Source organism: Channa argus, chromosome 3 (assembly GCF_033026475.1).
Source record: "Channa argus isolate prfri chromosome 3, Channa argus male v1.0, whole genome shotgun sequence".
NCBI lineage: Eukaryota > Metazoa > Chordata > Actinopteri > Anabantiformes > Channidae > Channa > Channa argus.
This window is the reverse complement of record NC_090199.1, coordinates 28,466,525-28,594,431: the sequence shown is the minus strand read 5'-3', so window position 1 is coordinate 28,594,431 and position 127,907 is coordinate 28,466,525. Positions and strand designations below refer to the sequence as shown.

At 38.3% G+C, this 127,907-nt stretch overlaps 5 protein-coding genes across 9 annotated transcripts in view; 3 read left to right on the top strand and 2 right to left on the bottom strand.

The window, feature by feature from the left end:
• Nucleotides 1–11,136: 11,136 nt before the first annotated feature.
• On the top strand, nucleotides 11,137–70,947 carry glra3 (glycine receptor, alpha 3). 2 transcript variants are annotated; one of them, XM_067498671.1, is made up of 10 exons: nucleotides 11,137–11,722; nucleotides 34,288–34,418; nucleotides 36,289–36,356; nucleotides 51,221–51,444; nucleotides 51,878–51,960; nucleotides 54,825–54,962; nucleotides 55,464–55,678; nucleotides 59,826–59,975; nucleotides 60,657–60,785; nucleotides 61,112–70,947. In XM_067498671.1, exons 1-10 carry the CDS (start codon nucleotides 11,658–11,660, stop codon nucleotides 61,439–61,441), a joined length of 1,533 nt encoding a protein of 510 aa, XP_067354772.1. In that variant the 5' UTR covers nucleotides 11,137–11,657; the 3' UTR covers nucleotides 61,442–70,947. The 2 variants fall into 2 exon arrangements, with proteins under 2 accessions (XP_067354772.1, XP_067354771.1); XM_067498670.1 differs by lacking the exon at nucleotides 60,657–60,785.
• A 1,355-nt stretch (nucleotides 70,948–72,302) lies between these two features.
• Nucleotides 72,303–90,694, top strand: hpgd (15-hydroxyprostaglandin dehydrogenase). Of its 2 annotated transcripts, XM_067498672.1 has the most exons (7): nucleotides 72,303–72,619; nucleotides 73,201–73,324; nucleotides 75,617–75,723; nucleotides 82,874–82,970; nucleotides 88,417–88,493; nucleotides 88,609–88,772; nucleotides 90,221–90,694. In XM_067498672.1, the coding sequence occupies exons 1-7, from the start codon at nucleotides 72,527–72,529 to the stop codon at nucleotides 90,342–90,344; spliced, it is 786 nt and encodes a 261-aa protein (XP_067354773.1). In that variant the 5' UTR covers nucleotides 72,303–72,526; the 3' UTR covers nucleotides 90,345–90,694. The 2 variants fall into 2 exon arrangements, with proteins under 2 accessions (XP_067354773.1, XP_067354774.1); XM_067498673.1 differs by lacking the exons at nucleotides 72,303–72,619; nucleotides 75,617–75,723.
• wdr17 (WD repeat domain 17) lies at nucleotides 90,517–115,232 on the bottom strand. 3 transcript variants are annotated; one of them, XM_067498665.1, is made up of 32 exons: nucleotides 115,134–115,231; nucleotides 112,091–112,219; nucleotides 111,582–111,765; nucleotides 111,248–111,478; nucleotides 110,349–110,459; nucleotides 108,370–108,510; nucleotides 107,991–108,113; nucleotides 107,583–107,770; nucleotides 107,279–107,447; nucleotides 106,830–106,921; nucleotides 106,398–106,480; nucleotides 106,193–106,279; nucleotides 105,226–105,390; nucleotides 103,281–103,396; nucleotides 102,046–102,132; nucleotides 101,704–101,853; nucleotides 101,489–101,619; nucleotides 100,900–101,025; nucleotides 100,055–100,210; nucleotides 99,101–99,165; nucleotides 98,271–98,403; nucleotides 98,022–98,110; nucleotides 97,097–97,196; nucleotides 96,849–96,988; nucleotides 96,295–96,406; nucleotides 96,040–96,181; nucleotides 95,425–95,527; nucleotides 95,192–95,293; nucleotides 94,607–94,705; nucleotides 93,828–93,895; nucleotides 93,296–93,393; nucleotides 90,517–93,204 (listed from the first exon to the last, which is right to left on the bottom strand). In XM_067498665.1, exons 2-32 carry the CDS (start codon nucleotides 112,211–112,213, stop codon nucleotides 93,085–93,087), a joined length of 3,834 nt encoding a protein of 1,277 aa, XP_067354766.1. In that variant the 5' UTR covers nucleotides 112,214–112,219; nucleotides 115,134–115,231; the 3' UTR covers nucleotides 90,517–93,084. The 3 variants fall into 3 exon arrangements, 2 of the variants coding, with proteins under 2 accessions (XP_067354766.1, XP_067354767.1); XM_067498666.1 differs by lacking the exon at nucleotides 111,582–111,765 and having other exon boundaries at nucleotides 111,248–111,318; XR_010913902.1 differs by lacking the exons at nucleotides 90,517–93,204; nucleotides 93,296–93,393; nucleotides 93,828–93,895; nucleotides 94,607–94,705; nucleotides 95,192–95,293 and having other exon boundaries at nucleotides 96,040–96,162; nucleotides 115,134–115,232.
• A 1,125-nt stretch (nucleotides 115,233–116,357) lies between these two features.
• On the bottom strand, nucleotides 116,358–119,808 carry LOC137124057 (high mobility group protein B2-like). The gene is made up of 5 exons (XM_067498675.1): nucleotides 119,650–119,808; nucleotides 118,631–118,790; nucleotides 118,168–118,316; nucleotides 117,881–118,055; nucleotides 116,358–117,741 (listed from the first exon to the last, which is right to left on the bottom strand). The coding sequence occupies exons 2-5, from the start codon at nucleotides 118,775–118,777 to the stop codon at nucleotides 117,571–117,573; spliced, it is 642 nt and encodes a 213-aa protein (XP_067354776.1). The 5' UTR covers nucleotides 118,778–118,790; nucleotides 119,650–119,808; the 3' UTR covers nucleotides 116,358–117,570.
• A 1,159-nt stretch (nucleotides 119,809–120,967) lies between these two features.
• Nucleotides 120,968–127,907, top strand: part of pmm2 (phosphomannomutase 2) — a 7,119-nt gene continuing 179 nt past the window's right edge. Inside the window, exons 1-8 of the mRNA XM_067498674.1 lie at nucleotides 120,968–121,256; nucleotides 122,218–122,329; nucleotides 122,425–122,501; nucleotides 122,675–122,766; nucleotides 122,971–123,070; nucleotides 124,171–124,246; nucleotides 124,445–124,560; nucleotides 127,282–127,907. The exon at nucleotides 127,282–127,907 is cut by the window's right edge and continues 179 nt beyond it. Coding sequence (XP_067354775.1) covers nucleotides 121,182–121,256; nucleotides 122,218–122,329; nucleotides 122,425–122,501; nucleotides 122,675–122,766; nucleotides 122,971–123,070; nucleotides 124,171–124,246; nucleotides 124,445–124,560; nucleotides 127,282–127,386 — 753 coding nt within the window. The 5' untranslated portion in view covers nucleotides 120,968–121,181 and the 3' untranslated portion in view covers nucleotides 127,387–127,907. The remainder of the gene's footprint in view (nucleotides 121,257–122,217; nucleotides 122,330–122,424; nucleotides 122,502–122,674; nucleotides 122,767–122,970; nucleotides 123,071–124,170; nucleotides 124,247–124,444; nucleotides 124,561–127,281) is intronic.

The window sequence follows — 127,907 nt, the reverse complement described above, 5'->3', positions numbered from 1 at the left end:
AGTACAGTCATACAATAAATACTGACCTTGAGGGAGGCTGCATGTTGGATGGTTCATTATTGGTTCCACATATTGTTCATTTGTAGATAAATATTAAATGGTCTGCACTTATATAGCACTTTTCTACCTATTTGCACTCGAAGCGCTTTACACTGCTTCTTATTCACCCATTCACACTCACACCGATGGGGGAGCTGCTATGCAGCTGGCCAACACTCACCGGGAGCAACTAAGTTGGAGTTCAGTGTCTTGCCATTATTAGCAGCCTGTATCTTGCTCAAGGACACTTCGACATGTGACCGGAGGAGCCAGGGATTGAACCAACATCTGTCGATCTACCTTCCTGCGCCACAGGCGCTGTACTTTTCTTTCAGACCTCACCAACACAGAACAGATGAGCAAAGAAAAATGTCAGTTGAAAGTTTTGTTCCAGCTTTTAGAACAAAATGATGAAGACATATTAGCTCCCCTGAACGGTCCATACATGCCCCCTTGATGTGAAAGGCCATTGGTTGAAGCATTTATTGATGCCTCTAATTCACTGATAACATCAAAGTGGGCTGCGATTAGAAATGACTAGACATGTTTTTTACGGTAAAAATATACTCAGGTTTCAAGCCAGCCTGGTTTTCAGATACTTAGTGACTTTTGTACACATAATGTACTGTAGTAGGTTAAACTATAAGTGAAGTGTGTTAATAAATTGTTAGCAGCCTGTTCAGCTCCAGCAAATGTGCAGAAGGAAGAGAATGAAGAGAAGCACACTTTGCTAAACATTTTACTGTCAGCTGGAAAATGGCTTAAATGAGGGTCATTGCTCCCTCAGAGGAAGGCCACCAGGGCAGGAAATGCCTGCTGTTTATCACACATATCACAAATGTTTTTCTCTTCTATAGCCCTCTCACAGGGACAGCCACAGAGATTAACAATAAAACCAAAACCTGATGTCACCAGGCTCAAGCAGAGACTTGTAAAGCCTGAATTTTTTTTAAGTGATTTTGGAAAAATCACATATGGACTTGAAATAGCACAAAGCTCATCTATGAGTTGAATACTGAGAGGGATGGGATTTATGTTTTTACCTTTGTATATTTTCCCTCCCCAGTGCTCCTCCACATTCTGCTACTTTTCTTCAGACTTAAGCTGTTCAGACTTGATTTGTAATCCGCCCTGTCCTGTCAGCATACACTCAACTCACATTTTTGCAATCAGGGACTTAGGAATTAGTAAAAAAAAAAAGAGAATCAATACCAAATATAAAAGTTTCACCATCTGAAACCAAAGGTCATTGTTGCAGGTCATTATCAGTTCATTGTTATGGTTCTGCATCAACAGCAGGTTAACTTGCCAATCATTATTTATGTTAACCACAAATACGTGAATTTCTTAGTTCTTAGTAAATTATACATTTCTTGAAGTCATAAACATCTGATGTTGTGAGCTGAAGTTGGTAATTCAGACAGTGACTCAGCTCGACATCTATAGGCTATGGTACCACTGCTTTGACCTGCTTCTCTATAATGTTGCCCCTGAATTGTAGATTATTACCTAAATCGTTGTGGAGCATCTTGACTCCTTATTTTCTCCTTAATATGTTGGCAGTTATTTTACCTTTTTGCATGTGCTGGTATGTCTTGTCTTCACCTACTTTAATTTAAGAACTCTTTTTTAATCTATTCACTCTTGGGTTATGCAGTCTTTAATCCTGTTTGTGAAACTCATTAACTTTTAGTTACTTGTTGGAGGCACCACAACAAGCTGCAAACACAAAAATTTGGTGACTGGCCACCCCATTAATTTAGCTCTGTAATGATCTTGTCCACCCCTGAGGGAAATATGTATCTTTATCTGCTGCCTGTTATGCTAGGTGCTCACAATGTCTGTATACTTTTGGTATACTTTAATACAACCAATGGACTGAAAGTATAAAGTCTAAAAATTGAAAGTCTAAAAATTATTTTCTGCTGATTTTTTTATTTACACATAGTGGTTTGATCCAATTATTATAATTGACCCTAATTATAACTCTTCAATTAAGTACCGAGTGTCCAGTCAGTGTAAATCGTTCTGATTAGAGATTCCAAATTACATTAACTGTTTAAACAGATGTTTATCCAATAAGATGCTTGTGTACATGCACAAAACATTTAATCCTAATGTTATTTTTTTTTACAATTGCACAGTGATTCCTCCAACAGTGAATATGAGTTTAATCTGCCAGAATTTAAAGAGCAAAAGAGGTTTATTTTATTCAACTCATTTTATTTATTAGAAGAAAAGAACGAAGATCGAGCCACATTGTGTCATTGTTCTGTTTCTTCTCGTTTAGCAGCAATATGAGACACACATTTTGCTCCTACAAGTTATAAACAGAAAGATCATTCTTAAGACTGTAAAACTGAACATTGGCTGCCACTTTTGTCATTAAGTGTTCGAGCAGTTTATGATTTATGGATGGTCTTGTGGATTCCTGCTTCACTCATAATTTCAAATATTTCATTAAACAGATGTTATTTCACGACTTGCAGCCATCAAGACGTTTAACAATCATTAAATCTAAAGTGTTCAATTAAAGCATTGGGCCTGCAACAGAACAATTTTGTTTTTCTGCGGCTGGCTGTTGCAATCCCTCCTGGAAGCCCATCACATCATGTACTGTTACCCCCACATGAGGCAAACATGCAGAAGAAAAATATTTAAGCCGAAATAAAAAGAAACGATTTGATCCAGTATTTACATGGCAGAAATGTGATGCTGATCAGAATATTGAAGGTTCACACTACCACTCTCATTCTAAATGAAAATTCCTTCTGATCAGTTGATGTGTTTACATAATGCATTTAATTACGAACGGGCTATGTTATGACTGTTATTTTCTGATTTTTAGCAGCCTTATTGGTAGTCCTCATAGGAGAATGTGGTTGCAGACAAACATGTCAGACTACTGACTTCAGCAGAAAGTAATATATATTACCTGATAGTTTTTAATTCTGAAAATAATGAATAAAAATAGACAAAGGAGAGTAGTAGTAGTAGTTAGGGTTAGACAATAAGTCCTAAGACATAAGTCCTAAGATGATGATGATGATGGGCTTCAGAAACATTTAAAAAAGATAAACTTTGGTCTAGACGTACAGATAGTTCAGCTTCAGCAGCTTCAGATGAATAGAGACACTGCAGTAAATGGACATGTAAATTTTACTGCTTCCTGTAATTTGACACGCTGCATGTTCGTAAGGATGTTTGCTATGAGAACAATAAGGTCTTAGGGGGGCAGGACCTTACTTGCCTATGCTAGTTGGACTCATTTATTATTGGGCTTCTGGCAATGTTCTAAAATATTCTTGGTGAATTTATATTCCTGACAACATTTATTCATATGTGCTACATGACATCCAACACTGGTCAGCAAGGATAAGAGGAAAGGTTACTAAAAGAGTCCCTACCATCACATCTGTTGTCAGACTTTTCTAAACTTGTGTGACACACTGACTGTCCATATCAAAGGAACATAATATGCATAATAAACATGATATATCATGTTTTCAGACAACATTTAAAACAGACAGAAACACATGATAACCGACTGACTGTTTGCATACTGGTTTACTAGTGTGTGTACAGTATGTACTATATACACCCACACTGGTATTGGTTCAGATGTAATGTGGTGAGTGGCTGTGTCTGGCTCTTGACTAGTTGTTAATGCCCCCTGGCCTCCCAATTAAAAAAATCCTAGAGTCAACACACTGACAATCCAGACACTATGGAATCATGAAGCATTAGGATCACCATGCTCAGAGTGTACAAGCAGAAGAGAAAACCAATAATGATCATTGTTCAAGTGACCTCAAACTGTGATGAGCTCATGAAGTATTTTTTTTTTAAATTTGGCATTATTTATATGTCCAATGCCCCAAATAGAGCCTCTTTTAGGTGTGAAAAAGACCATTGGATTCTTCTATCTGTTATACTAAAAGCTTTAATATGTTTATGTTCATTATGACTTGATTCCATATGTTCAGGGTCACCCCAGTGGATTATTAGTCCACATGTTGATTTACTTTGATCAGCTCAAATATTGTGTGGCTCTAAAAATGCTTTATTAGGGACTGATGGTGTCTTCTAGCCCCAGCTACTGGACATCTCACCTATTACCTCACGAATGAATTACAGAGACACACAGAGGAAGGGATCATTGAAAAAGATAATTTAGGATTCACAAGATTCACATATAGAAATTATTATATTTGGGTTTCTTTTCTTTACTAAATGTAATTCTGAGCAAACAATCAATGGAATCAATACATGATTATGGTTCCAGGGTTTACTGGCAGGTTAATCAAATTTTAATCTCTTGTATTAAATGTTGATTGAAGCTGGCTGATGCTTCCTCAGTTTTATTTCTACAGTGCTGATGTTGTAACATCACATCCAGCAATAGCCTACAGCAGGATTTGCACTGTAAGACATTTCAAGAAGAAAACATTAACATCGCTGATATGTAAAGTAGGCAGTGAAAGTCTGAAGTAGAGTTTGTGTAATTATTTTGTATCATTCTTTCGCCAGTTGCACCTGATTTAATTGAGTTGCAAGCAGTGGGTGGTTGTGCTAAATCACACTATACTCAGCCCATATGACCTGGTCCCTTCAGAAGGAGGAACATAAAATCATAAGAGGCAGGGCCATAGGGGTGACACCCTGCGGCTGTTGAGTGTATAATAACAATATCATACATGCACAGTATGATGCACTTTTTGCATGTTATCCCTTTGCTTGCATTGGTTTTCTCCAGGTCCTCCAGTTTCCTCCCACAGTCTTAAAACTTACAGTTAAATTAACTGCCGACTGAAGGTGTGAATGTGAGTGGATGGTTGTCAACCTATGATAGACTGTTTGCACCCTGTCTTTCACCTAAAGACAGCCGGGCCTGGCTCCAGCCCCCTCATGACCCCTAAGACGATCAGCAATTTAGATAATGGATGGGTCTATAAGATGTGTAAACTGTATAAGTAGTATAACTCACAGACATCCATCAGCTATACCATTGATCCTGTGTAGAGGATTGCAGGGATGAGAGGGGATGAAGGGGGTGGATCTGATCCCAGTTGACACTGAGTAAGATTCAGAGTACGTAACCCCTGTTTGTTCAGGGCTGGCACATAGACACAAACAATTAGATATGTGGTAAATTTATAGTCACCAAATAACCCAGGAGGAAACTCACTAAGATAAGACCACATAGAACCTTTGAATCTAGAACCTTCTACCTGTGAAGCACCAGATAGTTGGCTTGTTTATTTAAAAAGCAAATGGTGACCAAACCGTTGAGCCGACAGTTGTGTTCCACTCAGGCAAACACCAGTCAATGACATCAGCATGCTGCACTGGGGAATCATGTCCTTTACAATCAGGTGTAATTTGGCAAAAAGGAACATTACGTACATATATAATTTATGTGCTGCTGCTGCCTACTAGAGACAAGTCATTAAAATTAGTAATAGTACTGTTTTGTTGCAGCTGATTGGAGAGTGATTGCTAATTGGATTCATATATTTAGGCACATCTCACATACTGGGCTGCCTGTAGGTTGAGGTTTTAGTGCCTGAAATATTAGCACGTGGCTGCTGCAAAATCCTTATCACATTATCTGCATTGCTTTTGTTGCTTTGCAAAAGTGTATTTGTCTCTTGCAAGTCACTAATATCAAAAGTTTTACTTAAAAAAAAACATTGTAACATATCACATCTTTTTACTCAAATTTACTATATAAATACTAAGATTAAACAAAATGAAATGCCAAAATACAAGCAAAATTTTAAGTGCGTTTGAGAATCAGAAGTCAGTGTGATGTGATCAGATTTGTTCTTTTTTGTAGGATTGGATTTGTCTTAGAATTTGGATTTTTGTATTCTCTGTAGTCAGGCTGGTTTATTAGATTCGTGTGGTGGACATTGGTGTCATCTAATGTGCAAATACACAAGCATGTATGACCGTAATCTGATGTGTGATTATTTTAATGTGATTTTATGCTGCACTCAAACTAATAATAAGATAACTGAAATGTGATCTGCTCATATGTTACTCATAGATCACTGATTACCCTGATTCAAATGTATCATGCAGATGAGATAAAGCCTCGTCTCTGTGTATGATTTATGGCACTGTTTTCATTAAAGTGTCACACTGTCCACATTTCATTACATTACAGCTAACAAAGAGGTCTGTGTTAAATTCTGATCTTTTTTTGAAGAAATGCTGACTTTCTCTCACAGCAGCCTGTCCTATGTGTAGTGTTGTTTTCTTGCTTTTAAACGTGTCTTTTTCTGGGGGGTCCTACACAAGCTGATCTGAGTTTAAAGTCCACTGAAATTGTTCCTCTGACTAACTCTTGGTGGTGAGAGTTGTTAAGTTACTGCTGTGTAAAATACACCACAATATCAGTGCAACAAATTTGAAACACTCAGACTGCACATCTTGCATCTTGGATTTGAAAGTCAGTGTTGGTGAGGGTCTTAAGACTTTTTGGCTAAAAAAAATCTAACTTCAGGCGCAATCCTGTTAGAATTTCTTATCAGGAACTTATAAATCCTGACTCCCCAGTTTAAATGTAAACACTTTTCTTATAGCACCTTGCTTTGATGTTTTCTCTCTGCTGCCTTGTAAGTCACTCGTAAGTCGCTTTGGATTAAACGTCTGCTTAATGACTAAATGTAAATTTAAATGAAATGCACCATCACATCAACTTTCGACACAGGACTGCGACTATGATTCCATGATGTTTTCAGTAGCCTAACAGATGAGCACATTGGAAATATTTTCTGACCAAATTCATTCAAATTCATCATTGTAGATAAAGTAAGTAATCTGTAAATATAAATCTTTGCTGTTAACATGTGTAGCCTCATTATTTTAGAATTTAATTGATATGGTTTACTTTTAGAGTGAGTGGGAAAACCTGGACATGGGAACAAGGTAAAATCAAATATCAAAATGCACAGAATGTATTGGCCTGCCACTGCCCTTTGTTTACTGTCTTTACTGATATTTTTTGTGACAGTGTATTGTGTGAAAATGGCAACAGGAAAAGGGCACAGCAAAAAAAATAAATAAATAAAAGTGGAGGTCTGGCACCCTCTGACTTCACCCCTGCAGAGGAGCTGGCTATCTACCAGGATACTGACCGACCAGTGATGGAGGGCAGCTGTGTGATAATGCATGATGTGAATCCCAGCTGTTGCCAGGCTTCAGCAATAGTTATATTAGTGCCAAATGATGTATGTTTTATATTTGACTGTATTTCAGTCATGTATTTACGTAGCTAATTTTCTTTTCACCTTCTTCAGTTGGTGGAGGATGTGGTGCAGCAGTTTCCAAGACATCAAACTGAGTTTTGGAGGCCATCTGTAAGTAGTTCTGAGGTCTTGTCCCACAGAGCCTGTTTGTTTGTTAAATTTGGCATTTTATTAATTCCATTTGCTCCTGTTAGTGTAAGATAAATTTATATTGATGTTGAATTTAGCAAAAATACTTTTGTCAGGGCAGTGCAATAAAATTAACTCCAACTGAAATCCCTTACCGTAGATGGTGATCCCTCAGCTGCTGCTTCATGCAGTTTAAAAAAAGGAGAAAAAAAGTGAGTTGTTTTTCTTTAATGTACTTACCAATAATCAGTACTTGTTGGGTACTCATGGTGTACACTCCCTGTGATATAGATACAAATCAAAAACAGGAAGTATTGTAAGAAATGCATTATCAAGTTGTAAAGCACCTAAAACTGGAAAAGTAAATTGAATAGTCATGCTCAGATCCAGGCCATTTCCTTCTACATGTCTCACAGACAGGAAGTATGGCTAATGTTATGTGCATTTGTATCAGAGCCTGTTTGGGCTATGTAGGCCTACCTGAACATTTATACTGGACAACCAGGGTTTCCTCTGTTTTTTGTTTATATTGTGTATTGTGTACTGTATTGTTTTTGTATTACGTTTAGGTGTACTGATGATGACATGTGCCTTTAATGGTTGTTGTCCAGTTGTCAGTTAAACAAAGCATAGCAAAGGTTTTGTTACAAGAGAGTTCAGTTCAGCTCAGCTCAGCTATTGAAAGAAACAGACGTGGTCTACAAGAGAGATGGTAACTGGAGCAAAGGAACTGACTACCAGGTAACAGGGATCGCAACAAGGTAGAAGTGAAAGGTTGGAACCAAGAGCAACAAGGCGAGGGGGGTTCGGCAAGTAGAATGAGCTTTATTTGAGTTTATCAGTAAGACAAGGAACAACAACTAACAAAACTTGCTCATATAACGGAGGACAAACAGGCACAAACTCAGAGGGAAAAGTACTAAACTAGAAAACAAGGAATTAACTCGGAATGAGGCACTACGAATTTAACAAGGGTGGAATAGGAGATAAACATAGAAGAAATAGGTGGTAACTAAAAACTAGAGACAATGACACTAACAATCAAACCATTAAACTAAAACACTGAAACCTAAACATAAGAAGAAGGGCAGGGCAAGAAAAATCTAAACAAGAACTAAAACAATGACCCCGAGAAAATAACAGAACACTCGAAAACGAGATATCAACCATCAACCATCAAATTACACAAGAAAACAAGTAGTACTCTCACCCGACAAAACCCACACACACAGGAAGCTGGTCCATAGGGGATGGCAAGAGGCCGGCGACGAAGGCTCAAGCCCTCCGGGGTACAGGCAGGAGGCAGGCGAGCAAACAAGGAATTAACTTGGCAACGACGGCTGGAACCCAGCAATGGAGGGTCGGGAGCTGGACCTGAAGGGACGTCGGCCAACCCGGAGGCAGGAACAGGATCTGAACCAGGCCGGACCTCGGCCGAACCAGAGCCAGGAACAGGGTCAGGAACAGGAACAGGATCTGATTTTGATATTTTTATGCAGGAGAAAGATCAGTAATTAGCACATGAATCACAGTAGGGTATGAATGTAAATGCAAAGGCAGCACATATACTAGGAGACAATAAACGCTTGACTGCAGGAAGAGGTGACAGGAAATGTTAAAACTTTCACAGAGCTGCTCTGTAAAACTCAGAACCTAATGTCTAATTCATATGTTGCACGTTAGATTAGGTCGAGGCAAACCTGACAGTGATGCAAAGAGCAGCCATCTCTAATGCTCCCGTTGTGGTGCAAGCTCACACTTTGACTGCCTGACAGCAGGTCGAACTGTTCCTGTGCCAGATTAATGACATGCCCAGGGAGTCAGACATTTTTCTACTACTAAACTCTTTCCTTAGTGCTGTGGTTTAGCTGCTCTAAAATTTCTATAATGCACAGTGGTAGGGTCAACTGCTGCAGGTAGCACTGGTAATCCTGTCAACCCAACTCATTAGCTTATCTGAACAAGCCTTACTGCAATCAGGTTTATTCTGTGCGACTGTGTTTTCCATGACACCTTTGTATAGGAGCTCCCCTTAGAAGCAGATGATGGAATTTGCTGTGACAAATGGTGAAAGCCTGCTTTCCATTTTAATCCACCCTTCCAATTTGTACTTTTTCCTTTCCACTTTTATGTCATTTGTGCATTCAGTACATTCAGTATGTAAAAAACATTCATATTTGTCCAAAATCCCTGGGAATCACTGGGAAGCTGTTATGCTTCTAATGGACAACTAAGATGGATGCATTTTCGGGGTGCAGGACAGGCCTGGCAGAGCTTCAGCTGTGAGGCCCAGCTTTATCTTACAGCCTTATCAGTAACAGTTAAAAATGATATATTTATTATATATAATTTATATTTTATAATTTATCATTTTAAGCCCTATAAAATAATACTATTTCTAAAACATTTTGTCGCAAATTCTAGCTCTTTTCCATCCTCTGTAAAATAATTCTACTTTGGTCTTTTCGTTCATGATTTTGCTGTTGTTGTCTCTCCAAATAACACAAACACATTGTCTGTCAGCACAATATTCAATGTCAGTGTACAGTGATTATGTGTCTATTGAATGATATGTTTGACTGATGTTTGACTAAGCCCTTTGAATGGGATAAATAAAGTGATTTGAATTCAATTCAATGAGAATTGTGAATTTTAAATTTGTTTTTGAAAGTTTGGTGTCTATTTTTATAATTTTGTCTCTTAATAGTTTAGTATTAGTCATAATATATAATAGTCATTTTGTCTCTTTGTAATTGCATCTGTTTTGGTCACATGAATTTTGTAAATAGATTTATAGTTTATAGATGAATAGTTCTAAAATATTTTTGTTTGTTTTGCATGTTTTGTGATACATTTTTGTTTTTCTAACTGAGCTCTTTCAAACAAGAAATATTAATAGCTTCAGAGGCTCTGGTCCATGGGCCCCTGACCCCCCCCAAAAAAAGTCAGGAGTATTGCTGGGCAGTATTTTAAACTAAGATTAGCCCCCAAATCACCGCACTGGTTTCTCCATTGCTGTCACCCTTCCAAACACATAAAAATGTACACACAAAAATAACAGTTTGTCAAGGAAAATAACAAAACTAGTAGCTAAAGTGTAGAAGCCCTACCTCCTGGGTCATTGTAAATTTAAAAAAACATGAAGTACATAGGTAAAGCGGAACCAACATATCATGTCTGTACCAGATATTTATTTTCCTTCATATTTGCTGTAGTTTAGTGCATGCAGACCATCACACTGCAAAACCACCTACATATTTCTGGGAAAAACTTATAATTTTAAAACATTTATTTTGTAGAGGAATTATTTATTGTAAATTAAATAATGATGTGCAGAAAAACAGCAAAGCAAAAAAAAAAAAGATCAGATGGCCCTTCAAGGCCTGAAAACACTGTCTGATACACTGCAAAGCAACAAAACAGAAACAATAGGTGCTTTGAAATGTCAAATGAACAACTCAGTGTAAATTTATTACTTACTGGTACTGGCATTAATTGATCAATTATGTGAAAAAAGCAACAGGCAATAAAGCAAAACGTTTGAAAACAATTCCTCTTGGTGCTCTTGTGTGAATGCAAACTTTAATCAACATCTTTGCTCCACTTGAGCCACATATGGCAAACTGTCATCACAGGCTACTTTCCAGCCACATGATGCACTGTGATTCTGCCCGACGGAGCAGAATGGCCGAGAGAGTGGAGGACAGATGGAGAAAGAACCAGAGAAAAAAGGGGCAAGCAAAATGAAGAGGGACGCAGGATGCACAGCTATTTAGAGGCGCGCAGACCCAACGAGGAGACCGTGTAATAATGCATGGGTGGCTGCTGGACTTGATCCGGCTCTGGGTTTCTAAATTCAGATGCGATTCAGCTAGGAAAAAAAAAATCCCCATGTTGAAGAGGACAGGCGGCGCGGCCTGTCAATCATGTCGAGAGTGGGGGGCGGGACTCTCTGCCCCAGAGCAGTTGGAACAGCTGTCGCGTGCGTGTTCACCTTTTCTCATTTCACTGATTTAGTCCGTGTGTGCGGCTTCGCTCGCTGTTGCTTTCCGTCCTAGTAATGGAAATGGAGCGAACGACCTGAGTTCCTGGAGTCTTCCTGTTGCTACAGTATGTTTGTGACTTGCTCACCGCCTGTTGTTTGATCACCGCTGGAGCACGAGCGCTGTTCGCGGTGCTGAAAGCAGCGGGAGGCGCGAGGAGAGCAGAGGTTCCGAGCCTCTGGAGTGAGCCATGGGGAGGAAGGAGCTCTCTGTGGCGGGCTTTCTGCTCGCCTGGAAATTAGTGCTGCTACTCAGGTAAGACATCTCATCTCCATTTTCAAGACTGTTTCCCTATGTGCTAACTTTACAGATTAAAAAACAAGGAGAAAAAGATGGTGGGCGCAAAAAAACAAAACAAGGAGTGTTTCACGTTGCACTTTAGGCTACACTTATGCCCAAGTCACAAGACATTAAAGGGACCTGCTTTTTATAATAAAATAAAAATACATGCAGCGTATAATTTCTTTGTATGGCAAGACACTTTCTTTCTTTTGAAACAAAAATGTATATGCTAATGTCAGTGTTCATTTCGGATACCAGGGACCAGCTGTATCATGGGGAAGTGCAGAGACATGTTGGGGAGGAAAATGTTGTTTCCAAAATAACATACAGCCACAAACACTGTTGGCCATTGTGCTAAATAAAAAATAAAGTAAATGTAAGTGAAATTAGAATAAAGATAGAAATGGACTAATAAATAAATAAAAATCAATATAGCGCAAATAATTAGAAAATATGTCTAATATAATAATTGTATACTTTGGTGTTTAAAAGGCTGTATTTTTAACCTTTTTGTTATACATTTATTATATATACATATATTTCATTTATTAGTAACCCAATTATTTACGCCCAAACAATGGTATATCTGTTAGGTTTAATTTCAAATATTTTATTTAGCTTTTTATTGGTAAATTTCCATATTTTATATATGAATTATCATCTTAAGCTGCCCCTGCAGAACATGTTTTCTTATATCATATACATATAAGCTGATACGTCATCAGATTTCAATTTAATCTAAAACTGATACCAGCCAAAAATGTAATTTTCTTCAGCATTATATTTGTAAATCTATAAATTAGTACTTAAAATAAGTACTTATGTGTCAATTTTGTTTTGTTAGCTCTTGGCTTGTTGGTCCTCTTAAATGTGTGGTGTCAATCAAAATAAATATACATACAATACATATTTTATCAATATGTATTGACATTGCATTGTATAAACAGTTCGCTATCCACAGCTGCTGCTGCTGATAATACACAGCTAATAGTATATTGTATTTCATTACAAAAAGTGAAAATGTGATGCAAGACTGGGGAAATTTCCCCACAAATCTCAAAAGGCAGCTCCAACTTGGCACTTCATTTGAAGCCTATTGGTAAGCAAATTCATTTAGTAACTGATCCAAAGCCACTTACAAGTGAGGTGTATACACTACGCCAAGGGCAATTTGGGGTTAAGAGTCTTGCGCAGGACACACTGACATATTGTCAGGAGGAACTGTGTTGAACTACTGACCTTGTGGTTCACGGATGACTGCTTTACCAACTGTACAAATTTAGCTGTATTTTATATTTGTGCAAAATTGTATTTGTGGGTTTGTCTTGTCGTGTGGTTAAAAAATGTTTTCTCACATCTAAAAAGCTTCAGATCAAAAACCAAGCAATAAAAGACAAACAGTGATTTCGCACTGTACTTAAACTCTAGTCACCTGTGGGAGAGTCCTCTGCCTTGTTGACCTGTCAATACAGTGGCGCACTCACCTCCTGGCAAACCTTTTTGTGGCTAAACACTAGATGACTGATTGTTTGCTACAGCTGCTACATATAACCTCACAATCATACATTTATGTTGATATTTTTTCCCTCCTTGTACAAATGACCTACATAATCATATTTCACAGGAAGACAGTCTCTGACTCCGAAACCACCAGGTTACCTTGGCCTAAAATAACAGTCAAGCATTCACAAATAAATTAGAATGAACCACATAGATATTAATCCACACAGACCAAATTGTTTTTATTAAGGACAGATACTATTTGACTAATGTGTTCCTTTAATTCAATCTTATAAACACATCATATTCAAAGAATCACTTTAAAAGGAAACTAAACACCAGTGTCTTTGTATTACTGTTGCTGAACTTCTTTGAGCTGCCTACAGAAATCCCTGTATTGCAGGAATACAGTATAAACAAGGAATCTCACTTCCTTACCAGTCTATATTCTCACAACTTTTAAAGAGGAAGAATGGAAATATCCATTATGTAGAAACCATAAGAAACTTTGTGGCCTAGCTCAACAATGTCTTAGATTTTACGGTGTATTAAATCATCTTCATGCTTCAAATGGGTACCACAGAATTAAAGAAAATATATAAACATCAGAGCTTGCCTTTCTTACCTACTCACTTAAATACCATATATGTTTATATACATAACATTTTAAAAATGAACCCTTATGCTTTAAGTTCATTAAAAAGAAGAGGAACATGGAACTTGTATTTTAAGAAGGCCCACTTTTACACTGTTACAAACAATGATAAAGTAGATGAATATTATAACAGCTTCCTAAAAGACCTGAATGCTACCAAAAGGGAAGGAAATCTGAAACTTCAATGTAAAAAGGGCAACTAATCTTCCAATAATATAATCTCCTTTATGCAGTCTCCTTTATTTATTTCCATTTATTGCATTAAGATCTTGTGCTAACGATGGGGGAGTCAGAAGAATGTGTAAAGCCTTCTCCAGCACATCCCAAAAATTCTAAATGAGGTTAAGGACTAAAATATGTGGTGGCCAATCTATAAAAACGATGCCCCTAAACTCTTTCCCAGTTTCATCCCTATGATTTCACATAACATTGCTGAAACTAGATCTGAAAAACAGAAGCAACTCCAGATCACAACACTGCCTCTACAGGCTTCTACAGTAGGCACCAGGCATAATCACTTCATCTGCCTCTCTTGTTAGCATGATGCACCCATCACTCTGGAACATGGTTAATCTTGGAGTCATCAGACCACTTTATCTTTTTCCATTGCTCTAGATGCTTCCGAGAAAACATGCCAAAAGGGGTTTTCTACTCAGCTGTTTCTAATGTTTTGGCCACCCTTTTTAAAATGAATGAGGTGCCCTCTTTTTATAATGCACTCCAGTTAGACTCCACTAACCACTTCAACCTCAATAATTAACAGAGTAGAATTATCACCTCTCTGACAGTTTTATCTTAAAAACTGAGAAATTATAACTGTTTAAAAGAAGAATTCATGGCAGGGCTGCTGTATTGGATTGCATTAGATTGTACAGGTGTACCCAATAAATTGGCCAGTGAGTGTGTATGTGCAAGGGAAATAAAGTAGATACAGGTTTCATACATCAAAGGTTACATTTATTTCAATATCTGTATTCTTGTTCTTATTTTTGCTATGATGGGGTTGCCATCATAGTAGTTTGGGTGTGTTGAAAGTGTCCAAAACCCCAACTGGATAATGAATACAGATGTGTGCATGTGCCCATGCACATGTACATGTCTGTCAAAGGGCAAACGATAGATATAAATCGTCTTTGATACACAGTAAGGACTAATGAGAAGATAACAGTCTTTTTATAGGTCAGAAGAGTTCGGCTCAATTTCTTAGATGCTGTTTCAAGGACACCACTTATCATAATGACTACTGAATACTTTTGGTCAGTAAGGAAATAGTAACTGGAGGCTATTTTTTGATTATACGAAATAACGTCTCCTCGATCCTGGAAAGTGACAGTAAGGTACCTTTTGTCACATAATCTGACACTTCAGGCTCATCACATTTTGCTTGGGGACTACTGTTAGGGGTTTGACTCCTAAAATGCAGATCAGTCTACTGATACTAACACTATTTCTTGTTCTGTAATATCTGTTCTCATATCTAGTCTCTCTTTTTTCCACAAGTAGCACACCCTGTATTCATGGGCCAATTCCTGCAAGAATGTTTTTAGTGTTTTCAATTTTGGGTTACTAAAGTAACAAAAAAGTGGTCTCTTAAAAGTTTGAGCCAGCTTTAACATACAACACAGCTGAAAAGAGCAAAGCCACAGTAAATCTTCTTAGAGGGTCATGGCTGGATTCAAAGACAAAATTTAACAGGCTTACAGTCTGCCATTCACTGGGATCTGGACTAGATCTGCCTCCAACTTGTCAATCCTGCTTAATACTCAGTCTTTGTTTCTACTTTGCCTTTTTCAGTTGTTTTTTTAATCACTGTTTGTCATAGATGACTAGCTCATGCATTTGTTTTTAAGTTGGACTACTGTAATTCGCTACTTTCAGGATGCCCCAGTAACTCCCTAAAGAACTTGCAATTAATCCAAAATGCTGCAACAAGAGTGCTGACTGGAACTAGCAAGACAGACCATATTTCACCTGATATTCATCATCATATTTTACTAATAACTTTACTTTAGCAGAAGTTACACCTTTGAGTCATCTTTGTTAAGTTTGAGCTTTTTACACCTATATCTAGGCAGTTACACATTTTTCCTGATAAAGCCTCTTAAGACCCATGCAATTTGAGGTCTAAACGGTCATCTTCAGGTGTCTGAATGCATTGAGGGTTTTAAATCTGGGTTTGGGCTACTAGAGGACAACCAGTTACTCCCAATTCTAAGGGGACTAAAATTGTGTCCTTGTGGAACTAATCTGCAAACACAACCTGGTAGCTCAAAAGGTAGAGCAACAGGGTGTAATATGTATATGTGCTCAATGACAAAGCTTGTTCTCCATTTGTTTAAGCAACAGTGGTTCTGTTTAACGGTCCAAAACATTTGATGCGTCATAAGTGAAAGGTAACGGTTTTTCTATTAGGCTAGACCACCTTTCCCTAAACATAATGCAGCTTAAGCTAGGAGAAGACTCCCTCCCCTCTGTCTCTGCTTTGATACGCTCTGCTTATAGCACTGCAGATAGTGGTGGACATTACAATAAAAGACAATGCTCCACAACTTCCATTTAAGTTGAAATAACTTTATGAAGGGTGGGGGATATTTTAGTGGAAAACCAAGTTCCCTAAGAAATTGTGATCACTGACTTTCAGGGCTATAAAGAGAAAGACCCAGAAAAGGCGCAGACAACAAATGAAAGAAGATGAGCTTTATTATGATCAGTGTGTGGGGGAGATGGAGGGGGCAGCAGAAGGGAATGCTTCGAAGGAGACTGGATACGGGACATAAGGAAGACTAGGGAGGAGAAGACAGATGAGTTATGGTGAAAGCCACACAGTGCACACCAAATGAACAGGTTAGGGTCTCACCTTGAAAAAGCACAGATGGGAGGTGCTACTGGACATTTGGAGTGTGGTGAGGGAGGAGCTGGGATAGGTGGTGTGGGCAGGGGGGAGAAAACTCAGGAGAACCAACAGCGGCTGAATATATCAGGTTAAGCAACTATGAAGAGAAACACAAAGTAACAAAGAAACAGACCGACAAAGAAGAGTCCGCGATAGCAAACATCCACAATAATAAAACTTGAAAATCCAAAACACAAAGTAATGAATGAATAGGAAACAGCACTAAAATAGTCCAATGCAAAACATCCACTTGAGACTTGGTAAAATCCAGACAGCTCTGCATGATTCAAACAGTAGACAGATCAGAGGTTTTAGTCTAAAAAGAAACACTTCAGGCGAAGCAATGACAGAGCAGGCTTCCCCACGGGAGTTTCATGGGTCTGGGGGCCAGATAAAACAAAGAATCCAGGCGTGGCTCGGAATCAAAAGGCAGGCAGGCGAAAGAAAAGTGGGAGGAGAAAACTAAGGCAGGAGGTTACGCATATCAGAAGTAACAAACAGAAAAACAAGAAGAAAATCTGGCAGAGAGCAGCAAGAGAGTGTAGCTTATAAAGAGAGGAGGCACAGGTGAGGCGAGTTGCCGCCAATTAGGCAGAGCCGGGAGGAAGAGAGTGAGACCAGAGCGGAGAGGAGAGATAGGGAAGGTTACCACGGTAACACAGATTCATGTCAGTACCGTGAAAGTTTAGTATATTTTCAAGTCACCATTTATGTTAATTGTCAACATAGCAAACACATTTTGACAGAAAATGTAATTTGGATTTGCAGTTTAGTGGTATAGAAAACAAATGTTTATGAGACATACAGTCCCCTATAAGTATTGGAACAGTGAGGCTAACTCATTTATTTTTGCTGTAGACTGGCAACATTTGGGTTTGACATCAAAAGATAAATGTGAGACAAGAGATCAACATTTCAGGTTTTATTTGTACCACACATTTTAGATAATAGCACCTTTTGTTTGAACCCACACATTTTTCATGCAAACGAACGTATTTGAACATGTGACTGAATGGTGTGTTTTGTTGCCCAGATGTGTCCTATGACATTGATTATTCAAACAATGAATAGCACTAAATGTCTACGCTCAGTTTCAGATTTGGGTTTTGTCGTTTCAGACTGCATTTATAGTTAGAGGTGTAAGCAACATTGAAACTGGAGAGCTGTTTGTGGGTGGACAACAAACAACTGTGCTTAAGAGAGCTGAGAAGAGATGGAAAATCAGCCATTGCACAAACATTGGCCATAGCCAGTGCAATCATTTGAAAGCTCCTGAACAAGAAACAAACCACTGGCGAACTAAGTAACATACAGCGAATGAGTAGACCAGGGAAAATAAGAGCAGTTGCTGTAAAGAAAAACCTAAAACAACTGTTAGACACATCAGCAAGAACCTCCAGTGGGCAGCAGTGAAGGTATCACACTCTACTGTTCGCAGAAGACCTCATGAACCAAAGTACAGAGGCTACGCTAGAATATTAAAACTCATCTGCAAGAAGAATAGGAAGGCCAGGCTAAAATTTTAAAAAAGTACAGAGATGAGCATCAAAATTTCTGGGACAAAATTTTTGTAGACTAAGATTAACCAAAGTGATGGAAAGGCTAAAGTTGAGAGAAAGAAAGGATCTCAGACATACAAGCTCATCTGTAAAACACAGTACAATGATAAATGGTCTGCATTTATATGGCATTTTTCTACCTATTGGCACTCAAAGCACTTTACAATGCTTCTTATTCACCCATGCACTCACAATCACATGGGGTAGCTGCTATGCGGCTGGACAGCACTCACTGGGAGCAACTAAGTTGGGGTTGATATGTGACTGGAAGAGCCAGGGTTCCAACCAACAACGGCTGGACTGGTGGACAAGCTTGATGCTGTTACTGCAAACAAAGGATTTACAACTAAATGTCTTATTCACTTTAATTTATTTTAAGTCTATCTGTTCCAATATTTTTGCTCACATGAAAAATTAGTGGGCTCAAACAAAAGGTGCAATCTTTGAAGTTGTGAATCAGATCCAGATGTAAATACCTGGAAACAAAACAAGAAATGTTGATGTCTCATGTTCATCTTTGATGTCAAACACAAATGTTTCAGTCTACAACAAAAATAAAGGAATTCGCCTCACCGATCCAATACTTTTGGAGAGGAGTGTAGTTTTTTCCATGACCAAGTCCCTTTTTCACCGTTACTCAGTTTTGTAAGACAACTAAATGTAGGGAAAGTCCTGCTGATGTCAAACTTCTTACCCAATTTACATTTAACCATTATTGAGGTCACCATGCTCTCAGGAACACCACATTGATACTAAAAAAACTCTTTGACTCATGGGGGTGACTGTGGCCCAGGAGGTAGAGTGGTTGTCCACCAATCTCACAGTTGTTGGTTCAATCCCCGGCTCCTCCTGTCACATGTCGAAGTGTCCTTGACCAAGACACTGAACCCCAACTTAGTTGCTCCTGGTGAGTGTTGGCTAGCTGCATAGCAGCCATTGGTGCATGAATGTGTGTATGATTGTGAGTGTGAATGGGTGAATAAGAAGCAGTGTAAAGCGCTTTGAGTGCCAATAGGTAGAAAAGTGCTATATAAGTGCACACCATGTGCAAAATGACAGTTGTATTCATTATTAATTATTAAATATTATTTATTAAATACACAGCTAAGTGACCAAAAAGTGAAAAATGTGTACTGATTATGTTTCTAGGCTCACTATGTATATTCTGTGCTTGCAGAATGGGTGTGTAGGTGTAGCATTTTCACCGTACATGAAGACAATGGTTCAAGTAATTCTTAATTTATAGTACTTTTGCAGTTATTTCTAGGGTTATCTTTTTGGAAATCCTCCATTCACAATTATGTATGTAAAACAAGGCTTAAAGAGATTCCCTAATACAACTATTGTGTATTGATTCATGGCTATTGTTTTGTGGGTAAAGGTTTGAATCCAGATGCTCACCATGTGTTAAGGGACATGTATAAAATATGTATTTTATATATATATATATATATATATATATATATATATATATATATATATATATATATATATATATATATTGATATATTGATATATATATTGATATATATAAAGCTTATAATAATAGGGATAATAATAACAATAATATGTACAAGGTAGGTGAGATACATAAATAAGCAGATCACTCTGGAGTTATTTGTTTTATTTGAGTTTGTTGGTTTAGCTTGTGAAGTCAGATAACGCTTCTTCACCCCCTGTGTGTAGAGCGGCCTGCGGCTAAAGGTGTGGCTCAGAGCACTCAGGGTGTTGCTGCTATAGAGGGTGAGGCATTGTCCATTATAGCAGTAGATCACTGCAGGGGGATGTGATGCCACTGCTTGTCAAAGTAAATGACGTGCAATTGGGTTTAAAGTTTATTAGAACTTTATTCACTAATCTTATCTTCAGTTTAGAAAGATTTTCTCTTAAAATAGTATTTGTTGAAAGTGTAATGTAAAGTCTTGTTGACAGCTTCTTTATACTTATATACTGATATAATGTGTTATTTCATTTCGAGTTCTTGCCGAATGCAGCATGCACAACCTCAGCAAGACACCTGTCTCTTTAATGTTTTAGTATTTGCCTCTCACTCCTCTCTCTCCTCCTCACTTGTCTGGCTTGAGCTTATATTTTCTGGTCTAATTACAGTGATGGTGAGTTTTGAGTAACTTCTGTACTAAACAGTATACCTGAGATTGTTGGTTTACAGGTTTACTTCCACTTTAGAGCTTTTATTTTGGCATTAGCACTTCTCACCCCTTCTCAATATCTTTAGATTTACCTCCACAATCAACGTTATTGCTTCTACCTGTATTCTTCCCTCTCTATTTAAGCAATTTGTCTCCCTGTTACAATTGCCAGATTGTCTGCTCATATTTACAGTAGTTAATGCTCTGGAAATTCTGATATTGTGTATGAAACCTAATTCAGACTTGCCTCTGCCCGGACTTCATTTGTTAAAACCTTTATTTGTACCTTGGACCTGCGTCACTGCCTCTGCTCCTCTGATCTACGTTGACTTTCCTTGTGACAGACCTCGGCTCTGCTGATCGCACCTCCTACTGCCTCTCCCCTCCGGACACATTTACTCTGTGTTCTCTGGCTTTTGGACTCAGTCCTGTTCTTGAATTGTATCTAGATCAGTGGATTACTATTGTGAGTACTAGGAAGATCAGTGCTTGTGAGACTGTCGGTATATATAGAGAATATCTGTTGTCTGCGTCTTCCCTTGCTCTCACTATTCCTCAGACCCGACCGCAAGACTAAGCCCTGGTACACACTCACTATCGGACATATAACTCTACACCGGCTCGTATCATCTCCCCAGTAGGCTCCAGTTCCTCTTGGTATACATTATTGAATATTACAAAGACCTGGCACTCTCTCGTTTTCCCAGATCCTCCGTTGAGCGTTCTCCTCTTGAAGCCCTTCCTTGCACCTAATTCATTAATAAATCACTGAAAACTTTATCTGGAGCTATGTTTTTTAAAACTGGGTCAAGCTATTGTCTCTCTCTCTCTCTCATTCTCTCTCTCTCTCTCTCTCTTTCACACACACAAACACACACACACACCTACCGACCGTGACAGAGAGATTTCGGTCCAGACCAACTCTCTAAATGCTTCCAAATATTAATTTTTTTCCCTGATATTCCATGACTGACACCAATATTAAAAATCTGGATAAATATGTGGTAAAAAAATTAAAACAATTATCTGTCCCAGGTTAAAGGGATGTAACAATGCTTAAGTGTCGCTCGGACACTCTTTTCACCAGTTAGTCCTGGTGAGTTTACTGACTTTCTAGTGATCAAGGATGCCCTTGGGTGACTGAGTTGTTGGAAGGTAGAGAGGTCATCCACCAATCACACAGTAACTGGTTCGATTCCAGGCTTCTCTGGTCAAAGTGCCCTTGAGGAAAAAACTGAACCCCAACTTAGTTGCTCCTGGTTAGTGTTGGCCAGCTGCATAGCAGCTCCCTCATCGGTGAGATTGTGAGTGCAAATAGGTGAATAAGAAGCAGTGTAAAGTGCTTTGAGTGCCAACAGGTAAAAAAGCTATATATAAGTGCAGACCGTTTACCATTTATCTTGTTATCTGGATGTCCCAGTTTATGGCTCTGCCAGTGAAATGTCATCAATTTAACAACTTTACAATACCAAGTTAATTTAAATGAGTTTTTTTTCCCAAACGTCATCCCTAATAATAATCATTTAAAAAAAAGGTATACTCTAGGATGCATACTCTCAACATACTGTAACATGTCATGAAGGTTTATGTCAGCCTGAGGAGGATGTTACAAAAAGCAGGAAAGATTGGTCCAGAGGAACTGCATTTTTTTTAAATCTCATACATTGAGTGCCTCAGTGCACACTTATCTTTAAGTTAATGCAATATTAATTCAACATTTTAAAGATTTTGGCATTTAGCAGGTCAACAATCCAGTTAAGATTTTGCACAGTAAAAACACAAGTTTTTAGGCTTTAAGATCCACTTTTGCACCTAAGTCAAACATATTATTAGACATTTTAAACAGTACTGTTTAAAATCAGGTGCTGTAAGCTCAGAGCTACATATGCTGCTAATAATTCCATTGCCATTAAAAGCCACATTACATTTACATTCACATTTATTCATTTACCAGACGCTTTTATCCAAAGCGACTAACACTTAAGGTACAAGGCAGCATAAAATTAAGTCAAGGAGAAAGACATCACAATAAAGTCCTATCAGAAAAGTGTTTACATTTCACGTGATGCAAGTGCAAAATAGAACAGAACGGAAGTTTTTTTTATATATAGATTTAAGCAGTTTTATTGGGAGTGAGTTTCCACCATCTTGTTCCACCATTGTGGGATCATTGCGCAGAAGAGTTTTGCTTGGTGTCTTCTGTGCGGTGCTGGGACCACCAGACGTCGTTCGTTGACATTGAGAGTAGGTTTACACTGAATCTCAATTAGCTTGCTGAATGAATACAGATGTGTGTAATGTCTGTACAGACACTCATTTAAAAGGACAGAGTGATTTCTCTGTCCTGACCTCTCACATACCTTGCAATGCAATTCAATACTGTTTGAACAGTGTAGCATGTTAATGTATGGACAGCACAAGAATGTATTTGTTTTTTCAGACTTTGGCCTTTTTTACTGATTACCCAGAATAATAAATCAACATGCTTAATGTAGACAAGGTGAATAGTACATTTCATTTATTTCAACGTAGTGCTCATATACGTAGTTTGTCCCTGCACTCTCATACGACCGAAAGAAGCATTTGTTGAAATCGTGCCACCATGGCAGTTAACTAAAATGACCAAATAGTAGTTGTTTGTCCAGATTCATATTCTAATTTGTTCATCATGGAGTCTAAGTGAAAGTTTGTGCCAAAAAAAAAGAAAGGTACTTCTAAATATAACATTGACGAGAATGGCATGGATATAGGGTCCACAGTGACTTTGACCTTTTAATCACCAAAATGGCATCAGTTCATCCTTGAGTCTTGGTGGATGCTTAACCAATTTTAATTTATTTATTTTTTTCATTTCAGCTTATCCCTCGAGTTCAGGTTGGCCACATCAGATCATTGTCCACATGTTGATTTGTTTTTACACTGCTAGAAAATCAGTTACAAAGAAATGTTTAAAACCAGATACACCATCAATAGAAGACTAATAAGTTTTCTATGCATTTTTCATAATGAAAAGAATCACCTTCTCCATGAGGGCCCAACAATTCAAGTTAAAAGAAACCTGGAATGAGTGGATGAAGTAAATTTCCCATGGACACCCTTCCTTTGTTTAGTTTGCTCCATCCACATAGTTTTACTATTATTATTTTAATTGCCTCTTTATTAATAGTATTTTGTTGAGGCATTACTGTGATCTTGTGTTCACAATAATGGGATAGACTAAATGGGCAGATGTGAGGTCAAAATGTAACTACTTAATCCTTGATTGCTATCGATGTTTGTGCATAGTTTAAATTACCTAATTTTTGTTTGTATCATGAGCTTTCACCTATGACTCCAAAATCTAATAATTTCCCCTCACAAAGGCTGCAGGACCTGAGGGAGTCAGCCCCACGGTACTGAAAACCTGTGCCCCACAGTTATATGGTGTCCTTCAGTACATCTTTAACTTGAGCTTGCAGCTGGAGAGGATGCCTGTGGGATGGAAAACATTGTTAGTAGAAGCGATCTTACTCGTGTCTGATGCTCCAGCAAGTACTTTGTACTTGTAAGATCGTTGTATGGCGAACATTGAACATTTATTGTATTTGGTTCTCAACTTAATCAATGACGGACTAATTGTAAATACAAGTTTAAGAACAGTAATCTCACAAACACGTTCACAGACAGTTTCATCAAACAAGCTTCTCAAAGTATGGCTAAACCCACAGACACCGTTTCTGAAAGTATGGCTGAACCCCCAGGACTTGGTAAAAAACTGTGCCTCCACAGCTACACATAGAACCTTTCACTTCTACCTTGTTGGGGTCCCCACTACCTTGTAGTTAGTTCCTTTGCTCCAGTTATCGTGTTACATCTGCACCCTTCAGTAACTGAGCCGAACGGAACCATCTTGTAACAAAACCTTTTCTATGCATTGTTTCCTTGACAACTGGACAATAAATGTAAAAGGTAAACAACAAACGCAAGCGTCAATGGCAACATCAAAGCCATATGATGTCACTAATGACATCTTTAGTACGCTTAAACATAACAATGCACAATATAGTACAGTACACAATACACAGCACAAACAAAAAACAGAGGAAACCCTGATTTATTAACAAAAATAAAATCAAAAAAGAGAGAAAAAAAAGTGTTTTCATCTCAGAGTAGGGTCAAGTGTCTATAACCCTCAAAATTGAAATATTTACACCAGTTGTCTCATCATGACTAAAGTTCACTTACCAAATCAGTGTAACTAAAATAAAGTGATGCAAAGATTAGCTTAAATATGAATTTAAGTCCACCAATGATAGTAAGCTTTCTTCACAAAAGGAAAAAAATCATCAGCAGAATACATCATCAAACAACTTCCAGTGAAAACTGGGTTGTGTGCATTCTCTTGGTAGTTGTGGCTTATGCATTGTCTAGTTGGAATCACTGTGATCATGTCGTGATCTAAATTCCCCAGGAGCAATAAAAAAAAAAAACTTGTCTGATGTCTTTATGTTTATGCTTCAAAGCGCCATCATTCCTTATCACTGTCACCACACTGAGGAGGTGATCATCTGTTTGTACTTGCATAGGCCAGTCTTCCTGTTTGCATATGAAATCTCCCAAGAGAAATACCCTACAACTGTGGTACATTATGCAGTAATACATTATGCAGTTTTGAATCTGGCCAGGCAGACTGCCCTGTGTTTGAGGTAACAGTCACAGGGCCTGCGGCAGATGATTACATATTTCAGTTCTAGAGAGCAGTGCTTGGACATTACAGTTATGCACTAGCTGATGACTCTTTTCTGCCTCCACTATCAGCCACACAGAAGCATTTAAACCAGGGGTGCCCACATTTTTTTGGCGTGTGAGCTACTTATAAAATGACCAAGTCAAAATGATCTACCAACTATAAAAATACAACATATATTTATTTATGAATATATTGAGAATTCTTTATATGCACAATATATGTTGGTGTAGCTTGCATAACTGCATGAACCCATATTGCACAATACAACTCCGTAATTTTTTTTGTCATTACCTTACTCTGGTGACTTGCACTGGATAGAATTAACCAGGGATGCATAGTCTGGAGGCTATCTCGCTAGCTTGCTAGAGATTTGCAGCACTTGGCGCCCATATGTTAGAAAAACTCAGATGTCTGGCTGCCCTGTATGTCAGTCAAGTGACAAATTTCAAAGTGAGGAAGGGTGATGGGCTGACGTCTACTTTGTTAATTCCATGCGATCTTTGCAACTACCGTTGCGATCGACCGGTAGATCGCGAATGATGTATTAGGCACCCCTGATTTAAACTGAGCCACTGTTAAGTTATGTGTGTTACGTTTTCTTTTTGAAATGTACATGAACTTTAATATCCGTAGCTTTATTACAGTCAGATGTCATCAGTAACCAGTTTAGCAACTTGGAATGTGTAATATCAGTGGCAAATGTATGTATGGCTACCTTATTTTTGTGAGACTTTGGTAATAGCTCATAAAGGAAATATGTTTTCTATGTAGACTTGTTCCAAAGACTAAGCTTAAGGTAGAAAAGTAAAGTAAGAGTACAAAGTAAAAAAAAAAAAAGTAACACTGTATATACATATACATAAATGTAAATTATGGCAGCAAAATATGCCAGTATGAGGGCCAACAGATTTTTAGTCATGTTTACTTCCCTGTTCAAATTTTACTGAGTAATTATTGCATGCTTGTTGCCTCTCTGGTAAAAAAGAAAAAAAAAAGAAAAAGCACTTACGTAATTGCAGGGATGAACTAAGGTCTCCTCGGCACTATCAGAATGGCCAGATGCAAAAGGCCTCTTCTCTCTGTCTCTTTGTGTCGGCTTCACAGGGATGCTTTGTTGCATAATCAGAGAGTTAGTTATAAATAATTCTGTCAGCACTTGAAACAAAACCACTCCCAGACATGGGATGGGCTTTTTAGCAGAGCTTAGTTGCAGAGAGCAGGTGATATCTTGTTTGTATGTTCAGATGAATGCTGATGTTGAATCCACTGGGATTTGTGAGTCTGACTGATATTATTGCGGTTAAGAGTCAAGAAATTGTTTTTCTTTAATCTGCAGCATTGAATGAAAGATGACAGCAAATATCATCTAAACCCGAGTGTCCAAATCCAGCATTACAGTGTCTTGGTCCACATCCAGCACTGTCAGTGTCTTGGTTTTGACCTTTCCCCTTCACTCAACTCTACCTGTTGAATGTTCTATGTAAACATATCCTAGGTCTACTATCAGTTCTGTTCAGTTCATGCCAATTACAAGTGATTAGTGGAATAAAGTGATCAGTTCGGGTCATTGGGCATGTTCAAACTCAAAAACAAAAACATTAGAAACAACATAAGTGCATAGTATGCAGTAATAGTGGACTGCAATATAATAATAATAATAATAATAATAATAATAAATAGAGGATATACAGCTGTGCAATCTAATACAGCATCATATGTAAGAGGAGGTGGGGCGGCAGTAGCACAGTTGGTAGAGTGGCTGCCTACAGACCATAGGTCCACGTCCAAATGTCCCTGGGCAAGACACTGAACCCCTAACAGCCCATTTCTCCCCAGCCGTGCAGTGGCAGCTTTAGGCCCAGCAGAAATTGGAGAGGGTTGCATCAGGAAGTGCATCCAGCGTAAAAACTGTGTCAAATCAACATGTGGAGAAAATGATCCGCTATCGCGACCCTGAACGTGCGGGATAAGCTGGAAAAGGACAAAAAAAAAAGTAAGAGGACGTGGCTTCTGAAGCTATGTTACAAATGCAGCTGGAAAACTCAGATCTGTGTAAAAGATGCAAACCCATAGAAACAACTAAACTTGTCCTGTTGCAATGAACTATATTATTATATATATGAAATTTCCATGTCACATTAAAGTAACATTTTAACACAGACAAACTAAGTGAAGAGGTATAATTAATCATTACCGTAAACATAAATCTGCCCCCCACCCCAAAAGAAAATGGAGAACTCGATGCAAGGGAGGTTTTTTAACACAAAGATGCATTACCAATAACAGAAGGGGGGAAACAAAGCTGACCCATTCAGGTTTGTTTAGGACAATGGGCAGCTATGACAAAATAAGAAATGACCTAGAACAGTGGAAACTGTCTTTTCTGTATGTAGCATTCAGCTAGAGGGTTCTGAACAAGAGCGTCCCTTTTCTTTCTCATAAATATAGAGAGAAGGTTTTAGTTGTATATTAATGGGCATAACAGACTTTTGTGTTGTGAGTGTTTGCAGCTATTCTCTCGAAGTAGTTAGTGTGTAGGTATTAGTAGCACTGCAATGATTTGTATAACACATGCCATTATGCCATGTGGTGCAATACAACTGGGTTCAATCTTTCTTTTTTTTTCTTTTGGGCTGTTCCCTTTCAAGGGTCGCCACTACGAATCATGTGCCTCCATCTGTCCTCTGCATCCTCTTCTCCCACACCAACTAACTTTATGTCCTCTCTCACTACATCCATAAATCTCCTCTTTGGTCTTCCTCTAGACCTCCTGCCTGGCAGCTCCAAGCATCCTTCTACCGATATATTCACAGTTTCTCCTCTGAACATGTCCAAACCACCTCAATCCGGCCTCTCTGACTTTATCTCCAACACATCTAACATGAGCTGTCCCTCTGATGTCCTCATTCCTGATCCTGTCCATCCTCGTCACTCTCAAAGTGAACCTCAACATCTTAAGCTCTGCTACCTCCAGCTTTGCCTCCTGTCTTTTCTTCAGTGCCACTGTCTCTAAGCCAAACAACATTGCTGGTTTCACCACCGTCTTGAACACCTTTCCTTTCATTCTCGCTGATACTCTTTCATCACACAAAACCACTTTTCTCCACCTTTTCCAACTTGCTTGCACTTGCATCTTCACCTCTTTTCCTCACTCTCCGGAATCGTTGACCCTAAGTACTTAAAGTGCTGCACGATCTTCACCTCTGCTCCCTGTAACCTCACCGTTCCACCTGGGTCCCTCTCGTGGACAAACATGTATTCTGTCTTACTGCGGCTAAGCTTCATTCTTCTGTTTTCCAGAGCAGACCTCCATCTCTCTAGATATTCCCCCACCTGCTCCCTGCTCTCACTACAGATCACAATGTCATCTGCAAACATCATAGTCCATGGAAATTCCTGTTTAACCTCATCTGTTCATCACCAGAGCAAACAAGAAGGGGCTCAGAGCAGATCCTTGATGCAGACCCACCTCCACCTTGAACTCCTCTGTCACACATACAGCACCTCACCACGGTCTTACAGCTCTCATATATGTCCTGCACCACTCTAACATATTTCTCTGCCACTCCAGACGTCCTCATACAATACCACAGCTCCTCTCTCGGCACCCTGTCATACACTTTCTCTAAATCTACGAAGACATAATGCAACTCCCTATGACCTTCTCCTTTAGCATGCTCAAAGCAAATACTGCATCTGTTGTACTCTTTCTAGGCATGAAACATATTGCTGCTCACCAATGCTCACATCTGCCCTTAGCCTGCTTCCACTACTCTTTCCCACAACTTCATTGTATGGCTCATAATCTTTATTCTTCTGTAGTTGCAACAGCTCTGCACATCTCCTTTGTTCTTAAAAATGGGCACCAGTACACTTCTCCGTCATTCCTCGGGCATCCTCTCACTCTCCAAGATCTTGTTAAACAAATTAGTCAGAAACTCTACTGCCACCGCTCCTCTCCTTGTGCTTCAGTGTCACTAGCACGGACACAGGTTACAAGGTAACAAGGTAATGATGGACCAAATGAGCAAGTACTTTGTGCAGGTGTTGCTCATGGGAGTTGTAGTGTCATAGTGTCACTGTGCTATTATATAATACAGCTTTTGAGACTACAGTTTAAAAAAATATTTAAAATTGGCTGGTGGGAGTGACGGTGTCACCCACCAGTGCTGAAATCCACCCTTGTTCAACAGGTTGCTGGTTTTAATGTCAAACCCCGTTTGGCAGCCTACAGACACATTTTCTAAGCCCACATTTTATTACATAATGTACTCGGAAATTAGCCCAGTTTGAAAATACTTCTAAACTGGGACTAATGTACTCAACTGCTTGTCATTGTTATCCATAATGTCAAAGTTGCAGTGGGTTTAACTAACCTGACTAGTTTGGTCTAGTTGCAGTAACAAACAACAATGAACACAATGCTGGCTGTTATGTTTCATATATGCTGTGACAAAATTATCTGATTATTATTATTATTGATTTTTGATAAAAGTACAAAGTCAAAATCAAACCAAAAGGATTCTGAGTATTAACTTGTGAACTCAGAGAGCCAAAAAATCAGTATTGCATGGACTTCCTGTGATTTATTAATGTGCAATAACAAAACAGTAACAGTTATATTACAAAAACAGTAATTCTGATGGAACATTACCTGACTTTAGGTTTTTATTAGGTTTTCATGCATAAAAAATATTTTTAAGTCTACTTATGTGACTGACAGGAGGTTGTTCGGGTAGGCTAAGCTTATTAATAAAGGTAACCGGCTCAAAGGCTGCCTCAGTGAAAAAGCTGTAGAAATCTAAAAAGCACAAACATGATGGTTGAAATTGTGTTCTGCACATCTACATATCAGTATAACATTATTGGTTTATTCAGTTTAAAGGTTGTTAAATATTGCCTTCCCTTCACCTCTCTATTTTGAACCAATGCATTTGTTATTTTATACCTCTATAGAAGCAACAGTGCTGCTCTTAGTATTGTAGTTATAGTAGTAGAAGCAGCAGCATATTAAATCAGGAAAGAAAAAAATGTATAATATATATTATAGTATGGTATATTGTAGTGCATCCGGCTCTCCCTTAAATGGCCTTTGTTACAGAGAAAGACAGTAGTTCTAGATTAAAAGCTCATCCATTATTGATAAGGCTCAGATGTTATGCTTTGTCTCTCTACATGACTTCTTAGTTTTGTCTCATGTTTTAAAGGAGAAGAGTAGAAGAGAAGAGAAAGTGACCAGAGATTGCAGGAGAAGAGAGGGGAAGAGGGGGGAGAAGAAGCACTACAACATCCTAAACAGCTTAACAGCTGAGTAGAGATGCTCTGGGCTGACAACTATGCATAAGTATAAGGCTGTTCACTTTACTGTCCAAAGATAGCAAGTGTTTCAGGAAAATGGATAGGATTTGAAGAGTGATACATTTAGGAGTGAGACTATGGCTTTGAGTTTGGTTATATGGAGAATGAAAGTGATTTCATCACATCAGGGCAAGCATTCATTACTCTTTCTAAAGACATGTTCCCAGGGTTAAGTTAAACTAAACTGAACCCAGATTTTGTCCATCTCTCTCTCTAAAATATAGTAAACACGTTGTATTGTGCTGTCTGATAACCTTTACAGTCCTCTCTACTGGTTTTCTTTCTTCTTTCTTTCATGATTAGATATGTCTATCTAATCATGACCCCTTGAATTTTGAGGAATTATGTTTTTTTCCAGAGATTATATATACTGCAACGCCTTGAAAATAAGATTTGTCAATAATATTGGAAATAATTTAGGTATAATATCATTACAATATTAAAAACATTCAGAGAATTATTTGAATGCAAGTAACAGTTTAAACTAAAAAGAAAAAACTGTTTAAATAGATAATATTTTCAGGCCCTCAGGCTGCACTGCATGAAAAAAAAGGATGAATGTGCAGTGGGAATCATTACATGTGCTCAGGAACACCTCTGAAATCCAATATCAGTAAGTACTTAAAGTGCTGCACGATCTTCACCTCTGCTCCCTGTAACCTCACCGTTCCACCTGGGTCCCTCTCGTGGACAAACATGTATTCTGTCTTACTGCGGCTAAGCTTCATTCTTCTGTTTTCCAGAGCAGACCTCCATCTCTCTAGATATTCCCCCACCTGTCACTGTGTGTTGGTTAATCACAAGTCCCATGGCAGCTAAAACTTAAAGCTTTATTCACATAGTAAAATAATACACAAGTGTGACTTCTAAACAAATAAGTGACAAAAACTATTGACTAACTATTGTTAGTTATATGTAGTAAAAAGGACAGGATTTAATGTCAGAATAAAAAGGATTTAATGTCAAAATGGCAGTTCCTGTGCATATTTGATAAAGACCAAGCTAGAGATTAATTTCAAAGTCAAAAATGGTTTAGCTGTTTGATTTCTTATCTGTTTGCATTGTTAAAATCTAGGGTCATATATGAGGTCAACTCAGTTTTAATGGTGGGATGGCTGACATGACAATGGTACAAAATAAAATGTAAGAATGGCCTAAATAATCATCAAAAGTGATTTATGAATTGATATTACTGTAATTTTTTTATCTCTGCTTCCTGCTAACACTGGTAGTGGACCTAAGCCAGTACCACCATGAACTGCCAGGTAGAAACACTGTTAGGCTGTTGTGTCAGAGACAGACAGATACACACACACAAACACGCTGACACACAAGCACACCCACACACGTACAGAACACGACGTTGAGCATGACTCACACACTCCTAGTGGACACGTCCACATCCTCGAGCAGACTCACACAGACAGCAGACAGAGCGTGTGTGTGTGGTCATGTGCCACCCAGAAAGCAGCTCTACACGTGCTTCCCACTGGCGCTGTCCGCCCAAGGTCCGGATAAGATATTACAAGCTAGGCAGTCTTGAGTCAGACTTGACAGTTAGGAGATTTTCTTTTTTTAAATATACTATATCTACTATATTACCCTTTTTACTGCTAATCACAACAGTGTTTTGTTTCTGGGGATGTGAGCCTGACTGATTGACTGAATTTCGTCAGTGACAAGAACTGGCTAAATAATAGGATATAAATTCAGTGTATTTAGCAAGCAATCATTAGATAAACTTGTTCCACTGGGCATTAGCTGATCTCCTCAACGCATACTGCTTCTGTCTTCTTGCCATCTTGCTGAGATGTCTCCACCAAATGTGCACTGCTTTCTGTGGCTCCTTATCTACAGAGCTAATTTGAAATGAATGAGTTCTGGTCTCTTGCTATCTCAGCCAGACAGAGATAGAGCCAGAGTGTATCTTTAGAAATGTTTCAAAGTGTAAAGAATAAAATATCCATTTCATAATGTGTTATTATTTTCTATAGTGCAAATGTGTTAATATGTTGCCCTCTCGTGTACTCAACATCTGTTTCCTGTTTTTTCAACCTGGAAAATGTATCAGTTCTTCGTTGCTCCTTCTTGGTTTTTTATTTGATTGGAGAGTCTGAGGACAGAGAGTATTGTATGTTCTATAGCTTCCTGAGGCTATGATGTGATTTGTAATATTTGTAATATACAAATATATATATGTGTATAATACATATAAAATATGAATTGATTTGATACTCCCTGCTGCGGTAAAAGGTAAATAAATCAAAATGCCAATGTTAAGGTTGATGATTGTGAAACTACACTTGGATGAAGCTGAGTAGGATGTGCGTGCATGCCTGGGTATCTGTCTGTTTAACAGTGTGACCCTTGCAGTGAGTTATTTTTAGAAATGTTTTTAGAAATGTCTAGTCCCAACTGACAAACACACAAATCTACACAAGTGTGGTTTCAGGATCATCAAGCTTTACTTCGGCATTTTAAAGCTACTACGCATTCACCCCTGAACATACACACAAACACACACATAAACCAAAGGTTGTTTTAAGGCGAATGCCATATGGGCAGTTGCCTAGGGTGCCACCAGCTGGAGGAGTGCCAATATGAGAAATCAATTTGTGCATTTGCTGCTGATGCTTTTTGCTTTTTTTTATATTACTCACATCCAATGTGTTCCTTAAAATGGTAAACATTACTACACCATATACTTAGGAGACCACAGATAAAGAGTTGATAGCTCACACTTCCTGGGTGTAGCCAGTATAATTAATAATCATGAAGATAAATAATCCATTGGAGTCAAGTCACCGAGTCTGTAGGTACATCAAAACACCTGTTAGAATGATGAACAATTAGCCAGCTCTGTAATTAAATTGATCTCAATGTATTTATGCAGCAAATCCAGGTCTTTTCATAAAGGGTAATGCTATGATGTTTGACCTAATGCTGTTATTAATGCCAACCAGGCTGTCCCCACGGCTGCACTACGCATGCATAAAGGCTGAGCTTTGGTGTTGTAGGTTCTTTTAGTGGCTTGTTTTTCAGGTCAGTGAGGTCTGACCCCAGGTCTTAGTAAGCTTATTAGTTGAATTTAAAACAATGGCCAAGATACATTGTACTTTTATTTTCATTGTATAAAATACCACAAAATGTTTGTGCATTGCATTGTAACTATAAGAAGTACTAACATCTATCCCAACATTGACATGCATTCAAACATATAAACACACCGACACACACATATACACATACATATCTATCGCTTTAAATATGAAATATTATAATAAGAAACACCACACCTGGGTTTTTTATGCTCTTCAATTAATAAGTAATATTTAAACAATGTGGACCTTGTGGCTTTGTGCTGGAGTCACCATTTATTTATATTATTATTATTATATTATTCATGGAATATTGAATATTTATTAGCATTCAATGTTTAATGGCTATATGTGCTCCTAAAATAAGTCCCTATTCATGAATAATCCAGATTAGCATGGGATTGGAATTATCACAGATCATGTGCTCTCTGCTCTGATTTACATAGCACATATAAGATAGTTAAAGTTGCCACTTTAAAATACCATACCTGGATTCTATTGAAGAAGTGGAACACAAGTTATTATTATCAAATAAATAACTGGACAAGAAGGGCAGAAAAATACTTAATACTGTCTTTGTTTTGTTTCTTTGACAGGGTGGGTCAGTGTAAGGAGGTAGACAATGCTGCAAGGACACGACAACCACCAATGTCTCCATCTGATTTTCTGGACAAGCTGATGGGGAGAACATCGGGATATGATGCCAGGATAAGGCCAAATTTTAAAGGTATCTACAGTGTGTCTGTCTTTTGTACATCTCCATCTCCATCCAATGTGGGAACGTCATATGTAACTGTACTTTAAACATAGACAATGTACACATCAGAAGTCTCTAGACAAAGGGAATCCTACAAATGGAGAGCATTCAACAACTATTTACTTTGTTATCCTTCCCAGGAGTGGGTGACCAACAAAGATCACAACAATAACAGTGGCTCTTGCAGTTGCACCATCAGTAAAACGGTGAACAATAATTGTGTTCATGGCAGAACTGAAAAAAAGGCCGCCACCACATCCCCTTTATCTCTTATGCAAGCAGATTTGCTAACTTTAAAATCAGTAAGATCGGAGACTACTTTCTTAATGTGCTATCTAACTCCTTGTACATGCACTGGTCATATCACAACTAATGCAATGCCCTACTGACAAGACTACGACGCAATAAAACCCTCAATTTGATCCAAAATGCAGCAACTCATCTTATTTTTAATTACCCAAAAATGACACACGTCACACCGCTGTTCATATCTCAATATTAGCTATTACTAGCTGCGTCACAAAGTTCTGAAAGTCACCTACAGAGCACTCAACTCAAAAGCACCTTCCTACCTAAACACCTCTCTCTCCTCAATCTTTCCTGTCCATTCCATTCTGCCATCGCATGTCGTCTGGTGGTCCCTACACCACACAGCAAAAAATCCCAAAGCATTTAAGCTCAGTGGTCCCACAGTTATGGCAGGGGCAGATCAAGACATTTTTTATTAGGATGGCCAGACTTCGGTACACACTCTTTATAAACCTAACTTTGGTGCATAACCAAAGGCTACAGACAGTGAGCTGCTCGCAGCTGAGTGAAGAATGAATGAAAGGAGAGATGGTTAACGAGTTAATGGGGCAATGCCACCTCATTTTTAAAATAAAATTTTAAAACAACATTTATTTACAAAAAGTGTTGCGTAGAAGCCTAAAAATGTCACTGTCTTCAAGGGATTTTTAAAAGTCACAATGTTTAGGATCAGCTTCATGTCTCTTTCCTTTCTCTCCCCCGATGTCCCCCCACTGCTGTCACTCTGCTGTGACACAAGCACACACACACACAAAGAGAGAGAGAGAGAAAGTCCAAAAAATAAGCATTTTTCTTCACTATACAGTTAAAATATGTGCGCCACACCTCTAAAATAAGTCAGAGGTGCAGGAGAAGTCAGGGTACTTTTCTGCTGTGTGTATATGCCGATTTCCCGTAACCAGGTTTCTTAACCCAAGAAAGCTGATTTCTCTCAGTACCCCAGTTACTTAAGTCCATCTAGATGCAGTCACTGTTAGGCCTGCCTCACTAGAGTCAATAGGTCTAATTAAAAGAGCCCAACTGCCACAATTAAAGCTGACAAGCCTCTTTTCTAACAGCCATCAGAGATACAGTATTTACAGAAGGAACATCCGCACAATACAAAAGCTGCTGTTGCTCAATGTTTTTAATTATACTAATGAGGCCAAAAAGACCTGGGGCCAGACTTGCACAACGTGAAGAACAAGCTTTTTAAAGAAACAACAACATTAAAGCACAGAGTTAATGTCTGCTTAATGCAGTATGAGGCCAAAGACGGTCCTGTTAGTGAAAATAATGGCTGGTCACTTGACATCAGTCCCTTTAAATGCATCCTTCTCGTGCCGGTTTACATAATTGTCTGAAATGACAGCCCCCTCTAATTATAAATTCTACATTGTAAAAAACAGTGCAAACAAGTTTCCTTTTAATAGTACAAATAACTGCTAGAGGTCAGAGAGTACACAAAACTACTTAACTAGCTTCTCTTTTGAAATATATATTATATATGGATTCTTCTATGCATCTGACTGTTGTGTCTTATGCTCCACAGGTCCTCCAGTCAATGTTTCCTGTAACATTTTCATCAACAGTTTTGGATCTATTGCTGAAACCACCATGGTAAGTAAGGGAGAAACTGCACAGTCTTATGTTTATTTGAAACAGTCACAGACAAAGCCCAGACAAAAGGTTTATACAAACCTTGCGTTATAAAACCAATTAGAAAAATATTCTAATATGAATAGTCATGTACATGTGCCCATTTACTGTGCCTTCATTTTCTTCCAGCATCTCAATTTTTAAATGTAACGAGCATGATATATGCTGCAAGAAAATTCTTTCGACTTGAATATTTCTGCAGTTTGCAGCTAGTTTCACTTTATGTTTTCTTTTATAGTATATATTTATATATATATTTTAGCATATAGTACTTATTTCCAAAAGGGACTCAGTAGTAAGGAACACACCAGCACTAAATAACCTCAGTCAGTCTCTCTCCACATTAGTTTAGAATGTGGGTCATTGTAGGGTTAGTTTACCAGACATTGCTTATAAATTTAGATTCTATTTATGTCATAAGATTTTGTAGTATCCTGAACGAGAAAATACAGCCTTGTAACTACTGGCCAATAACACTGACTACAGTGACCCTGACACTAACTATGATGGATCAACATGGGTTAGCTACCACCCATTGGCCACAGTATGTTAACTACAGCTGCTAGGTGTTGCTAAAAAGTAATGCATATCTTTTTGTTCTTTTTGGCAGCTGCTACACATGGGTACAATGTTATACAGTCATATTATTCAGTTGCAACTTGGGGTTTAATGTCTTGGAAGTGTAGACCAGTGACATATTACCACTGAGTCTTCAATTATTTAACAACTTTCCCTAACTCAAGAGCTGCAAGCCACTCTATACTAATGGTACAATTTATGCCAGATTTGTCCTTAACATGATGCTCAATCAAAAATCTAGTGGACTGAACATTCGGTGCTATGTCCAGTGATAGGAATTACTTTAGTTAGGACTGACATCACCGGATTCTTCGATGACTGTTGCATTTAAATTTAAGGTGATCGTGGGTTTCATATGTATGTTCTGAGATTTTGCATCGATTAACATGTGAATATATATATACGTGCAGTATATACTGTAGCTTACCAACACTCCTGAAACACATTGGTGGGGTTGGGTTGGCTTTTAAAATGCACCAGAGCCCCTAACACTTAATGTCACATCCCTATTTGATTTGGAGCAGTAAGAATATGCTTAAACATAAATAAATCCAATATATCCTAATCTACTTAGATTTAATCTACTATGGAATCCTGATTCACATTTTACTCTTCGTTATCACCTGCCACAGGGCTAAATATTTGGCAAAAGGAAAGAAGAAAAGCTTCAAACAGCAAGCAGACAGGAAGTTACACTGACAAGTAGAGATAATGACAGAGGGAGGCAGACAGAGATAAAAATCAGAAGAGACAGACAAGCAGACAGGAATAGCAGATGTGCACTCAAGACATTTAGTTACTCTGACAGCAAATACTTTAAAGTAACATGAAGTCAGTACTAGCTGCACACAAACTACTTTGTACATGTATTAGTTATATGCTCATAAATGCAACAGGCTCCAGATCTTTATGGGTTGGTATGTTGCAATGCAATAACAAAGAGTGACCAATTTTAGGATCACAGGAAGAAAAGTATCTTATCAGTTTTCTTAACCTGTTAAAAGCACTTTATCTACTGCCAGATTGAGGAGAACTGCAGGAGGTGCAAACAATAGGAAAGATGAGAATGGAAACAAACATAGATTACACTTCAAATATATAAGCAGTTGCACAATGAATATTCATTAATCAACTGCTTCTTACTTCTCATCTTCAACTGAACAACAGAGCTGTTTTGGGTCACTAGGTGCTCTTCACACAATTACAGTGACTCTATTGGCGTACTGCAAAAACAAGGGTACTGCAGTCTGAACATATAGACTGTATAGAGTTTTAGCCTTTGTAAACTGATTGACACCACAGATGGATGGATGGATGGATGGATGGATGGATGGATGGATGGATGGATGGATGGATGGATGGATGGATGGAGTGATGATTGAGCAGATCTGTGATACTTCACTGCACCATGACACCATTTCACTTTTTATCACTGTGTCTCCTGCATAATTAGCAGAGCAGAAATGACTGCGAGCAGTCAAGCCTTCTCTAAAGATGGATGGATGGTTCAAGTGACAAAGTCTAAGTGCTTTCTGCACCACTGGGAATTGTACTGACGTAGCTGCCATTTATCCACTGTGTTTGTGTGGCTTTTAATTTTAGTTCAGTACTATTGTTGTGATGAGGTTGTTTCAAATGATTGCTGGGGGGTATTAGGGTTCACTTTACAATCCGGATTAGGGTAAGATTAGAGTACTGTATGTGTCAGCATTTAGTGCTGATGGTTAAGTTCAGGGCATGGGGACAGGGAATGCATTATGTCAATGGCTGTCCTCACAACTACAGAGCTTGTGTGTGTTAGTGCGTTTGCTCCCCAAACGAGAACTGTCATGAGACATTTCAGAACGTTCAATATTGCTTTCATTTGACTTTTATTATTTATTAGACCCACATGAAATTTTCATGACACTATTTGTGTTTTATACACAACACTGAGCTGACTTTGTGAATGTCTCATCCCATTTTACATAACTGCTAGTGAAAATACCAGGGCTGAGATTTTTATTTGTATTAAATTTAGATTTTATATTTTACTTGGTTTTATTAGTTTTTCATGCTGCTCTGTCATTTTATGCTTGTAGTTTTTATTTTAGGCTGTCTGTAGTAATAGATAATGTTTGGCTAATAATTGTACAATAAACTAGTTGGTAGGTACTTTTTAACTAGTACTCTACCACCCACTAGTAACTGGTAAGTCGACCACACGCACGGTTGGTCACCATTTGTTAAAATAGTGCCCTCAAATAGCAAGGCAGGCATCTTTTAAAACTGCACCACTTTACACTAAAGGCACCAAAATGGTGAATGCAGTCTGAAAAAAAATGTCAGCTAATTACTCACTACTTTTAAATTACATGTGTGCAGAGATAGCAGTGTAGTTGAGGTTAGACACAAAGACATTAGGGCTAGGTTCTAAATAAACCTGGTTATGTTTTGGTATAATGTTCTGGTTTTTGCTTTTGTTCGCACATTTACATCTCATCTCATCTCATACAGTTACAACATAAATCACATGATTGGTGTCATATTATTTGTGACTTGTCACAACAAAGCAAGAAACTGTTGTTTCACACTGGACTTGGATCTGATGTCGAAAGTCCTCTATCTTGTCACCATCCACATCCATCCCTTAGAAAATGTCTAAATAACAAATGCCATTGCTACAGCTGCTCCATATCACCTCAGGGTAATATACATTTACGTTGCTTATTTTTGCCTTTGTCCATCTACATTAGGACAGACTCAAAGTTTTGGATCAAAGGAACTTTTTTAGAGTCATTAAAACTTTTGATAGAAGTTCCTCCTTTTTAGTGTATTTGCACTCCAGTGACTACATATGTTAACAGTTTTTAAAGCATAATTTTCTGAACCTTTTTAACTCTTACTTCAGAGTACTGTCTCAGCCCAGTAAAAACCATAAGTAAAAAAGTGCACATTGATTGGAACACTGTGCCAATGCAACAGTCATAGCGGAGAAGGCTCAGAGCTGGTATCATTATTGTCCTAGAACAGCTGCTTCGTGAGAGAAAATGTTAATTTACGGTAGAATAGGAAGATGTGATTAGCTTATCCAAACTTTGTGTGTTTATAAGTTTATTCAATATTTTCAGCACAGTGAGGTCTGCTTCTCCCACATGTGACAGCTAAGAGAAACTGATCAGTGTCTGCCTTCATTCCTGGCAGGTCAAAAGACATCTTTTAAACAAATCGTCCATTAATTCACTACTGTGTTCATGGGGTTTCCAAAATGTTCTATTTATTTAATTTTTTTTAATTATTTAAGGTCCTAATAGAAAGAGTGATTTGAAAAATTAGACTAAGATCAAAATGTCAGAAAAAGGGACTTTCAGAACACATAAACAGTGAGTATGGAGACCAAATGCACAATGAGAAGCAGCAAAAATGCAGAGGTTGTGATACCCAGTTTACTGTGGCTGTAGACAGAGTAGGGCACAGAAATGTGTATGTACAGGGGCCATGTGTCACCTGGGGATTAAGACTATTCTCTCTTTTTACTATCTGTCTACTCATTCACCTGCTTTTTCTCTAGCAAACAGGAGAAACCAGAGACATAACCTCAACACATCAACTAACCCTGTCTCTTTAGAGATATGTCCCTAATCATGACAAACAAATGTTTTTTTGATAATTATGTCTGTATTATGTCCAGTAACCACATATTTACCTTTATTAATAACAACAAAGTTACAACAGATGGTTTAAAGACAGAAAAGACTAGTTTTACAGACAAAGATCCCTCGAAAGACACAACACAGAATTGCTCAATGATGTACAAAAAGAACCCTGAAAAATCCATTGGAGTTAGAAAAGATCTCTGTTCATGACACAACCATAAAAGATTGAATAGGCGTGGTTTTTATGGCATGACCCCACTGAGGAAGCTATTGCTCCAATTGTTTGATTATGTTTAGCTTAGAAATATTTCATTTGTTGATATTTGTGATGTTTGGTGAAAATTAAAATCACATTTTATGACCAATTTGCACAGACATATCCCTACTTTTTCATACCACTGTTTGTTTTTAGAGGATAAAAAAATATATACCAACAACAGGTGCAAATAATGGTTTGCCTTAATTAAACAGAAAAAGCTTTGAGGAGTTGTGGTGAGTGGAAAGTGGACAAAGAAAGGAAAATAAGGAACAAGAAGCAACACTGGGCAGGTTTCAAGTAACTGTACATTAGAAACACAAACTGCTCAAAATTCAATTTCAATTCAACTTTATTTATATAGCGCCAATTTACAACAAAGTCATCTCAGGGCACTTTACAGAATAAAGTCAAGATTATAAAGATGGTATAAAGAGAACCCAACAATTTCCCCTGGAGCAAGCCATAGGCAACAGTGGAGAGGAAAAACAAATCTGGTAATAACTGCAGAACAATGGGATTTTAAGGTTTAAATACTGTCACTTCCATGTTGTCCATTTGTATGACATTAGAGGACATCCTGGCCTTTATGTATTTTAGGCAATTTGAATAATTGATTTGTTTTTGGTGTCATAGATAAATACAGCTGGGATAATCTGCATAGCAATGAAAACGTATAGAGTGTTTTCTAATATTAAAATATAATGAAATATATATAATATACATTGTAAAATAGAAACGTATAGATTAAAGCATTAGTCTTAGGACAGAACCCTGTAGAACTACATTCACTGTAATAAATAATTGTGGTTAATTGTGTCAAATACAGCAGTAAAATCTAACAGGATGAGTATAGAGAGGAGTCCATTATCTGAAGCTAGCTTCTATACTATTTTGTGCTCTAAACCCGGACTGGCAATTATTGGAAGTTTCTGCATAGGTGGCCACAGAATCGCTTTGCTACTGCTTTTTTTCAGCATTTTAGACAGAGGGATTTGATATTGGTCTATAATTGGCCAAAACATCTTAGTCAAGACATGTTTTTTTGTAGCGGTTTGATTAGCCTGCTAATAAAGATAGATTGATCTAATCTAATAAGAACTTGTCTATTAAGGGTAAAGCTTTGTTGAACTGTTTAGTTGGGATGGGCTCTAAGAGACATGTGGATAATTTAGATGAAGCTGAATAACTGAAGTTTGATCACTGACATTTATGGAGAAGAACAAGAAATTAGATCCTATAAATGATTCAGAATATTTTTCCAAATGTCTTAATCTCTGTATTTCCCTCAGTTGTTCTGACTGAGTTGGTAGACCAATGGAGAAATAGTTTTATTACTGTGGAAGTATCTCCATCTTATAGATTCTCCACAGTGACATCAGGAAGAAAAATACAAATATACCATGGCTGTGACCCATCAGGGCATGCAGACGAGATAATTCACATTGTAATTAAGATGGGATGCTGGATAACCTAGGTGGGTACCCCTATCATCTGTCAACAATTACAGCACACTTGGACAGGATATTCCATTTAATTTTTATCATAGCTAATGGGCTGTTTATTAATCTATTTGAATTTAGATCAGCAATTTTCATCCAAGGGTGAAAACCCCTTCATAACCCACCCTGCTTTTTTTAATGACGTTTGTAAAACCTTGTAAAAAGTATGTCTCTCCCTCCCCCTAATAATCTTTACTCCGCTTATTGTTGTTTTTAATGGAGCAAAAGTAACATTTTACCATAATAATCAACTTAAAATTAATAAATAAAAATGTAGGTTATATCAGTATAGATCTTGAGCTCAGCATGATTTTGCACAACTTCCACATGCGCACTGCTCAAGCGTGATGTTGATGTGCAGAGTGGGCTACAGCCCCTCTGTTTAGCTGCTATGAAAACAGCACCACTGTAGACAGAATCAGTCCATCTTAGTGATATGCAACAAACTGCTCCTATCCCCTCAGTGTGATGTCTTGTTGTATTCAGACAGAGAGCACTTAAATCCAACTACAATCTAAGTTTACTATGCTGAAACCACAAGCTGTCCGTTGTAATTACAACATGAATGATCTGATTCGCACATCTTAATAAGTTGTGGCCATGGTATAATTTGTTTCTACTGCATGTCAGAAAATCACTGAGCCATAATCCTCACCTACCTCCAGGTGGATGATGCTCTGCCTGGCACTGAAACGTACAATATGCAAGCTTTTGTGATCAAGCCACAGCTATCATGAGCCTCAAAATGAGCCCTCCTCATTGGGGCGACTGTGGCGCAGGAGCTAGAGCAGTCATCCTCCAATACTCCAGTTGCTGGTTTAGTCCCCAGCTCCTCTGGTTACATGTCAGAGTGTCCTTGAGGAAGACACTGAACCCCAACTTAGTTGCTCCTGGTGAGTGTTGGTGAGTGCCAATGGGTGAATGAGAAGCATTGGTAAAGCACCAAAGGGTAGAAAGTGCTATATAAGTGCAGACCATTTGTCCCTATTCCATTATACTCCACCCAGTCCTTCTCCTGCATACATCCCTTTTGAATACATTATTATCATCATACGGTCAGAAATCTTTACATGCCTTTGGGTAAATTCCAAGAAGGTGGCCATATATCTTCCATCCAGCCACTCTGTAATAAAGGCCTGATTAATAGAGTGCTACAGGTCAGAGCAAATGCAAAAGTCATCATATGCAGTTTATAAAGAGAGATATGCAGTGGCCATATGTCACATTGGGATTAAGGCTTTTATCTCTTCTCACCATCTGTACCATTATCCACCCACTCTTCTTTTCCTCTAACCAGCAAATGTATCAATGAACATAACCTCAACGCATCAATAAAAATTTCACTTGTGGCCATGACAAGACAGTAGCTGGATATAATTTCAGCAAACTTATTATTTACAAGCATTAAATCTGCCATAGTTCTGACATAGGCACTGCATGGCTGTAGACCCCACACACCCATTCAAACACACAATGAGGGAGCTGCAGTTTGCCAATGCTTACTGGGAGTAACTAAGTTGGGATTCAGTGTCTTGCTCAAGGATACTTCAACATGTCACTGTAGGAGCTGGGGATTGAACCAACAACTGCAACAACCGCTCTACCTTCCTGCACCAGTCGCCCCAATACAGCACCTACTATTCCCAGGTGGTCTTCCTACCAATTACTAACCAGGCCTGTCTCTATTTGGCTGTCAAGATCTGACGAGATCAGGCGCTTCTAGGTGCATTTATTAAAGCGTTATCTCCACAGACAGCTGTATAAGTGCAATCTCAAACCTATAGTTTGTTTTGTTTACTTTTATGTTAGATACATTTAGCAATTTGTCAGGATCCACATCTTGCTTGGTAATTTATGTGCATATTGCTCACTGATCAGGCTCATGCACACATAAAGCCCTCTGCTCTTATACGCAGACCCAAACAAACACCCAATCACACACTCACCTCTTCACTCTCACAAATACTTTGCTCTGTCTGCTCTTTGTTTTGCTTCTCAGCTTACCAGCAGCAGCTCCTCTCATGGCAATCAGGCCATGCATTTAAGGGTCTCTGAAACACTCACTACCGGTTTGTCTTGTCACCTCTGGTGTGTTGAGTAGTGCCACTGATGAGCCTTCTTGCTTTTCTTTCGCGCTTGCCACCTTGCAGCTTTTGTGTGTGTCAAGAACTCTTTCCAACATTTCCTTGGTGTCATAAGCAACCGTTAATTATTAAAAAATAACATTTCTTCATGTTTGCTTTCACGTATTGTTAGTCTAGCATGTGGTGGGTCATGTTAAAGCCGTTGTTATTTTGGCAGGTTTCCTTAGTTAATTGTTATTTCCTTGGATTGTGCCTTCTCTGTTTGGAGTGTTTGTGTTCATCACTGACCTTAGTTTCCTTGTTTCAAAGCTCAAGGCTTAGCACTTGAATAATTACTCTACCTTCTCAGCTTTGTCCTGCATTTGGGTTTGCCTTTGCCACACCCCTGACACAATGAGCGGTTTCTTTAAGCCTTATTCAAAAAAAACTGTTGCACCCAACTGTACCTGAATTTCACCAAAAAACAAACACTGTGAAGTATTTACTGAAGTGCTTAATAGAGAATGTGAAGGTGCCACTGCACCTCTCTCTCTTTTGTTTTATCCTGTAAGTCCATCATGTGTAAAAACACAATACGCTGTGTATTGTGTTTTTACACGATTTATTTTTACACCAACTGTCGTTCCTTAAGGAAACCTTCCTAATTTATACAAGGCCTGGGACTGGAGCTCAGATGTGCACTTCCCATACCTTAAAGACATGGGTTGGACAGTTTGGAGGTTTGACATATGACCAGGGAAGTCAGGCCGCAAACCACTGACCCTATGGTTGATAGGGCACTCAGCCAACTAAGCCACCTCACCACAGAACATGGTTAATCAGCATGAATCTTAGTCTAATCTAAGTGTGTTAATTTTCTTTGAATATTTAAAATGAAAAAAATACCTGGTATTTTGACAGCCGTAGTTTATAGTTATTAGTTTTTCAAAATACTTAAAATATTGCTCGCCATAACAATAAAATTTTTAACACATTCTAATAACTGTGGCAGGCACAGGTACAAAATTACAGCATTGATCACAAGATGGCGCCCACATTTCCAACATGGCACATCATGGCATAACTTCATATTCTTTATTGCTGTCAAACATTCACAGTATCATTTGTATTGTAACACAGCTTATTTCTGCTTTGTTTTACTATTCAGACACTGTAAGAGAGTAAAAAACAAACAGGAGGTGAAATTTAGGGTTTCCTAGTACCCAATGTCACTATCATACAGCACACACAACACAGGTTGCTTGGTCTGTACATGATATCAGTGTTACCAGATTTACGACTGTTAGATTTTTTTTTTTTATTTTATAACTCAGTCTCTCTAGCCCCAATCCATCCTGTGTGCAAGCATTGTTTCATTTTTCTGACTACACAGAGAAAAAAGACATGTTTACCTTCATAAAAAAACATTTCAAGTTAACTTGTGTGCCAAAACTATTTCTAGATTTTCTTGTAATGTGTGCATGCGTATTGCTGCTAGATGCATTTGTGCATTATTTAATTGGGTTAGTCACTATTAGGCATCAGAACAGGAAACATGACATAAAAACATCTTAGACAAATGAGATTAATTATTGTTGTCCCAATCCAAATATAGGATACAGCTATTCTGTATCACATTTTTTTGATTATTAACAAAACTGTATAAAACTAGTCCATCAAACAGACCTGTGAAAAACAGGTATAAATCATTTTTTTTAAAAAGAGAGACATGATATCTAAGGTAGACCCGGGGACCCATCTGACTTTCCTTGACACATCTAAAGATTATTACCAGCAGCCACTGTAGAAAAGAGCAGCAATAATATCAATTTCCTCAAAACTCATGTAAAGCCATAGAAACAAAACCCATTAAAATGTATGTAACTAACTAACTGGAAGTTAGGTCTGATGCACAGCAAGCTGGGCAAAAACACTTGTCATTATACAACACTTGATAAAATATATTGTTCTTTAACAAGGTCCTCATATAATCCTACAATTATTGTGACCCTGTGCTTACTCTGTAATTATTAGCATGAATTACATGCATACCACATAATTTTGGAAGATACTCCTTAGTTAGAAAATAGATACAGCAAAAAATTATTTTCACGTTCCCAGGTTGTGACCTTCTTCTCGGCCAAACATTGCATCTTATTGTCATGTACCTACAAGAATGTATTGTTCAGGTGCACCACTATTACGATAAAACACGCTGTAAATTTCATTTAATAATGCAGTAAATTGGGGGATTTAATTTTAAATATTATCTTTGCATCAGTGAACGCTTGATATCGATATATATATTGATATACCAGAACCACAATTCCTTGGCTGCAATAATCATAATATGACAAGACTTACGCAAGCAACATGATGTAAAAAGAAATGAAAAATAAAGAAAAACACGTCTGTTTATCTGTAAACCACAGTTACTACACACTTGTAAATGCATTTTACTGCATTGGTTTTATATTAGATCTCGGGGGGATACTTCTCACATCGTAGGTATAGAGAAAACATCTCATAAATAAAAACTGCATTGGCAGCATTTAGTATCACTAGCATGCCTAATTCTAACTTCTCCTTGTGTAATTAAATTTGTCACATCTGTGTTGACTGTGCAACTGGGGCTCTGTTGACTGTGTAGTGAGGTGGAAGGGTAGTGTTGTCATTTCCAGTCACTAAACATAGTGAGCAGAGATGCTTGCTGTCTTTTACAGTGCATTCTGGGAATTTCCTATAGAGCAGATTTTGAAGTGCTGTGAAGTGAGACTGACATTGGGACGCTTCCTAGGGACTAGTTTGGGATGCTTTGTGTTTTTCCCAGTTGCACATGCTGCTTTTATTCTCACTGATCATTTAAAAAATTTAAAAAAATAAACAAATGAAACAAATGGCCTAAATTGTGACCCAAACATTTCCTACTCTGCAGAAAGGAACCTTTTACTATGTACAGTATAAAAACATTCCTTAGTTATGCAAAGTCACCGTCCTTCCTCACCTAAACTAGGCTTAACTCCTCATAATGTTTTTAGATTAAAGGGGATAGCAGTCATTTACAAGATCAAAGGTGATAGAATTACATTAGATTAGATGCCAGTAATGATGTGATCAAATTAAATATTACTCCGCTGTACTGTCAGTCCAACACACAGAGTCCTCCAGTGAAAGCTCCAACTCCTTCCTTAGCAGTTTGTCCATACGGACTGCTAAGGTTGCTGCAGTAAGCTCCAAACGAGAGATAGTCATGGGCTTTAGGGGGGCAACCCTTGCCTTTCCCAACACAAAGGCACTGTGAGCTTGGTTACTGATGTTTTGCTGGACTAAGTATGTTACTGTCCCATAGCCATCCTCGCTAGCATCTGCAAAGTGATGCAATTGAGCAGACACTGTCTGAGCAACTGCTGTCTAAAACATTTCTCAATTTCAAAGTCGTTTAGATGCTCTAGACTTTGCACCCAATGGGACCACATTTGGGCAAGGTGTTCAGGCACCATCTCATTCCATCTCAATCTCATCCTACAAAGTACCTGACTTATTTTCCTAGCATATAAATTCACAGGTGCCAGCATTCCCAAAGGATCACTGAGCTCAATATGGATAAAATCCCTCCTCTGGTGGGGGGCTTGCTTTATATAAAAACCCTGAACTTGAATTGATCTGACTAAATACACCACTGCACGCTCAATACCCTTTCCATTGAAAGTGCATTTTGATCCAAATCCAGATCCATTATTTCTATCGCCTTGTTCTCCTCCGGAATGGTTTTTAACACCATCCGATCGTTGCTAATCCACTTGTTTAACCTGAAGTCACCCATCTGACATACAGTCTTCAAACTGGTAAAGAGCCTTTTCATCAGTCTCAACCGATTTTAGACAGTCACCTACATAAAATTTTCGCAGCACCATATTTACTGTACAGGCATCAAACAGATGTGTGTTGTCTTCTGTGCATCGCCTGAGTGCATAGCTAGCACAACTAGGGCAACAAACTGGCACCAAACAGGTGCACCTCCATCCTGTACTCTGCCATTGGCTGACTAACATTGCCTCTGGCCACCATAGGAATCTGAGTAGGTCAGCGTCGGCTGACGAAACCTTTTCCTGGTGGAACATAGCCTCCACACGGTTGTTTGGCATTTTAATGTCCAAATCCTTTAGTGGGGTATTAAGGCACTAGTGTCCATCTACCAATTTAGCAGATTGTGAAACTCTTTACATGAACAGACGACCCTTTGACCCTTTGAAATTGGAAGCTGGCTAACAACCAGCTTGGAGATCACAGGGCGAGCCTCAGCCTTTACACTCCAACTGTACTCAGCACCAAAACACCCCCTAACAGTTTCATCTCTTGCTTCTTCAAACTGTACAGCCGCATCAACGGCAACAGGTTCTTCCTCCCGAGCATTCAACGTCTGTGCCTGACTAAGACGCAACGAGACCCGTATGTTTCTTCAAGATCTGGCTTCATGCGTTAAAAGCTGCAATAGCGGCGTGCATTTCCAATTCTTCTTTCTCTGCTCTAATCCTCGCTTCTTCTGGCTTAAGCTTAGCCTTTTCCTGCTCCCTTTCTGCCGCTGCTCTCGCTGCTCTAGAGCGTGTCTTTGCCTTAACGCTACTGCTTCCTTAATAGATTCTGTCTTCCTAGTTCGACCTCAAGGCATGCCTTTGAAGCTTGAGATTCTACAGAACTTGTTCTGGACTTCCTAGGTCTCCTTGAAGACACTACAGACACACTGTGCTCAACTCTCTCATCTGCCTTACTGGGTGACTGTGGTGCAGGAAGGTAGCGTGGTTGTCCACCAATCTCACAGTTGTTGGTTCAATCCCCACCTCCTCTAGTCACATGTCGGAGTTTCCTTTAGCAAGACACTGAACCCTAATTTAGTTGCTCCTGGTGAGTGTTGGCCAGCTGCACAGCAGCTCCCCCATCGGTGTATGAGTGTGCGTGTGATTGCGAGTGTGAACAGGTGAATAAGAAGCAGTGTGAAGCGCTTTGAGGGCCAATAGGTAGAAAAGCGTTATATGAGTGCAGACCATTTAAGATTACGTGCTTGCTCACAACGTTGACGTGCCTCTGTTAACCAGCGTGCAACCTCTTCACCAAGTTTTCTGAGTGTATTTAACTTTGGCTTGTACCAGTCTTTCTGATGAGTTTTCATTACTTCTTCGAGCTTAAGTTCATGGAATGTTTCTTTGAGTGAGGGATTTATGCTACAAAACTCACCAAACAGTTGGTTGAACTCTGGGAACAGCTTGGTTTCCACCACATTGTAGAAGTCCTCATCCATGAGAAGGTGCATATTGGTCTTGCTTCGTCAGCTGGTCAAATTGGCCTTTCTTTTGTCTATCAGATTTTGACGAATCTGACACTCCAGCAAAAACTTCACTCCAGAGGTCATTGTTTGACGAACATTGAACATTTATCGTACTTGCTTCTCAACTTAGCCGATGACGGGTCAATTGTACATACAAGTTTAAATACAGTAATCTCACTAGCATGTTCGCAAACAGCTTCATTAAACAAGTTTCTCAAAGTATGGCTGAACTCACTGAACTCAAGGAACTCGCAGAACTTGCTAATAAACCGTGTGCCTCCACAGCTACACACTTAACCTTTTTCTTCTACCGTTGTTACAGTCCACACCACCTTGTAGTTAGTTCCTCTGCTCCAGCTACCAAGTCACGTCAGCACCCATCAGTAGCTGAGCTGAACAGCATGCTCTCTTGTAGTCAGTTCCTCTGCTCCAGCCACGGTGTCACATCTGCACCCTTCAGTATCTGAGTACTGCCTTTATTGCCACAAACCTTTTGCATTGTATTGTTCCCTTGACAACTGCACAACAAATTTAAAAGGTAACCTACAAAGGCAACCATGCTATCCAAACACCTAACTATCAAACATCAAAGCTATTTGATGTCGCTAATGACATCATCAGCACACAGAAACAACACAATACAGTACAGTTAACAATACACAATACACATTTCATAAAACTTAAACTAAAACTGAGGAAACCCTTGGTTGGCGCATACAACGTTAATCACAAATTTATTGATCTTTTTACAGTACTTAGTACTTTACAGTGTCTATTTGTCTTTGGCAAGAACAAATAAATAGTTCCTATGAAAGCAGCCATTCTTAGCAGCTCTTCTTTGTTTTTGTTTTGGTTTATTTAAGTCAATTTAAGTTATATGTTTTTCTTAGCTAATGGAAAAATTGAGAACTATTGGGATCTAAAGATTCTTCAGCCTATTTGGACACTTTTAGAGACTAAATCAAGAGAACTGGATTACCATGGTTTCAGTGTTGTTTACACAAGGGAACAACTGCCAGCTCTCCAAAGTACAAACCTGCTCTAAATTTTAGGCCATAAACCTAAAATTCCTCTGGACCTGAAGAGGTGTAGATTGCAGAGTGTGAGAAGTGTTGAGAGGGAAAAAAGTGTTTAGGAAAAAGAGTTAAACATTTTACTGTTTGAAGTTGGTCAGAATAATAATAATAATCAAACAGTAGACTGTACTGTAAGAAACATTCTTGATGGCATCTATAAAGAGCCATATATATCGTCTGTCCTTTTACAAAACAGTTAAAAAAAAGCTGCCCTAGGCTGCTAAATTGCTTATTTTTATCTGTTGTCCAGTACAGAATTACACATCACCAAGTATTCATTGTTTATTTTTTTAAAAGCTGTCACCCAAATGCAAATCTTCAGTGACACTTGGAATAAGCCAAACTTGGTTTGTCAGGTAAATTTGTCATTGTTACTTTTCTCTTACTGTAGGACTATCGTGTAAACATATTCCTCCGTCAGCAGTGGAATGATCCAAGGCTTGCCTATTCTGAATACCCAGATGACTCCCTGGACTTGGATCCATCTATGTTAGATTCCATTTGGAAACCAGACTTGTTCTTTGCCAATGAGAAGGGAGCACACTTTCATGAAGTCACTACAGACAACAAATTGCTCAGGATATTTAAGAATGGAAATGTTTTATACTCCATAAGGTAAGTGCAGGACCTTGTTAAGCTGGTAGGTGAGAAATATGCTCATTAGCTGACAAAGAACATTTTTAGTGGTGCATAATAAACAATATAACAAAAAATGATATGAAATTTAAGACTTAGATATAGTAAATAATGAATTTAGAATTAAGATTGGACAGCCAGAACCCTTAGAGTGTGTTTGCAAAATGCATTTAGCATGCTTGTGGTTTTAAAATAAAGAAGCAGCAGTTTGTATTGACTATAGTCAATAACCAGCAGAAAAAATTCAAATTGGAGCTGTCTTTTGCAGCTTCAAATAAACCCCACTACCACATTAATATAAAAATTAAACACATTCTGAAACTATATATGTTTTTAATATTCATGGCTGACGAACCTGGTCATTGTCTTTGAGCCACCTCTCACTTGTTCTGTCCCCTCTCTTTACTTTCAGACTAACATTAACTCTGTCATGTCCCATGGATCTAAAAAACTTCCCTATGGATGTTCAGACCTGTATTATGCAACTGGAGAGCTGTAAGTTCACTTTCACACACTCACATCCACACATACGTAATAACACTGACCTCCTTACTCTGTCCTTAACCTTCACAACTAATACCCAATCTTCTGGCTAAAATTTTACAATTTTCCATATGATCCATGATCGTTTTTACAAGATACTGTTGCTCCCTGACATTATCCTTTATGACAGTGTCTCCGTACAAACAACTTAGCCGCATCAAATATCCAAGCCTGTGCAGAAAGACTGGTTAAAGGACAAACAAAAGTCCCTTACTTTGCAGAGTTTAGTAAATGGTCTTGCACTGCCCTTATATAGCGCTTTTCTACCTATTGGCACTCAAAGCGCTTTACACTGCTTCTTATTCACTCATACACCAATGGTGGAGCTGCTAAGCAGCTGGCCAACACTCACCGGGAGCAACTAAGTTGGGGTTCAGTGTCTTGCTCAACGACACTTCGACATGTGACTGGAGGAAGTGGGGATTGAAACATTCGTGAGATTGGTTGACAACCACTCTACCTTCCTGCGCCACAAATATGATGTGAACACAACAGGGCAGATTGTTGATTATTTTTGTCAGCAAGGAAAAATCAGTATAGGCATCTTAAATGCTTAACAAAGAAAGAAGGTGCTCTTTTTAAACCTAATGCCACATTTGCCTAAAGGATGTTGATATGGTATGCTAATGTATTGCCTCCTCCTCTTCTAGTTTCTAAAAATCTATATATATTTATTGGAAACTGTTAATAAGTGAAGCAGCTTGTGACGGCTTTGTGACAATATGCTTCTGCCTGTGAACAGGCTTGAGTGACAGCACAAGTACTTGAATTGTTTAGAACAAGGCTAAAAGAAAAGCTCCTCAGATCCATGTTGTAGAATTTCAACGATTTAGGTCACACATAATCGATGAATAAGTTAACATTGCTCAGCCTATGCTCCACTACTTCATCGTAGTATTTGCACTGGCTTCTCATATGAGTTTGCCTTATCTGACTGATGTTTCTGCTTGGGTCTGTTTCTATACCCTCAGGGATTACAGTGTACTGCTATGCATTACTCTACTCACATCCTCCTCATTTCATGTGGAAACACTATTTAAGTTGATATATGGCCATATGTTTAACAGCAAACACAAAGTCATGTATAATAATTTGGTATTTTGGATTATGATGACTGAATCTTTCTTGCTTTCATGCTTTCATGCTCTGAGGCATGTCCTGGCTGCAGGGGACCGACAGCACTTGAACAAATTATTTGTCTTCATTGGTGGCTATATTCTGCTGCAGCCTTCTGACCAGAGGCATTACCATACATAGCTCCAGCTCTGTTTGCGTTTGGTGTATTGCTGCTCTCACTGATGTCACAGGAAACATAGTGACAAAGAGAGAAGGGGGACGCATGACTTAAAGCACATTTTACAGATAAAAATCCGCAGCAATTCATCATTAAACATGAACTATAGCTGTACTAACCTTAATCCGATGGTAAAGTGATGTGTAGAGGTAATCTCATTTGAATAATTCATATAATGATTTATGATTTTGATTTGATTAATTTATCTTTTTTTTACTAGAGTGAAGTAGTGGAATTTGAAATAATATTGCATCGAGTTGTTGCAGTTCGTGTGCCCAGTACCATGTTAAGTTCTCTGAGTTAATGGATAATGACATTGTTGCCGCTAGGTGCAATTGTACAACTTAAAAACAACCAGAGCAAAGCACAGACACTTGTTAAATGCTGGGGGCATAGTCTCTCCCACTTACTTCTTTCTGGCTTGCATATAGTGCTTACACGTTTTACACAGAGCCATAATACAAATATGAGTAAAACCTTTGTTATAGCAACAATGTGATCCAAATTACATTCCTATGCAGCTTAACTGTAATTATGATTATGTGTTAGTAGGGAACCGAATGCACTAGATGTATTATGCTCCAGTATCAATGTAACATATTTGTGAATGAACAAGGCACTGTATTGGGATGGGTGAGACTCCTGTAATAGTGATCATGTAAAAATAACCAACATGTCTTCTCTGTTAGGAGAGCCTTTCTCTAACCTTGATGAGAGTCTGAGCACGTCCTTACAAATATTTATTGACAAAGACAGAAGACATGGACAAACTGGAATTTGTACTGTAAAGATCAGACATCTTTACATTTTAGTTTAACGTCTAGGGACATTAGACAGAAATCAACATATTTGAAATTCCATTTGTGTTTTTCCGTAATTCCCAACATCTGCTTTTTGTGTTAACAGACAACATATTCTGGATGGAATTACAATCCCTACATAACTGTATTTGCATTGATAACATTGATTTTAGGACACCACATTCTGCAGTAGATTAACTGCACGCCTTTTAATGTGGCTTATAATATTTTGATGATTTTATGATATTGTATATATTATACATATGTACACTGGTTCCCATGCCACCAATGCCACCACCAGTCATACCCCTGGCAATATGCTGTAGCTGTGAGGAGTACTTTCTCTGTTTTCCTCTGACATGAGCACAACATTGATTGCATATTGAGACACAGGTTTTGTCCGAATGGTTTTCAGTGCAGCAGAAATGTGGCTGGGCCCTGATAGGCCCTAATGAGACTGCTTTTATATCAAAGATTTTAGATGGTATGCTGCCATAAAACAGCAGAATGTCTTTTTTCTAATACAGGAAAAAAACATGTCTGAGTTTTTGTTTTCAAATGCATTAAAAAACATTTTGAATAAATGAGAATAAGGAATCACAGCTGAGGCTGAGAATGATAGAAAATGTTAAAACTATAGTTTGATTTCTTGTTGGATTGAGTAAAATGTCCCCATGTCAGAGAATTGTTAAGGCTATGTCTTGTGGTTTGCTTTTTTTCAGTTGGTTACACCATGAACGACTTGATCTTTGAGTGGCAGGCGAATGGACCAGTTCAAGTGGCCGAAGGCCTCACGCTCCCACAGTTCATCCTCAAAGATGAATCAGACCTCAGATACTGCACTAAGCACTACAATACAGGTAACACACACACACATACACATACACTCATACTGCCTTAAGCATCGCGACACACGTAACATGTACACAGGGTGAAACGGTTGCCACATGTCATCCATCATGCTTAGTGCTGCTGGGAACAAGTGAAGAAAAACAACAGCTTCAAGAGGAAGCCACAAACAGACTGATATACAACCCAAAATTTGTAGCCATGCTTCTGTCTGTGACATTACCAGTATTTTTCTGAAGGGATGGATTTTGAGGACTGGCATAAAGTGAATGTCTTCTTTCATCTTGTTAGTTAATTGAGGCAGAAAATCTAAAGTCAGGCTGTGGGGTAAAGCCTGGGCAAAGTGCATTTGAAGCAAATGTAGAGTTCAAGTAAATCTAGCAAACAGAGCCTTATAAGATTGTAACTGTGTCCTGTATTTCCTGCTAAATGTTGCGTTTAAAAAAGAAATCATGTAATTAATTCATTAGTTAGTTTATATTTTTTCACTAAGCCTTTGCTTTCTGTTGCAGGTAAATTTACTTGTATTGAGGTCCGATTCCACCTGGAACGTCAGATGGGCTACTACCTGATCCAAATGTACATCCCCTCTCTGCTGATTGTCATTCTGTCCTGGGTCTCCTTTTGGATCAATATGGATGCGGCCCCAGCCAGAGTGGCACTGGGCATCACCACTGTGCTCACAATGACAACACAGAGCTCAGGTTCCAGGACTTCACTACCTAAGGTCAGTGTTTTTTCTCATGTAAAGTGAAAACCCCTCCTAAGGTCATGCTCTCTGTTTAGGAGATTGGATCCAGGAACTGAACTAGATGGAGTTTTCAGGATATTGCTTTTATCTTTGTAGACATCATATCTCTAACCAGAAAATGGAGTGGTACATTTCAGTAAGAAAGTAGTCAAAAGCTTTCACTGCTTTAATCCAAGGCTGCTAGATAGGCATGTGTCATATATTATTACATTAAGGGAGGCGTCTTAGAAATGCAATTGTTTTATGTGTGAATAAAATTACACATGACGCTTGCATATTCATAGGCTTTGAATATACAGAAAATATCTGTATGTAAATGGGTATATATGTATAAAGATTAGGCCACACATTGTTATAATTATGTTACATCATGCTGATGTATACAGGAAGTGTAGATTTGCATTGAATTGAGTCAGCTTTACGCTTCATCTGAGCCTGGTGTTTGGATATCGTTTCTATTTTGGTAAATGTACACATTTTGGCGGAGTAGCTGCAAGGAATTCCTCTTCATAAAGTGATCAGTGAATGCACACACAGATTGTCTTGATAATAAAGGGTTCAACTGAGAGGCACGGTACACATATATGAATATATTCACAACACATATTTAATATGCACAGACAATAACACAACACAGAGCCTGCGCGCGCACGTTTGTGTGTGTGTTGGTGGATGGTTTGCATGGATATTGAATACACACATCATGCATCTGCTAGGGCATTTGTGAGAAAGAGCTTGTGAGTCTTGTTCTGATATCTTGTATGCATGAGAGAAAATCCGACATAGAGCACTTTGTTGTATAACCCTTATTAGCACACCCATCACTCTCACACACATGCTATAAACATACACTTCAACAACATGACGGAAGCTGTGTGTGTTTGGGTTTAAAGGATTCTCATGTTTCCAGTGTTCAACAGAGCTTTGCACTCTAGTGTGCTACACATGTCTGAATAAGTCAGTCTTTCATAAAGGAATAAAACAACATCTTTTTGACACCACAGACTCCTTGGACATATTCACAGCTACACACCATATACAATAACAGCAGCATCACTACAACAGTGTCTCTAATGATTACTGGAAAATTTGTTCAACAAAAATCACCAGGAGCAACTAATTTGGGATGCTGTGTCTTGCTCAAAGACAATTTCACATGTGACATGAGGAGCCAGGAATTGAACTAACAAACCAGGGATTGGTGAACAACTACTTTTCTTCTAGGGAGAAGATTGATCCAGGACATTTCAAATCTCACCACTAGGAGAAAGTATGGTGTTGCTGGTAAAAATGTAATTTGTGTAGCTTAGAGCTAAGCTACACAAATTACATTTTTACCAGCAACACCATACTTTCTCAATACTGATGATGGGAAGGATGGAATTTACAGAATTGGTGAGTGGTGGTGCTCATCTACTGATCCCAGGGTTGTTGGTTCAATCCCTGCATTCTCCAGTCACATGTCGAATTGAGATACTGAACCCCAACTTAGTTGGTCCCGGCGAGTGTAGGACAGCTGAAGACAGATTGTGAGTGCAAAAGAGTGAATGAGAAGCAGTGTAAAGCGCTCTGGGTACCAATAAGGTGGAAAGGCGCCATTTACCATTCTGCTGTCATTCTGTGCATGTTGCTCGGTACATCAGTTATGTTTATTTCGTACTTTTTCAGCATATTCATTATTGTCTAGGATATTTCAAATGCTTCTGCAATGCTTCTGATATTTGCTAATATTAAAAATGGTTGGCTTTTATTTTTCCATAAAGTGGTTTTGGGTTTCATGGCACGAACTTAAATTAACCATAATCTAGACTTGTAGGGTAAAGATAACAAGCTCTTGATTGCTTTTCACTTGTGTTTAGTTTCAGTCACATGTGTTTTCACACACCTCTTGTTATGCTAATGCTTAAGAGGACACAGTAACTAAAGCCCCTACCTCCTATAAGTTCCTGAGACTTACAGGGGGGGAAGCAGCCCATACATTTGTGTCTGCACGGTCTGTCTGCAGCCCCAGTGCAACAAATGCACATATTAAAGTTTATTTTAACATTCGTGATGCTGTTCATGTGAAGAACTCACACATACCATTTTATTTCTTCAAACACACCAAACAAAGAAAGTATAATTGAACCTTTAGTACTACCTCTTGAGGAGTGCTGAAAACTTCTCGAACTTCCAGCTCACCAGGTTTCTACAGTGGAAATCAACCTATTGATGCTCTGTGGTTTTCATGTTGATTTAGTCTATTTAAAAACAAACTCAATCTTTAAAATGTCTTACTACTGCCAATAATAGACGGAAATGTGCCATACACACAACACAAATACAGCACAAACAGACCAAAACACACACACACGCACGCACAAAAACATTATAATTATAACTGAATAATAGTAATTTGACCTGCTGCTTCTGCACTAGATGCCTCTGCCACATCTATCTTCATTACAGATATATCTTCCCAACCCACTGTCCTAAAAAATACTTTCCTATACAGTTAAACTGCAAATGCAATTACGTTTTGAGTGAACATAATGAGTAATTGAGTGTGCTAATGCAACGTATTTTGTGAATTACTGAAACTATACCTTTACTAACAGAAAGAACTGCAAGGTGGTTATTTGCTAATAACCTATTTAAAGATTTGGATTTCCACCAATGGCAATCATTATTCACATTCGAAAAAAAAAGAGACAGTGAGAGAAAAGAGAGAGAAAGACTTTGAAGATCAGAGCAGTGCATGCAGCTGTTCAATGATTAAGATTCTACCAAAGATCAGGGGGGGGGGGGTCTTGGATAATAATGCATGGGACTAACTGGGGAGCAGTGTCTAATAGCTGCCTGTGCTACTCAACGAAGTTGCCTAGGTTGCCTATCTCTGTTATCTTTTTTTAACTTGGGTTTAACCATGGGTTTAATTGTCTAATGCTACACAACCTTGACAAGAGTATTGTGCTTTTGAAACTATCTTGAGCTACTTTTACACCATGCATCCTTGACAATTTGTGTTTGGCTGTGGCTTGTGCCCCAAGAGTGACCTTTGACGGCGAGTGAGTTATTGGTTTTCACACTGGCTCATTCAACAGTTTTCTATATCTCTGGTTGGCCCCTCTGTGTGGTCTTTGTAAACAAAGTGTTATGAATGCATGGATGAACAGCCTAAATGCAAGTTTCAGTTGAGGTACATATGAAACTCAACAGCACATGTTAGACCCCTTGAGTAGACATTATATAAGTTTGCCTGCTCTGGCATCTGTCAAGCAAAGCATACAGTTATGGCTGCAGCAAGTGCTGTCTGATAAATGTACCTCACTGTGAATGCAGCAATATGCAAGAGGAGATAACCAAATGTTGTTGCTTTACAGACATTACAATAATACACTACAACACACTCACTAAGCAAAAAAAGTTCAGAGAATAAATTTCCACTTAACAGAAAGACTGTTCAAACAAATTCCAAATCAAGGCAAAGGTGTTATGGGTGTGTTCACTGATTGTTTTGCAAATGTTATGACTGCAGGCATCAGCATATACTTGGAAAGCCAGACACAATGTGGAGGAGAATACATCGTTTTTTTTTGGAAGGAAGGCATAATGAGGCATAATGATGTGGCACTGTGCGTTTCTCACACATATTAGAAACACATGTTAATTTCCTGCTTTGTTATGGCCAGAGTTATAATTTAAGGAAGAGGAGATGTTGTGATGATATGCACCTACTGATGCGCCTACTTCTGAGAGTAATGTATGTACATGATGTCCATTTAGTGAGGTTTCTATGTCCAAACCAAACAAATATTACACACCCCTGGCATTTTGTACCCTAGGCAACAGTCTGTGTTGCCTTTGCCATGGACTGAGCCTGTTTTTATATTTTCAACTTTTTAGGTGAAACCTTTTTATTTACCTTATTGAGTTTTCAGTTGACCAAATGATATGTTTTTCTAATAAGTTGTTCAGTTTATGAGTGGTAGTTTATTTTATTTTATTTTGTTTGTTTGTTTTTTAAGTACTGGCATATATAAATATTTACCACTTACTTGACTGAAGTGTGGGAGTGTCTGCACCAATCTAATTTTTGATGGGGTTCTGCAAATACACAGGAAGTGTATGTGTGTGCTTACAGGTCTCTTATGTCAAGGCCATAGACATCTGGATGGCAGTGTGTCTACTCTTCGTCTTCTCAGCATTGTTGGAGTACGCAGCTGTGAACTTTGTTTCAAGGCAACATAAAGAGCTACTGCGATTCAGACGCCATCACAAGAACAAAAGCAAGGTACAGAAACATCTTATGGTGAACAATGATGAGTCAAACGCCTCTGCTACCCACACTGGTTTTTTGCTGCCACCTTGTGGTAATATGCTGCTATTGCAAAGTGTTGATCAAAGGAACAGAATGAGGTGAGAAGATGAAAGCAGGGGGTGAAAACAAAGCAACATGTTGGTGAATCTGAATGAGCATTTTTTACCACCTGCTTTATTAATGCATGATAAATGCATGACTGTTTTATGGATCGTGCATTGACAATATTCAATGCACGATTTTTTAAATCAGATGGAATGCATGTAGATTTGTACATAATGTAACACTCAAAAAAAACAAAAAGGCTTATTCAAGCTTCAGAAATATTAAACTTCCTATTAAAAATGTATTATAAAATTAATACAACTGAACACTGTAGCAAAGTAATATTATCATGCTGTGCGTTACGTGTTGTGCTTTCAACATGCATTTCTTAATATGGTTTGTACGTCAGGCTGTAAAGGAAGCGGAATTGCTTTGAATGAAAATGCTATCAGGCAAATTAAATGTACCTGATAGCATTTTCATTTCAACATTTAACATGTACATTAGCTGAATAAATTAGTTTCCCAGCCCTTTGTTCCTATAATTTCTTTCCTTTTGGTTTTGCTTTCTGTCTTTCTGATTATTGTTGTGCATGCACTTGACCAGTAGAACAGTGGAGGTGCAGTTGATCCAGGGGAGCTAGCTAAGTCCTTCCATCAGGTTAACAATGACAACGGCCTCAAACCATCAGACCCTCTGTATGGGTCTATGGCCAGCATGTACAGCAGCAGCCACAGGGTAATTACACAGTGCATTTGTGTTTGTGTGTGCGTGTATGTTTCACTTGCATGAGCCAACCAGTCTAATGGTGTTAATGTGCTTAGAAAAAAGCTTGAATATGTTTTACCTCTGACATGAGCATAGAGACTAAATAATACACATGAAGACCTCTGAAGTAAGTACTGTATATCTATGAAAGACGGGTCCAGGGAAATTAAGTCATGTGCCTTGCTCAAGGGCCCATCAGAGGCACAGGCAGGAAGTTAAGAGAATAATAAGTGTCCTATCTCTCCCATCTGCTCTGTAACCCCTCCTAACTCCCCACCCCTTTGTCTCTACAATAGGAAGGGGAAGTACATGAGAGCAGGTTGACCTCCGCAGTTGCTGTGACCTCCACTCCCAGCAACAGCAAGGACTCGAAGGCCAGCTCCAACAATGCTGTTACTGTTCTAAACACCCCAGGAGTCCAGGCAAACACTGCCCAGAATCCACCTGGAGCAGCAGCATGTGGAGGGGGGAAAAGCACTGAGGAGATGAGAAAGTTATTCATCGACCGAGCCAAAAAGATTGACACTGTTTCGAGGGCCGGCTTCCCTTTGGCCTTCCTCTTTTTCAATATTTTCTACTGGGTCCTTTATAAGATACTACGACATGAAGACGTACATAAGCCGTAGAGAAGGAAGTAGCCTAGCTTATTCATATATAGCACGTGAACAAACATACACACATTCCAGCCCCATCCTGTAACCTGGTGCTCATCAGTATCTCGCAAAACCTTCAGGATGATTTTGCAAAAATGTCCTGGCTCAGCTGACACAATTACAAAAACACTTTTAACATAAAAATCATAATGAAAATAATACACTTATAAATGAACAAGTGATGAAATAAGAAGCATTTAGGGATAAGTAGAAAATGACAGAATATCTGGTCACAACTGCTGGTTTTTAAATTACATACGTATGAGAATGATGTCAACCATGTCCAATCAGCATATTACATATTACTGTGAGAGAAAAAAAATCAAAATCTGTCAAAGCAGAGGATTTTAATCACGTTTTCTGTGTGAAACAGAGTGATGATTAACACGTACTTAACCCCAATGATGTCTCAGTGGATGGGAATGAGGAAGAGTGGACTTTAGTTCCTGTCAAGTTTGGGAGACTCATCCTGGTCACCTGAACTCTAATATGAGAAGTTTAACGTCAAGCTCCCTGTCACAGTTTCAGATTACCCAGTGTGTAGTCATCCTGTAGTCACGTAGTCAGGTGTGGGCCTGGCCTCTGTTTTACCCACTGTAGGTGGGGCTCTGTTTCACCGAACAAATGCATATTGACAGATTAATGAGTCAGTCTCTGTGAGCAGGTATCAGTGAGTGAATTTTGCTGTTACGCTCACATCACCTAGAAGCATCATTATATTATAATCATAGCAATAATATTAACTAAAATTATTTAGACAGTATTCTCAGGTTATGAGTTGTAATAGACACATGCGGAGAATAACACGTATTATTTTGTAGTGCCACTAGTACAAAAGATAATCTATTGAAATAACAAATCACAGAGTGGAAAATTTTCTTAATGAAATGGTAAAATATCTATATTTACATAATACTACTACTATGACTGTTTACAATGATAAATGAACAATAAGTGTCAGTAACAGTGGGTTTGAGTATTTACAATGAAATGATGAGAGACAATATAAACATCAGACAGAATGTTACCTCTTATTTATTTGTCATGGGTTTGTTATTAGTGGCTGACACCCTGCTTATACACTGATGGATCAACAGAGAGGTAAAGTGTTTATTTTGTACTGTACGCCGTCAAGATTACAACATACTAATCCTGACACTAAGATGACTTGCAGTTAAAAAAAGAGTGGTCCAACCCATAAACACATGGTTAGTCACCTGCAACTGTTCCACTAGTAAACATGGTGAAATCAGGTCATGATAACAATGCCCCACAGAGCATAAAGGTGATATATGATAAACATATTTCACCACACTAAGAGCCTGTTGGGTCATAAAATATCTTGTGTGTCTGGACTGAAGGAACCCCTTCCTTTAAATTCACGTTCATTTGTGCATATTCTGACCAAATCTTCAGCTCATTAGAACATGAATTTAACTTTAAATCCTTATGCTGGCTTCTGTCTACCACAAATGGTTACTGTTATATCTCAGCTCTTATCCACCACTTTTCAATTCATTTTCAAGACTTTAAACACTGTGACAAGAGACCACAAAAAACCTGAAAAAGCACAGACAGCAAACCGCAGCTGCTCTACAACTATAGATACAAAAAGAGAGCATCCAGAAAAGACGGACCTAAGATGGACAGACCACACATACCACACACAGTTTCATTCACGTTTGTCTTACAGCTCAGCTACTGGTGTTTGGCCCCTTCACTTATAACCCCACTGCACACTGTCACACAGTCACTAGAACACACACTGTCCATGCCTGTCAGACTGGTCTATTTTCATGGACACTACTGAAACTCCACTGGTTACTTGTTTGCACTATGTCTAATGCCACAGCTCCTGTGGTACTTTTCCGTCCATGCTAATGAAACCACAAAGGTTCTTCCTGACTCCAGCTTTTGGGATTTTGTTTGGAAGAAGAGATGCCAAAGACTATTTAAACAATGAACTATAGCTAATATGTTCTCTACTTGTTCAGAGACATGGAACAGTCACATAGAAAGCTTAATGTTCCTTGTTTTGTGTCTCAGAGCAGTCCTACAGTAAGTCCAGATTACACTCAGATGCTACTCATAAGTATTTGTTTTTTTGAATAACCCTTTTGATGGATGGGGATTTCACATGAAACGGAACACATTACACATGAAAAATGTGTTATCTGTAGCAGGGATTTAAGCAGGGACCAATAATTAGAGACATTGTATTAAAGACATTTGCAGACACAATAAGTAATGACAGTTTTGAAAAAGACATTGTTAAACTGTAAATCAATTTTCTATTGGCCACAGTATGTTGTTTTATTCATTTATCTAACCTTTATTTTTTTCAGGGGGTTTCCTCTGAGAGGTCACCTCTGTTTTACAGGAACAGCCTGTCATTCACATCATTACTCACATTGACATCTGGAAGCTGCCCAGAAAAACCACAGCCTGACCTACTGATCCTTAAGCAGGTCTACTGGAGCTGATGGGGTTAAGGGTCTCGCTCAAGAGCTCCTGAACCTTAGAGCAGACCGTTCCATGGAATTTCATTGTGTTTTCTAGGAAACAACTTGGCTCCAACTTCAATTCCTGTCAGCTCTCAGTCTGTTGCTGTTTGACACAGTGGATTATTGCATGCTCGGTGTTCTTGAAGAGAGTGCTTTTAACCTATGTGCCACACACTGAGGTTTTAGCCTATCTCCTCCAAATGATAGCTTATTTCCTGCCAAACCTTTCTCGTGCTGTAGTGTTTTCCTTTTGTCAGTTCAGAATGTCCTTCAGTGGATGGCTAAACTTCTAATGTTTCTCTTTCACAAATTAAGCATTTCTCTTTTGCACCATTCTCATCTGCATGAAATACCAAACAGCCTTGTGTCGGGTTTTTGTTCTGTGTCTGATCAGCTGCACCTAAGCCTCAGATATTTCAATGTTCTCAGGTTGAATGGGGCTTCATAGACCTGTGTCGTCCTATAAATGAAAGGTGTTTCCTTTCAGTCTTCATGGAGCCACACATAATCCGATTTATACGGTTTAGTGGTTTAGTCGAGTTGGTGTATGACTTAATGTGAAACTGTTTAAAGGAGAGTTACCCAGTTTACAGAGGTTTTAGAGCGAGTACACTAAATGTGACCAAACGTGCAAATAAGATTCTGTAAGACAATCACCTTTGACATTCAGAGGCTGCAAGTGATCTGCAGAGTTTCTTGGGTGGATTTTCAGTTAGCTTGTAAAATTGTCTTTCCATGCAGCCGTTGTGCACCACCACTGTTAACACCACTTTTTCTGCTCAGAAATATCTGCATGGCTCTAATGAAAACCGCTTGCTGCATCCATTTGTCAAGACAACGCAAGTGAGTCAATATACAAGAAATAAATATGTTTTCCTACTTTTTACTAGGAGGATATTGTATAATATATGTGAACATTTTGAATTCCACTGCTGGTCAAACTTCATATCTGCTGATGTGCTTTGATTTTTTAAAGAACATTACTGATTGAAACATTCTAAAGACGATGTATGTAATATGGAATTCATATACATAGCATGTGTTCGTAACACTTTCCAAAACTGTGCTGTGTGTTATATGAAAGCCAACTTTTCTGAAATGGGAAATGTGCTTTAAAGAGCACATCTTAAAAATCTGGACTGAACTGATATACAACAGCTTCTGTGTCAAATGTGTTTGAAGGTGATTTTCATAATGTAAAAAAAAAAGAAAAGAAATGCTAGTCAGTGGATTCCTGAAAGTAAAACTTCTCAAAATCTCAAATCTGTGTTGAAATGGTTGGCAGAATGGTCTGTATCGCTCCAGTAAAGAAAGATTCTACACTCACACCGGTGTTTTCCGGACTAAGGCTCCCCTCAGAAATCTACAGGCATGTACAGACAGGACCTGATGAACATCTCCCTTACTCTCATGTTGACTATGTTGCACCTGTTTATAGGGCGAAACCTCACACCGCTGTCATTCTGATACGTGTGTGTGTGTGCAGTTTATTTTTCCCAGAACAGAAGCTCATTAGACTATGAGATGATGTAATCAACCAGAAGAAGTGAAAAAAAAGAAGTGTGGGTGGCTGTGTGCACGCTTTCTACTTGGGGCCTTTTGCTCATTGACTCGTGTTACAGCTTTTCGATGCTTGTTGATGGCATAACCTCACCAACAAAACTCTGGTCAGATTTCAGTAGCCTGGGGAGTATACAGTAGAGTGAGGATATGTACTCCTCAGTGTGGCTGCAACCTTAATGTCAGTTTGTAGCATAATTATGGTAAAAACTAATTGAACTGTAGGGTCATGACATTTCATGAGTAAGATTTTGTACCTCTGTAGAAAGTGGCTTTATGCAGTGTTTGATCTGTTACTAAAACACTTATTTTTTTCAGTGCAAAGTGTAAATAGAGAATTATGCATGACGCCATTTGCAGTTGTAACATGGCGCTTTACTAACCACTGCTGCAATTTGAGCTCCATCTCCATCATTATCCTGCCATGTGGTTTCAAACCTTAATTCATTGTTCAAACAATTGCTCATATTCTATTAGAAACAACCCAGGCCATTCTGGGAGCACATCCTTTAAATACTGTGTTCTTGGATTAAGCCTTAATCAGAAGTCACTGTTGTGCTCACTTTTGTTGCATTAAGGAAGTTTGGGGCCTGTATGTTCAATTAAGCCATCCAACCTCTTTGTTTTTAATTTGACCTATGATAAAATTCCCTCCATGTCAACTTAAAATGATTTTCAATGTATGTGAGTCTGGACGAGTTTGTGGCAAATGCAATATAAAAGCTAGTTGTACATTTCTGTGGCTCTATGGCTGTATTGTTAATATTTATTTACTATGTATCAGTCACATAATTTGATGGGCTTAATTTTTGAATCAGAGGGTTTTCCAACATGTCTTGCCTTTTGTTGCTGTTTTCACAAAGTCACTGTCTCTTGCTGAGTGGCATAACTGAGTCCTGCAGCTTTTCAGCCTAAAGCCTCAGAGGTGTTGGGTGTCGTGTGTCACGTCTGCCGCAGGATTTTCTAAAGCCTGGGTGTAGAAACTGTAAGCTGCCCACAGTAAACCTAAAAACTCTTCAGTGTTTTATCTGAGCCTTCAGACATTGGTAAATGAAGAAACTTAAAGTGCGTTGGCTTTCTATTTTGTTGGTTTGTGGAGAAAATTGTGTTGTGTTCATATCACAGTTCAATATCGTAAAAACTCAATGGGACAGTCTGTCCTGGGAGCCCCTAATGAAGCTGACTCCAGGTACTGAGTCATTGCTGAGCTGTTTTTTTTTGTATTTTGTATAGTTGGACTATTTTCATATATAAGGTTTTATTTAATCAAACAGAGATCAGTGCTAAGATTTTTGTTTACAAAATGTCACATTAGTCCACTTTTCTGTTCTGCTTCGTCTTCCCTCTGACTGAATTCTCACATCTTTCAAAACACAACAAATATAGACTGAGCAGACTCTCTGTCATGATCTTATCTGGTGAAGAGTTGAGAGCACACACACTATTTTTTGCAAAGTATAATGTGCATAGTTTATAGTGTTACAATTAATCAAAAATAAATAAAATAAACGTAGTCAATTCATAATTTTAGTTGTATTCTCTTGTCTTAGTATTCTGCCTTATCTGGAGGTTGAGTCTTGTCAACTTGACTTGGAAACATTTCACTATTCATCCAAGTAGCTTCTTCAGTCCAGCAGAGTTTCCAACAAAAAAGAAAAAAGTCCAGCTGACATGACATTGCCAAAGTATTCTGCCCTGTTTAAAGGTACAGGCCAGTGGAACACTTGGGACACTACATTGCTAAGAAGTAGCAGATGTTGGAAAAGCTACTAAAAAAAGTAACTACTAATGTATTTTCCAAATACTATTGAGGTTTGATTTTTCCAGGTACAATCATTTTTTCCCCTATTCTTCCCATCACCATCAAATTTGAATCATTTAAACAGCCTTTAAGCCAAAGAAAATATACGTGGGTAATTCATTCCAACCCCTGTAACAGGAACAGGTAAACAGACCACATAGATCACAAGATGGCACCCACATCCCTAAACAGTAAACACAGAGTGACGTCACTTCATATTTTCTATAGTACATGCTAAGGAAAATGAGGGACATTTGAGTCCAGCTATGTAGGTCTACGTTCCTGTGGCTGGGGTGCAGGATTGCCAACATGAAATACATGCTAAGGTAAATTTATGTAAATTTGAATTAGGCTTAGAACAAAAAGTCCTTTATTTCTAATTACTGACTTTCTCTGTCTTGCTTCAGAGATTTTAGCATCTTTATGGACACATTTGTTATTTTATTTAAGAATTACAGCTAATAAACTGCCCTGCAGAAGTATTTATACTGCTTTTTCCACATTTTGTCACATTATAACCACATACGTAAATGTGTAAGTTTTTGACATTTTATATGATATAACAACACAAAGTGGCACATAATTGTGAAGTGAAAGCAGAACGGTAAATGGTTTTCAAATTGTTTTACAGATAAAGTCCCCTTTACTCTGTTATCAAATTCAATGGAACTAATTGCCTTTGGACATCACCTAATTAGTAAATAGTCTACCTTTGTGTAATTTAATGTCAGTATAAATATAGCTATAATGTGTAGCCCTCAGAGGTTTGTTAGAGAACATTAGTGAACAATCAGCATCATGAAGTCCAAGAAACCCACCAGATGGTTCAGGAATGAAGTCTGGAGATGTTTAAAGTAGGATTAGGTTATAAAAAATATCCCAAGTTTTGAACATTTCATGGGGCACTGTACAATCTATCATCCGAAAATGGAAAGAGTATGGCACAACTGCAAACCTACCAAGACATGGACAGCATTAATCAGAAAAACAGCGAAGAGGCCTATGGTAACTCTGGAGGAGCTGCAGAGATCCAAAGCTCAGGTGGAACAATCTGTCCGTAGGAAACCTATTAGTCATGCACTCTACAAATCTGGCCTTTATGTAAGAGTGGCAAGAACAAAGCCATTGTTGAAAGAAAGTCATAAGAAGTCACAGCAAACATGTGGAAAAAGGTGCTCTGTTCAGATGTAACTTTTTGGCTTAAATAAAAAAAAACGCTATGCGCCACTGAAACCTAACACTGCACATTACTCTGAACACACCATCCCGACTGTGAAACATGTTGTGGGGATGCTTTTCCTAAGCAAGGAGAGTTGGTGACAGTGTATGGGAAAATGGATGGAGCCAAATAAAGGACAATCTTAGAAGAAAACCTGTTAGAATCTGCAAAAGGCTTGAGACTAGGACGGAGGTTTACCTTCCAGCAGGGCAACGACCATAAACATACACCCAGGGCTACAATGGAATGGTTTAGATCCAAGCATATTCATGTGTTGAATGGCCCAGTCAAAGTCCAGACCTAAATCCTAAATTTCACTATTTAGATGTGCAAAGCTGGTAGAGACATACCCCAAAAGACTTGCAGCTGTAATTGTAGCAAAAGTTGGTTTTACAAAGTACTGACCCAGGGGGTTTGAATACAAATGCACGCCACACTTTTTATTTGTAAATAATTATTTGTAAAACAATGTAAAAACCATTTATCATTTTCATTCCACTTAACAATTATTTGCCACATTGGTCTATTACATAAAATACCAATTAAATGTATTTACATTTGTGGTGGTAATATGACAAAATGTGGAAAAGTTCAAGCGATATCTAATATTTTTGCAAGGCACTGTATGATCATATGCTCAAGTCCAATTTTATTTTTTCACTTGAACTTTCCTTGTTGATGACTCATGTTCATTCCTGTTAGTCACATGTATACAACACTGCAATGGGCCTAAACTGACATACATGCACAAATGTAACTAAAATCTAAGTTGCATGCTTACAATAACATCATTTGACAGTCACTGTCCAACATCTGTTTGGGCAGACTGTTAAATACAGACATTGGACATGCCTGGGTTACTGTACTGTATAAACACCTTCAGGACAGAGGTTGAACAAAAACAAACACTTGTGTCCAACACTTCCTATTCTTGCTCTGTTTGCTACCTCTAGATCCACCTCACATAGTTCCCAGCCTGTGTCCATTCCTGAGTCAGCTGACACCCAGAATGTTTCTGTTTCTGTCCCTGGGTTGGCCAATGCCCAGCCCCTCCTGGTGCCTTTTTCCAATTTGGATGATGCCCCACCTGTTCCCAAGCTTGTTCCTGAATTGGCCAATATGCCCCGCCTGTCCCCGAGCCCGTTCCTGAGTCAGCCGATCCCACGCCTGTTACTATGCCTGGTCCTGACTCAGCCGATACCAAGTATGTTTCTGAGCCTGTTTATGAGTCGGCCAATGTCCAAATTTAAAAGCCAGTCATTCCAGCTTGTGGCTCCTATGGTTCCAATCATCTTACATCTGTTCCTGGCCTCCCATCGGTTCAAAAACTCCATTGCCACTAAGTCTGTTCCTGTCTTGTGGGGAATTCCCATTGCACCATAACCATGTCATGGCCAGCTGCACCATCAGCCTTCAGTAGAGATTCCGTCTACATTGACCGGCCTCCACCCCTGCTATATCAAATAGTGGATACTATATTACACCGCCGAGTTTAGCTTTGATTTGAGCAGCTCGTAAATACAGAAAGATCTTTAAGAAATATATAATTTAACACACAGTGACGAAAGTTTCCGCCATCTATTTGGAAAAGGACCACCAGGGCCTTTAAAAGTATCATTTCCACTAATCAGACAAACCTGAATTTGACTTCAGTGTTTTAACTTCCAAGGCAGTGGAGCTGCCTGCTTTGCTAAACGGGTTCATTTTAAATCCAAAACTGCGATATTTTGCTTTAATATGACTGTTTTTTACTTAAAATAGGCTTTTGTTTGAATGCAGGAAGTAAATTAAAAAGTTAAACTGTTTTTTAAGAAATTTTTCTTAAATATAACAAGTGCAATTATTTTGTTAAACCAGCCATACATTCAAGTGTAAACACATTATTGACAAGTTCTTTCACACTATATATAACTAGGCTAACACTAACATGAACTTGTCATTTGAGCTTGTACTTTCGTTCCCTGTTTGAAGAGCAAGCTACTGACGGTGCGGTTCAATGCCACACTTGTCACACCACGTCTTTTTGCTGAGATGAACTTTAGTCAGCTCTGCAACATGTCTCCATGGGTAAACTTAAACAGTCCAACTCAATAATGAAGTGGAGGCTCAGTCAGACTCGTTATTCCTCTTTCCTATTTCCTCCTCTTCCACTCCTCCCAACAACATCAGCTGTCCTACCGATACTTAGGCCAAGTTGTAAATCCACTTCTCTCCACACTTTTTACAGTTGTCCTTTAAGCACTGTTTGGTTCAATCCTCCTTCACCTCAGCTTCCTCCCACTCACTGGGACAGTATTGCACAGGCCCACCAATACACTCCTCAGTCTGCTCCATCTACATCACCTACATTGTCTCTCGTCCCTCTACTGTCCACCTGTCTTTATCTTCCCTCAGGTCATTGGTCGCTACATCAGTCTTTGTTTTCCAACCACCAGTGTTCAGACGTTATCAGGGAAATATCCTCATTCTCATCTCCCTTAGTCCCCTTTTGCTCATAGAGTCGTCATTTATCCAAATTGACTCTTTTTGAATCTTTGATCCCCTGATCACCATGGAATACTAATTCTCTTTTCTCGCATTTTCCCCTGCATGTGTGTCTTCCCCTGATTGAAAAAGAATTTGTCCTCCAGGTGGCTGTGGTTGACCTGAATAAGATCTGCTGTGAACAGTGCAAAACTAGAGTTTAGATTTTGCCATTACAGCCCATGACACCAGCATGACAAGGGATTTGGGCCATCATGAAACAGTTGAATTCTTTTTTTACAATTTTTAGATGTGACGTTTAAACTGAGTTTAAATTCCACAGTCTGATCTTAAATGCAGTACTTTGAGAAAACCAGTCAGAATTCAGAGTTTAAAGTCAAAATAAAAAGATTAAAGTTAGAATTCTGAGAAAGTGAGAACTCACTTTTTAAAGTGGCCCTAATCCTCTCTCTTATGTCTACTTACCGTTTCAGGTCTTTAGATCTCAGAAACTGACAGACAGTGCAGAGCATCTCAAGAGTGGTGTTCAAGAATGTAGAAAGGAATGAAGATACTGTAAGGAGGAGGAGGGAAGAAAGGGTGTGAAGGAAGCAAGGAGGAGGAGGGAAATGTAGAGATACTCCAATATTTTGTAAATAGTTGGTTATTTCTCATTACAAAAACTTGTTCGTTCCAAATGTAGTCAGCACAATGTTTAGGAAACTCAGCACAGACATTAGTTTGCTTTACCTACAGAACTAAACCAGTATTTTTGCATATTTGGTTAGCAGTTAGCATTTCAGGCCAGATTGAAAATCAACATGCAGGGACCTGAACCTCGGTTTAATGTATCACTGAACAGCATTGCATGTTGTGTAACAGCCATTACACTGAAAACACACAATAGCCTGACACAAATGTGGTGAAGAGGAGAACATTAGATTGACAGCTATTTGAAAAGGTGCAGTTCTTCGCGTGTACTCTTTCTAATCCAAACATTGAGATGTGTGAAGGGCTCAGGCGTGTAACAGAAGTAACAAGAGTAAAAGAGCGCTGTAAAGAAGAAGCTGTAAAGAAAGAAGGAGGAGACAAGAGGGGCAGGTACAACAAGCTGCTGCATAAAACCTGTAATTACTATCCTGCAGAGTTTACTTAGCATTTGACTGGCTGTTTCTCTCTCTCTCTCTCTCTCTCTCTCTCTCTCTCTCGCTCGCTCGCTCTTTCTCTCTCTCTCTCTCTCTGACACACATGCAGTGTTTGTATAACTGATAAGCTAAGAGAGTAAGGGGGGGGGGGGGGAAGAAGGGAGGGAAACGAGCCCAGCTAAAAGACTGAAAACACACACTAGGGTGAGAAAGCTAATGGTTGTTATATAGAGAGTGCATAAACACAAAGAGAAGACAGAAAAAGAAGACAGAGGTGAGACATAGACAGAGAGAGAGAGAGAGAAGGGGTGAAGTCAGGGAAGGAGGAAGACCAAGGGTACAGAGGTTTTCTGCTGTGCTTGGATCATGTCTTTGATTGGAAAGGTGGCTCTGGTGACTGGGGGGGCTCAGGGCATTGGGAGAGCTGTGGTCCAGTTACTGCTGCAGAGCTCAGCCAAGGTCAGTACAATCCAACTTTCCTTTCTTCCTTTATAAATATGTTAATTTCATATGCTCTAAAATGACTTCAACTTCACTGTTTCTGCTTTTTTATTTCTTTGAACGTCTGTTTCCTGATGCAACTGTGCGATTATTCTTTAACTGTCATCTCTGGTGCTCAAACACAACCTAGTTTGACCTCACTGCCTTAATGCCCAGTTTCCAGTGGTTTGTTTTGTTTTTTTCTCAGAAACTTTAAAATGACTATTTTGTACTTCATGGACTGCCTTTAATAAAAAAAAAATAGTTAAGAAGAAATTTTAAAAAATGAAAGAAAGCAAACAAGCCTCTGAAAATATCTTTCACACTATATATAATGAGGCTAATTGTGGTGCAGCACAAATGTCAACTTGTCATTTGAGCTTGTACTTTTGTTCCTTCTTTGAGCAGCGAGCTACTGACTGTGCAGCTCACTGCCACACTTGTCAAACCACAGGTCTAACACAGCAGAGATGCACACAAACCTAACCCAGCTCTGCAGCATGTCTCCATGCTGCAGAATTTGTAAAAGTTCCACTCACTAACAGAGTTTTGTCTTCCAGGTGGCCGTGGTCGACCTGAACAAGATCTGCGGTGAACAGTGCAAGACACAACTGGACGCTGAGTTTGGAGAGGACAACAGCATATTTATTCAGTGTGATGTGTCCAATGGAGAAGCGCTGAAAGGTGCAGTACTTCACCTTTTACATCACTGACTACTTGTTGAGTGACAGCATGAAAACATTGGAGATTAACTTTCATCAAAGCATTCAGTCTGCTGAATTGTTTTTGTTTTGGTAGGGCTTCTATCTTAGGCAGTTGTGAAATTTAGTAGCCACAGATTGTGTTTCTCCATCAAAGTGAACTGTTCACGAGGTGGAACAGAGGGTTGCATTTTAAACATTATAAATCAGGAAGTGACTTTAAAAAAGCAAAACCCCCATCACTATTTTTGGCAGGCAATAGGAAGTTTTTCTTTCCTGGAGAGTCACTGTTTGCTAAATTGTCAGTGGGTTTAAAAGAGCTGTATGCTCAAGTCAAACCCATCACAACAGAGTATGTGTGACGTACGTAAAATAGCAAACTGTGGTCACTCAGGTGTGTTCAGCATAACTTGTTTCTGGATGTTTTTGTGTGTGTGGGTGTGTAAGGGTGAGGAAGAAGAAAATCACAGACTTAAAGTGTAAGTGAATAAGTGTGTCTTCGGGTGAGAGCGAGTGAGTGAGTGAGAGGAACAAGGTTTCATTGTCTGACATAGAAAATGTAAATCCCTGCAGGCTAACTGCTGTGGAATGCTGTTTAGTGTTACTGCTAACTGTGTGATCGTGCTGCTGTTGATGTGGACATGCACTGCAGGCCTGCGTCAAGCCACTGACGTGTGTGTGTTTGTGTATGTACTTGCATTTCTGCCATTGTCTAAGCCATTGTATTCATCATATTGTTCACTGATTAGCCATATTTATCTAATTGTGTGGAAGTATTGGGCAGTATGAGAGATGCAAAACCTTTGTTTACATGGTAGAAAGAAAAGCAAAAATGGATATAAGACATTATTTATAAAATCCAGATTATTAAAATGTAGAAATTGGATTGAGGTTATTATTATGCATAGGAAAAGAAATCTAATCTTGCCAGAAATTGTAGAGAAGTTGCCTGTTGTAAGCTCTGAAGATGAGAACCCTAGAAGAAAATGTATTTTTAAGCATCAATTTACACCGATCACTTTAAAACAGATGTGTATTTCTGTTTGGTAAACTGTGGAATTCCCTAGAAAATGCATTAAAATTAGGTGTGTTGTTTGTATTTGCAGGGTGTCCAAGTGTGGAATGAGGCAGGTGATGAGAGATAGTTTATCTGCTGTCATTAATACTTGATGAATCAGGCAATTCTTAATGTATTTATTATCATTGCAATTGAACAATGATTCTTAATAAGAGTTTGATTCAGCAGCCCCATCGCATTTTTCCCACATAATGACAAACATTTTGAAAGCAAAACTAAAGTACCCCTCTAATTATCAACTTAACACCACTGAAAAAAACACATTCTAAGACCAGCATGATTCTGTGCAAGTTAATTAGTTGTTAGTTTTCCCAAAAGCATTTAATGTAGCTTCGATCCATAGGTACAGAAAATGGCCTTGTGCTTACAATGCTCACCGCTCTTGTCTCAGTCTGTATTAATTGACCACAGACATTTTGAAATGTCAAATATATTGAGTTATATTGTTTTTGCTTCTCTTTATCAGTGCGAGAGAATGTGAAACCCACAATGTTCAATACAAATGTGGGACAGTATTGCTTAATGAGAGTAGACAAAAAGCATTGCCCAAGTGCAATGACAGTAAAGAAGTTGCATAAACTGTATTGACCAAGACATTTATTGGCAACAACAGTGCTATGTTTCCTCTTATGGTGATCACATGATATGTTGAACAAGAGCTACAAAATGTGAATAAGTATCAGCCTTACTGAATGTGCACAAAACCTCCTCCATATTTTGTCCACTTACTCAGGGGCAGATCTAGAATTTTTATCATTAGGATGGTCAGACTGAAGCATACGTTCAAAATAGGCTGGTACATTTGCAAAGTGATTTAAAAGGTTGTGCCTGGTAATTGTGCACGGAAATCAAGCTGATTTTCACACCAGGATGGTTATTTTTTGTATAATGTCCCACTGTGTGGTACATGTCTAAAACGCCACTCCAGACAATGTCTGAGGCTGAATTCTTCTAAAATTGTCTAGCGTTCATATGTGAAAAAGACTATACAGAGACAGACAACCGTTCACACTCACATTCACTACTATAAGTCGCAAATTTATCTAACATGCAACGCTTTGGACTGTGGGAGAAAACCAAAGGAAACCCACATGAGCACAGTCAGCCCTCAACCGTCTACACACAGTCATAATGAATCAATTGTATTGTATAGTTTCAATTTCAGCAGTTCATCCTTGGTTTGTGTCTGTTGTTCAGATGCTTTCCAGAGCACTGTGGACCGGTTTGGTCGTCTGGACATAGTTATCAACAATGCGGGCATCAACAATGAAAAGAACTGGGAGAAGACCATACAAGTCAACCTGGTAAGAACCTAAGTTCAGGTCCACTTAATTATAATAATATAATAGTCCCAAGAAGAGGGATTTATAACATGTAGTTTTCTTGCCCGAAACTGCAATGTACAAGTTTCTAGGTCATTTGTCCCAGCAGTAGAAAATAACCTTACCGTTGTTTACCAACCTTACCAACAACCATTGTTGTTTCTTAACGTAATTTACCCTGAAGTTGTTTTCCCTGGCCCTAATGTAGCTATTTTGTGTATATAAAGTTGTTCCTGTGGCATCAAAACGTGATGTTCCTAAAGAGTCCAGTACTGACACCAAAGTGCAACTGCATTGTCAATACCAGATGCAGTCGTTCCCAGGGCATAAAGAGTGGCTCTCCTGGAGCATCCAATATTAACGCCAAAAGCGTACCTGTAGCGTCAATATGATAAGTCAAAGGATGTACAAAGCGGCACATTTTGACACTTAGGAAGCATCAATATCTGATACTATGGGATGAGAACGTGTTGGAAATGAAGGCCACACATTTATATGCCCTCATTCCATCTATAAAAATGTAAAACTCCACCTGAGACTCATATGGAACTTAAAATGAAAAAATCGTTTTTACAAAATTTGTGTGAGCTGTAGTCGATGGATTTCTCGTAGTGTATTCGCGCTCTGCATGGAAACATTTACAAATAATGAGAGCAGAAAAAGTTTTACCACGAGTCTCAGTCTGATGCATAAATCGCACTCATGTTTCTATTAAGACGAGGTTGATAATCCACAACTATTCACTCAGTCTTTTTATAATATAGTTCTCTTCCTGAATTTCTCCTGTTAAGAAATATTTGTTGTTTAAAAGGTTGACCACAAGGAAGCTGACTTACTTAATCATTTCTGGCTGAAGATGGAATTTCTGCCTTATAAATTTCTGTTATTGTACAAAGGAGAAAACATGGCAACGCCATTTTGTTCTAAAAAGGTTCCAACTTTGAATTTCTACTCCCAATATTTATTTATACATGGCTTCAGGTGAAATATTTATTACTATTCTTTACAGATGGAGGACTGTTGCTTTCATAGGAAATATCTCTTAAAGGTCTGAATTTACAGGAAGAATAACCACATTAAACACATTAAACCACATTAAAAATATTGTTTCAAGACAGATTGTCAATAGATGGACATGTTGATCTCTGGGGTGGAAAACACATGGGGGAAAATTTCAGCCTAAATTTCAGCCTCCACATTTTTTGTGATGTGCTGACAAACAGCAGCCTAGAGATTTCCCCTGGATGACTGGAGATGACAAGGAATGCAAAGAATGGTTGGGGCTCAAAGCAGAGAGGCAGTCAAAACATTTTTAAAGATCTTAGATGGAATGAAATCCAGATGGACGCACAGTGTTGAGGGGCTTGGTGTACTAATGTTAAATACCTTATCCCCAATAACTAGATCCTCTGTGTTGACTCGGGTCTAGATGATGCATCACATCACAGTGAACAACAGTTATTCCATAGTTCGGAATAAGAACTAACATTTCAACTTCCAAATGGAAGGCAGCTCCAACTGCAAAAATAAATCCAAATAACCTCTTCTTGTATGCGTGACCACCGCTTGTGTTCTTTCTGTTTTATTTCTGTTGTTCAACTTCCATTTGAAACAACTAACCAACAGGCCAATATAACAAGTGATGCCAGTGATCTACACAGTATCTGACACCAGTGAAGCAGAGAGAAAAACAAGGTTAAGTTGATATAAATCAGCTGTTTTTGTATCCCAGGAGATTATGTAAAAACACACAAGTCTCTATTTTGAAATCAAGAAACTAGTGCAACTAGCCCATAAAATCGCAGCATCAGGTTTTCTTTAAAGCAGGTATTGAATCTTTTGTTATGGCTATATTCAGCTTTGACTGCTGCACTGATAGTGAGCTGGCAAACAAAGCCACACCCCCTGATCCTCTGGGTGACAGACTTCTGCATTCCATCAGAGGTGACCTTTGTACTTTTTTAAAAAATTGCACCAGGCGATTCAAATCACTATCAGTATTTACAACAGTCTGATCTCCAGACAAGACCTCTTTTGCTTTGTCACCATGTCACGCTACACAGATCTAAATCATTTTGGTCACAGTTTTCTAACTTTTAAAATGTATGGGGGCCTGGTGCATCAATGGGTAGAGTATAGAGGTGGGATGCAGAAGGCCGCAGGATTGAGTCCCATGCCAGAAGTGCGACCCACCTTGGTGTTGGTCCCGCTCCCGGATTAAATGCATCAAAAAACAACAAAACACAAAATGAATGTGGGGAATGTGTTCCACTGTGTTAACCCTTGAAAGGACAAGCCACTTTTGACTTCAAAAGTTTCTTAACAACTAGGACTCACAGCCTTCCGAAATAAGGATTATACAGGAGAGAAAAAAGCATCATATACAGCACAGAGACATCAGCTGGTAACAGAGACACTGTCTCTGTCACCACCATGTAGAGAAAGCTTTGATGAAGTTAGCTTTACATTTCAGTCTAGTGAATAACTTTAGTATGATGATAAAGCCATGAAGCAAAGTCTAGAGATCCCACGCATGTGCAGGTCACTACTGGATACTTCAGAAAACTGTAAAAACTGATGGTGCACATGAAAAAAACTAAAAAACACGGGGGTTAAATTCAGTTTAGAAAGTGGTTATCTCCTTTAATATGTGCATGAAGTAAAATTAACAAGTCCTGAACATTGGAGATTTCTGCAGAAACCTTATTTATGAGGAACATGTAGAAGAAATCCGGACTAGACTTGCACAGTCATGTTCTCAACAGCATCATCAAGTTTTTTATCAGTAATTCAGTCAAATAACTGCATAGGTCACTTTTCCACAGTATTTTTGTATTTCAAGGGCATTTTAGAGTATATATGTAGTACTGTCATTTCTCTAGTCAATCAATCAAAACGTTATCCGTATGAAAAAGTAGATTTTCAAGGACACAGTATAGAACTGTCTGAATGGGGATGTATCTTGAATGATGGGTGCGTATTTTAGGAAGTGTGCATGCTAAAGATAGGCCTCTTTGTAAGGACATTCCTTGGCACTTCACTTGCCACAACAGAAAGTATTTTAAATATTTCCTGAATGGAGATTTAGATCATTGACTCTTGTTAGGAGTAGCCAACGCGCTGAGCTGGAGGAGCTGCAGGAGCTGCAGGATATTGTTGTGGTTTTGTTTTCAGTAATTAGCCATTTAAAGTATGATGGTTATCTGTATGTTTTCTTATGACCCACAGAAGTGTTTTTCAGAAGAGTGTTAAAATTGCGCCTGTCTGACACCAGGCACCAGAATGTGCAAACTACACGTGGTTTAGTTGAGTTTAGGCAGACAGGACCTATGGTTTTGGTTTAAGAATGTTGCAGCTCGGCTTAAGGGGTGATATCAAAGAACTAGCAGCAATAAAGACCTACTGCTTCAGCTTTTGTCTGGGCTGACATGTGACACTTGAACACACCACAAAGACAAGAGCCAACAAGCATTCAGCACTGCAAGTTCTGCACCTGTATTACCATAGTAGCTTTTTGTGCAGTGATTCACCAAGGTGGACAATGAACAAAAACTGCAGATTCAATTCAATTCAACTTTATTTATATAGCGCCAATTCACAACAAAGTCATCTCAAGGCACTCTACAGAATAAAGTCAAGACTATAAAGATGTATAGAGAGAACCCAACAATTCCCCCTTGAGCAATCCCTAGGCAACAGTGGAGAGAAAAAACTCCCTTTAACGGAAGAAACCTCCAGCAGAACCAGGCTCAGGGTGGGCAACCATTTGCCTTGACCGGTTGGGCTGAGTGGAAAGGGGAGAGAGAAAAGAAACAGAGCAACAAAAGCAACAACAAAACATCGGGCAGGTTGGTAGGACGGGTAGCTGCACACTGAAAAACACAAAGCTTCAAATCCCAGGAAGTTAATCTCATACAGTAGTTACAATTTTGAAGTGAGAGGAGAGGAGAGAGTGACAGGAGGAGGGGGGGGTCCCCCAGAAGTCTAAGTGTAAGCTTTATCAAAGAGGAAGGTTTTGAGCCTAGACTTAAAACTAGAGAGGGTGTCTGCTTCCAGAATCAGAACTGGGAGCCGGTTCCACAAGAGAGGAGCTTGATAGCTAAAGGCTCTACCTCCCATTCTACCATTAGAAATTCTGGGAACCACAAGTAGGTCTGCATTCTGAGAGAATTGGTCTACTGGGAAGATATGGTGCTATGAAGGTCTTCTATATATGATGGAGCCTGACCATTCAGAGCTTTATATGTAAAAAGCAGGGTTTTAAATTCTATTCTAAATTTAATGGGAAGCCAATGGAGAGAAGCTAGTGAAGGTGAAATATGATCTCTCTTGCTAGTTCCAGTCAGCACTCTTGCTGCAGCATTTTGGATTAATTGCAGGCTCTTTAGGGAGTTACTGGGACATCCTGAAAGTAGGGAATTACAGTTGTCCAACCTAGAAGTAACAAATGCATGCACCAGTTTTTCGGCATCACTTTGAGACAGGATGCTCCTAATTTTGGCAATGTTCCATAGGTGGAAGAAAGCTGTTTCATATGTGAGTTAAAGGACAGATCCTCGTCAAAAATAACTCCAAGGTTCCTTGCAGTAGTACTGGAGGCCAGACTTATGCCATCTAGAGTAACGATATGGTTGGACATCATATTTCTTTCTTTGCCCAAATACTATGACCGTTTTGTCTGAGTTTAGATGTAAAAAACTGTGGTACATCCAGGCCTTTGTGTTGTAGACATGCTTGAAGCTTGAGTAACTGATTTTTTTTCATCTGGTTCTATATATAGATATAGCTTGGTATCATCAGCATAGCATCGGAAATTTATGAAGTGTTTTGTAAAAATGTTGACTAAAGGAGACATATATAAAGTAAAACGTATTGGTCCTAACACAGAGCCTTGTGGAACTCCATAGCTAACCTTTGTGTGCATGGAGGATTCATCATTAACATGAACAAATTGAAATCTATCAGATAGATAAGATTTAAACCAACCTAGTGCAGTTCCTGTAATTCCAATTTCATGTTCCAGTCTCTGTAATAAAATGTTGTGATCAATGGTATCAAATGCAGCACTAAGATTTAACAGAACAAGTATAGGGACTAGTCCATTATCTGAGGCCATGAGAAGATCGTTGGTGAGATTAGATATCGGTCTGTAATTGGCTACAACACCTGGGTCAAGACACGGGTTTTTAAGTAGTGGTTTAATTACAGCTACCTTATAGGCCTGTTCCTAAAGATAGATTAATGATTTCTAATATGAACTTATCTATTAAGGGTAAAGCTTCCTTGAGCAGCTTAGTTGGAATAGGGTCTAGCAGACAGATTGTTGGTTTAGATGAGATAATAATTGAAGTTAGCTCAGTGAGATCTATGGGTAAAAAGCAGGGATTGGGGCCTTATTCATGATTCTAGCAATGTTGTACATGAAGATCTATCTGTAATATTTGGGGGGAGGATCTGGTGAATTCTTTCTCTAATAGCTACAATTTTATTCATAAAGAAAGTCATGAAGTCATTGCTGCTCAGAGTGAAGGGAATAGTAGGCTCAACAGAACTATGGCTCCTAGTCAGCCTGGCTACAGTGCTGAAAAGAAACCGGGGGTTGTTCTTGTTTTCTTCTATTAATGATGAATAATATGTTGTTCTGGCATCACTGAGAGCTTTTTTGTACATTTTTAAACTGTATTTCCAGGCTAAATGAGATTCTTCTAACTTTCTGGAACGCCACTTCCTTTCTAACTTTCGTGTTTCCTGTTTTAAGTTGAGTGTTTGCGAACTATTCCATGGAGATCGCCTCTGCTGGTTTACTGCCTTCTTTTTTAAAGGGGCAACACTATCGAGTATTGAATGTAGTGAGGCTGCAGAATTGTCAACAAGATAATCAACTTGTGCAGGAGTAACATTAAGGAAACTACTTTCCATTGTATTAACATATGGTGAAGCAAGTGATGTAAAATAATTTCTTTACATTTGTTTTCACTTAAGCATCTGCTATAGTGGAATTTTTCCCTAACTGCTGTATAGTCTGTTATTGTAAATTCAAATGTTATTAGAAAATAGTCAGACAGAAGAGAGTTGTGAGGAAATATTGTTAAATTATCCGCTTGATAGAACATTTGACAGTGGTTGCACGTGCACTCTGATGATTGATTGATGATGGAGTCCAAAAGTGGGGACACACTTCAAAACTAGCAGATGCTCACTGATGGTCTGTCTTTGGCCCATGATCGACTGTTGACTTCTTTGGTTTAAAGTGTCAGTCTGAAAAAATCAATGATCAGAGTTCATGTGCAACCACTGTTAAATGTTTTTAATGTGTTTTTAATCATTTCTTTGGAAAACACTGGAGGTCTACAGCACAGACAAACAAGCTAATCCAGATCACAAACCAAACGTGAGTGGAGAGAATTCACTGGTTTTAGTGTCTTTATGGGCATTGTTGAAAATACAATACACAAAAAAAAATGACAGTTATCCTTTAAAATGAAGCGGATATTACATCTGTAGCCTCACATACAGTATGTTGCAACAGGTACATTATGCCATATTAACAAAGGTGATATCCTTTCCGGGACCCTGTCCATGGGTCAAAGTCCTCCCACGCCTCCTAGGAAAGGGTCCCTGGTTTCTCACATCTGGATGAGGTGACTGCCCAGACCAGTCTGCCTAAATGGTCACCTTTTTGTCAAGCAGTCTTTCCTGTAAAACCTTAGTGCCCATGGGAAAAATGCTCCTGGGATATATAGGACACCTCAATCACATGAGGATGCAGAACAGGCCATGTGAGGGCACCATGTTGCACAGGTGTTCATGTAGCTAAAAGCAAGTGTCTGAAGGTTTAACGAGGCAATTAATGGAGCAGAATCCCTCAAAGGATGGTTCACAATTTTGTGATTTTTTTCTAATGCAATCAGCCTAAAATTCTTCACCAGATTCTTAGTAATTCTAATGATTGTCATATATGACTATGTTTATAAATGAAGTGTGTTGTCTTCCACACAGCAGCAGATGTCCTCTACGATAAATGCGACTATCTTTACTTAGCAACAGGTTCACACCTTGTTGTAAATAAGTTTCACTTCCTTTTGTACATGCTGCACTTGTGAAGATTAACACTGTGTCTTTATTTCTACAGACCTCTGTAATAAAGGGGACCTACTTGGCACTGGAACACATGAGCAAAGAGAACGGCAAGGAAGGAGGCATCATTATTAATGTGTCCTCTATGGCAGGTAACATATACATATATACAGCTGTAAAATCTAATACTGTATAGCACAAACTGACTCATGCACTTATTTATTCACTTGCTAAAATAAAGATCGAGTTGGCCAAGCTGAAATTTCAGTTATTTTAAAATAAATTAGTGATCTTTCTAACACCCTTGCCAGTCTTGGGTATCAGATCAGATGCTGCTATTGTGTACTCCTACAATCCAAAAAAATTCTAACCTCACATTGGTTGAGCAGGTAGGTGTGTACTGTGAACCACTGTGTATAGTAGAAATGACAATAAAAGCCACTTGACTTGACTTGACTTGACTTGACTGTGACAAAAGTAAAGCCGACTGCAAGATGTGCAACTGATAACATTGATTCCTATGTTTTTAAGATTATTTTAAACGTGTAGTTTTTCCAACTGATGTCGGCAAAAAACAATCATCCTTCATCATGCTCCGTCCAAGTTGTCAGAGACTAGACATCTGTGACATTTGGTGGAAACAGTGTTTCAGTTTGAATTGTCTGATTTTTGAAAGTCTTAGCTAGTCTTTAGGTGTGTCCCCACTACTGTTTGAACCAGCAGTGACTGTCCTCTTGATGAGGATTTTACTATCCAGCAAGTTGTAGTACAACAGTTCAGTACTTGTATTAGTACTGGCAAGTTGGTTTCTTGGTTTGATAATAAAGAGGTTATGTGTGAAGTGACATGACACCTAATATGCAAAATCCCAGTGTTTCTCTAGCTTCCACTTCCACAGTTTACCTGAAACGATAAAAACGCTGAATAACACCACAGTCACCCAAACAATATGTTTTACTGCAAGATCAGAAAATTGGGGAAAAAAGGCGGTTTTGTTAGTTTTTATTTGCAATGTTTTGTATAATTCATCGCAAATTAAAGGTAACTTGTTTTAGTGACAATAAATCCCGCTGTTGACTTAGTGTTCTAAGTAACACACAAACACACACACACACACACATTGTCATGCAAACATAGAAAAACACACCTCTATCCCTGGGATTTTATCTAACTCACCTTGTTTTAGCACTTGCAAAAGTCTTACTCACAGTGATTTGTGTAAGAGGTTCAGGGACAGAATGGAGTCTGTTTTGATGTTATCATGACTTTTTAGAGGGACTGATCAGGCCTGGTGGATTTTCAAATCTTATGCCATTTTAAAATCATGGGGCAGCACAGACATGAAGATTTTAATTATTTTTTATATTTTAATTTCAAAGTACAAACTAGGAGATTCAATCAAGGACCCAGACCACACACTTGGTGTCTCTACTAAATTATCCATTGTGATCTCACAGAAACTCACGTAATAAAATATGACTTCAAAGCAAAACAAATGTGGAGGCGGCCTGTCCTGAGAAACCTGAACCCGAATGGTGTGTAACTTGTAGGACGAGCTGAAGCTGAGTTGGCAATAAAATCTATTAATAATGAAACGTCGCTCTTGTCTTCCAACTCCCTGTCCTAACTGTTACCTGGATCAGATGTGTTTAGTCGGTCAGAAAGATCCTGTTCTTCGGGATCATAACCAGCCTCGGGTTGGTAATGACCACACATACATACTATAAAGCCTTTGGGAGAATAGGCTCTCAACTGCTATTTCAAGATGATACCATAAAGGGTTAACAGGCAATGTAGAAAAGTGTAATACTGCAGAATTCTGTGGAAGATTAAGTGTGTGAGTGTAGGACAACTGACCCTGAGGACAGTGGAAAGGAAATGTAATTTGATTTACCTCTGAGTCACGATCCGGCAAGTCGCTGCACTTATCTGAGCCGTATTAGATTACAGAATCATATCATTCATAGGCAGAATTCTGAGGCGGAAAGAAACTTCTTTATAACTTCTGCTACTGCTACTCAAATAAAATTTTAGTGAGACTTCAGTTCTAGTGAAACCATGTATGTTTCCAAACATTCCTTTCTCTTTTCTGGAAGACAAACACGTGGGGACTTATTTACATCGGGCTGTTATTAATGATGGACTTCTCTCATTCTCCGGAAGCTAGGCCTGTGACAACATCTCTTTTCCTGTGTGTGTGTGTGTGTGTGTGTGTGTTAAAAAAATGACATAAAAAAGCAACCATGACAGGTTGGCACACATCCACTAGAACCTAAAGTACAGGATTTGTCTCCGTCATGGAATAGCTGACACTCCAAAATCATCTTTGTTTTGCTTTCCACACACTCACTCACACACACACTAGTACAGGGTAACTAAAGGTTATATTGTAGAGCCGGACAGCTAACAGCTCTGCATGAGTCACCAAACTCTGCCATATGTACACACTATCTTATTAGCACAACTTCTACCAACACAACGGCATTTACTTTGACTGCAAACACCTACATTAACTCTATAATGACAAAACCCTGGACATTTTACCCTTTTTGTTGTACCCTTGTTGACTAGTTAGGTGAGTTGATTCCTGTTATTCTTCCTGACTGCACATCAATCAGACTGCTGTGACTCTCCCATTTCCCCCTGACCAAGTAGCACTGTGACCGGCTCATCTTTCAAAACTCTTCCCTCACTTGTAATGTTTGTCCTTTCACATGCGGTGTAGTTTCCCCTGAAGGGCCTCAGGTGTGGAGCAGGGAGGGTTGAGCTGGAAGTGGTTGCAACAGCACCGAAGCATCTCCATTGTTGACCAAACTATACTCTTTGCACTCAGGGTATAAAATTTTCTTATCTCTGATACTGCACTAACTCAACATGCTGAGATAAAGTAAATAAAATGTCAGTCTCCAACACAATTAAAATATAGCCAGAATGCATATTGCTTTGCATAAAATAATGAAAGTTATTTTTTGGGGGGTGCATCATATTTTTGAAAAATCAACAGCCTAATATGTCTGATTTTATGACATAACATTATGGTTATTGTTATTGTTAATGTTTTAGAACGCTGTCATGAAATCAGATGTTTTTAATCAGTTGCTGACTGACGGAAAAGAAAAAGAAATGCTGAATGCAAAAACTTTTTGCTGAATGCAAAAAGTTGACTTTTTGGTGGATTTTTCTAAGATCCCACTTGCTTGATCATCTTCTTCAACATCTAAGTTCAAGTTGTCCATGTGGTCAGTAACATTGTCTGAGCCATTAGAAAAACTTGTCTATTGCTCAGCTCCCAAAAACAGGGGCCGGCACTAGTGATGTCAAGTGACTGAGTACTTTATTTTGGTTTTTTACTTAAGTACAAATTTGAGGTATTTCTTCTCATTAAATACTTATAATAAATACTGCTACTTTACACTAGATTTCAGAGAACATTGCTGTACTTTTAGTCTAATAAAATTATTTGAAAACATATAATTACCAGTTACTTTTTGAGATTCAGATAAAATAAACAAAACACAGTGTATCTGTAAGACATCCCTGGTGTGAAATTTATAAACTACCCAGCATTTATAAAGTAATTTCCATTATAATTAATAGATATGAAACATCATCAAAACATTGTAAACAGTTAATAGACACTTTTATTTCTTAGGGACAATATATGTCTTTAATCTGAACCAGAGAAACTTAATAAAGATACATTTCATAGACCCTAATAGTTAATAACATAGATGATAATATTGTGATTAGTGCTTAAAATCAGCTCAGCCATTACCAACAGTGACCTTTGAGCCTTATTTTTTATTATTTACTGTACATATGTTTTTCCATAATTATCATAATTCACATTGTTTAGGGGGCCTGGTGGCTCAGAGGTAGAGCATTGGATTTGGTTGCAGAAAGCAGCAGGTTCAAATCCCACCCAACCAGGCGTGGCCCGACCCAGCCACTAAGGGCGACCTCAGTCCTGAGCCCGGACAAAGATATGGGAGGGTTATGGCAGGTAGGGCATCTGGCGTAAAAATACATGCCAAATCAACATGCAGAACTTGTTCCACTGTGACCCCTGAAGGGACAAGCTGAAGGAGATGATGACAATTAATGTTGTTTAAAATACATTGTTTAAATCATGGGCTTAGTACTTTTACCTTAGTTAAAGATTTGTTTTTAGTTTAGTTTTTTTGGCTAATACCTTTACTTTTGTATTTAATACAGTAAACATTTTAGATTTTCACAACATTGTAGAACGTTCACTTTTACTTTAAACTGTGGTACTTTGGACTTTGGGTCCTGACATTCAGGTGCATGTTGTACAGGGGATCTTTGTGCAGTGCTTCAGGAAACAAGCAGAGTAGCAGGTTTCACTTTTAGCTGTATACTTTAGCTGCTGTATGTAAGAACAGGATTTCAGTGTAGGCATTTGGTCAGTTTACTGAAATCTAATGTGAACGTGCTGCTTTTAAAGCTTTGTGTCATTTAGAGCAACAGCATTCCAGCAAATGTTTTTGATTACTGGACACGTCATATTGTAGATATAGAACAGTTTCGCATTTACTAACAGCAAACATATGGTAATCATTTTTCACTTATCTCACTTGTGATAACATCAGTGTGTGTGTGTGTGTGTGTGTGTGTTTGTGTGTGTGTGTATACTTGCCATTTCCATGAAAAAAACAGACTTGTTCAGACATAGTCACGTGTACTACATGTGAATTATTTTGGGGGAAAGAATGTGTATGTTGTTCTCTCTCAGTTTTTAGACTCTTTTAGCTGTGGAGGCTAAAGTCAAAGTGTAGTTTAAAACCATGTGATGTGTGATACTGCAGCTTTAGGTGTTTGTGGTTGCAGTGTTAAACAGCTTGAAGCTTTTTGCTACCACTCTGTCATTTGTACTCACCTATTTCCTGTAATTAGGTTTCTATTATTTCTGCCTCTCTTTCTCTCTCCCTCCTTGCAAATGACCTCATGCAGCTGTGTTTGCGTTAAGCTCAGAAACAAATATAATAAAGTAAAAACAACCATAACATGCATGGACTTTAAGCCCATTGCTGAGAAATGTGTTCTGAAGTAACCTTTTCTGAACGGTTGCCCTGAGATGCCAATAATCAGAAGCAGCTGAAGAGGCTCATCTGCAAATTTCATTAGGAGGTGCGAGAGGAAAAAAATGCACTCGGACCATCACTGAAGTAGAATATGTGTAATGTAAGACATTTTTTGAATTTTTTATTTTTTTTGATTTGCATGAGTAGTATTCATTAAAATAATTGCTCTTTAAAACTGAACAACTATATAAAAAACTAAATTAATAAGGAGAATTGTTGTATTTTACGGGCTATTGTGCTCTAACGTGGGAAAAGCAAAGTGAGCAGTTGAGAGTTGTGAGAAACGTGAGCTGAGCTTTATCTCATTAAACTTGGACTAACTGTGCAACAATGGGAAGCTGCTGTTCAGAAACAGATGGTTTTTTGGGAAACAGCCCTGTACATGCACAGTATTCCCTAAACAAAATAAAGACACACTGGGTATTCATGGCACCAAAATGAATTCTGCTTATTCTTGACAACATGAGTTGTTTTTTTTCTTTCTTCTTCTCTTCAGCATTCCTACATTCTCCTCATCAGCCTGTTTACACTGCTACTAAACATGGAGTCATTGGTTTCACTAGAGCTATGGCGGTAAGACACAAATGCACAATAAAAAAAGACACTATAGATGGACTTTCGTATATTGTTTGGATGCTGTGTCCTCTAAAAAAGTCAGCTCAGACATTCATTGTATGTGTCTTTCCAGGACGCATCCTGTGTAGGTAATTACGGGGTCCGTATTAACGTCTTGTGTCCGGCTTTCGTTGATACTCCTCTGCTGCACTCCGTGGAAAATGAGGACAACATGGGCAAGTTTGTCAAGTTTAAGGATGATTTCAAACACCGCATGGACAAGTTTGGAGTTCTAAAGTGAGTTTTGCACACACCAAGACACATGTATATTTGCTTTCTCAAATCCTCTTTGTATGTACAGCATGTCTTCAAATGTACATTGACTGTCAGCAACAGCCAGGGCGCATTGAGCTCTGTCTGTGTTCAGGATGAACCTACATTTTAAACTTATATGTGAACACTGTCTATGGAGGAGCTAAGCCCCCCACAGACTCTTGGGGCCCACTTTGGGGAGCGAGTTTACGCTGTCTTTATATAATAATATATTGGTGTTTTAAATGTTCTACGTGTGTTGGTGTGATGCAGTGGAGTTCAAACAGAATCCAAATAAAACCTCCAAAATGATGAATCAGTATATCAAATTAGGGATCAAGGGATCAAGTTATGGGTTACAGCTCGCAGCTTTTCTGAGGCAGTAAAATAGTTCTTCATTGTGTTTTTGCTGGCCAGGCTGCAAGTGTAAAAACAAACAGAACCTAAGTCATTCATGTTTGGACTCCTTCATAGCAGGTTTTACAACTCCAGGAATATAAAAAAGCTATAATATAAAATGAGCTTCTCCCCTATATGTTCTCTCATTATAAATGACAGCACAATGCTCCATGCCAATCCAATACAAGGGGGGGTTCTGGCTGCCCCCGTTATAGGCTTGATATAAGACAGGATTTTAATCCTACACATCTTTGCAGGTTGTAAATACTAACAAAGCTATTGAGCTCTCTGAGGTCCCTGAATGCCTATAAATAAAATCTGATTTTACTTCATGTGTTTAGAACTATTTGAAATATTAACTTGATGAATGCCTCATGAGTGACTTGGCAGTCCCTGGTCAACAAAGCTGTTTTGAGCTGTATATTGTTCTTTCTACTAAAGATGCCAGATTTGGTCATTTTCTGTGTTTAATCCAAACAACTGCAGTTAAGAGCATGTGGAGCATCTCTGCTACTATTTGGCTCTTTATTTGTTTTTTACTTTTGTCTCTGTTCTGATTACATTCTTGTTTCAAACAAGTGGTGCAAAGTCAGCTTGGCTGTCAACCATACTTTAAGGAAACCTGACAAGTGTTTATTTGAAGCAGTCCTGAGTGGAATGCTCTCATATTACATAGGGCTATAACAGGACAGCTATGAGAGAATCTGATTTTTTTTTTTTAAAAAGGCTTTACTTGTAACGACCAGAACAGTGTTTATTTATGGTTCTGGGGAGGCCTGAAAAAGTTCAAATTGTGCAGCTCAGAGTCAAGCAGCAAGAAACATTTGCCCGAGAAAATTGAAGCCAGATGACTTTATTATAAAACACATCAACAGACAGACTGACACACTCAGAAACTGACTTCAGTAAACAGTATTTCTTGTGCAAAGTCTGATCCCAAAACAACAAAATTAAACCTGCTGTACCCCCTCACTCACAGTGTGTGTCTTTTATATCTGTAGTTTTATCTCATGCCCCCTTTCTTGTCTGTGCAGGCCATCACTGATAGCAGAGGGCATGATGAAGTTGATCGTGGACACCAGTCTGAACGGGGCAGTGATGAAAATCACCTGCTCTAAGGGAATCCACTTCCACACCTATGAGCCCATGTCTGCTTGAGCTTTGATAAACTTGACTCCACACTGCTGCTGGATAAACACTGTAGCACTTCAGCCCATCTGGCTGTCACACAAGGACTGGTTCAGGACATCCGGTGTTGCTGGAGTAAATATCAGAACTGTCTCAGAGTAGTGCCTGGATTTGGATAATTTAATAATCATAATAATATAAATGTCGACATATAAAAAAGACCCAAAGTATAGATCTGTGTTTTTCAGTTAGATTTTTATGCTTTTCAGAAAACACCTCAGATATGACTGATTATGCAGTGTTAATTATAAGAACTGTAACAATTATTTAACAGCTGTTTTTATACATTTGTGTAAAAATAAAGAATTGCAGTAATATAATTTTGCATTGATCTTGTATTATGAGTTCAACAAATATGTTTAATCTAAGTTGATGATAGTAGTTCTCTTATTTATGTACAGTGACAAACATTTGTGAACTTCTCTACATGAATATGACCTAAAATATGATTTTCACACAAGTCCTTAAATAAGTTTAATGGAACCCAGGTAAACAAATTGGTCAAAGAAAACAATACACTTCTTCATTTATGAATTGAAGAAAACGGTCTTGATTTATACATTTGAGTTTGGCAAAGTTATGTGAAACTCTAGGACTGTTTGTTAGAAAAGGAAATTAGGGTGTTTTCAGTCAGTGGGATGACGGGTTTGAGTCTGAGGCCCTGCCTTATTTAAAGATGTAAGACGTTGACAGCTCAGATTTGTGTGTCATAGCTTGAACAAAGGAGGTTTTGAGTTCAAACAACACCAATACCTTTCCTACAGGCAGTTGACCAGCAAAGATCACACCAGGAGCAGTAATAGTCCAGAAACCCTCAGGGTAAGATTAGGAAACTCTCTTTTTGTGGCTAATTATTCAGTCCATCTGAAGAATAGTGAACAACAATGGTGCACATGGCAGAACTGCAAGGAGGAAGCCACTTCTCTCCAAAAAGAACATTTCTGCCAGTCTACAGTTTGATCAAGGCCATGTTAATAAACTAAAAAGCTGTTAGAAGGATATTCTGTGGACAGACCAATGTAGAATTTTAATTTTTTGGCCTAAATGACAAGCATTATGTTTGATGACAACAAAACTCTGCATTCCAGTGTAAGAACCTATCAGCAGAACATAGTGGTGGTAGTATCAAGCTCTTGTCTTGCTTTGCTGCCTCTTAATCAGGGATCATGACTTCATTAATGGAGCTATGAGTTGTAGAAGCAAATCTGAGAACATTCACTTTTATGAGAGTTACAATAATTATTTTCTGCAGTACTTCCACTGCCCTATGCTGTACACAATCACCTCACTCTAAAAATAAGTTACAACTATGAAGAAATTGTAAGAATTCTTTGATTCCAAATAATTGTATTTTTCCAAACAATTTCCAAACAATTTCTATTAATTAATAAGTATGTTAGAGTTGTAAAATGTAATGCTGTTGCAAAATTTCACTGTTTTCAACAGTGACATACAAAGGGGGAAAAGGAAAGGCTTTGTTCGTTAAATGCTTTTTTTTTTTCAGATTTCTGCATTCTGAGTACTTAGTATTGAGTACACATAAGCAGGCTGAGACCTCTGTCTACATTTAACATGAATCAGCACAGATGAGAACCCATTTAGAACACACACACAAGCGCACACACACACACTGTGTTCTTCCTGTTTGGATCAGTGCAGTGGTAAACACAGCACACTGCCTGGGCTTGGTACAAATATTACATTTTCAACAGTCCCTCTCAGTTAAACATTGTGGTAGAGGAATAACAGAAGATCGTCAGCACTCACTCTGACACTGCCAAATTCTGTAAGTCCTGTTTAGTACATACAGGATTGAAAGCTCTGTTTTATGTGCTTTATTATTCATCTGATGTTTTTGGCTGCTACAACACTTGAAAAGCATCCTGTCCACCTGTGCTACATTACCAGAAAATGTCAGCAGTAGCAGAATTCAGCATGATGCGTAATGGTGCAAGGAAATCAGACATTTAGTATATAACACAATACTATATATAGTATTGTATATTGTATAGTATATAACGCAATACTACAGCTGTTGAAACAGTGACATAACCTGCGTTTCCATGTTCTGATTTACAGAACACACCTGATCAATGTAACCAGCAGTGAGTAGGGCAGAGATACTATAGATAGTTAGAAACCTGGGAAGCCTGGGAAGGTCTAGATGCTCTTCACAATCTCTGTATATTTTAAGTTAGTCTTTTGTTCATGTAATAATATTCTGTTTCCATACGGTAGCATGTATGTCTTGCATGAACCTGACACACAAAAAATAAGGTCAAGCCTCAGATAAAGCTCAGTGGTTGGTTTATTCCAGCATATGTTTTTACATCAGTAGAAGAAAATCAATAAGAATTATACCCTGTGTATATATGCTCACACACTTTCAGCTGAAGTAAAGAGCACGAAATCCCCTGTCACAAAAGAAGCATGAATGGCTAACTTCTTGTTACAGCTAAGCTAGCCAGAGCCAAAATCTACTAAAACCATGGGCTTGTGGAAAACTAAATTGTCCTCACACAATCACTAATGTGTTGCTGATGTCACCATGATTGTTGCTTTAGTAATTTATAAAGGTTGGCCACTAGAGCACAAAAAGCCATTCGGGGCCCAGTTTTCCTTCTTCCTTCCTTCCTTCCAATCTGTAAACCAATAGCTTGGAACGTACTCTTTGTATATATTATACTGTATGTGTGTGTGTGTGTGTGTGTTAGAAGGGGTTGATGCGGACTCCTGTTCCCAGTGGAGAGAAGGGGTTGACCTTTGCCCACATTAGTGCATCATTAAGGGAGATTGCTGATTTACCATCTTCTAGGAAAAACACAGGACCCTGCACATTGAATAAAAATAAGAAAAGCATGGGAAAATTCAGAAAGGGGTCCAGAATCACATATATGAATGAAAATACAAGAAACACACACCTGTATTCTGTGTCCAGTGAAGCAGGACAGCTGAACATCAGAGTGGCTCGGCAGATTAGAGCCTGTCACATAATCAGCTCCACACAGGACTAAAGCATCTGACAGAGCGAGAGACAATATGTTTTAATCAATAATAATTGCACATGACGTGTATTCACTCTCAACAGGTTTCACTGAATATTTGCCAAAAAGACTATAATAATATTTTATGGAGCTTAGCAAACAAATATGTCATTCTGTCCGTTCTGTTCCTTGCTTTGTTTCTCCACCTAGGCCCCACTTCGTGCAATCAGAGAACCACTTACACACAGTGGCCAATCACCAATCATATCTCTCGTTATCATTTAAATTAGCTCCAGTTCCTGATACTCATCTTGCCTCTACCAGCTTTCAAGTGTCTAGCTAGTTATGGAAGTTGCATATTCTTGATGAATTCTGTGTCTATTTCTTTATGAGCACATCATTATTTCCTTTAACAAGACTTTGTATTTAGTTTCTCCAGATTAAGCTATTAATAGAAATGGTATTTTACCAGAGTTTGTGGGTTGGATTCTCCTGTTGAGGCAGCTGAATTCTTGCCTTTGACACTCTGTTGGAGGACTGGTGAAAACACACAGACAGACATTGTTGCTGTGTACTGTAAATGTGTATAAACAATGCAATATGCTGCACTTTTCCCTCACTGGCCCTGCTCTGGAAAATATTTAGGTATATTAAACCTACATGGTCTCAAATTTCATAATAATCATCATAATCATAATATGGTAATAATGAAACATTTAATTCTAGGCGTCACATTTGACACACGTCTCTTTTTATTATTTTAGTCTATAGGGACTACAGAAGGATTTCCGTTGACAATACATTTATAAAATAATGGGCACTGGAAAAAACTGCAGCAAAGCTGAGTGGCTGGTGCTAGGTTGTTTTGTAAGAAGGTGCAACAGGAAGTGATTGGAACAGACCAAGGAGCTGCACTAGCTCCAAACAACAATGTGCTTGCTCCTTAGACAGGCCAAAATTACATCATTGCTGAGTTTTGGGGACTTGCATGTGTGTTTGCTGAGACCGCCACATGATGCATCCCACTTCTCTCCCTCTTCTGTGTTGCCTTGGTACCTAGCCACATTGTGGCTTTGACTCTTAGTCGTACTGGGCAGCTGAGATTTGAGGCATGACCACAGTGACGGCCTCTTTAGTGTCCTCCTCTACCACACATCCTTCTCCTTTATCTGCCTTTTAGAAATTACTTCTTGATTTCCTTGATTTCCTGAATCTTTTTCTTTGTGTTTGTCCATATGTGTAGCCTACTTGCTGCTGCTTTGTGTGCAGGCTCGCCATGCATCCAGCTCCACAGAAAGCTGCTCAATCTTCAGAGGAACACACACCTCCCTCCGCTTCAACAACTGACTGACAAGCAGGAAAAAGTATGTTAGGTGGACTTACATAAGAATCATTACATATCATCATCATCATTTCCAGTTTTAACCTGATTAAGCTAATTATAGTATGATAAATACTAAACCACCTGTGTGTCAGGCATCAAAATCTAATTGCAAAGCACATAGGGCCCCTTACTGATGTACATTCTCCTAAAACAGCTCTGCCCTAAAGTGTCTCATCAGAATCTTTAAGGATACAAATATAGCAGTGTCTTTCTGACTGTCTGGATTCTTGGTATTGTCTGTATTGTGCTATTTAAAATAGAATCTTTCTCACTAGCTCAATGGCAGCTTTTTGACAGAGGCCTGACCTTTTTTGTGGTAACAAAGATTGTTGAGCCAAGTGTAAGGATAAATAAAATTAAGCTTTCTGTAGCTCTCACTCAATCGTATATAGATATGAAGTTTCAATAAAGAATTGGTAACACATCCATGTACACAATTGTGCATTTACCTGGTGTACTCATAGAGTGCGGGTACGACGCTGGAATACTGTCTTCGAATGGCAAGCAAAGCTCCAATATAACCACACAGGATCAACAGCTCACTACGGGCTCTACAGAAATACACACAGACATATACACACACACATTTACATGCAAAAATGACCTGGATAATGAGCAAAGTATGGGGCGTAAAATAAAACTCAAACAGCTAATTTAAATCTTAATACTAATACTACAGTACTCAGTCAACTTGGCCATGATGAGGCGGTCAGTTCTGATGTAACTCATCAGGTCCAGGATGGGCTGAACACTTTCCACAGTCCAATCAGTTCCAGTCAGCTGTTCTGGTGAGGAGGAAAGATAGAGACAGCTAATTAGTGCTTTATAAAGATGGAATTTTAGCTCATTTTCTAATCAACAATAAGACTGCACTTCATAACCAATAAGAATAGGCCTTAAGAAGTGTTACTACTTAGTAACTTTATTGGGTATGTATGTATGTTTATAGTCAACAGCTTTGGTTGTACTTTTTGATCATTGCAGATTTTTTTGGTCTTCACTGGTAATTTATAAATTTGAAAATGCACAAGCAAATAGAAGAATGAATTTATATAGACAAATATATATGGATATATACATTTACCAAAGATGAAATGTTATCTCATTTAAAACTACAGTGTGGAAGGTTTTTTTGTCCAAATATGTTTAATTTGATTACATTAGAATTCAAATGTTATTTTAGTTATTTTGTGTTGGATGTAATTTGAATGTGTGTGATTGAGGTTCTTTAAAATCTGCAGATATTGTGTTAGGTACTTAACCACACAGAGACACACAGACACAGAGTTGTCAATACCTTTAACATGATCTATCCCTATCCGAAGCGCGTTCTCAGGTTCTGAGCTCAGAAGGTGGAATTTAATAGCTGAAAACAAGTCTGCTTCACTCATGGCCGCTTGTGCTAAGTCCTTACACTCTTCTAATGAAGGAAGACCGCACTTGAATGACAAACAGCACATAATGACACAGACTGTAAACATCACAACTGTCATTTGCATCGAACATGGAGCTTTTATTGCAATTTGTCCAAGATTTAAGTTTGCCAGCTCACCCTTTCATGTAACTGATTGATTTCAGCATCACTTCCTGGGTATAATGCACACAGCTTTGCCAATAAAATGTAGTTGTCAGGAATCATTTGGACTAGTTCAGTTGAGAGCTCCCTAAATGTAAACACAGAAAATATTCTCTAAATGTTCTGTTTCGTACACAGGGTGTGCCTTTTAAGAAGCCACATGTTTTTATTGTGTATTTTTAAAGTCACTGAAGCTGATGGATACACAGGGAAATGATAGATTGACACAGTCCACCTGCAGGAACGGGGCCTCCGATGCCTATTTTTCCAAATAAGTAACATTTTTTATGATACTCAAACATAGACTTTATAGCCATTGTTATTACAGCTGCCTTAACACCAGATCAAATAATGGCAATCTCAGAAAAGTAGTCAAATGAAGGTTGTTATTAACAAGGTTAATATGAGTGTATTTATTGTGAGATTTGCAATATGAAAAGATCAAACATTTATGTATATAAAGAAAATAGGAAATATAATAAATGGCAGATGTAAATATTAAATTGTTGAGTATACATGCATTGACGTACCATGTAGATGTGGTCATGTACTTCCTGGCTAGGAGTTCAAGGCAGTATGCAGTGCTTTGACTGCCTGGTTCTCCCAGTACCATCCCCACGCATGCAGCCAACTCAAGCTCATTACCTCGGATCAGACTACACATGGCTAACTAAAAACATTAACACACAAACACATGTAATTCAACCCAATTTCAAAACACATTTCTAGATACAGAGAACTGTTCACATTTCTGGTAGTGACACGCTGATGTGTGTACCTTGATGTTGTCTGCAGCTAGGTGACAGCATGCTGCCAGGACAGAGCAGCCATCCTGAAAGTACCACTCAGCTAGTTCCTTACACACTTTATGGAGAAGACTGGACAGATAAATACAATTGATAACAAAGAATCACAAACATCTAGAATTCATTTTAGATTTTCTTAATAAGTAAACCTAGAAGTTCTTGGTTTCTTCACAAATGTTGTGCTTATTTTCTTTTTGTAATTGTGCAATTGAGGAGCGAACTAGGACCTTGAATTAAATGAGGTGAGGTACCCATGGTCTTAAGTATGATGTTTTTTTACATACTATAAATGGTTAATTGTTTTCTCATTGAAAATACCTAGAGGTGAATTTGTCTATACTGATGTTTGTAACACTGCAGTATATACCAGTGTAATGCTTTCATTTGCATGTCTGAAAGTTGTTTAGTGATTTATTATTGAGTATTCACTTTAGAATGAGTGAGCATGTGGCTCGCTCATTCTCATTTCCTAGAGGGAGTACACACCAGAGTACATTTAATTTCGTACTAAACTTGTAAATACACAGGCAGAAAAGAGTCACGTGTCCTTTCATGGCCAGTGCTAATTAGTGCTGAGATGAATCAGCTCTATTTACCGATAAGCTGATTACAGCTTAGGTTCTTAGATGCTCCTTGACTGAGCGAACTATACACTTGCTCTTTTTTGGATTTGGGGTCTCAGTACTACAAACCATCCTTAGGCTCCTATCCCACTTCCAGTGTTCTTATTTTAAACATTAAATTACATGGCTCTTGCTATAATGCTTAAGGTATCAGTTTTTCTGATGTAGATAATATTAAACTGTTTTGATTCAACAAGTGGCAATGTAGTAAAGAATTCACTTACACAGTCAAGGTCACACATAGAGAATAACAGTGTTATTGTACTTGTTTTACCTCTGGTATTGTTGTCTGTTGTCCACATCATTAGTAATGTGATTAGCTGGGGAGCTATGAGATGCACAAATGTTCCCTTCACACGCTCCCTGGAATTAAGAAAGATTATTTTTATTTCTGACCTATATCGTCACATTAATCCAAAATTCTGTTTGAGTGTTTCCTCACACCCTTGTTTGCGTTCCTCTAATGAAGAACTACCACTTATCCATCCCTGCATGAGTGTCTATATCCCTTTGCTCTCTGTACCTGTGCTATCAGTAAGGCTTCCAGCAGTTGTCCTCTACCAGTGAAGAAAGCTACAAGTTTTTTTATGTCTCCTGTGGCGATGCAGTATGGGATAGCATCATCATTATCTTCAGCCATCAGCTGGTCAGCTCGCCTGTGACATAACCATATTACATTCAATTACACAATCAAATATTGCCCTTGGCTCAAAAATATAAAAGGTCTTTAGAATAAACTGTATCAAAGAGGAACATTTTGATGCATATAACTAACTTAAAGGATTATATGCCATTGGTTTAATTTAGAATAGCAAACATTATTGGAGCTAGTTATAATAGCTACAGTCAGTTTTTGACTTTTGAGTGAGACATGCCTAATTTCGAAAGATATGCATTAAAATCCTAATGGATCGTAATAGACTGGCATATATCAAACCAGCTTTTGAAGAGCGGTATTTATCTTAAGTGTCATCAAGGTTGTGATTCGTGAACACAGAGTTTGGGGTTTTCTAAAGTTTTTTAGTGTAATCAGTATTATTTATATTTTTCCATGATTACACCTTCAGTTATCACTATAATGTTGACTCACTACTCTGACACAACTCTGTTTTGAAAGTGATGGATGACGGATTATTGCACTGTCTTACACTGTACTATACAAGTGTGCAGTATCAGGATTGTGAAATTTAGCACTAAGGCAGAGACTAACAGCACCTTAAGTCATTGAGCAAACACTAATAATAGTCATTCTGACTTAGCACAAAAAATGTGGAATGAGTAAGGAAATATTTGTGGTATTTTACATTTTGTTTGGTAAAAAAGCTAAAAAAAAAACATTTAAACCAAGGTTACCTCTGCATTAGTTTCTTCCAGTATTTCATGGAAACTCCTGGTGCCACAGATAAAGCTTTTTCCCACTGAAAGAGAGATAATAAAGGTTATTTTCTTTAATTCACACTGTCAATTTTTTTCAAATTCAAACAATTATACTTTTTATTTCTACCTTGAAATACAGATTGCATGACAGGTGATAGCTATTTTGCATCATGCTCTTAAAATTAGACATTTTTGTATCCACTCTAGAAACCAATATTTATTACAAATCCACAACTTCATGGAAACCACTATGGTAAACAGCGTACAAGAGTACAAATGAAAACCCAAATAAAAATATCCAAATTAAAATATCCACTCTAAAACTCTACTAGTCACTGAACCACGTTTTGTTTACCAATCCACTTCTTGAGTGTTTTAATAAATTAATATGGATGTGCCTGGCAAGGAGCCACCAGACTTTTTCTTTTTTATTTATTTAAATTTTCTTGTTGATATTGTAGAACAGTGCTGTGGTAGCTCTCTTCTTTCCACCCAATAAAAAATCCCCACATATGGAAAATATCCATTCTACAAATGCCTGGTGAGCAGACATTAGGTGCCACAGGGACTAAGTCTGATCTGACCTAACTTTAAATCACTCTTTGTGCTCTTCCCTGCAGTTTTGTTTTACTGTCTAAAATGTCTTGTCATTTCTAATCAGTCTAAGTTCCTTTGATAAATTTTTAATAAGTTTGGTTTCAGTTTTTGTTTTACTTAGCATGTAATAACTTTGGTGCCTGCTGACTGATTTTGTTTGGTTTAGGGGCTTTGGTATAACAGACTTATGATAGATATCACATAATACACTTTGCCACTGATAATGTTTAGAAGGATAAAAAGATGTTTTAAAATGTCCAATCACAGATAGGACAAAATCAAAAGCATCTGAGTCACATGATTTTGCACACGCACTCACAGACAGAAACAAACCTGTCCCAGCTCCACCATTAATTCGCAGTATCTCTGAATCTGTCCCAGTCTCAGGTGGATGTCTGCTGCTTCTTTCAGCCTCTCCTCTTTACTGGGGGCTCCGATACCTCCTCCAAATTTAGACATCTTTACTATAGTCAGCTCCTGGGCTTCAGACTAAATAACACAATTGAAAAAAGTATAAAAGATAAAAGATTAGATTGCTTTGCAGCAAAAATACCTCCAAAGTAGTAAACATATATTACCAATTCTTTCAATGAATGTTAGCTCAGCGGAATCAAGGAAATCATCAAATACTAAGAATGTCTGCATATAAAAAACTATATATATATAAAAGACAAACAGAAAATTAAGGTAAATTTGTTAACAAATTCCTGTTTAATTATTGTATTTTGTTTTTAATTTGTTCAATGTTGAGATGCATCTTCTGTATTTCTTGTGCTCATCATAAATTCCTGTTCAGAGATATAAGACAGCATTAGTAATAGTGTTACTACCATTTGGTCTCTCAGGCTCGGTGCACACACACACATGATTATTCTTCTGCTGTGACTTAGGGAATTAGAGTGACTTTGTAGAGGCGATCTTACTCGAATCTGATGGTCCAGCAAGTACTTCACTCCGGAGATCATTGTATGACGAACAATGATCATTTATTGTATTTGCTTCTCAACTTAACCAGTGACGGATCAATTGTACATACAAGTTTAGCAACAGTAATCTCACAAACATGACAATGACATCATCAGTACACCTAAACGTAACACAATACATAATATAGTAAATACACAGTACACAACATCAACAAAAACAGAGGAAACCCTGGTTGGCTCATACAGACTTACTGTTTTGAACTTGAGTAAGTGCTTCATGTGCATCACGCCTTTACTGTAGCTTGCTGGTAGCAGCGAATCGTCCTGACCATTAATGACTGACACCAGGTCCCACAGGTTACTGCTGCCACCTGGAGGCTGACCAGAATAAAATACACCCAGATATGTTCAAAAACACACAGAGAAAACACCCACACAAATAAAAAAAAATAAAAAAAGGAAACAGATTAATTGACAGACAACTATGTAATGCAGTGGTTTAACAGTTGGTGTAAAGTCAGAACAGCTCTGGCTGTACTGCAGAGATATTCACTTCTAAATGTTTTTGAGCAAACTCTGAACAATCAGAAAATATCAATGATTTCTACTTGACTGTAACATTCCTATTTATTTTAATATATCACTGACTAATACCTGAAGGGTTGTGAAGAGCATGCTGGAGAGGTTGGATTGAGGGTGGATTGAGTGTCATGCTACCACTTAACTTGCCCCTTTTAGTTTGTTACCATTTTGCTGATGTTGTGAATGCACTGTTTAAGCTGTACAGGGCAAAAAAAAAGTACTCATTGTTCAAATTAAAGTTTGTTGTTAAGTTAGTTACCGAAAAGCATTCAGAGAACCAGCGTAGCTTCTTGGCTTTAATGTCAAAGCTCAGTTTGTCCAGCTCCTGTTTGATGTCTCGAGACACTTTACCACAGAGCAGTGGAGGTGAGCCAGGAACCATAGCTGTGTCTGCACAAACACACGGCCGCCACAGTTGAATGAGTACATAGAACAGAACAACCTTAAAGATGAGCAGATCAGGGCTCTTCTTACCTGTGTTACCTATGATCTTTTCCCAAGGCTGGTCGGTGAGGATGTTTAGTAGCAATGGAGTAATAAGGGGTGTAAGAGACCACAGCCTCACTGTACTGTCTCTGCTACAGCTTGCCATGGTAAACGGCCGACTGTGATGACACGTTAAACCTACAGATACACGTACACAGTTTGGTGTGTGGATGTAATGATGTGGAAAAATGAAAGGATGGTTTAAAGGTCTGTAATGTCAACATTTTATTAAGGCTTGGTGATGTGTATTCTCTATCATGTGCACAGAAAGAAATGTTCTATGGAGGAAAAAATAACATTTTTCAGGTGAGTAAATTAATAATTCCTTACCATATACATCAGCACCATGGTCAAACACAGTGTCTAGACATGTGCCATCTCTGGTGTCCCACACTCTGATGGTATAATCCCAAGAACCTACAAAATAATCAAACATTTTACTAACTAAATACAACTAATTTTTTCAGTATAGTCCCTGCATTTTCCAATACAGTCATTATTATTATTACAAATGCAGGCCATTAACAAAGCTGTTAAGTCTAAGGAACAACTGTAGACCTCCATGATAGAATTGAATTAAACGTAGATTAGGGAAATGTGTATGTCTGGCCTACATTTTTGTGAAATGGAAGAAGTCTGAAGACACGAAGAGTAACTAGACGAGAAGGGCCTTGCAGTAAAGAACCCAGCAATCACTCTAACAGAACCTAAAAGTCAATGCATTTGTGGTTGAGTGGCTTGATGCAAGCCACTCTGTGAAAGGCAAGTGACAATTTGATTGGAGAACTGATTGGAGAAATTGTAAATCCAGAACCTAGTTTTAAGTTATTCCTCTGCGTTATTTGAACTCCTTCACTGTTCAAGAACTACTAAAAGCACATCAATAATCCACATCACTGCAAAGTGTGGCATGTGTCTTCCCCACAACTAATGTGACAATATTTTTTTTTATGAAAGAGGTGCAAAGACCTATCATATCTTACAGACTCTGAAATGAATCTAAAATTGGGGATAGGTGTGAATGTGACTGTGAATGGTTGTTTGTCTGTGCCTGTGTCTCTGTGTTGGTCCCAGAATAGACAAAGTTTTACTTCTAGTCCTTTCTGAAGTACTACGTGAAGTGTAAACCTGAAAATGTTTAATTTGCTCAAAACACAAAACCTGTATTGTATGACGCTGTAGTTTACTACAGCTGCCACTAGATGGTGTTGAAAATCCATATCTCACTGCCTTTAATATTTGTTATTTCTAAAATATAATATAAATTCTAAAATATAGGAAGTTTATCAGTGATTTATTCCCTCTGTCATGTTTCACATTGTATTTCATTAAGGTGTAGTACACTGCATTGGATAGACAGTTAGCAAACAAATAACACAAAACAAAGACATATTCTTGGTATGCTTGCATACTTGGCTAATTAAAAGATTCTGATCCTGATTGTGAATTCTATCCAGAGATCCCACATATAAAAGAAATTTCTTGGAAAACTAACCAGTAGTTTCTGGGACATAAATAAATAAAGTTGAATTGAATTGAATTGAATTGAATTGAATTGACATTACCTGAAATGAGGAGGTAAGGAACCTCTGTGTTCCACATCAAGCCCCTGACTGGAGCTGTATGACCACTTAGCACATTGATACATGCATCTTGTGTGTAGTCCCATATACGAACAGTGCTGCAAAAAATAAACAAATAAAAAATACAAAATCCACAACAACACACACACAAACACAGAGAAAGAGAGAGAGAATTCATTTGAAATTATTAGTAAAATGCCTAATCTTATAATAGGTTAGGTGACTTTATTAATTCAGTTTAAATGGTGGGGGGACATTTTTGAAACAGGGATTGATAAAAAAAATTCACTTGTTCAATTTACATGACATATTGTGATTGTAGTTTGTTTCTTCTAGCATCTTAGGAATTACAGATCCTTAAACCATGGCCACATTAGATGAAGAAAAGTGGCTGTGTAATTTGTTTTAGCTTTGTTTGTCTGGATCAGCCATCTGTCAGACTTTAGAGCTACTTTGGTGACATCTGGAGTTACGTTTGGCCACATACACACAGTCTAAATCCCTTCAAGGCCACAGAGTTATTTTCCCTTCAATCTGCCTGCATTTAAAATAGTTTCACATGTGTAAATGAAAAACCCGCATTTTATTATATTAATATGTTCAAATCAAACTACAAAGGTTCTTTACTGCTGTGACACTGAATGCACATGAGCATATTAATAAACAGAAATGTATTTTTTAAATTGTTGATTATTCACTTGTGCATATTAAATTCACTATCCATTCTAGGTTATGATGATAACTATGACTATTTACAGTTTTACAGTGCAAAATTTTGTAGATAAATGATTTATTGAACCAAATCTTTTTGAAAAATGCATATTATGTAAATATTTTTGCATGAAACTGTATTTCTACCTGATGCATGGGGATTTTTAGTCTCTTGTAATCAAATGGTTGACATAATGACAGCTGAACAACATCACACTGTCTTCATGTCAAGGACAATATAATATAATAGTATAAACATAAAAAATCTTGAAAAATCTTTCTAAAGAGAGTTGTTGATGTTTTTTTTTTTGTCATTCAGATCAACGGTTATCATAGATCCACAACTTTTAATTGGATGGTCGATCTTAAAACATATTACAAAACATGTTACACTTTCAGGTGCGTCTTCTGCAAAGGAGGACCTATCTTTGCTTATCTCTCCTCAGAAATCCTTCTTTGGCCTTCACTTCTCAGGGCAATATAAGAGGCTTTGGGACTCATCGTGCACAGAGGACCAGAGAAACTTCCACGGTGAGTGAGGGTGGAGGAAATATCATTAAAGAAACTTAAGATTCACCTAAGTAAACCTTAGGTGAATCCTTCAGCTATGTTTACCTGGCATCATTAACCTAAATCTAAACCTGCTGTTTGACTGATCCATGATATTTGACTTCAGTCTGACTGTTCTGGACTCAGGTCACCATAGCGATAGAGCCCTGCTGCCTCACAGCTAAAATGTCCTCGGTTTTAATCCCTTTTTGTATAGAGTTTGCATGTTCTCCCTGTGCTTGCGTGGGTTTCATCCTTGTACTCCGATTTTCTCCCACAGTCCAAAGACATGCATGTTAGGTTAACTGGTGAGTCTAAATAAATGTGGGTGTGAATATTTTTCTGTCTGTGTTTGTTTCTCTGCATCCGCCCTTACATAAGAGCGGTACCCTGTCCAGTGTGTATGCCTCCTCTTGCCCAATGAAAGCTGGGATAGGCTCCAGCCCCCCTATGACCCTGAACAAGATAAGCAGTTAAGATAATGGATGGATGTTCTGCACAGGAGAGTGAGAGAAACCAGTGGGTGGCTGAGGAACTGGAGAATGGCAGAGAAGTCGACGGACCAAAACCATAATCAGTCTCAAATAACGAGACCAAACTATTCATCTAATCCACGAGAAGCATTTTGAACAAATTGTACTACAATTTAGCCTCTGCCTGAACTCACCCATCGTCTGATCCAGAACACAGTATTCCCTCTCTGAGTGGAGACCAGCGAACATGAAATACTTTGGCTAAGTGTCCAGTAAAGACCTTCAGAGGCTGATCAGAGCTGGTAGCCAGGTAGTACACACGAACATTTTTATCCTCACAGCCTGTTGCTATCATATCCCTGCAGAGAGAAACAAGAAGGCAGAAGGATATGTGTATAACTGTGACCACCTACTACCCAACACTTATATTTATTATATTAATGTGCTTGAGACTATCTACAAACACGGATGAAACTGGTTTCACAATCATTTTGCACTTACACTAACTGTTCAGTTTCTATGTTTTGATAATTCTTCTTCTCTGAGCTCTTTTCACATGTACATTTATCACCAACCTTTTTCTCAATGATATGTTACTATCAGACAAACACAAAAGACTGAAATGCTTGTACTACCTGAAAATGCATTAAATATTATGTTGATTTAATATGTTTTACTATTCTTTACAATTTAAGATAAGGGGATGCAAACTTTTGCACCCAAGTGCACTGACATTTTCCTGTAGAATTTGCTTTGCACATCTCAGAATTTATAGTTCCATCTATGATGGCAAGTTGAACTGGTCTAGAGTTTAGTCAACACCAAACATAAGACTTCTTAGTCAAGCTAAAAAGTTCTACTTTTTTTGAGAACATCCTATAGATGTTTAGATTTATCTATATTATATCTATATTATGTTTTAGGGGCAGAAGTGGCTCAGTTGTAGTAACCTCAAGCTTATGGGATGAGCCAAAAGAGAAAAAAAACCTAGCTTGGGCCTTATTTATGCAGTAATAAAGAAAATTCACAAATTGTTCACATACTTTCAAGCACAACTGTAATTAACTCTTCAAATAAAAATTAAAAAGTAAAGCAATATATAATAATGCAGATTAATATTAATAAATAGCCAATTGAAGCATGAGGTGACTGATAACTTACTTGTTGTTCTGGCTCCAGTCACAACCAAACACAGCAGCAGGATGTTTGTACTTGTGGAGGATTTTACCATCAATAGTCCGAATTATACTGTCAAAACAAGACAAAACATGTAATACTCTGTATATAATATTGATAATATACAGTATATAATGTTTATTTATATATTTTTTAAAACTATCACTTCAAAGAGAAGATGAGTTCTTACCAGAATCCATCTCCACTGCAGGTAGCAATCCTTTTAGAATCCTTATGGCTCCAAGATATACAGAATATACTGTTTTTACCATGCTGGGGGTAGATAGAGAGGTCATGACTGCAAACATCATTATATCAACCACCATTTTTCATAGTTTGAATGATTTTTTTCTTCACTAAGGGAAGAGGTTATTCTGAAATGATAAAATAGAAACGTGTAAGACATTTTTCACCACTTGCTATTTAAACAATATTTGTAAAGTATTTTTTAGTAAATTGAAATGCTAGTACCAAAAACTGAGAAAGTAGCCATACAAATTTATATGATGAAGCTAAGGTGTACTATGTTGAATTAATAGATGAAGCTATGTTGTACTCTGGTGATTTCACATGGTAATGATAGACAGTTTTAAACTAATTTTGCACAGAAAGTCAAAGGCACCTCATTGAAGCGTGTAATGATCTTTCCTTTCCTGACATCCCAGATGAATGCTCCATTACGGGATGTTGCCCCTGCAATACAATTTAGGTCTCCTTCGGAAAACACACACACACAGACACACACACACGCACGATCACACACACAAACACGCACAAACACACACACAAACAATAAGGTCAACAACTATCTTTTGTTTCTTTGCGTTTGATGGGCTGAATTGTGAATCATCTACAGTACAAGTATAGCACAACTGAAAAACTGTTTTCAGTTCCACCACACAGAAAAATATAGCTTAAATTACTGCATACATCAACCTTAGTTTTTCCCATTCTATTTGGAGCAAATATTTGACCAGTCATTGCTCAGTTTTTTTCTGGTAACACACGTTTTACACACAGATTGTTTTTTGCGTGGGTGTATGCATATGCATGTGTGTAGGGTTAATGTACCTGGGGCCCAGGACAGGGAGTAGACCACTCCTTCATTTCCCGGGGAGGTGTTAACAGCTGTTAGTGTGTCTGTGTCCCAGATTTTAATGGTTCCATCAAAACTAGCTGTGGCCAGCAGGTTGGGGTCATCTGGCTTAAACTTACAGTCAAAGATGGTCTCTACATGGCCCTACCAACAACACACACACACAAAAACAATGAGCAAAGAAATCATGAGTTAAGAACACAGCAAAAAGCCTTTTTTAGGAGTTCATTCACTGGCTATATGTAAACTGGTGAATTTATAAAGGATGTTACAAAATACCAAGTCTCGTAGGAAGTCCCACTTTTTGGCACCCATGTCATATAATCCCACCCCTCCATCCATAAAGCAGCAAACAGCATGACCAGGGGGCACAGAGAAGGAGCGGTTCTGTGACAGCGTTGGGGGAGGTACTGCCTCACTGGTGGAACTGGTGTACTGACTTTTACTGGGAGAGCAGGAACTTGCAGCTTGAAGAGAAAATGAAGAAAGTAGTCAAGACCTGTTGTGTCATTTTAGAACACTTAAAGATTACAACCCTTCATTTCAGTAAGTAACAACCTTTTCTCAGAGAGGGTCAATTGCATGACACCTGCTCAGTGTGTGAATGGCTGCTGTGGCACTTCTATACATTCACCGCTGTTTGGAGCAGTTGTAATTTTTAGACAAAGATTTTAATCAAACTGTTACCTTTCTTGGCAAGAGGGGAGATGAGGACATGCAAAGCATGAAATCCAGTCTTTTTCAGTTTAAAGCTGTCTAGAGGACTGGAGCGAGACACGTTCCATACCCTCAACACTCCAACCTGGGAGTCTGACATACACACAACGACAAATCAGAAAATGGACAGTTTAATAAAGCAAACTGTACTAAATGATTTTAAAAGCAATCTATAGGGACATTTAAATGAACCTAGTATCAAGTCTTTTTATACTAAATATTATTGCGGATTTAGGAAATGTAATCAAAGGATAATCATTAATAAGCAGGTAAATATCCACTCTGCCAATAATAAATGGATATCTATCCACTCATACATATATACCTCAAGAAAATAAAGACTCTTTACCTCCAGTAATGAACATGCCTGGTGCAGAGGGGACCCAGGCCAGACACTGAACTGATGCAGCAGCTGAGGGGAAGCAAAAGGATGTAATACAAACCAAGGCCTCACTGTCCACCAGTCTGATACCGTTATGAAGATTAGACACTGTGAGAGAGAGACAGTGTTCCCCATTTAGTATCTGTGCTTGTTGTCACAGTCACATATATTTCTGTAATAATCAGAGAGCTGTATTATCAATATTAACAGTTGGAGGATCAGATTAAAGAGATTCACTGTTTTCATTAAAAGCATGTTATTTCATGGTTCTAACTTTTAATTGTAGTTGCATTTAAAATGATTTAACCATCATTTCAAATTAGGTGTACTGGAAATATTTACACATTTTCAGTTGTTTGCAATGAACAAATCGACAAGAACAATTTAAATAGCTCAACACAACTGGTTGGTTTAGTACCCCCAAATTAACACAAAATGCATTTTAATGACTACTGCAGTCTCAAAATTATTCCACCCCTAAATAGAATCCTTCATAAGAACACACTTTTGCAAATCCACTATTGTCTCAAGCACCCCCTATGCAACTAATCATGGGCATTATTAACAGCATCACCTTAGCTAGAGATAGAAAAAAATCACATCAAATACCTGAAGTAGTTCGGGGTTTGTTGAGTGTAATTTCTGACTGCATGTTAGAACTGTAGCTAAAGAACACTCGAAAAAGTTAAGAGAAGAGATTTTCTGACTTGACAAAAAAAGAGATACAAAATAGTGGTAGTGAAGGCACTGAATGTCCCTAGAGACACAATTGGAAGCATAGTTTGCAATTTCACAGATAAAAGAACAGGGGCTACACTACTTGGGCATGGCAGAAAAAGGAGGCTATCAAGGGATTTCTGATGAGGCAGGTGGACAAAACTCTCTAGTAACTGCAAAAGACCCATGGAAAGACTTGGTGGCAACAGGAACTGTGGTTTCAGTTTACACAGTTAGGCGCATACTAAACACTGAAGGTTACCATCCCAGAACTCCAAGACATATACATATACTACTGACCCAAAAGTCAATATGCTCAAAATCATATATATAAGCCCCAGAGGTTTTAGAATTCTGTTCTGTTGAACAATTAAATTAGAAAAACTGTAACTTTTCAGACCTTTAAATCAGCGATATGTCGGGAGAAATAAAGCAAAGTACACGCTGCCTACAGTGAAGCACGGTGGGGGCTTAGTGATGCTCTGGAGCTGCTTCGGTTCCTCTGGCACGAGAAACCTGCAGCACGTGGAAGGCAAGATTGTGTCACAGCACCCGCTCTCCCATCCTCCACTCCCCTCCTTCTCTCTCTCTCCCTGTCTGTTTTGTGCGTTCGTGTGTTTGTTTCCCCCTAGTGCACCTGGACTGCGGTGGCGGCCACACCTGCATGCAATCATTCGCTTTAATGACAGCAGCTCATATACCAGTCTCCTTCACACCACAACTCACCAGATTGTCTCAGTAACCTCCATGGTACTCGAGTGCACTAGGCTCTTTAAAACCAAGCAGTATAGTAATACTAACCTGCTCTCTTTGTCTCATGCTGTCTTTTAGAAAGCTGATGCTTGGGCATCACTGGGCCTTCCAAAATGACAAGGATCCAAAATATACCTCAAACTGCACTAAGGCTTGGTTAGAGAACACATCCTGGAAGATTCTAGAGTAGCCATCACACTCACCTGACTTAAACTGGTGTCTGATAATTTCGAGACTGCATTAGAAGAGGCTGCGTTTTGCATTGACTTTAGAGGAACCACTTGTAACATAAGTTGTGTTGAGCTTTTTAAACTGTTCTTCTTTCATTTATTCATTGTAAACAGCTTAAAATTTGTACATTTTGCCAATACACCTAGTTTGAAATGGGGGTTGAAGAATTTGAGTGCATTTGTATACAGCAAACATCTTTTTACATTGAAATCTCTGCAGTTACGAAAACTTAATTTTTGTCCAACCTAGTAAATAGTCAGTTGACAAAGGGTCCCATTCGAGAGCACTAACTGGATCCTCTTCATCAGTCCCCTCTAACGACTCTGGACGCACCACGTGTTTTTGGCTTTTACTCCCTGAAAAAGAGGTTATAGAGGGTGGTCAATGAAGATGAAGGAGTTCAGAGTGTACAGACATGTAAATCGCTGTATAAGCCTTCTACAAAAGTATTGAAACAGCAACACCAATTCATTTGAGTTTGCTGTACAAAGAAGACATTTGAATATGAGAGGATGTGAACCATCCTCTCATATTCAAATGTCTTCTTTAGGTTGTTGGTGATTTCACTGGATTTGGATTTTTCTCTAACAATGTTTCAGTCATCAGTTGTTGTTTTATCCTTTGGTGACCTTTCAGGACATTCTACATTTTTGTATTGACTATATCCAAACGTTTTCTCAGATTCACAATGGCTAGGTTTTCTCCCATAGATAGCTCTCTAGTCTTAATGTTGATTTATCCTTTCAAACAACAAATACAGACTTCACAGGTAAAGCCCAAGGCGAAAACCAAGAGTAGTCAGTTAGAGCTAAGAGCACAACTTGGTATGTCAATCACATATTTTGATAATCTAACTTAATTAAAGGTCACCTGATACAAATGTGCTATGTTGTAGGTTTCTTCATAAATCTAGATGTATAATCCAGAAACTAAAACCTGTATTTCTAAACTTTTATCTCACATCTATCTTTTTATCATAAATCCAAATGTCTTCAGTGTAAAACAAATAAATGGATTTGTCTTGCTATTCCACTACTATTGAATAGGACTGTATTTTATATAAACAGATGCATGTGTCGGGGTTTTATTTTTATTAAAATGAGAAAAACTCAAACCTTTTACCCTAAAATACAACCATCAATACCTGGTTGAAAAATAGACAGGCTTCCATCTGTATGTCCAAACACCAGCTTGCCCTTCTTAGTGGGGTGCCATCTGAAGAGACAGATATCAGACAGGAAGGAGTGGGCTTCTTTGTGTACTGTGACCCCAGGGTCAGTACCTCCATAGGCCCAGATAAACAATGGACCACGCTGGGAAACAAAAGCCACGCCATCAGCTGAGTTCCAGCACCAACTGACTGATGTAGGGATACCTTGGAGATCAGAGAAGATGCTTGATACTTTCACACTGCAATAATCAAACCTTAAACACGCCACTGTGGTAAAAAAAAAACCTGATGTATTTCATCTAAATACCTTTAGTATTGTCCAATCTTGCTACAGCCCTTTGTTCTGCTACATTCCATACAATGAGCAGGTTATCAGCTGAGGCGGATGCAAATAGATCGGGGTTGTCAGGACACCAACTGAGAGCTGTTATTGTCTTCTTGTGTTCTGACATTATGGATCTCAACTTAAATTTATTGTACTGTTGGTCCAACTAAGGCAAGAGATTCAAAAAAGAAGTTTAAAATAAAGGCTTTTAATGCTTTTAAAGGCTCAGTTTTGTGCAGAACTTTAGACAGAAAAAAAGACAGGTTGACTGCTTTAAAATCATGTTTGAAGATTTGGATACTTTGTACTTTGTGTAACTATACTGTATCCATTTTGCAAGTGATGGAAGTTAAGTTTAGCTGTTGAGTTGTACCCTAAAATAACAATGTATGTGAAAGCTGCTCTAGCAGGTAACATGGGGCATAATGCCATCTTATATTTAAAAAACTTTAACATCTTCATTAACACAAAGAAACACACGGGTGGTTCACCTGGTAGATGTATATAGCCAAAGTAGCACAGTAAGCAAAGCGGTCTCCACTAGCAGCACACACATCCTTATTCCACGGCTGACAGCCCGCTGCCAATAAGCCCACCTGTTTTACCTTTGCCATCCTCACCTGCAGACACACAAATACGTATATAACTGTAACTGTGTCATATTTCAATAATATCATAAATTCATACATTAATCTTTTCCACCTAAATATGTTTTATATTTGGACTGGCTATGACAATCAAACACTGATGCCAGAGCAAAATCAAGCAAATGTACATTTCACATTAGAGGGCAGTTGTTTTACATATGCCAAGTTAGCTTTATTCACACTAAAATACTAAGTTACCGTAGATCCACAGGTTTGGAACGGATTAGATGATTACACAGTAAGAGACATGTAGAAAGGATGAACGAATCTGTGCTGTGATTGGCTAAGACTGCTGCTGCTAAGCTGATCAACTGATTGAATACTGTTACTGTGCATGGGGAACTACTGCAGTATGTGTGAATGGTGGCACATAGCTTGTACACATCCTCTACACCTGTAATAAATGCAGCTTATTTTGTACTATTTTACTATTTTAATTTAAAAGTATCTCAAAAATGTATCTTAACTAAATGTAATTTTTTAAATGTTCGTAATAAAAGCTTTCTTCATCATGAGTGAATATGACTAAAGGCACAGTTTATCCAACTGAGATAAAGAACCAAAACGGTGGAAGTGAGAAAGCACAGAGTCCCAATCAAAGGTAATCTTCAAAGCCCTGTTGACCAGTTACCCGGTAACCTCTTCCTGTAAGGTGCAAATTCGCTAATTTACATGTACATATCTCACTTCCATTCTCTTTTTCATTACATAATGATGCGGTCATGAAAACACTAATGATGTAAAGTCAGCACAGTAATGACTGCAAAGCACTTTAAGAGAGTAACCTGTTTTTGTTTTTTGTTTTTGAGGTTATCCAACTTCCATCTAATATTGTACATTAATCTGTATTTTTTAACTGCCTGAATGTAAATTGGAGTCCACTGAACAGAGCGATCACATTAGTGAAACAAACTGGACATCTGAGGTCAAACATGCTTAGGCAAAGTACAGATTGCAAGGGTTATAAATGCTTGCTGCTCTGACACTGGATCCAGCATTCTTAGAGCATAAAAATGGTCAAAACAAACCGACTAGACATGATGTGAGTATCAAAAATTGCAGGAAAAGCAGAGCTGTGTATCAAAAGTCATTTTTCTCTTTCATGTCAGACAGTCACTGACAATCCGAGTTTGTTGCTGTGGGCTATGAAGCAAATTCAGGAGAGTAAAAATTATCTGTTTAATTAAAAATATTTTGTAAGGTGCATTTATAAAAATATTTATACATATATATTATACATTATACATATATAATATAGCACGTTTGCCTGATGTATGAGTAGTATAAATTGTTGACATAATCTTGTGCTTTCTTTGGGTTTGTTGTAGTGGTTCTGACAAAAAAAAACTACTGGACAAAGCAAATATGCTTAACATGGGCACAGACAGGGCAAGCTACCACTGCTACCACCACCTTTTGCCGGGGCTACTGTGGCGCAGGAAGGTAGAGTTCTTTTAAACAAGAAGTATGAATGGTAACTTGAGAGGCTCCGGACCCTGGGCCTGTGCCCAGTGGGCCCGTTCAGTAATCCACCCATACCTGTTTAACATCAGCATGGGAGCCCTATCATATATGTAAGCATTAACTTAAAGCACCTCTGTTCCAAACTATAGCATCACACAGCCGCTTTACCACGAATCTTGTAATGATTTCAGTAATGCTGTGTGTGAAAACAGCCTGTTAGGTTTTTTTCTCTGTTATACACACACACACACACACACACACACACACACACACACACTGAGCACCTCGGATACAGGCTAGCTGCCTAGCTGGCTAATATCAGAAAAAAACACTAGTTCTGTTGAGCTCGGTTATTTTGTTCATAACGCACATCATACCTTTCCCCCCACCAAAAGCTCTAGGTCATCGCAGTTGGAGTAGAACAAATAACCTTTCATTAGAAATTGAACTAATTTATTAAGGGTCCCAGGAATCTTCGAACTGGAGCCACCAAATGAAATGGCCCTGGAGCAACCTGGGGCATTTAGTGATTTGACATGTCAAAATGTCTGCCAAGATGAAAGGTCTATTAGAACTAAATATGCTCCCAGGAGACCAATAACGAGCGTTATCTGCACAGCAGATTGGCTCACACTCAACTGGGAAAACCTGAAAGAAACAGTACGAGGACGCAGTCGTGAAAAGGGACGTTTAAATTATTGAGACATGTTTAGATGAGACAACGGTGTTGTCCGGCTCTGTGTACGAGCAGTCATCATTAGAGCACGGGCTTATTTTTTTCCCCCGCTGAGAATGTTTTTTTTTTTTTTGTCAAGACATTAACAAATAGGGCAGAAATTTGGGGACAGTTTTAACACCGTAGGCCTCATGCTGCACTTTGTTGATTAAACGTTAATTACAGTCAGAAAAGACCAGCTTTCAAGCCAGAGCCGGTTTCCCCTACATGAACGTTGCTATTCATGATGTCCTCCGTTGCTCACATAAGCTAGACATGAGAGCATGTGCGACCATTTATATAAAAATTACTTCAGAGGTGGCAATAGTAGTAATACAACAATAGCCTTAAACGTTCGTCTAAATCAATAGCGTAACCCCCTGTAAGCTGCTAGCGTTAAATGCTAAGTTAGCTATTTTCATCCAATATTTCTGTCAGGAGCAGCCAACCAGAAGCCGTTTCGTCTATTTCCTGTTCTATAGTTATATTTCAGGCTTATGTGGACGGCATCAACAGGTTAGAGCAACTAATCCGTGTGGAAACCGAAACACTTGAGTGTCGCAGATGTCTGAGTGCCACAGGAGAAGGTTGGTTTCAACACTCATACCTTCAGCAGCACTGTAGTGACATCTAATGTGCTGTGTGTCGTTGTGTGGGTTCGTATAGCAGCGCTAACAGACTGTGTGTGACCGGGATTTTTCTGCTTACCGTCAGCAGTTAGATGGCTCGTGCGCAGCGGACAGCTCCTAGGTGCTGAAATGTGCACTGCTCGCCGATCTCCGCGTGAGGTGTACCCTCACCGCGCCGGTGATTGGTCAGTGAGAACAGTCATTTTGATCGCCATTGGCTGTCCGCACTGTCAATGAGACAGTTTGCTTCTGTGGAAATGCCAGAGAGTCGGGAGGTGATTCGAGGGAAGTTAGACAAAGTATGTCTTTGCAATTATTTTAGTTGAAAATATACGCCTGAGCCTTTTATTGACAAACAGATGAACTGATAGATTCCAAATGTGTATTAATTTAAAGGTAGCTTATAAGAAAAGAAATACTCCGCTACCCAAAGTTTATACTGTATTTTCTGGAGTGATTGTGGGTCTATGAGTTATATTACTTTTACTCCACCATACGAAAAATTGTACTTTTACTTGTACAATTAACTTTTTGAGTTGCTTTGTAGATGCTGATTCTTACAACAAAATGCAATTAATGATGACGATGATATATATTTTTACTGTCACACAAAGTGGTTCAAATCAGCTCCACCTTCACCAGCTGGCATAGCATCAGATATATGTCATATATAAAGTGCAACATAGTGCAGTGTCAGCCTTCACGGCTATGTGTGCATCTCTGAAGAGCTCCCGTGGACCATATCTGCAGGGAGGTGAGTATGTATTTTGAAGTGAAAGTTGTACTTGCAATGGCTTTTTAGGTGAATTCTCAAACATTTGCTATTGAGTATTACATTTTTTTTCTGTCACCACTTTTCTTTCTCGCTCCCGCTCATGGCATCAGACTATTTTTGAGGCGATTAAACAAGCAGACTGATAATATAATGTAGCCCTTGATTCAAAATAATTACTAAAGTAGAAGTTTAGTATATAGCCTACTTAATATTATACACATGCAACCACTACAAGTGCTGCTACCACAGACTGAAAAGGTTTCATTACTGTATTCAAAAGCTTTGGATCAATGTTATACTAAACTAAGCAGACTTTTTCTTAGGCAAGTTGAATTATTATGCAAAATGTTGTGTCAGTTCAATCTGAGTCTACTACAAATACTGTATACAGTAGTAGAAAATTCAAGTATCGTTATACAACCTACAGGCACCGTATCTTGTAATGAGGAGTCTGTCCTTTTGACCAGATCACACTTATTTAATACATTTAATATTAGGTTTTGCTGAACGAATAAAGACAAATTGTACTGTAAACAGAAAAATGTCTCATTTATTTTTGTAAATTGAAATCCTCATAGAAAGTGACAGGATGCAAAGTAACCATACAGGGTTATTTGCCTTCAATATCCATAATAAATATTTTTGCTTTAGTTAAACAAGAGATTGAGATCTGAAACTTGTAATCTCCTAATGAATTAATTAATTATCTAACACCTTAGGGACATGATCATTCTGTTATTTTGCCATAATTACAGACACCACACTCACATTACAGTTGAGTACCATGAGTCCAACTGTGTTCACAAGGTAATACATGTCATCTATAAATTTGGATTAAAGCATAAATCAAATACATGAATTAAAGTATGTTTACTCAGGTACCTGGACACAAATTGTGGTTTCCTGGGCACAGATACTGAAAAATACAGTTCTAAGAACAGCTTGTGGCAATTTAGCCATCACCTAGCATGTCCAAGTCTCTGGCGCATTTGTCAAACCCTCTGAAACATTCCATTTGTAGTAGTACTTTCAAGAATTTACCAATAGTAAAATCAACTTTCAAGATAAAACTAAATAAAAACAAAATAAACCACCATTATCTACACTTAATAATGCTAAAGCATTAAAAGTCATCAGGTTGTGTTAATACTGTGACTGATATCCATCCTTATTCAAAGAACAGCCCACACAGCTATTAATATACAAAATTTTATTACAAAAAAAAAAAAAACAAAACAAAAAAAACAAAACAAAAACAAATCTACAAGTTTTCAAAAGTTCCACATTAAAATGACAATGCAACATTTTAATCCAACTACAGATAAATCCTGGTAATAAAAGACAGTGAATAAACAGCACCACCTTAAAGAAAACATAAGCAGTGCTTCCAGGAAAAACAAAAACCCAAACTTTACTGATTTGCTGCTGTCCACTGCCTGAAAAGGAGCTTCAGTCCATAGTATTACCACAGAAATTTTGTTACCTGACTGTAGTTTAGATGACTAGGATCTAAATACAACAAACCCAAGATTAGCGGGGATTTAAAAAAAGAAAAAAAAAAAAAGAAAAAGGGGGGGCTAAATGACAAAATAAAATCTAAATCCCTGAATTAAAGGAGCAATACAGGTCTGGTTTCCTATAGGAGGCAGACCAACAGGGACAGCAGGCTATAATGTTGGAACCATCCACACACAAAAAGTTAAGCTGAACGCATTGCAAACTTCACATCCATATGATCTGCTTAGTCATCATCGTCATCGTCGTCATCATCATCGTCGTCCTCTTCATCATCATCATCGTCATCATCATCATCGGCAGGTTCTGCTTTCTTTGCTGCTGGCCTGCCTGGGCCACTCTTCTTACCAGCATCACTCTTGCCTGAACCACTTTTGGCTCGGTATGCAGCAACATCCTAAAAGAGGGACATGTTTTTATGCACACTACATATAAATAAGATATTTCCAAGCTACACTGTGGGTCTTTAGCCAGTTATTCAATAATGGAGACAGATTAGTGCTACAATGATCCTTTAGACTCAGAGAGGTGCGTACCTTCTCATACTTTTCCTTCAGTTTGGCAGCCTTGGCCTCATACGGAGCCTTGTCTTTGGCACCCTGAGAAGCCCACAACTCGCCAAGCTTCTTGGCAATGTCACCAATGGAGATACCAGGGTGCTCCTCTTTGATCCTTGGACGGTGGTCAGAGCAGAAGACGAAGAAAGCAGAGCTGGACCAAAAGAGATGGGGATAATTGCATTAATATAAGAAAGCACCCGGGTATATTAATATTTTGATTGATTTACTTTACTCTGTTTATAATTACAAGTTAAGACACTTACGGTGGCCTTTTTGGTGCATTGGGGTCCTTCTTCTTCTTCCCCTTCTTGGCACCTTTAGGAGGGATGTACGTTTTCATCTCCCGGTCATATCTTACCTTATCAGTCTTAGCCATGTCCTCAAACTTCACCTTCTCCTTGGCTGACATGGTCTACAAAGCAAACCACTGAGCTGAGTACATGCGAGTTTCCTTCTAAAACAAAATCTCATCCCAATGTTTTCCTGCTCTTGTATCAAATTACTAAGTTAAAAACAACCATAAGGGGGTGTGTGTGATTGTGTGTGTGTGGGGGGGGGCTTCCTATGTTGCACAAGTCAACACTGTTGTATTGCTTAATACATTCATTAAAAAAAAAAACAATACTTTACGGAAATAAAAAAAAAAAAAAAAAAACATTACCACTAAATAATTTAACACCCATAGATCTTATATTCCATTTTAATGCAAAATAGACACCAACGTACCTTCCATCTTTCAGAGCATTTCTTGGAAAACTCTGAAAAGTTCACACTGGTCCCTGGGTGTTTCTTCTTGTGCTCCTCACGGCACGTTGCTACAAAGAAAGCATAAGAGGAGGTTTTCCCTCTTGGCTTATTTGGATCCTTTGTCATGGCCGCGTTTACTCTGAAACAATAGCAAAAAAAATTTTTTTTTACATGAACAGGCGTAACAAAACCAGTGTGTTTAGCAGTAACGTTAAATGAGAATTTAAAAAATATATATATACGTATAACAGTTCTAAACGTACGAAACTTTCGAGTTAAAAAATGTGGACTACGCTAAATATATTTCGACTTTGTATAATATATAATATAGGTGACGTTATAGCTGAACAAATAGGGCACGCAGTCTCTCAAGGGTGTTTGAAGTCTCTAATCGGATTTCTGCCTCTCTGGGACAAAAAGACGGGACTCCATTTTGTATCTTCCCGCCTAAACTAAACTGCGCCAAGAACTTGTTCAACGAAGCAATCAAACAGAATCGACTTTCTATTCACAGGATAGTCATGAAGTCGTTTATCACAGTGCCACTAAGCAAACGATTGAGTGTAAAACCCAAAAACAGCGTCACTGTAACTTGAAAGTGCGGGCGCTACCGCCTTGTAGCAGGCTAAGCTGCAAATCCAAATGGCGATTGCATTGCGCACTGACGTTAAGCACACGGTAGCAGGCTAAAGGCGGTTTCACAATAGCAAAAGAGACGCCGAACTTCACTCGCTGGCGTTTAAAACAACCACAGTCAGACTGTTTTGTTCGAAAGACAGTAAAGTAAGTCGATGTTTTGATCTAGACTTTGATACAAACGACTCTAAAATAAAGCAATTTATTGTCCAACATACGGTAGATAATACCATTAAACATGTGGAAATAACAACATGCCCCGGTAATCATTACACCAGACTGCAACGAATACGTTAGCTATTTCAATAAAAATATAACGTAAATTAAAAAAAATACATTTTCTAAATCCGACAGCCCCTTACCTGTTTCCTGCAAGACAAGTTGTAAACGAGTGAATGAGGAAGAAAGCGCAACTGTTTTGTCACTGCCTGTGAGGCCGACCTAACTTGATTAAACTACTTTCAAAAACCCCTCCCAGCCACCAAGCCGATTGGCCAGATTCAAGCTTTTAAATTTGAACGTGGTACAGAAGGTGGGAACGGCTCAGTGATTGGTTGCAACAAATGAGAGCAAGCCAACAAGTTTATATGCCATATTTCTGCGCTGATTGGTTGAGCTGGGCTTTTAAACACACGGCGCGAAAAGTCCTTTGTTTGCTCAAAAATAGTATGTTCATCTGTTGATGTGTGTTCGGCGGTCCGTGTAGTTACGTTTCAACCGTTGTTTTGTTAGATGAGAGTGACAGCAGCAGAAACAGTCATAGGACCCTTCCTACATCGGTTCGTTCAGCGACCTACCGCACAAACAACACAAAACTGCAGCTCGATAGGGGAGATCTAAAACAAAACAGCTCATTTAATTTTAAACTGTTGAAATAAAATAAGAATTAAATGTTTTTTTGTGTGTATTGTAAAAATTCGCACATGATTAACTGCTTAATTTTCTAATGAAATCTACTATATTTTGGGTATTTTGACTGAGTACTCACACTACATACTCATTAGCACATTAAACTGTGAGATGTGCATCAGACACTCGAAAGTAAAATGTGGAATTACAATAAGAAGTGTAAAATAGCGTATTGCTAGTAGTGATGGTAAAACGGTGCTTTCTTGAGCGGCAGCAATTTGATGATACAGGCGGCTGTACACAAAAACTTGTTCAAGCATATGAGATGAGGTTTGATATGCTTGACTGACTGCAAACGAAGAAAACATCTATGTATCATCTGAGCTCTCTCTCTCTCTCTGTCTCTCTCTCTCTCTCTCTCTCTATATATATATATATATATATATATATATAATAAGATGTATGAAAACAACAGAAGCAATATTTTTAAGTACAGAATTTAATTAAAACCTTCAACATTGGAGTCATATAGACGAAAAGCACAGTAATAATAATTATTTAAGCAGAGTTTCCGGCTATTCATTACATTCATGCCTTGCAGATTTTGCAAAACAGCTTTGATTGTCTGATTTAAGATTTAATCTCAATATAGTTAAATCTATGTATAAATTATAATGTCTGGCAAATAATCAGTATATAAGTCAGAATTTGCAAGTACAGTGAAAAAGTATGCTCTACAAAACAGTTGAATGCTTTTAACTGCTTTGGCCACACCAAGAGTTTCGAAGTATGGATCGAAACTATCACGTGATTCTACCGAAAACAAGGCCTCGCCTGTGGTTGATCACATGATTCTCTACAACAACGAAACAGACGTCGGCCTCAGGAAACGTCACCATTAGTTCTCAGCTGTATCATACTGCTGATAGATTTGCTTAAAATAACAATACTGGTAGCACACGGACAAAGACTGTAGACAGACACGCAGTGACCACTGCACACTAGTACACAAAGGGACAGCATCCTCAGTGCCCTGCGAGACAACATGAGTGAAGCCGTTGTGGACACGAGCACGCTCTGTCTCTTCGATGTTGACGGGACGCTCACGGCCGCAAGACAGGTGTGTGTGTCATGCTACTGTTACACTGACTCCAATTCGCCCAAATGACTTATCGAACAGTGCATGTTACATCCGGCTCCACGTTGGTAGTGTAACGTTACTTATTCCGAGCAATAATGCGCTCCGCAGAAACGTGTACTAAGAATATTTTTTCACTAAATAGGTTAAAGCGCTTGTGAGCGGATTGTTAGCAGCTACAGTCTGAATAACCGTAAAACAATCCAATTATCTACTGTTAATTATATGTTTCCAACATTTGTAACCACGCAGAGCAGTAGAAGAAAGACAGGACTTTTTAATGGTAACCGGAAATATCTGTCGGAACGAAAAGCCTGTAGGACTTTTGTCATTTATGAAAATTCACAGAAGTCTGCTGAAAATATTAAAGTTAATAATGAATGCTCTAAACCTTGTGGAGTGTGTTATTAAAGTCCCATTCAAAACGGCAGCTGTGGACATACTAATGTGCCCCTGATGCAAATTAAACCTTTACCATTAAACTTTTCGTGAGGTTTTGCAAAGTTAGCACATATTGTTATTGCTGGAGAACAAAGGTGCAAGAGGTATTTTTTAGATAAATGTAGTAAAATAAATAGTGCCACATTTACATAATCCTATTCCTTTCCTTTTGGCTGTTTCCTTTCAGGGGTCGCCACAAGGTCAAGAATAGCCTGCAGTTCAACAGTACCCGTATAAAGTTTAGTTAAGAAAGAATATAATGTTAGAACATGTATTTTCTGTGCTTTAATAGTGTAGGTCATAAATCCTCACAACAGTAGTGCATACAGGCATGTTGTAAAGGTTTTCAAAAAACTAATTATGGTGCTTTAATGGGCAAAATTGAGCATGATACAAGCTCCAACAGGGCATTTTGTTCCTGAATTGCTTCGATTAAATCTGGTATTTGTTGTTGCTGTCATTTACCCAATCATGTTAGTAAATGTAAGGTGTGTGTTTTTAGCGTGTTACTCCAGAAATGGCAGCATTCTTGGACAAATTGAAGACTCTGGTTCGGGTTGGAGTGGTAGGAGGTTCAGACCTCTGCAAGATCCAGGAGCAGTTGGGAGATGATAGTGAGACATACACATCACACACCTGTAGTAAACCAATGGGTGATACTTTAGCTCTCAGGTATATAAATGAGTTTACCTCTGTGGTTTTTGTGCAGTAATCCAGAAAGTTGACTATGTGTTTGCTGAAAATGGTCTTGTCGCTTATAAGAATGGAAAGCTACTCTCCATCCAGGTGAGGTTCCAATACTTTAGTTATGTTCTTGCATGTGTGGGTAATTTATTTCTGTGACGGACTAAGATGTTTTGTCACCCTTTGATTTGCGACCAGAAAATACAAATGTGCTCTCAATATGATTGCATTACCTCAGATGACAGACCCCATGTAGTTTACTTTGTGTTGCTCAGTCCATCCAGGCCCACATGGGAGAAGAGCTACTGCAGGAGTTCATCAACTTCTGTCTTAACTACATGGCCAAGATCAAACTTCCTAAAAAGAGGTACAGATATACACCAGTTGTTATCACTGTGTTAGTATTTATTCGTTTTTTTGATTTGCAGATATGTAGTTCTCTATTTAATGGAAAGGTCATGGAGGTGTGCCGGGTATTCAGAAAAGTTGCTTAGCAAAGTATAGAGTTATTTATAGGGAAGATCTGATTTAGCCTGCTGAAGATTAAATTGTAATGTGTTATGTTTTACAGGGGGACATTTATTGAATTTCGTAATGGCATGTTGAACGTCTCCCCTATTGGACGCAGCTGTACACAGGAAGAGAGGAAAGAGTTCTATGAGCTAGATAAGGTAGGACGCACAAATGCACACAAAGATTTCTACGAACCTCCCGAGATTCATGGGTCAACTCTGCAGCTTTTGGAGCACGCCTTTGTCCCGTGTTTGGTGTTTTCATTTCATCTCAGTTCATTTTTAAGTAGAAGCAGCCGATGGTTTTCAGCTAACAAGCTCTGACAAACCCCAGAGTTAACAACTTGCGCAGCAGACAATTACACTTATCGGTTAGCTAGTGAGCACAGTGCAGTTTTTCGAATTTAGAGAGCCAGATGTTTGTCAGGAGCTACAAAAGACAAGAACAGAGGAGAAGCAGCGTTTCATTTACTTTTGTCCATTTGCCAGGAGACTAAAAAAATGCTGTGGCTCTGTGTTTTCAACATATGTAATCAGATGTCAATTTGGACAGTGACACATTTTTTGTCATTTTGATTCTCTACACCGCCCCTGTGGATTTAATCTAAAGGTTTGGTTAAAAATCCGGGATGTAGGAATTAAAACCATTCACAGACCTCCAATTTGGCTGGCTTTTAAAATATTTGGAAAATGTAAAACAAGCTTAAATTACATCCTTTGCAGGAAATGTCTCCCTGACCTTTTGATATTCCTGAACTCACCATTTCTTTCCTTTAAATAATGTACCAAATACTAATAAAAAATACTAAGGAAGTAACAGCGGATCCAACTGTCCAAATCATTTTAAAACACTGAAATTTGGGGTATATCTACCATTAAATCAAAGCATACATTGGAAAGATTGTTCACATGTTAATAGTTTCATATCAAATCCATTCAGAGGTGCACTATGTCACAATGATGAAAATAGTGTTGTTGTTGTTTCAAATAGATATGAACATGACTTTATGTCATTCAATAAATAGCAGAATTGTACCTTTTAAAATAATACGTCTCGGTTTAGGCTTATTACAGTGCCGCCTAGAGGTGAATGTGGTTCCTCTCAAAATAAAAACATATTTACAGTAGATGGTGTTTGTATTTGTGTTAAAGTAGTATATAAAGTCCTTGTTTAACTGAAGCAGCAATATATGTATCAAATAATAGATAAAGATGAGTGTTCATCTGCAGGACTTTGATTTTCTGTTTGTTCTCAACAGAAAGAGAAAATCAGAGAGAAATTTGTTTCTGTATTAAAGGAAGAGTTCAAAGGAAAAGGCCTGTCATTTTCAATTGGTAAGTCAACAGCATTTATGATCATTCTAAAGTGTTTGCAATCATTGAAAACAACACTGTACCTGATTGTGTGTGTGTGTGTGTGTGTGCCAAGTAGTCTTAAAAGCCTTGGGAAGTGTGAGACACCAGGTTATTTGGGGTTGTTTGCTCTCTCAGTGTGATGTAAATTGTCCACAATAAGTCGTTGCTCCTCTACAGGAGGGCAGATCAGCTTTGATGTGTTTCCTGATGGCTGGGATAAAAGGTACTGTCTCGGGATTGTTGAGAAGGACAACTACTCGACCATTCACTTTTTTGGAGACAAGACCAAACCTGTGAGTATGCTAACTACTGCTGAAAAGCACAATGATTCTTTAGCTTTAGAATGTACATGCAAATACTTTAGAAGGTAAAATGTGAAAGGAACCCGCCTGGTAAAACCAGTATTAGAAAGACCAGACAAACGGCTCATTCAGGACTATACACGTAGAGGTAATGAATGGGTTAAATGGTAAATGCTCTGCACTTATATAGTGCTTTTCTACCTATTGGCACTCAAAGCACTTTACACTGCATCTTATTCACCCATTTACAATCACAATCACATGCACACTCATACACCAATGGGGGAGCTGCTGTCCAGCTGGCCAACGCTCACCGGGAGCAACCACGTTGGGGTTCAGTGTCTTGCTCAAGGACACTTCGACATGTGACCGGGGAGCTGGGGATTGAACCAACAACTGTGAGATTGGTGGACAACTGCTCTACTTTCCTGCGCCACAGTCGCCAACAGTTGAATTATCGTCTACTTTGGTGGTTGTTTGGCTGGTGTCAGATTTTAATCATTCATTGTAACTGAAGCAAGTCAGAAGTATACATTTTTATTAATTTATTCATTTAATTTTTTTTTTTGTAAATTGAATTAAGTAAAGATTTGAATTTGAGGCAGGAGATATTTATAATATTAATAGTCAAATAAACTGGTATTTGTCTTTGTGTAGACATGTCATATTGGGTCAACTGCAGCAAAAAATAAAATATGACATAAAACATGTTATTTTTTTTATGTGCATTGGTGATTAAAAAAACTGTGCAGCTGGTATTGCATTTATGAGGCAAAACTGTCTAAACAATGAACAGAAGGACCGGAAAAATAATTTTTCTCCAGACAAAAACTATATTTAGACTTTTGCTTGAAACAAAAGTGTGATTGCTGGACTCACCCTGATCATGAGTTCACTGCAGGTTATCTGTTTTTGTTGAACCACATTTAGATTATTAACCTACTGTACCCATAGAACATTAGAATACTGAATGAATTCATTGTGACTGCCCCTCTCTAACACACATGTGAGACACACTTATCCATCCTGCTACTGTTCGATCTCAGCAGATACATTTGTTTTAGTGTGAGACCATTTCTAATGTGTGAGGAGGTGGAGCTCAGCTGTGGTGAGATGGGTTTTGTATATTGTTGTATATTTATCAATTATCTCCCCCTACTGATGCATAAATGTAATATTGCTTTTTGAATGATGTGACTATCTATACATCCATTTGTTCCCTGTTCTGTCTAAACACTTCTTCATAACATATTGCTATGTTTGAATACAGGAATCACATTTTGGGATTTGAGAGTGCTACTGGACTATCATTTTGAAAATAATAATCAGGGAGTGTGGCAGAGTCCAGATCATTGCAGGGCTGTTGTGTATGTGGCCACAGCAGGTGGTAGGATGAGTGGTCACACCAGCTGATTACCACCCCCATTCAGAAACACTTTCCCCCTCATCCATCTAACCCAGGGTAGATTGCTGTGACTGCAGTAAACTAACAGTCTTTATAAGCACAGTAGATTAAAGATCCCAAAACGCACAGACTACCTGTAACATATATATTTAAAGGATGCTTTCACTGATTTTGAACTTGCTTACGTTTCTAGTTTTGGTAGTGCACATACATAAATGGCATTACACTTCCCATTGACTTCCCTTCTTTAAATATCTGTCTACTTCTAGCTGAAAAATGCCTCCAGATAAGATCATTTGGAGGAACCTTCAGTTCAGATTATCTGGTTGCTGATACTATGGAGTTTATATTAATGGTCAATCTGCTTTTTCAGAGCTCCTCCAGATGACATTACCTGAACTCCTAATCATGAAAAACTCCTCCAGGTGATGTCGTCATCCTCATCATCATATTTTAATGTAGTGAAAGTCAGAGGGGAATTTAAACCCTGAAATAAAGCTCTAGAAATCAAGTTTTAAAATTGGTGAAGGCATCCTTTAAAAGTGATATATTTTGTAAAAGCTTTTGCAGCTGGCTGATTGTCCCCTTTTTATACTTGTTGAAAGATTTTTTTTTTTGACTACATACAACAGTGTAAAAAAAAATAAAGGTGCTATTAATACAATTAGAGGTGGTGAATAAATGCATTTACAGTATTGTATTTAAAGCTACAACTTAATCTAGCGCAGGCTTCAGACTAACAAAAGCGGGCCAAATGTCTGATAGTGAAAATATAAAAATCTGTGCCTGTTTAAAAAATAAAAAAAAAAAACTTAGGGAAAGATGTAAAGTGTAAAAAAATAAAATAAAATTAGAATCTAAAAATATTTTCAGAACTTGAAAATATTTATTAAATGAAGAAAAATCTAAATTAAAATAATTACATTTGTGTTTATTATAGCACATTATAATATTATAGCATTTAGTTTTAAGTTTTAATATTTTTGTGTATACATTTTTTTTTTTTAATCCACTAGTTGCTGGTTTAATTCATGGCTCCTCCGGTCACATGTCAGACTGTCCTTGAGCAAGACACTGAACCCCAACTTAGTTGCTCCCGATGAGAGTTGGCCAGCTGCATAGCAGTTCCCCTGTGTGTGTGTGTGTGTGTGTGTGTGTGTGTGTGTGAGCATTGTAAAGCACTTTGAGTACAAATAGGTAGAAAAGCACAGACCATTTACCTACAATACTAATCTTTCTAATGATTATCTCAAACCATCACAGTATATCTGAGCTCACCTCTATCTCTTTATGTGTTTGTGTGACAGGGAGGAAACGACTATGAGATCTTCTGCGACCCTCGGACCACCGGACATGAAGTCTCTAGTCCAGAGGAAACACAACAACTTTGTCAGCAGCTTTTCTTCTCATGAGTGAGAGAAACGGCACGTTACTGTACATCCACGTTACATTTTTACAAGCGAAACTTTTATTACAGATTTTAATCAGGGTTAATTCCAAATGGAAAGAATTGCACGCAGGAAGGGCTGGTGTCATAATGTCTAATGATCTTCAGGAAGGAAAGGTAACAGCCACTGACTAATGAGAGGAGATGTCTCTGGGTTTTAAACCAGAACTGTCATGGCTTAAAATATGACACTAAAAGTTTGAGAAGTGTTCCACTCTTAAACGCTTAAAAATGAGATCAAAACAAAATTTGTGGCTATAGTCTAAATTTGTGACTTGTGATAACCATTTGACTCTGAATCAGCTTTTAACTACCATGTGACAGTGTGTGACAGTGTGAGGGAAGCCCAGCTGCTATCATGTCGGTGCTAATGTAGCAAATCCATCTTTTATTAATCTCAGATTCCTAGGTTTTTAAATTTAGCTTTCTTTTCTGTCAAACCGTCTCGACTGTCACTGCTGAAGCAGAACAAAAGGGAGCTACAAT

Bases quoted from the DNA above. Each gene is read 5' to 3' on its own strand.
- glra3 (XM_067498671.1), top strand. From the start codon at position 11,658: ATGGGGAGGAAGGAGCTCTCTGTGGCGGGCTTTCTGCTCGCCTGGAAA. The intron at 51,445-51,877 runs GTAAGTGCAGGA...CTTTACTTTCAG, and splicing joins AATGTTTTATACTCCATAAG to ACTAACATTAACTCTGTCAT. The intron at 60,786-61,111 runs GTAATTACACAG...TCTCTACAATAG, and splicing joins TGTACAGCAGCAGCCACAGG to GAAGGGGAAGTACATGAGAG.
- wdr17 (XM_067498665.1), bottom strand. From the start codon at position 112,213: ATGGCAAAGGTAAAACAGGTGGGCTTATTGGCAGCGGGCTGTCAGCCG. The intron at 108,114-108,369 runs GTAAAGAGTCTT...TGTGTATGTCAG, and splicing joins AGGCATGTTCATTACTGGAG to ACTCCCAGGTTGGAGTGTTG. The intron at 93,896-94,606 runs GTAGGCTACACA...TGTTTTCACCAG, and splicing joins TGCACACAAAGCAGCAGCAA to TCCTCCAACAGAGTGTCAAA.
- LOC137124057 (XM_067498675.1), bottom strand. From the start codon at position 118,777: ATGACAAAGGATCCAAATAAGCCAAGAGGGAAAACCTCCTCTTATGCT. The intron at 118,317-118,630 runs GTACGTTGGTGT...TTTGCTTTGTAG, and splicing joins AATGCTCTGAAAGATGGAAG to ACCATGTCAGCCAAGGAGAA. The intron at 117,742-117,880 runs GTACGCACCTCT...TCCCTCTTTTAG, and splicing joins TGAAGGAAAAGTATGAGAAG to GATGTTGCTGCATACCGAGC.
- hpgd (XM_067498672.1), top strand. From the start codon at position 72,527: ATGTCTTTGATTGGAAAGGTGGCTCTGGTGACTGGGGGGGCTCAGGGC. The intron at 75,724-82,873 runs GTAAGAACCTAA...TTATTTCTACAG, and splicing joins AGACCATACAAGTCAACCTG to ACCTCTGTAATAAAGGGGAC. The intron at 88,494-88,608 runs GTAAGACACAAA...GTGTCTTTCCAG, and splicing joins GTTTCACTAGAGCTATGGCG to GACGCATCCTGTGTAGGTAA.